This window comes from Dendrobates tinctorius, unplaced genomic scaffold (assembly GCF_039654945.1).
Source record: "Dendrobates tinctorius isolate UK_male_01 unplaced genomic scaffold, ASM3965494v1 ptg000322l, whole genome shotgun sequence".
NCBI classification, from domain to species: Eukaryota; Metazoa; Chordata; class Amphibia; order Anura; family Dendrobatidae; genus Dendrobates; species Dendrobates tinctorius.
In genome coordinates this window covers 332,350-476,528 of record NW_027361989.1, presented here as the reverse complement: position 1 = coordinate 476,528, position 144,179 = coordinate 332,350, and the positions used below count along the sequence as shown (strand labels likewise).

Here is a 144,179-nt window from a genome sequence, read left to right as displayed (position 1 = left end):
ATCCTGAGATCTTGTTACCGAGATCTCCATCTGCGCATGTGCCGCCCCCCAGCAGCCATATTCACAGAGTCCACCACACAGGAGGAAACCACGGACATGCGGGGGGCTCTGGACTTTCACGAAAAGTCAGCAGAGTCTCCCCGCAGCGGCGGACTCTCCAGGCAGCAGCAGCGGCGGACACCCAGAGCAGCGGCAGCAGCATTGGCGGTGGCCACCCTGGGCAGCATCGCCAGGCACCCCAGTAGCACCAAACACTCGCAGCGGGGCACTGCTCATCGGACACCCCCTCATCCCACCCTGCGGCCTGCAGCATCACTCCCCACTCCTGCCTCCTCCAGCAGTGACCCTGGGACCCCGCTTCACCATAGCAGTAAGACGCATGGATTATAAGAAGCGCCACCATGTTATTAAAAAAAAATATTCCTATTTTTCTCCTCAAAATTTGGGGTGCGTCTTATAATCCAGAGTGTCTTATAATCCAAAAAATACCTCCAACATGTTTTTTTATTCTAGTTCTTTTTGTACAGGTTCATTTTGTATGGTAGTTTGATGATGGTGGGATCGGCCTGCCTCACTTATGTGAGTCTGCAACTACCTGGTAGCCTTTAAAATAAGGTCTCCATTACCTCTGCCAGATGCCTGAGATCTAAATTTAAGACACATCAGCTCTGCACTATTATAAAAAGTTCTCTATGAATATATAATCTTTCTTCTTGAAACTCATCTGACAGAAAATATTGGCCCTTACGATAGTTTAGATTGCCAAGAACCACCGAGCCCCATACTCTAATTACCCAGAGAGTTTTCACCAGGATAATAGGAAACAAATGGACCTTACAAATTATTTCCCAATGTCTCTTGAATCCAACAATCCCCTATATATGGTTCTACACTACTTTCTGGGCTCATGGTAGGTTAAGAAAGGAAGGAGCACCATTTAGCTATTTGTACACAGATCTTGATGGAATAGTTTGCAGACACGATGTATTGGGAGCACTGTTAGTGATCACCTGGCAGATGAAAAGATGGCCACCACAAGAAGGCTTGGCTCTATCTACTCTGTTTTCCAGATCCCAGTGATTGCCTTGCTCATCATCCTTTAACCCCTCTTCATGGATCTGGACTTACACAGAGACCCCTAGGCTTGAGCCATGGTGTTACCTGCTATTCTGTGGAGCGAGATGGTAAGAAGAATAGTCAGGTAGTTGGTCATAACCAGGAGGGCAGAGAAAGTACAAAATCAGAAAACAAGTGTAGTCAGTAAGCGGGGCTGGGATTACACCAGGAAACAAATACACCAGCTGAGCACAGAGGACTGAACCAGAGGAGAACAAGGCTGTATCTGGCAGATTCCAGGAATATGCTTCAAGCTTTAGGAGGGTTTGGTGCTTTCTAATTGGCTTAAGCAGGTAGCAGATTGCTACCAGATTGCTGGACAGCACACAAACCCATACTGCCAGGCTGGATGAAACTACTGGTCTCAGGCACCCTAATCTTATTGGCTGGACAGAGCCAGCGCCCCCCCAGAGCTTCTGGTTTCGATGTCTCTTCTATTACCAGCAACGTCTGCACCATAAATAAGGCGCTGCTTGGTGATGGAACCAAACATCGCAGGAGCAGATTCCAGTGGAGAGGGGACACACCATCTGCAGATGCCCTAATATAACAAAATTACAGGAAACTAAAGCAGTAGAAATCCCCATAAAGTGACTCCATTATGGAAATTATAACCCTCAGTGAATTATTCTATGGGAGTAGTGACACTTTACGGAAATTAGCTTGCACTGGATGTTGCAACATGAAAATTGCACATTTGCCATTTTATTATCCAACACATAATGCCCAGATTGTGCTCCAGGAAACACACACCGTAAATTAAGTGGGTTCATCTCACTATAGTAATGCCAAATACATGAATGCTAAATATGGTTTGGGCGCACTACAAGGCTCAGAAGAGAGTGGATATTTGACTTTGGGAGAGCGGATATTGCTGGATCGGTTTATGGAAGCCATTTTGCTTTTCAAGAGCTTTTGACCCACAAATATTGTGGAAACCTTTTGGTTTTCCTCTGACAGATGATGGACCTTAGTGGTGTCTTGTGTTTCCGTGAGATGAGTAGATATGTTATTGGTATAATTTTTACCTATATAACATTGTTTGTTGGCTTTTTATTCCATGTTTGGGAAGCAGAATGAACAAACCATTGAACACCATGATGCGCTGGTTCATGCTATGAGGCTTTCGATTAGACTGTGAACTGTCATTGTATTGGAGAATAATTCAGTATTTTTAAAAAGCTTGTATTTTTTATGGACAGCTTAAGTAGAAATGTTCAAAAGTATAAAATGTGAAGATATTTTATTCAAAATTATTAATTGGTTTTATTTTTAGCAGATGACTGTACCAGGAGATCAGAGGGAACGCTGACATCTTCAATTTTTAAATCTGATGATCTTGAGATCTCACAGGACCCAATTGAAGTTAATGCCATTACTCCAGATATACCATCATCCCTTCATAGCCAAGATCTGTCATCTAATACTTTGAAACAGGTCCCATCTTTTGGTTCATTACCAACTACTAAGAAAAATCAAAGTCACGATATAAGCATTAAAAAATTAATTGATTCTAAAGGAAAGGAGCCATTTTCATATTCAGAATATGGAAATAGTTTTCTTGAAAAGACTTGTCTTACACATGAAAAAATTCACATAACAGACAATAGATTTTCCTGTTCACAATGTGGGAAATGCTGTACAAAGAAATCACATTTGGATAAGCACCAAAGAACTCACACAAGGGAGAAACCTTTTTGCTGTTCAGAATGTGGGAAATTTTTTAACCAGAAATCAGATTTGGTTAGGCACCAAAGAACTCACACAGGGGAGAAGCCTTTTTCCTGTTTAGAATGTGGGAAATGTTTTGTGAGGAAATCATCTCTTCTTAGTCACCAAAAAACTCACACAGGGGAGAAGCCTTTTTCATGTTCAGAATGTGGGAAATGTTTTAACCAGAAATCTAATTTTGTTACACACCAGAAAACTCACACAGGAGAGAAGCCTTTTTCATGTTCAGAATGTGGGAAATGTTTTAACCATAAAGGGAATCTTGTTACACACCAAATAACTCACACAGGGGAGAAGCCTTTTTCATGTTCAGAATGTGGGAAATGTTTTAACAAGAAATCTAATTTTGTTACACACCAGAAAACTCACACAGGGGAGAAGCTTTTTTCCTGTTCAGAATGTTGGAAATGTTTTAGCCAGAAATCAGATTTGTTTAAGCACCAAAGAACTCACACAGGGGAGAAGCCTTTTTCCTGCTCAGAATGTGGGAAATGTTTTATCCAGAAATCAGATTTGTTTAAGCACCAAAGAACTCACACGGGGGAGAAGCCTTTTTCCTGTTCAGAATGTGGGAAATGTTTTACAAAGAAATCATATGTGGCTAATCACCATAGAACCCACACAGGGGAGAAGCCTTTTTCCTGTTCAGAATGAGGGAAATGTTTTGCACATAAATCACATTTTGTTACTCACCATAAAACTCACACAGGCGAGAAACCTTTTTCCTGTTCAGAATGTGGGAAATGTTTTAACCAGAAATCAGATTTGGTTAGTCACCATAGAACCCACACAGGCGAGAAGCCTTTTTCCTGTTCAGAATGCGGGAAATGTTTTACCCAGAAATCAAATTTGATTAAGCACCAAAGAACTCACACGGGGGAGAATCCTTTCTCCTCTTCAGAATGTGGGAAATGTTTTGTGAGGAAATCATCTCTTCTTAGTCATAGTAACATAGTAACATAGTTTTGAAGGCTGAAGGAAGACCTTATGTTCATCTAGTTCAGCCTATTTTTAGTGCAGCTGTTCTGCATTGTTGATCCTGGGGAAGGCAAAAAACCCACAGAGCAGAAGCCAATTTTCTCCATAGGGAAAAAAATTCCTTCCCCTAAGCTGGGTCAACCATCTACCTATAATATTCTGTTATTCGTAACCTTCTATACTGTTACTCACAAGAAAAGCATCCATTCCTTTCTTAAATTCATTCAGTGAGTTGGCCATCACCACTTCCTCAGGAAGAGAACTCCAGAGCCTCACTGCTCTTACCGTGAAGAACCCTCTTCTATGCTGGTGCAGAAATTGTCTTTCCTCCAAACGAAGAGAATGCCCCCTTGTTCTTGTCACAGTCCTTGGTACAAACAGTTCATTGGAGAGATCTCTGTATTGCCCTCTGATATACTTGAACATATTTATTAGTTCTCCCCTAAGTCTTCTCTTTTCTAGAGTAAATAGACCTAATTTTGATAACCTTTCTGGGTATTGTAGTAAACCAACTCCATTTATCATTTTAGTAGCCCGCCTTTGAACCCTTTCAAGTTCAGTAATGTCTTTCTTGAGCATCGGCGTCCAAAATTACACACAATACTCCTAGTGTGGTCTGACGAGTGATTTGTACAGAGGGAGAATTATGTTTTCATCTCGTGTCCCCAGACCTCTTCTAATGCATACCATGACCCTATTTGCTTTGGTGGCAGCTGCCTGACACTGGGCACTCCAATTTAGCTTCTTATTGACTAAGATGCCTAAGTCTTTTTCCATGCCTGATTTCCCCAGCAGTTTCCCATTTAGTAAGTAATTATAGCATCTGTTTCTCCTTCCCATGTGCATAACCTTACACTTATCTGTGTTAAACCTCATTTGCCATTTTTCAGCCCAATTCTCCAATTTACTCAAATCTGTCTGTAGTTGCAAACTGTCCTTCTTTGTGTTAACTACCTTACATAGTTTTGTATCATCTGCAAATACTGATATTTTACTGTGTAAGCCATCCACTAGATCATTAATAAATATATTAAATAGTAGGGGGCCCAATACAGAACCCTGTGGTACCCCACTAGTAACCCTGGTTGTTGTGAGCTCATTTTCTCGTTCACCTTTGATGTCCGATTAACTCCCTCTGCTGGTGAAAGGAGGTGGTGAAACTGATTTGGATGGGAGAAACCTGTCACCTGAACAGGGGGATTGCGATTGGAAATCCGGAATCTCTGAGTGGATATAAGGCAGCCGACGCCCTGTAGGTTTGCTGGTGATTTCTCTGCTCTGAGCTCTGGCCTCCAGTTCAGTTCCTGTCTTCTAAAGCTAAGTTTTGCTCTGTTATTGTTCCATGAGATTTTGTCTGATTTGCTTAGTTTTGTGTTCTGCCAGCCCCGGCTGGGGCTCTGCTGAATTTCCATTTTTGTCCCTGATTGGTTAAATCTCTTTGCTCTGTTTTCAGAATATACCTGAGTGCTGATATAGGGATTTTGAAGTCTAGTGACTTCAGGGCCGTTTTTTCCTATCAGACGTGTTTGGGACATTTTTGGTAGGGTTTTTGCGGATTGCAGCCAGCATCTTTTCTGTCCTTCCTATCTAGTTAGTTGGGTCCCATCATTTGCTCTGCCAGTCTTTCTGTCTACGTTTGTGTTTTCATCTGTTTTCACCGACAATACATGTTGGGGGCTGTCTATTGCTTTGGTGTCTGCTCTGGGGCAGTTTAGATTTCCCCTTTCTTTCTTTAGGCTTATTTAGTTCTCCGGCTGTGAAGAGCCATCTAGGACCACCGTAGGAATGCTCCATGGCTACTGTTAGTTGTTGTGAATAGGATCAGGGGTCTGCAATCCGCTAGCTACCAACCTCTCTTGTTTTCTGGACTTAGCTTGCATTTTTGTTTTTTCCTCCTCCGGTGACTCATTCATAACAGAATCACCAGCCATACCGCAGATTCTAGGGTACTCAATAGCAGGAAAGAATTGTAAAAAAAAAAAGTGTCAGAATTTTTTTTTTTTTTAATGTATATTTTTTTCCTCTTTTTCTCTGGGGCCGTAGGAGGAATTTTTTCTGATCGTGTGGAGCAGCTCGCTGCTGAAGTGTGGGGAATTTCTGCCTATCTTGCTCATTCACATGCTGCTGAACCAAAGATCCCTACTCCTGATGTGTTTTTTGGGGATCGGTCTAAATTTTTGAATTTTAAGAATAATTGTAAATTATTTCTTGTCTTGAAACCTAGCTCATTGGGGAGCTCTGCGCAGCAGGTTAAAATTGTCATCTCTTTGCTGCACGGCGATCCCCGTTTTCTTTGACACCTGATGATCCTATTCTAACTAATGTGGACGCATATTTTCAAGCCTTGGGGTTGTATGATGAACTTAATGCTATTGATCGAGCTGAAAAAGCCCTGTTGGCATTGAGCCAGGGTCAGGATTCTGCAGAGTTGTACTGTCAAAAATTCTGAAAGTGGGCGGTCCTTACTACCTGGAATGATGGTGCCTTGGCAGCTCTCTTTCGGAAGGGTTTGTCAGAAACCGTAAAAGATACTATGGTGGGATTTCCTGTTCCCTCCGGTCTTGATGATTCTATGTCATTAGCCATTCAGGTTGATCGGCGTTTACGTGAACGTAAAATTACACGAGAAATGTTGCCACCTGTTGAACAAATGTCTGAACCTATGCAGTGTGATAGAGTTTTGTCTAGGGCGCAACGTCAGGAGTTCAGAAGGCATAATAAACTGTGTTTTTTCTGTGGAGATGCCTCTCATAATATTTCTGTCTGCCTTAAACGAGAGAAACATTTTGCACACACATTTGCTGTGGGTGTGCACAACTAAGTTTCTTCTGGCAATTACTCTGATCTGCTCCCTGTCCACATTTTCCGCTAAGACTTTTGTGGATTCAGGAGCGGCTCTGAACCTGATGGACTTGGATTTTGCTAAACTTTGTGGGTTTCCTATGGCACCTCTGCGGACTCCTATCCCTTTGAGGAGTATTGATGCTACTCCTTTTGCGAAGAAAAACCTCAGTTTTGGACCCAGGTGGTAATGCGGGTCGCCCAAGACCATCAAGAAAATTGCAGATTTTTGGTGTGGCATAATTTGCATGATACCATTGTTCTGGGGTTTCCCTGTTTGCAAATCCATAATCCAGTTGTGGATTGGAAATCTGTGTCTGTGGTGAGTTGGGGTTGTCAGTGTGCTCTTAGTGACACTCCTGTTTTCTCCACCTCTCCACAGTCGCATGATGTTCCTGACTATTTGGCTGATTTTTATGATGTATTTAGTGAGAATAAGTCTGCGTCTTTGCCTCCTCATAGGAGTTATGACTGTGCAATTGAGCTGAGCCCTGGGTGTAAATTTCCCAAGGGTCGACTTTTCAATTTATCTGTACCCGAGCATGAGGATATGCGATCTTATATTAAGGAGTCATTGGAGAAGGGTCATATTAGACCATCCTCTTCTCCCTTTGGTGCTGGTTTTTTTTTCGTGGCCAAGAAAGATGGTTCATTAAGGCCTTGTATTGACTATCGTTCCCTCAACAAAATTACTGTTAAATATCAGTATCCGTTACCCCTGATTTCTGATCTATTCTCCAGAGTTAAAGGTGCTTGCTGGTTTACCAAGCTTGACCTCAGGGGGGCGTATAATCTTATTCGCATTAAGCATGGGGATGAATGGAAGACGGCGTTTAATACTCCGGAGGGACATTTTGAGTACCTGGTGATGCCTTTTGGGCTCACTAATGCCCCTTCTGTCTTCCAGTGCTTCATGAATTATATTTTCCGAGACTTTGTGGATAAATTTTTGATCATCTATCTGGATGATATTTTGATCTTTTCCAAGGATTGGGACTCTCATGTGGAACATGTTCGGACTGTGTTCCGGATTTTGAGGGAGAATTCCCTGTATGTCAAGGAATCGAAATGCCTTTTTGGTGTACAGAGGATTTCATTTTTGGGATTTATTTTGTCTCCGTCAACTATTGAAATGGACCCGGCCAAGGTACAGGCCATTTATGATTGGGTTCAGCCCACTTCTTTGAAGGCTGTCTAGAAGTTTTTGGGTTTTGCTAATTTTTATCATAAATTTATAGCTAATTTTTCTGGTATTGCCAAACCATTGACTGATTTGACTAAGAAGGGTGCTGATGTGCTGAATTGGTCTCCAGAGGCTGTTTCTTCTTTTCAGGAGCTGAAGCGGAGGTTCACTTCTGCTCCAGTTTTGCGGCAACCTGATGTCTCACTCCCGTTTCAGGTAGAGGTGGACGCTTCAGAGATTGGTGCAGGAGCTGTTTTGTCCCAAAAAGATCCGGTAACATCTAAAATGAATCCCTGTGCTTTCTTTTCCCAAAAGTTCTCCCCATCTGAACGCAACTATGATGTGTGTAATCGGGAACTGTTAGCCATGAAATGGGCATTTGAGGAGTGGAGACATTGGTTGGAGGGAGCTAGACATCAAGTCGTGGTCCTCACTGACCACAAGAATTTGATTTACCTTGAGTCGGCCAAACGCTTGAATCCTAGACAGGCTAGGTGGGCCTTGTTTTTCACACGTTTTGATTTTGTGGTCTCTTTTCTTCCGGGCACTAAGAATGTCAAGGCAGACGCCCTCTCTAGGAGTTTCTTTACTGATTCTCCTATTGAGACCAAGTCTGCTACCATCTTAGGTGAGGGGGTAGTTCTTTCTGCCATCTCGCCCGATTTGAGACGTGCTCTGGAAGAGTTTCAGGAGGACAAACCTGAGCGTTGTCCCATTGGAAAATTGTATGTTCCTGACCAGTGGAGGAAGAGAGTAATGTCTGAAGTTCATTGCACCGCATTGGCTGGTCATCCAGGTATTTTTGGTACTAGAGATTTGGTGAGTCGATCTTTTTGGTGGCCCGCCTTATCTCGTGATGTCAGGAATTTTGTGCAGTCCTGTGGGACTTGCTTCCAGTCTAAACCTTGCTCTCGCTTTAGTGGGTTGTTGATGCCTTTGCCCAGGAGGCCATGGACCCATATTTCAATGGGTTTTATTTCTGATCTGCCTGTCTTTCAGAGAATGACTTATCTGGGTGATTTGTGATAGATTCTCTAAGATGGTCCATCTTGTACCACTCCCTAAGTTGCCATCTTCCTCAGAGTTGGTGCCCTTGTTTTTGCAACAGGTGGTTCGCTTGCATGGGATTCCTATGAACATTGTATCTGACAGAGGAGTTCAGTTTGTCTCTAGATTTTGGAGGACTTTTTGTTCCAAGCTGGGAATTCAGTAGTCCTTCTCCTCTGAGTTTCACCCTCAGACCAATGGGCAGACGGAGAGAACAAACCAGACTTTGGAGTCTTATTTGAGATGTTTTATCTCTACTGATCAGGAAGATTGGGTCTCATTTTTGCCTTTGGCCGAATTTGCTTTAAATAATAGATCTAGTTCTGCCACTTTGATGTCACCTTTTTTTTGTAACTTTGGGTTTCATCCTCGATTCTCTTCAGGGCAGGTGGAGTCTTCTGCCTGCCCAGGTGTTGACACTGTGGTGGAGAGAATGCACCAGATTTGGGACCAAGTGGTGTATAAGTTGTCTCTCTCCCAGGAAAAGGCCCAGCGGTTTTCCAACCGGCATAGGACGATTGGTCCCCGGTTTAAGGTGGGTGATATGGTTTGGTTGTCATCAAAGAATATCTCTATGAAAGTGGCTTCTCCAAAGTTTAAACCTAGATTTATTGGACCTTACAACATTTTGGAGATTCTTAATCCGGTCTCTTTTCGATTGGCTCTTCCTGTTACATTTAAGATCCATAACGTGTTTCATAAGTTTCTGTTGAAGAGGTTTGTTGAACCAGTAGTTCCTGTGGTGGCACCTCCTGACCCTGTATTGGTTGAAGGTATTGTGGAATATGAGGTTGAGAAGATACTGGATTCTCGTCTGGCTAGACGGAGACTCCAGTATCTGGTTAAGTGGAAGGGTTATGGCCAGGAGGATAATTCTTGGGTCTTAGCATCTGATATTCATGCCGAAAGAATGGTTCATGCTTTTCATCGGGCCCATCCTGATCGGCCTGGTGGCGTGGATGAGGGTTCGGTGACCCCTCCTCAAGGGGGTGGTACTGTTGTGAGCTCATTTTCTCGTTCACCTTTGATGTCCGATGAACTCCCTCTGCTGGTGAAAGGAGGTGGTGAAACTGATTTGGATGGGAGAAACTTGTCACCTGAACAGGGGGATTGCGATTGGACATCCGGAATCTCTGAGTGGATATAAGGCAGCCGACGCCCTGTAGGGTTGCTGGTGATTTCTCTGCTCTGAGCTCTGGCCTCCAGTTCAGTTCCTGTCTTCTAAAGCTAAGTTTTGCTCTGTTATTGTTCCATAAGATTTTGTCTGATTTGCTTAGTTTTGTGTTCTGCCAGCCCCGGCTGGGGCTCTGCTGAATTTCCATTTTTGTCCCTGATCGGTTAAATCTCTTTTGCTCTGTCTTCAGAATATATCGGAGTGCTGATATAGGGATTTTGAAGTCTAGTGACTTCAGGGCCGTTTTTTCCTCTCAGACGTGTTGGGACATTTTTGGCAGGGTTTTTGCGGATTGCAGCCAGCATCTTTTCTGTCCTTTCCTATCTAGTTAGTTGGGCCCCATTGTTTGCTCTGCCTGTCTTTCTGTCTGTGTTTGTGTTTTCATCTGTTTTCACTGACAAAACATGTTGGGGGCTGTCTATTGCTTTGGGGTCTGCTCTGGGGCAGTTTAGATTTCCCCTTTCTTTCTTTAGGCTTATTTAGTTCTCCGGCTGTGAAGAGGCATCTTGGACCACCATAGGAACGCTCCACGGCTACTGTTAGTTGTTGTGAATAGGATCAGGGGGGTTAGGGACGGTGGAACACGCTAAATAAAAATATAATTAAAGGGTGTTCGCCACCCGGGGTCCACCGTGCGGCAGGTGTAAAAAGTGCTGCTAGAGAGGCAGAGCACAAGGGCGGTAATGTGCACAGGGTTCTAACTGCACCCAGTGCACTAAAGCAAGCTCTGTTAGAGACACAGAGCTGCAAGCTTTAAAGCATGCAAAACCGCTGAGTCTGTTCTAGGTCACAGACTCCAGCGGAGCAGACACGGTATTTAAAAGTCACTGGAGTAGCCTTAGACGTCAGGACTACTCCATCTAGACCTACCGTAAACTGAAAAGCGGAACGTTGCAACTGTGAACGTCCAAGAAACTGCAACCGCAGCGCAGCGATAACTGAGCCGCAGGAAAAGCACCGCTATGCTGCAAGCGCGATGCAGGATGCTAGCTGCTGGCAGAGATGAAGCTTGAGCACGCTGGCACTAATACTGGCTGATGCCCAATCACTCACACAAACGTATTATCAGAGGGAAGGGGTTTCATAATAAGTCAGTCACCAGTCCAAGCATCCATCACTATACACGCAGCAGCAGTATGAAAAATACTAGCGCATGGCGGAACAGTCATGCGCACTTTTTATAGTGACCGGGACCTTCCGGAAATCTCCAGAGCCCTGAGCTGAACCAATGGAATCAGGAGCAGGACCTGAGCACCTGACTCCTGAACTCCAATGGGAGTACATTCCAGGAGCATGCTCTGAAGCTGGCTGAAAGGACTTAGCCTCTGGAGACAAATGTGAGGATCTGGATCTCTGCATAAGTATGGCAGGACACAGATTCCTAACATTACCCCCCCTCCTAAGGCCCCCTCCTCCCCGAGCCCTCCGGAATACCTTGTGCCCTACGGTGGCATAGGGCTCAAACTCGTCTGAGGGCGAGCTTGGTGTCCAGGTAGGGGTTATAGTAACCCGAGACACCTGGAAGGCATCAGAGGAACCAGGGTCACCAGATTTCAAGAGGGACACTTGGGAGATAGTAGGAGCGGGAGTGACAGAGGCACGCTGCCGTGTGTCGGCAGATGTCACCACCCTCTGTCTAGGAGGGTTAGACTGAGCACATAAGGTGCAAGCCTGAATAAATTTTTTTATGTCCCGAACTCTATGGGGCCACCAATACACATCAGCCAACAGTTTTGAGATCTGCATATAGCCCTGATGGTGGTGCGTGTTAGGCGCATGCGCCCAGGTGAGCACCTGAGCCCTGAGATGAGGAGGGACAAAGGTCTCGACAGCCGGTTCAGACTCCAACCTTTGTGGGGAGCTGGCTTCCGGAGAAACCGCACAGACATGGTGACAACCGCAGATGGATTCCTGGTCAGAGTCTGTATTAAAGTTGGTGCGAGACACCTCCATGGGCTCAGGAGGTAGAACCTCCAGCTCGTCTAACTCAAGGGGTACAAAAAATTTGGAAGCCGAAACGGATTTGTGCTTGGAGTGAGCCCGCTCCATACCGCGTTCCGAAAAACGGAGATCGATACGTGAGGAGACTCAGATTAGCTCTTCCAAGCTAGTGGGAATCTCTCTAGTAGAGAGAGCATCCTTCATATGCTCCGCTAGACCTCGCCAAAAAACGGGGATTAGGGCCTTGTCGGACCATTCCAACTCAGACGCCAGTGTCCGAAAATGGACGGCATACTGGCTAACCGAGAGTGACCCCTGAGTAAGGGCGAGTAACTGCAGGGACGTATCATGCGTGACCCGAGGACCGAGAAAAACTTGCCTGATGGCAGTAAGCAAGTTAGCCGGGGACCGAATCTCGGGGTCACCAAGCTCCCACAGAGGCGTAACCCATTCCAGCGCCTTGCAAGACAGTAGGGAGATAACAAAAGCCACCTTAGCCCGCTCCGTAGGGAATTGCGCAGTCAGCAGCTCCAGGTGTATCGAGCACTGGCTGATAAAACCCCTACAGTAGGCGCCATCCCCAGCATATTTATCGGGCAACGGGAGGCGCGTAACTGTCGGTGCAAGGGCGGACATGGACATACGTCCTACCGCATCTGTGAGTGCCTGTACGGCAGCATCTGTAGCCTGCGCAGCTGCGAGAGACCTCTCCAGGGTAGCAAGACGAGCCTCGAGCTGACGCACAAGCTGTAACAGCTGCTGCTGATCTGCCATCTCTAGCCAGACCCTGGCGCTAGTATTGTGTTAGGGACGGCGGAACACGCTAAATAAAAATATAAATAAAGCGTGTTCGCCGCCCGGGGTCCACCGTGTGGCAGGTGTAAAAACCGATGCTAGAGGGGCAGATCACAAGGGCGGTAATGTGCACAGGGTTTTAACTGCACCCAGTGCACTAAAGCAAGCTCTGTTAGAGACACAGAGCTGCAAGCTTTAAAGCATGCAAAACCACTGAGTCTGTTCGAGGTCACAGACTCCAGCGGAGCAGACACGGTATTTAAAAGTCACAGGAGTAGCCTTAGACGTCAGGACTTTCCATCTAGACCTACCGTAAACTGAAAAGCGGAACGTCGCAACTGCGAACGTCCAACAAACTGCAACTGCAGCGCGGCGATAGCTGAGCCGCAGGAAAAGCATGGCTATGCTGCAAGCGCAATGCACGACGCTAGCTGCTGGCAAAGATGAAGCTTGAGCGCGCTGGCGCTAATAGTGGCTGATGCCCAATCACTCACACAAACGTATTATCAGAGGGAAGGGGTTTCATAATGTCAGTCACCAGTCCAAGCATCCGTCACCATACACACAGCAGCAGTATGAAAAATACTAGCGCATGGCGGAACAGCCATGTGCACTTTTTATAGTGACCGGGACCTTCCGGAAATCTCCAGAGCCCTGAGCTGAACCAATGGAATCAGAAGCAGGACCTGAGCAACTGACTCCTGAACTCCAATGGGAGCATGCACAGAAGCTGGCTGAAAGGACTTAGCCTCTGGAGACAAATGTGAGGATCTGGATCTCTGCATACGTATTACAGGACACAGATTCCTAACAAGGGGTCTGCAATCCGCTAGCTACCAACATCTCCTGTTTTCTGGACTTAGCTTGCATTTTTGTTTTTTCCTCCTCCGGTGACTCATTCATAACACCTGGCCCAATCTGAGTATGCACAATTAATAACCACTCTTTGTTTTCTATCACTAAGCCAGCTACCTACCCATCTACACACTTTTTCCCCTAGCCCAAGCTTTCTCATCTTACTTACCAATCTTTTATGTGGGACAGTGTCAAATGCTTTAGTGAAGTCGAGAGAAATGACATCCAATGATTCTCCTGGGTCCATTTGAGAGCTTACACCCTCATAGAAGCTGATCAGGTTAGTCTGACAGGAGCGATCCTTCATAAATCCATGCTGATATGGAGTTAAACATTTATTAACATTGAGATATTCCATAACGGTATCCCTTAGAAACCCTTCAAAAATTTTACCCACAACAGATGTTAAGCTTACCGGCCTATAGTTTCCAGGTTCCCTTTTACACCCCTTTTTGAATATTGGTACCACATTTGCTTGCCGCCAATCAAAAGGAACAGACCCTGTTTCTATAGAGTCTTTAAATATAAGGAATAGAGGCCTGTCTATCACATTGCTTAACTCCCATAATACCCGAGGGTGAATGTCATCAGGGCAAAAAAACTCAAACAGGGGAGAAACCTTTTTCCTGTTCTTAATGTGGGAAATGTTTTCTACTGAAATCAACTCTTAACCCCTTCACCCCCAAGGGTGGTTTGCACGTTTATGACCGGGCCAATTTTTACAATTCTGACCACTGTCCCTTTATGAGGTCATAACTCTGGAACGCTTCTATGGATCCTGGTGATTCTGACACTGTTTTCTCGTGACATATTGTACTTCATGTTAGTGGTAAAATTTCATTCAAATAACTTGCGTTTATTTGTGAAAAAAACGGAAATTTGGCAAAAATTTTGAAAATTTCGCAATTTTCCAACTTTGAATTTTTATGCCCTTCAATCACAGAGATACGGCACACAAAAAACTTGATAACTAACATTTCCCACATGTTTACTTTACATCAGCACAATTTTGGAACCAAAATTTTTTTTTGTTAGGAAGTTATAAGGGTTAAAAGTTGACCAGCGATTTCTCATTTTTACAACATTTTATTTTTAGGACCACATCACATTTGAAGCCACTTTGAGGGGTCTATAGGATAGAAAATACCCAAAAGTGACACCATTCTAAAAACTGCACCCCTTAAGGTGCTCAAAACCACATTCAAGAAGTTTATTAACCCTTTAGGTGCGTCACAGGAATTTTTTTGAATATTTAAAAAAAAATGAACATCTAACTTTTTTTCACAAAAAAAATACTTCAGGTTCAATTTTTTTTATTTTACCAAGGGTAACAGGAGAAATTGGACTGCAAAAGTTATTGTGCAATTTGTCCTGAGTACGCTGATACCTGATTTGTGGTGGGGAACGACTGTTTCGGCACATGACAGAGCTCAGAATGGAAGGAGCGCCGTTTGACTTTTTCAATGCAAAATTGGCTGGAATTCAGATCGGACGCCATGTAACATAGTAACATAGTTATTAAGGTTGAAGGGAGACTTTAAGTCCATCTAGTTCAACCCATATCCTATCCTAACTTGCCCTAACATGTTGATCCAGAGGAAGGCAAAAAAAACCCATGTGGCAACAGTAAGCTTCACATTGGGGAAAAAAATTCCTTCCCGACTCCACATACGGCAATCAGACTAGCTCCCTGGATCAACGCAATATTAAGGAGACTAGTGTATATACCCTGTAATATTATACTTTTCATAGTATGTCACGTTTGGAGAGTCCCTGATGTACCTAAACAGTGGAAACCCCCTACAAGTGACCCCATTTTGGAAACTAGACCCCCCAAGGAACTTATCTAGATATGTGGTGAGAACTTTGAACCCACAAGGGCTTTACAGAAGTTTATAACGTACAGCGGTACAATTAAAAAATCATATTTTTTCCACAAAAATTATCTTTTCACCCCAATTTTTATTTTCCCAAGGGTAACAGGACCCTAAAAGTTATTGTGCAATTTGTCCTGAGTATGCTGATACCCCACATGTGGGGGTAAACCACTATTTGGGCGCATGGCAGAGCTCGGAAGGCAAGCAGCGCCATTTGACGTTTTTGGCTGGAATTGAGATCGGAGACCATGTTGCGATTGGAAAACCCCTGATGTACCTAAACAGTGGAAACCCCCCACAAATGACACCATTTTGGAAACTAGACCCCCTAAGGAACTTATCTAGATGTGTGGTGAGAACTTTGAACCCCTAAGGGCTTCACAGAAGTTTATAACATAAAGCCGTACAATTAAAAAATCATATTTTTTCCACAAAAATGATCTTTTCACCCTCAATTCTTATTTTTCCAAGGGTAACAGCACCCTAAAAGTTATTGTGCAATTTGTCCTGAGTATGCTGATACCCCACATGTGGGGGTAAACCACTATTTGGGCGCATGGCAGAGCTCGGAAGGGAAGCAGCGCCATTTGACGTTTTTGGCTGGAATTGAGATCGGAGACCATGTTGCGATTGGAAAACCCCTGATGTACCTAAACAGTGGAAACCCCCCACAAATGACACCATTTTGGAAACTAGACCCCCCAAGGAACTTATCTAGATGTGTGGTGAGCACTTTGAACCCCCCAGTGCTTCACAGAAGTTTATAACGCCCGGGCGTGAAAATAAAAAATTCGTATTTTTTCCACAAACATGATCTTTTAGTCACCATTTTTTTATTTTCCCAAGGGTAACAGGAGAAATTGGACCCCAAAAGTTGTTGTCCACTTTGTCCTGAGTATGCTGATACCCCATATGTGGGAGAAAACTACTGTATGGGAACACGTCGGGAATCGGAAGTGAAGTAGTGACGTTTTGGAATGCAGACATTGATGGAATGGTCTGCGGGTGTCATGTTGCCTTTGGAGAGCCCCTAATGTACCTAAACAGTGGAAACCCCCCACAAATGACCCCATTTTGAAAACTAGACCCCCTAAGGAACTTATCTAGATGTGAGGTGAGCACTTTGAACCCCCCAGTGCTTCACAGAAGTTTATAACGCCCGGGCGTGAAAATAAAAAATTCGTATTTTCTCCACAAACATGATCTTTTAGTCACCATTTTTTTATTTTCCCAAGGGTAACAGGAGAAATTGGACCCCAAAAGTTGTTGTCCAATTTGTCCTGAGTATGCTGATACCCCATATGTGGGAGAAAACTACTGTATGGGAACACGTCGGGGATCGGAAGTGAAGTAGTGACGTTTTGGAATGCAGACATTGATGGAATGGTCTGCGGGTGTCATGTTGCCTTTGGAGAGCCCCTAATGTACCTAAACAGTGGAAACCCCCCACAAATGACCCCATTTTGAAAACTAGACCCCCTAAGGAACTTATCTAGATGTGTGGTGAGCACTTTGAACCCCCAAGGGCTTCACAGAAGTTTATAATGCCAGGGCATGAAAATAAAAAAATCGTATTTTTTCCACAAACATGATCAATTATTCCCCAATTTTTTTATTTTCCCAAGGGTAACAGGAGAAATTGAACCCCAAAAGTTGTTGTCCAATTTATCCTGAGTAAGCTGACACCCCATATGTGGGAGAAAACTACTGTATGGACACACGTCAGGGCTCTGAAGGGAAGTAGTGACGTTTTGGAATGCAGACATTGATGGAATGGTCTGCGGGTGTCATGTTGCCTTTGGAAAGCCCCTAATGTACCTAAACAGTGGAAACCCCCCACAAATGACCCCATTTTGAAAACTAGACCCCCTAAGGAACTTATCTAGATGTGAGGTGAGGACTTTGAACCCCCAAGGGCTTCACAGAAGTTTATAATGCCAGGGCATGAAAATAAAAAAATTGTATTTTTTCCACAAACATGATCAATTAGTCCCCAATTTTTTTATTTTCCCAAGGGTAACAGGAGAAATTGAACCCCAAAAGTTGTTGTCCAATTTGTCCTGAGTACGCTGACACCCCAACTGGGGGAGAAAACTACTGTATGGACACACGTCAGGGCTCGGAAGGGAAGTAGTGACGTTTTGGAATGCAGACTTTGATGGAATGGTCTGCGGGTGTCATGTTGCCTTTGGAGAGCCCCTGATGTACCTAAACAGTGGAAACACCCACAAATGACCCCATTTTGGAAACGAGAACCCCTAAGGAACTTATCTAGATGTGTGGAGAGCACTTTGAACCCCCAAGGGCTTCACAGAAGTTTATAATGCCCGGGCATGAAAATAAAAAAATCGTATTTTTTCCACAAACATGATCAATTAGTCCCCAATTTTTTCATTTTCCCAAGGGTAACAGTAGAAATTGGACCGCAAAAGTTGTTGTCCAATTTGTCCTGAGTACGCTGACACCCCATATGTGGGAGAAAACTACTGTATGGACACACGTCGGGGCTCGGAAGGGAAGCAGTGCCATTTTGGAATGCAGACTTTGATGGAATGGTCTGCGGGAGTCATGTGCGTTTGGAGAGCCCCTGATGTACCTAAACTATTGAAACTCCCAACAGGTGACCCCATTTTGGACACTAGACCCCCCCACGGAACTTATCTAGATGTGTGGTGAGCACTTTGAACCCCCAAGTGCTTCACAGAAGTTTATAACGCTCGGACGTGAAAATAAAAAAAATCATTTTTTTCCACAAAAATGATATTTTTGCCCCCAATTTTTTATTTTCCTAAGGGTAACAGGAGAAATTGGACCCCAAAAATTGTTTTGCAATTTGTCCTGAGTAGGCTGATACCCTACATGTGGGGGTCAAACACTGTTTGGGCGCATGGCAGAGCTTGGGAGGGAAGGAGCACCATATGACTTTTTCAACTCAGAATTGGCTGGAATTGAGATCAGACGCAATGTTGCATTTGGAGAGCCCCTGATGTGCCCAAACAGTGGAAACCCCCAATTATAACTCCAACCCGAACCCCAACACACCCCTAACCCTAATCTCAGCCCTAACCCTAGCCCTAACCCTATCCCTAACCCTAACCCTAGCCCTAACCCTAACCCTAGCCCTAATGGAAAAATGGAAATAAATACATTTTTTAAATTTTATTATTTTTCCCTAACTAAGGGGGTGATAACGGGTGGTTTGATTTACTATTTATGGCGGTTTTTATTTTTGGCAGCTGTCGCACGCTAAAAGACGCTTTTTATTGTAAAAATAGTTTTTGCATCACCACATATTGAGAGCTATAATTTTTCCGTATTTTGACCCACCGAGTCATGTGAGATCTTATTTTTTGCGGGACGAGTTGATGTTTTTATTGGTACCATTTTCGGGCACGTGACATTTTTTTATCGCTTTTTAATCCGATTATTGGGACGCAGAATGAACAAAAACCAGCGTTTCATGAATTTCTTTTGGGGGAGTGCGTTTACACCGTTCCGCGTGCGGTAAAATTGATAAAGCGGTTTTATTCTTCGGGTCAGTACGGTTACAGCGATACCTCATTTAGGTCGTTTTTTTATGTTTTGTCGGTTTTATGCAATGAAAACTATTTTATATAAAATATAATTATTTTTGCATCACTTTATTCTGCGAGCTATAACTTTTTTATTTTTTTGCTGATGATGCTGTGTTTGGCTCGTTTTTTGCGGGACAAGATGACGTTTTCAGCGGTACCATGGATATTTATATGCGTCTTTTTGATCGCGCGTTATTGCACTTTTTGTTTGGCGGTATGATAATAAATCATTATTTTTTGCTTCGTTTTTATTTTTATTTTTTAAGGGGTTCACTAAAGGGGTTAACTAATGGGACAGTTTTATAGGGTGGGTCGTTACGGACGTGGTGATACCTAATATGTGTACTTTTATTGTTTTGGGTTTTTTTTATTTTCAAAAAATGAATTTATTGGGGAATATTTTTTTTTTTTTTTACTAATTTATTTGGCGATTTTTTTTAAATTATTTTTACACTTTTTTTTAATTTTTTTTTTACTTTATTACATAGTCCCAGGTGGGACATCACTGTCCTGTGACAGATCGTTGATCTGTCACATCACAGATCACTGTGACAGATCAGCAATCTGTCACAGGCAGTGCACAAGGCTTCCTCATGCCTGCGCTTTGCAGGCACTGAGGAAGCCAGCTTCCTCCAGGCCCCCGAAGGCCCCCGTCGCCATCTTGGATCCGGGGGCCTGGAGGAAAGGAGTCCCCCGCAGCAGCGCTGCACATTGCGCTGCCATGGGGGGCTCAGGGAAGCATGGAGGGAGCCCCCTCCCTGCCGATGCTTCCCTTTAACTCCCGGTACACCGCGATCATGTTTGATCGCGGTATGCAAGGGGTTAACGTGTCGGGGGCGGTCCGTGACCGCCCCTGACACATAGTGCCGGGTGTCAGCTGTGATAATCAGCTGACACCCGGCCGCGATCAGCGGCGCTCACCATGTGGGCGCCGCTGATCGCGCTAGACGTACTATCCCGTCCATGGGCATAGGGTCCCGGGTCCCATGGACGGGATAGTACGTCTGATGTCAGGAAGGGGTTAATAAACATCAGCGAAGTCATACGGGGAGAAGCTTTTTTCATGTTCAAAATGTTGGAAATATTTTACCTCAAAATTGTATCTTCTTAAAGGTGTTGACCACTACTAGGACAACAGAAAAATAAGGAAAAGGTAGCGCTGAGCTTGTTAAACACACAGGGACACAGCGGCACACGTACGGTAGCTGAACACAGGAGTAGTTAAAGTTGCACTACAACCAAATGGACTTACCGTGAATGAGCGTGTGCACGGCGTCGCAACTGCGAACGCCACAGAAGTCTGCAACCGTAATAACACAAGCGCGATGCAGGACGCTTTGCTGCTGAGATGGCTGAAGCTTGAGCGTGCTGGCGCTAGCGCTGCTACTGGCTGACCCAATCACTCACATACTCGTAATAACCGAGGGAAGGGGTTTCATAATAAGTCATACACCAGACCAAGCATCCATCAACAAACATACAGCAGCAAGTATAGAAAATACTAGCGCATGGCATAGCGGCCATGCGCACTTTTTATAGCGTACGGGACCTGCCGGAAATCTCCAGAGCCCCGAGCATAACCAATCAAATCAGGGGCAGGACCTGAGCACCTGACTCCTGAACTCCAGTGAGAGCTCGTCCCGTGAGCATGCTCAGTAGCAGGGAAAAAGGACTTAGCCTCTGGAGACAAATGTGAGAATCTGGGTTGCTGCATAAGCATAGAATTGTTGTGGATTTACTTTTGATTTGGGTAGATTTACCCCTGTGCATACTGTGGCCTGTCCTAATTAGACAGAGTCTTATTGAGCGCTCAAAGAAGGAAAGATTCCAGACGTGGTTGGCAGCAATACCTCCCAGCAAAACTCTGGAAGTTTATTCAATATACTTGGTTTTATCAGTTGTACAGAAAGGCTTTACTTCTTAGCTAATTGGTCAGTTTTAATGCATAAACATATATGGGTGTCGACCTAAGGTGACTTAAGCATCAGATGATATACTGCTCTTTGTCTTACAATGTCAGCAATGTTCTGATATCGGCTGGCACATCTGGCCTAAACTTCCTCTTTCTATGTCTGGGACAAATATCACAAGACAATGCTATCATAAGATACCATCTGCTCCCCAGACTCTCTCATGGGGGGGGCAGTAGGTCATTTCCACCAACTAGTTACAAGGTTCAAACTGTGAATATGCATCTGTGTATATATGAGTATATAAGAATACATGAGTATATAGCAGTATATGGAGTATATAGCCTATAGCAGGCAAGTGAGATCTATATGAAATACATATATATTTCCATAACAGAATGACCCAGATTCCTAACACCCCTTGTCATTCCTCATGTTTGGCCATGTTAAAAAGCACTCATTGTACGAGAATGATCAGTAGTAAATATATTGAACAGCCATGTCAGACTGAGCTGCCATCTTAGAAAAACTTTCGCTAACTAACTTTGCAGCTAATGAGATGACCTTATGGGAGCTCTAGCCAGAATGGCGACATAAATGACATCAGAGCCATTAGCAGGTATGGTTGGCATACACAAGGGTTAATAGGAGTAGCTGCAGGGCATTGTGAGAGTAAATAATGGTGTCACATGGTAGTAAGTAGTGTCTGTGATGAGGACAATACAGTAGTCAATATGTGAAGAGTTATGTGAGTAATGACATTAGTTAAAAGGGACATGGAGATTTATGGATTGTAATGGGGTTTGGTGAAATACTCCTAAATATTGTCATTTTGTATTATCACTTTCTTTAGTATTCTAGAATACATGTCTTCCCTGCAGTATGAGGTTATCATGTATACACCTTTTGCTGCTATATGTAGTTCGTTTGTCTAACCATATATATAAAAAGCCCAAATGAGGTCCTCCATATATTCAGTAGTAGAAAACAAAAACACAGCCTACAAACGTTACTCCCATAAACAACATTTCAGTATGAAATATATCTGTATTTCAACAAAACACATAAAAAATGTAAAAAGAAGAGATTATGCAGAGAAAAATCATCAGGTATGTATATAAAACGTATCTAAATCTGCCCCAAAGTATAGTTTAGAAAAATCCTTTACATATATATATATAATTGTAAGTGGAAAGTCCATATGGAAGAAGTATAACAATTAAAGTGCCTCGCGAAAGTATTCGGCCCCCTGGAACTTTTCAACCTTTTCCCACATATCATGCTTCAAACATAAAGATACCAAATGTTAATTTTTGGTGAAGAATCAACAACAAGTGGGACACAATTGTGGAGTTGAACGAAATTTATTGGTTATTTTAAATATTTGTGGAAATACAAAAACTGGAAAGTGGGGCGTGCAATATTATTATTATTTGGCCCCTTTACTTTCAGTGCAGCAAACTCACTCCAGAAGTTCATTGTGGATCTCAGAGTGATCCAGTGTTGTCTTAAATGACTAATGATGATAAATATAATCCACCTGTGTGTTATCAAGTCTCTGTATAAATGCACCTGCTCTGTGATAGTCTCAGGGTTCTGTTTGAAGCACAGAGAGCATCATGAAGACCAAGGAACACAACAGGCAGGTCCGTGATACTGTTGTGGAGAAGTTTAAAGCCGGATTTGGATACAAAATTATTTCCAAAACTTTAAACATCCCAAGGAGCACTGTGCAAGCGACCATATTGAAATGGAAGGAGTATCATACCACTGCAAATCTACCAAGACTGGGCCATCCCTCTAAACTTTCATCTTAAACGAGGAGAAGACTGATCAGAGATGCAGCCAAGAGGCCCATGATCACTCTGGATGAACTGCAGAGATCTGCAGCTGAGGTGGGACAGTCTGTCCATAGGACAACAGTCAGTCGTACACTGCGCAAATCTGGCCTCTATGGAAGAGTGGCAAGAAGAAAGTCATTTCTCAAAGATATCCATAAAAAGTGTTGTTTAAAGTTTGCAGCAAGCCACCTGGGAGACACACCAAACATGTGGAAGAAGGTGCTCTGGTCAGATGAAACCAAGATCAAACTTTTTGGCAACACTAACAAACGATATGCTTGGCATAAAGGCAACACAGCTCATCACCCTGAACACCCCATCCCCACTGTCAAACATGGTGGTGGCAGCATCATGATTTGGGCCTGCTTTTCTTCAGCAGGGACAGGGAAGATGGTGAAAATTGATGGGATGATGGATGGAGTCAAATACAAGACCATTCTTGAAGAAAACCTGTTGGGGTCTGCAAAAGACCTGAGACTGGGACAGAGATTTGTCTTCCAACAAGAGAATGATCCCAAACATAAAGCAAAATCTACAATGGAATGGTTCACAAATAAATGTATCCAGGAGTTAGAATGGCCAAGTCACAGTCCAGACCTGAATCCAATCGAGAATCTGTGGAAAGAGCTGAAAACTGCTGTTCACAAACGATCTCCATCCAACCTCACTGAGCTCGAGCTGTTTGCCAAGGAAGAATGGGCAAGAATTTCAGTCTCTCGATGTACAAAACTGATAGACATACCGCAAGCGACTTGCAGCTGTAATCGCAGCAAAAGGGAGCACAAAAAAGTATTAAGTTACAGGGGCCGAATAATATTGCACGCCCCACTTTTCAGTTTTTGCATTTCCGCAAAAATTTAAAATAACCAATAAATTTCGTTCAACGTCACAATTGTGTCCCACTTGTTGTTGATTCTTCACCAAAAATTTACATTTGGTATCTTTATGTTTGAAGCACGATATGTGGGAAAAGGTTGAAAAGTTCCAGGGGGCCGAATACTTTCGCAAGGCACTGTATATAGCATATCATCCTATATCGTCACATATCTCAGGTGTAAGGTCTCCGCCGAATTGTAAATAGCAATTCACAATAAACCCAGATACAAAGAATATATAGAACGTGTTTACAATCCACACATGAATAAATATTAAATTGTAGACTCATAAAGTGACAGTGCTCATGGAAACAATCAAAAAATAGTACAAACAATGAATGTAATAAAGCCGATTCCATAGGGCATGTGTGGCATTATGGGCATGACATGGTCACGGCTTCACATAGAGTCTTCATTGCTGGTGCATAAATCCAGAAGCAGCAGAACGGGGCAAACTGCACATTACCCGCGTTTCTCTTGTAGAAACCCCTTTTTGAGGAAGCATTACAAGCGAAACGTGCTTAAAAGAGCGCCTCTGGGTAATGTTCCATCTCTATAGATCGGTCTTGTCTGTGTGTGCCTCTTTGGTATGTGGACATTGTGGGGTTCGCCACGTTCTCCTGCTTCTGGATTTGTGCACTAGCAATGAAGACTCTATGTGAAGCAGTGACCGGGTCACAATACTATTTTGTCTTCACACTCACTCCCTGTGATTGTGGATGTGTCTGGCCTAAGAGAGACAATCAGCAAGTGGGTTATAAATTAGGTATAAATATAATATATATGATCAAATATATTGTATTTCCCCCTCTTTGTCTCCCATAAGAAGATTCTTGCCGGTAGAATCAGCGCGGATGAGCTCCTACTGTGCTCTCTCCCTGGCCACAATTCCCCATCTTACTTCCATCCTCACCCTTTCCCCCCCAGCCATCTTTTCCCATCTAGATATATATCTACCATCCGACTATAGTGATAAGCTATCTGCAGAGTAATGATATACTATATCGGTCTGTGTTCCTGGAGGATAGCTTCTGCTCCACTAGATACCATTGATAAGATACATGGTGCCTCACGTCCAGTATTGTGAATAGCATATATTATTATGGGCAGCTGTTCTTTCAGATCGGTAGATTTAACATATGTCAAACTAAAAAGCGGGTCTGTAATATCCCGAAATTTCAAAGGTTCTGGTTACAATCGATAACTTCCTTGACAATTCCTGAACCTGGTGGGAAAATTATATTTCCACCTTATTAAAACCAAGCCAGGTATATATTGAGCCTAATATGAAAAACTTACCCATCAACATTTTCTCTTGTCTTCTTTTTTCCATAAATTCCTTGATATTCCTGATTTCTAGTTTTTTAACAGGATATCGGGGCCCATATGTCCTGGAACCCATGTTTCTCTCTGTGCCCTAGTACTCTGTGCTTCTGGTCTCCGGCCCATACTGCTATTAGTGAGCAGAATGGAATCCCAAAATATTGGACTCCGTTCACCTCACTTTCTGAAGTGATGCAGCGTTCGGCTCATTCTGGTGATTTACTGCCCTCTGCACCTGCTCCTCACACTGTGAAGTTTGAGTTTATAATTATTTTCATTTAAACAACTAAAATAAAATCTACATAACATTAACATGGTTAAAATATTTATACATTTAAATTGCCACAAAAATACACATCAGTACATAAGAAATGATTCAAACATTTATTCTGGACCTCATAATTTTGAGCCTGATATCTTACCTCTCTGGTAGCCTGTCCATGACCCTGGTATATTACCTCTCTGATTTCCTGTCCATGACCCTGGCATATTACCTCTCTGGTTTCTTGTCCATGACCTTGGTATATTACCTCTCTGGCTTACTGTCCATGACCTTGGTATATTACCTCTCTGGCTTACTGTCCATGACCCTGGTATATTACCTCTCTGATTTCGTGTCCCTAACCCTGGTATATTAACTCTCTGATTTCGTGTCCATGACCCTGGTATATTACCTCTCTGATTTCCTGTCCATGACTCTGGTATATTACCTTTCTGTTTTCCTGTCCATGACCCTGGTATATTACCTCTCTGGTTTCCTGTCCACGGCCCTGGTATCTTACCTCTCTGGTTTCTTGTCCATGACCCTCGTATATTACCTCTCTGGTTTTCTGTCCATGACCCTTGTTTATTACGTTTCTGGTTTCCTGTCCATGACCCTTGTATATTACCTCTCTGATTTCCTGTCCATGACTCTGGTATATTACCTTTCTGTTTTCCTGTCCATGACCCTGGTATATTACCTTTCTGGTTTCCTGTCCATGACCCTGGTATATTACCTCTCTGGATTCCTGTCCATGACCCTGGTATATTACCTCTCTGGTTTTCTGTCCATGACCCTGGTACATTACCTCTCTGGTTTTCTGTCCATGAATCTGGTATATTACCTCTTTTTTCTTGTCCATCACTCTGGTATATTACCTTTCTGTTTTCCTGTCCATGACCCTGGTATATTACCTTTCTGGTTTCCTGTCCATGACCCTGGTATATTACCTCTCTGGTTTCCTGTCCATGACCCTGGTATATTACCTCTCTGGTTTTCTGTCCATGACCCTTGTTTATTACGTTTCTGGTTTCCTGTCCATGACCCTGGTATATTACCTCTCTGATTTCCTGTCCATGACTCTGGTATATTACCTTTCTGTTTTCCTGTCCATGACCCTGGTATATTACCTTTCTGGTTTCCTGTCCATGACCCTGGTATATTACCTCTCTGGTTTTCTGTCCATGACCCTGGTACATTATCTCTCTGGTTTTCTGTCCATGACTCTGGTATATTACCTCTCTGGTTTCTTGTCCATGACCCTGGTATATTACCTTTCTGGTTTCCTGTCCATGACCCTAGTATATTATCTCTCTGGTTTTCTGTCCATGATCCTGGTATCTTACCTCTCTGGCTTCTTGTCCATGACCCTGGTTTCCTGTCCATGATCCTGGTATCTTACCTCTCTGGTTTCTTGTCCATGATCCTGGTATCTTACCTCTGGTTTCCTGTCCATGACCCTAGTATATTACCTCTCTGGTTTCCTGTCCATGACCATGGTATCTTACCTCTCTGGTTTCCTGTCCATAACCGTGGTATATTACCTTTCTGGTATCCTGTCCATGATCCTGGTATCTTACCTCTCTGGTTTCCTGTCCATGACCCTGGTATATTTCCTTTCTGGTTTCCTGTCCATGACCCTGGTATCTTACCTCTCTGGTTTCCTGTCCATAACCCTGGTATATTTCCTCTCTGTTTTCCTGTCCATGACCATGGTATCTTACCTCTCTAGTTTCCTGTCCATAACTCTGGAATATTACCTTTCTGGTCTCCTGTCCATGATCCTGGTATCTTGCCTTTCTGGTTTCCTGTCCATGACCCTGATATATTACCTTTCTAGTATCCTGTTCATGACCCAGGTACATTACTTCTCTGGTTTCCTGTCCATGACCCTAGAATATTACCTTTCTGGTTTCCTATCCTTGACCCTTGTATATTACCTCTCTGGTTTCCTGTCCATGACCCTGGTATATTACTTTTCTGGTGTGCTGTCCATGATCCTGTTATATTACCTCTCTGGTCTCCTGTTCATGTCCCTGGTATGTTACCTCTCTGGCTTCCTGTCCATGACCCTGTTATATTACCTCTCTAGTTTCCTGTCCACGGCCCTGGTATATTACCTATCTGGCGTCCTGTTCATGACCCTGGTATATTACCTCTCTGGTTTCTTGTTCATGACCCTGGTATCTTACCTCTCTAGTTTCCTGTCCACGGCCCTGGTATATTACCTATCTGGCTTCCTGTTCATGACCCTGGTATATTACCTCTCTGGTTTCTTGTTCATGACCCTGGTATATTACCTTTCTTGTTTCCTGTCCATGATCCTGATATCTTACCTCTCCGGTTTCCTGTCCATGATCCTGATATCTTGCCTTTCCAGTTTCCTGTCCATGATCCTGATATCTTACCTCTCTGGATTCCTGTCCATGATCTTGGTATATTACCTCTCTAGTTTCCTGTCCATGACCCTGGCATATTACCTCTCTGGTTTCCTGTCCATGATCCTGGTATATTACCTCTCTGCTTTCCTGTTCATGACCCTGGTATAGTACCTCTCTGGTTTCCTGTCCATGACCCTGGTATATTACCTCTTTGGTTTCCTGTCCACGACCCTGGTATATTACCTCTCTGGTTTCCTGTTCATGCTGTTGTGAGCAGAGTGAAATGTGAGACATTATTGAATTGAGTTGATCTTACTCTTTGAGCTCGGCACTAAGGGGAATTCCTTCCCAGAGCTTCCATCTGATGTGGCGATCGGCTCCTTCTTTTTCTCCGTTCTCGGTGCTTGCTCTTCTGGCAGTGAAGTAGGAGCTCACTATGCTTTTTATTCAAATAGGTATTTTTACTGAATTTTGTTAAATGTTAACTAAAATGAACAGGGATATAAATATTTATAAATGCGCTAAAACACATATCAGGAACTTCCGGTGTGACAAGAGCTCCGTAAACCAGCTTCTGCCAGTGTGATTCCTGGGACCTATTCAACCTTGCGACTGGCTAATTGTCTGTCAGTGAGACTCTCCAGACATCTCCATCGGCGTATGGAGAGATTTCTTAACAGAAGCGGGTCCTGGAAAAGTTTTAATCCCCACACACCACTAGAGGCGTGCAACAAGATGGCGCCGGATGCACCAAAAGCAAAGAAATCTAGTAAGTCCCCGGGCACAGCACCGCATACGATACAGACGGGGGAGGAAGAGGGGGAACTACCAGCAGGACTTAATATACCATATAAAGCTCTGGCTGCAGAGGTGGCTAAAATATTGGCACCAGACATAAAAAAGTCTCGAACAAACAGTTTCTGCATCATTGCAGCAGCCGCAGGCTTCCATCACCCAGCGGTCTGAAAGGCTTGATATAGCTGAGCACAGATTGAGTGCAGCAGAGGATGAACTTCAGAATATACAACTAAAGCTGAGAAAAGCCACAAAATTGAGCCTGCAATTGTCTGAAAAAGTAAATGATCTAGAAAACAGATCGAGGAGAAACAATCTAAGGATAATACGTCTCCCAGAATCTATCCCCCCTACTCATTTAATGAAGATTTGTATGGAGGAACTTCCCAGATCATTGGGGATAGAAAACAGTATGAAAGTAGAAAGAGCCCCCAGAGTGGGTCCACCTCTGCCGCAGCAGCACAATTCTCCCTCTCCTTCTAGTAGACCGAGACCGGTAATTGTGAAATATCTGGACTTTGTGGATAAATCTGCCCTTCTACAACTTTACAGAAAAAGTCGACTCAAATCACTATTAGAGGGCTACAAAGGTTTATTATTCAACGATTATTCCGTAGAAGTCACAAAGAAAAGGAGAGCATTTAGTGATCTGTGTACTGAACTGGTGGGAAAAAAGGTCAGATTCGCGCTGCAATTTCCTGCTACTCTGAAGATATTTCCCCCAGAAGGAGGTAGAGGATGCTTTAATGCACCGGACATGGCCAGAGAATATATAAAGAAGTTGCTTCAGAATAATGGCGGATGAGTCCCTGGATGAGACCCAGATGGAGAGAGACTATAACAATCTGTCGTATTAAGAGGTGATGGCAAAATCTGTTAGAAGATGGCACATTTTTTCTTTTTTTTCTCCTAAGGCACGCATTGCAAAATAATAAATTGTATGATATGTTTGATTTTGGGGGTTAAAATGGAGGAGATGGAGGCTGAGTTCTAAAGGAGGGGGGAAAGTCTAGCTTTGGTGAAAGGCTGGGTTTACAGAGTGCCCACAGATACATGTGCGAATAAAGTGAGGTCAAAAAAAGACTTAATACTCTTTAGGTTTTAAACTGTTTAATTCAACAGACTGTTTCGTTAAAAAATATTTAATTTCTTTTTATACATTTAATATGAAAGTAGTAACATGGAATGTCAAAGGGCTTCAGTCCCCACAAAAAAGAATGGTGGTTTTCAGACACCTTAAGAAACTTAAAGTAGACATTGCGATGCTACAAGAAACGCACATAAAAGAGCAAGATTTCTGCAGGATGGATATAATGTGGGTGGGTTCTGTTTTGGGATCTCCGTCGGTGAATAGGATAGCAGGTGTACTTATTTTAATAAGCAAACAGGCGAAGTGTAAAGTAATATCTTGGGATTCAGATAAATCTGGAAGGAAGATAAGAGTATTATTAGGCACCCCGGTGGGCAGGGTTAGATTATATAACATATATGCTCCAAATGGGAACAATAAAGCTTTTTTTAGAGAGCTGGAAACTCAAATATTGGATGACGAGGAGGAAAAGATAATCATTGGTGGTGATTATAACACAGTTGTGAGTAACATTGAAGATAGATCTAGAGTGAAACAGACAGACAGTAGTAGATCAAGTGACAGAGTGGTGGCACCATTCCTAGCACTGGGTTGATAAATATCTGGCGTACATCTCATCCAATAGATCGAGAATTTACTCATTTTTCACAGGTTCACAACTCTTGGTCTAGAATAGATTATTTTCTGATCTCTCAAGACTTGGTGAATAGGCTGAATGATATTAACATTCTAGATCTAATTATTTCGGATCATACCCCGGTCTCGTTATCCTTGCATCACACTTTCCCAAAAGGCTCTGATATCTTATGGAGATTTCCGATGTTCTTGGCACAAGATGAAAATTTTCAAAAAATCAAAAAAAATTGGTGGTTAGACTTTGACTTAGATAATAGAGAACATAGGGGTTCAGTGCATTTATACTGGGATACAGCAAAGGCTGTTGTGAGGGGGAGAATAATTGGAGATGTCAATTCTTTATAAAAGAAAACGAGGATAGCCGATAATGAAGCAAGTCAGAAAACTAGAGTAAGTTACACAGAATATATCAATAATCCGCCAGTTTCCAATAGAGATAGAAGGTTACAATCCAAATCAGAGTTTGACCTTTGGTTGGAAAAATCAGAAAAATCAGAGGGGCAAAGAAAATGGGCAGAATTCTTTAAATTTGGGAATAAGGCCGGATCTCTTATGAAAAAAATGGCTAGAGGTAAAAGGCTCATCCCTTATATAATGTAAGAGACTCTGAGGGTATTATACAGGGTGACCCCAAAAAATAACTAAAATTCTTAGCAATTTCTATTCAGCCTTATACAAAGAAGGAGACCCGACTATGGCGGAGGGGACTCGCTTTCTTGCCTCCTTACAATTGCCTCAGCTTAATGAAACAGACAGAGATAAGATAAACGGATTAATAAAGAAAGAAGAACTAGTCAAAACGATCACACATGTGAAGAGTAATAAGGCCCCGGCCCGGGTGGACTTCCAGGGGAATTCTATAAATTGCTGAAGGATGATATAACTAATACTCTAGTCAAAGTTTTTAATTTCACGTTACAAAACACCATTTTGCTCGGGAAACACGGCTTATATTAAAGTTCTCCACAAACAAGGAAAAGATGAGAGAGCCAGGGTCATATAGACTGATTCCGCTGATAAACCAGGATATAGAAATTCTGTCAGAAATATTGGCGGATAGACTCGCTGAATTATTCCCAGACTTGATCGGCTCACATCAAGTAGGTTTCATAAAAAACGGGCAGCGGTATTAAATATTAGAACAGTATTAGCGGTCCAAGATCGTCTCTATCGGGAAGGGAAAGGGAAGGAAAATTCCGCTCTCTTGGCACTAGATGCTGAGAAAGCTTTTGATAACATACAATAGGGATGGTTATATAATGTATTGGATAAGTTTGGAATAACAGGGACTTGTAGAAATGATCTTACTGCTTTGTATACTGCACCACAGGCCAAGATTCACCCCCCAGGTTTTCTATCTGAGACAATTCACCTGCATAAAGGGAGCAAGGCAGGGGCGCCACTATCACCGGTACTGTTCACCTTAGCCATAGAACCTCTTGCCCGATTTTTGATTAATTCAGAGTATTTCGAAGGCATAAAGATGGGGGATGTAGGAGTTAAACTAACATGTTTTGCACACGATATGCTGTTGTTTATGGCAGGCCCGGGGAGACACTTGCAGGGATTACTCGATAAATTGACATATTTTGGCTCATATTCAGGATACAAAGTAAATGTAAGTAAATGCCAGCCCTTATATCTGACACAAAAAATAGCTGATCCTGAGATAACTGCTGGAGTCTCAGTAGCACAGAAACATATAACCTACTTAGGGGTGAAAATAGGGAGAGATGCTAGATCTCTATATAGATTACATGATTCTAGTTTAATTGAAAAAATATTGTTAGAATTGAAAAGATGGAGAAATCTAAACCTCTCGTTGTTTGGGAGAATGTACTTGCTAAAAATGGTTAGTTTTGTATGACTTTGAGGCTATGTGCCCACGTTGCAGAAATGTTGCGGAAATGTCCACAGCATTTCCGCAACTCCCGCCGTGGGAAAAATGCATGCGAATTGTTTTTCACACGATTTTTACGTGCGGAATTCAAGCGCATTCCAAGCTATCTGTAGCATCACTAGGAATGTGATTGACAGCTTGGTCACACTCGTCAAACATAGTGTTTGACAAGTGTGACCAACTTTTTACTATTGAGGCTGCCTATGCATATCCATAGTATTTTCAGGCGGGCTGCTACAGCACTAAAATATGCAACACACAGTGACAGATGCCCCAATAGACCAAGCCAACAGAAAGAGGCCTGACTGCATCCTGCAAAAAATGATATGATAAGTGCAAGAAATTAATGCAAACAATGAGTACATTAAATGAGGTATTGGTTAATATTTTGGCCAAAATAGATATAGCCTGCAAGCCAAAGTCAAGGCTCCTCATGATATTGCAGGTCCCTAACACTAATATCAAAACAGCTAACATAGAAAAAATTCAAAAAAACTCACACAACAAGATATGGCCTTACCAGAACCTTGTCTGATGACAGATGCACATATAGCAGGATGCAGCAGGCCTCCACTAATAGAGGCAAGGGGCAGCTCAGGTGCAAACTACTGATAAAAACAGCCACCCCACACCTAACAAATCATGGTGGGGTTGGCTGCCTAGTAGGAAAAATGCACATAGATAAGGCTTGCATAGGACGTCAGTCACACATATATAAGTGTGGTGCAAAGTGTCTGGCTTGCAACCTATTAATGATGCCCATAGTATTAGCAGGCGGGCTGCTACAGCACTAAAATATGAAACACACAGTGACAGACGCCCCAATAGACCAAGCCAACAGAAAGAGGCCCAACTGCATCCTGCAAAAAATGATATGATAAGGGCATTGTATGCATTAATTTTTTGCACTTATATCATTTTTTGCAGGATGCAGTTCAGTGTTAGGATTTAGTGTTAGGTACCCGTAAACGTGAAGACCTTTGGCGCAGGTTACGGGCTCACTTATTTTGGCCAAAATATCAGCTAATACTCCACATTTTTTAATGTGTTTTTTGCACTTTTTATTCAGGGTGCAGTTGGGCCCATTTGGTCTTGTAAACTGTGGTGTCTCTTCACATGCCATGCATTTTGATGGTGCTGGGCAGCCCGCCTGATCTAATAGAAGGGTGTCACTACTAAGCTGGCCTGGATGCTGTGCATTGCCATAGAGTGAACAGCGCCGCATACAAGTTTTTTATTGTGCATTAACATACCAGGCAACCGCCCCCTCCGCTGTGAGCGGTTGTGTCATCGGCATTCTTGCACCTGTGTTGCTGCCATCTTAACTATATGGGTCCACTGCATCCTGATAGTGCATTTGTCTGGAGGCCTGGACGGGTAAACCTTTTTGCTCTTTTGCTGTTTTCTATTATTGGAGGATTTTTAAGTCCTCTTCTGTGCTATTTCAATGTCCAATTATTCAAAGATTCTGGGCCGAGGTAATTAACTACAAACAGATAATCTGGAAGGGTGGGATACCCAAAAATGTACAGGCATGTGATATTCATTTCATTAGCCTGATAAGTGAATCAAATAATAACATATATAGTGCTCCCGATGCCGTACATATTGTTCTGCTCCCGATGCCGTACATATTGTTCTGCTCCCGATGCCGTACATATTGTTCCGCTCCCGATGCCGTACATATTGTTCTGCTCCCGATGCCGTACATATTGTTCTCCTCCCGATGCCGTACATATTGTTCTCCTCCCGATGCCGCACATATTGTTCTCCCGATGCCATACATATTGTTGTGCTCCCGATGCCGTACATATTGTTCTGCCCCCGATGCCGTACATATTGTTCTGCTCCCGATGCCGTACATATCGTTCTGCTCCCGATGCCATACATATTGTTCTGCTCCCGATGCCGTATATATTGTTCTGCTCCCGATGCCGCACCTATTGTTCTGCTCCCGATGCCGTACATATTGTTCTGATCCTGATGCCGTACATATTGTTCTGCCCCGATGCCGTACATATTGTTCTGCTCCCGATGCCGTACATATTGTATTGCTCCCGATGCCGTATATATTGTTCTGCTCCCGATGCCATACATATTGTTCTGCTCCCGATGCCGTACATATTGTTCTCCTCCCGATGCCGCACATATTGTTCTGCTCCCGATGCCGTACATATTGTTCTGCTCCCGATGCCGCACATATTGTTCTGCTCCCGATGCCGCACATATTGTTCTGCTCCTGATGCCGTACATATTGTTCTGCTCCCGATGCCGCACATATTGTTCTGCTCCCGATGCCGCACATATTGTTCTGCTCCTGATGCCGTACATATTGTTCTGCTCCCGATGCCGTACATATTGTTCTGCTCCCGATGCCGCACATATTGTTCTGCTCCCGATGCCGCACATATTGTTCTGCTCCCGATGCCGTACATATTGTTCTGCTCCCGATGCCGCACATATTGTTCTGCTCCCGATGCCGCACATATTGTTCTGCTCCTGATGCCGTACATATTGTTCTGCTCCCGATGCCGTACATATTGTTCTGATCCCGATGCCGTACATATTGTTCTGCTCCCGATGCCGTACATATTGTTCTGCTCCCGATGCCGCACATATTGTTCTGCTCCCGATGCCGTACATATTGTTCTGCTCCCGATGCCGTACATATTGTTCTGATCCCGATGCCGTACATACTGTTCTGCTCCCGATGCCGTACAAATTGTTCTGCCCCCGATGCCATACATATTGTTCTCCCGATGCCGCACATATTGTTCTGCTCTCGATGCCGTACATATTGTTCTTCTCCCGATGCCGTACATATTGTTCTGCTCCCGATGCCGTACATATTGTTCTGTTCCCGATGCCGTACATATTGTTTTGATCCTGATGCCGTACATATTGTTCTGATCCCGATGCCGTACATACTGTTCTGCTCCCGATGCCGTACAAATTGTTCTGCCCCCGATGCCATACATATTGTTCTCCCGATGCCGCACATATTGTTCTGCTCTCGATGCCGTACATATTGTTCTTCTCCCGATGCCGTACATATTGTTCTGCTCCCGATGCCATACATATTGTTCTGCTCCCGATGCCGTACATATTGTTCTCCTCCCGATGCCGCACATATTGTTCTGCTCCCGATGCCGTACATATTGTTCTGCTCCCGATGCCGCACATATTGTTCTGCTCCCGATGCCGCACATATTGTTCTGCTCCTGATGCCGTACATATTGTTCTGCTCCCGATGCCGTACATATTGTTCTGATCCCGATGCCGCACATATTGTTCTGCTCCCGATGCCGTACATATTGTTCTGCTCCCGATGCCGCACATATTGTTCTGCTCCCGATGCCGTACATATTGTTCTGCTCCCGATGCCGTACATATTGTTCTGATCCCGATGCCGTACATACTGTTCTGCTCCCGATGCCGTACAAATTGTTCTGCCCCCGATGCCATACATATTGTTCTCCCGATGCCGCACATATTGTTCTGCTCTCGATGCCGTACATATTGTTCTTCTCCCGATGCCGTACATATTGTTCTGCTCCCGATGCCGTACATATTGTTCTGTTCCCGATGCCGTACATATTGTTCTGATCCTGATGCCGTACATATTGTTCTGATCCCGATGCCGTACATACTGTTCTGCTCCCGATGCCGTACAAATTGTTCTGCCCCCGATGCCATACATATTGTTCTCCCGATGCCGCACATATTGTTCTGCTCTCGATGCCGTACATATTGTTCTTCTCCCGATGCCGTACATATTGTTCTGCTCCCGATGCCGGACATATTGTTCTGTTCCCGATGCCGTACATATTGTTCTGATCCTGATGCCGTACATATTGTTCTGATCCCGATGCCGTACATACTGTTCTGCTCCCGATGCCGTACAAATTGTTCTGCCCCCGATGCCATACATATTGTTCTCCCGATGCCGCACATATTGTTCTGCTCTCGATGCCGTACATATTGTTCTTCTCCCGATGCCGTACATATTGTTCTGCTCCCGATGCCGTACATATTGTTCTGATCCCGATGCCGCACATATTGTTCTGATCCCGATGCCGTACATACTGTTCTGCTCCCGATGCCGTACAAATTGTTCTGCCCCCGATGCCGTACATATTGTTCTGCTCCCGATGCCGTACATATTGTTCTGCTCCCGATGCCGCACATATTGTTCTCCCGATGCCGCACATATTGTTCTGCTCTCGATGCCGTACATATTGTTCTTCTCCCGATGCCGTACATATTGTTCTGCTCCCGATGCCGTACATATTGTTCTGTTCCCGATGCCGTACATATTGTTCTGATCCTGATGCCGTACATATTGTTCTGCTCCCGATGCCGTACATATTGTTCTGCTCCCGATGCCGCACATATTGTTCTGCTCCCGATGCCGTACATATTGTTCTGCCCCCGATGCCGTACATATTGTTCTGCTCCCGATGCCGCACATATTGTTCTGCTCCCGATGCCGTACATATTGTTCTGCTCCCGATGCCGTACATATTGTTCTGCTCCCGATGCCGCACATATTGTTCTGCTCCCGATGCCGTACATATTGTTCTGCTCCCGATGCCGTACATATTGTTCTGCTCCCGATGCCGTACATATTGTTCTGCTCCCGATGCCGTACATATTGTTCTGCTCCCGATGCCGTACATATTGTTCTGCTCCCGATGCCGTACATATTGTTCTGCTCCCGATGCCATACATATTGTTCTGCCCCCGATGCAGTGCATATTGTTCTGCTGGCAGCTAAGAAATGTATCTTGAGACTCTGGGTGGAGAACAAAGTAACATAGTAACACAGTTAGAAAGGCCGGAAAAAGGCATTAGTCCATCCAGTTCAGCCTATAAAATTCTGTCAGAATAAATCCCCAGATCTACGTCCTTCTAAAGAACCTAACAATAACTGTAGGATACAATATTGTTACGCTCCAGGAAGACATCCAGGCCTCTCTTGAACCCTTCGACTGAGTTCGCCATCACCACCTCCTCAGGCAGGGAATTCCAGATTCTCACTGCCCTAACAGTAAAGAATCCTCTTCTATGTTGGTGGAAAAACCTTCTCTCCTTCAGACGCAGAGAATGCCCCCTTGTGACCGTCACCTTCCTTGGTATAAACAGATCCTCGGAGAGATATTTGTATTGTCCCCTTATATACATACACATGGCTATTAGATTGCCCCTCAGTCGTCTTTTTTCTAGACTAAATAATCCTAATTTTGCTAATCTCTCTGGGTATTGTAGTTCCCCCATCCCCTTTATTAATTTTGTTGCCCTCCTTTGTACCTGCTCTAGTTCCAATATATCCTTCCTGAGCACCGGTGCCCAAAACTGTACACAGTACTCCATGTGCGGTCTAACCAGCGATTTGTACAGAGGCAGTATAATGCTCTCATCATGTGTATCCAGACCTCTTTTAATGCATCCCATGATCCTGTTTGCCTTGGCAGCCACTGCCTGGCACTGGCTGCTCCAGGTAAGTTTAACATTAACTAGGATCCCCAAGTCCTTCTCCATGTCAGATTTACCCAGTGGTTTCCCGTTCAGTGTGTAATGGTGATATTCCGTCTTCCCATGTGTATAACCTTACATTTATCATTGTTAAACTGCATCTGCCACCTTTTGGCCCAAGTTCCCAACTTATCCAGATCCATCTGTAGCAGAATACTATCTTCTCTTGTATTGACTGCTTTACATAGTTATGTATCATCTGCAAATATCGATATTTTACTGTGTAAACCTTCTACCAGATCGTTAATAAATATGTTGATTAGAATAGGTCCCAACACCGACCCCTGTGGTCCCCACTGGTCACAGTGACCCAGTTAGAGAATATACCATTTATAACCCCCCTCTGCTTTCTATCACTCAGCCAGTTACTTACCCATTTACACACATTCTCCCCCAGACCCGGCATTCTCATTCTGTGTACCAACCTCTTGTGTGGCACGGTATCAAACGCTTTGGAAAAGTCAAGATCTACCACGTCCAATGACTCACCTTGGTCCAGTCTATAGCTTACCTCTTCATAAAAACTGATTAGATTGGTGTGACCGGAGCGATTCCTCATAAACCCATGCTGATATGGCGTTACACAGTTATTCTCATTGAGATAATCCAGAATAACATCCCTCAGAAACCACCGAGTGTTTCAGATCTGATAGATACTATAAAATCCCTAATGTTCATGGACAAAATAGATAAAGAATCCCAAAAAGAAAAGAATATTGAAACAGTTTTCAAAAATAAAGGACTTTTATTGAATGTAGTTATCCACAAGCAGAGATCAGGCAATTAATGGCGGCATGTAAAGGTACAATGTGGCACAATCTTGAGGAGGTAGCTGGTAACTTGGGGATCTTGAGGTCATAATATCTGTTTATAGTTTCATCTCTAGTTCTGCATAAGGTTCGAATGAAGTATTGTTGTAACCTTCAAAAGGTTAAATTGAAAGTGGATGAGAGCAACATTGTATTGTCTGGATATATGCATAGAATGTATGGTTTCTGTGTATGTTTGATTGCATATTAACGTGTCAAATCATCTAATAAAGAAGTTAAAAAAAAACTATTTGCATAGTTTTTCCCTCTCTGCTTTAGAGGTCAACAGACTGGCTCCATAACACAATGTATAATTAGCATATCAGCAAACATCACTAGTGATCAAGGATAAGCGCACAATAAAAGTCACTATTACCGGCTTACACAAACAAAAGTCTGTTTTCTTGACCAACCAGAAATCTACACTTAAATTTGAAAGCCAACATACAGATAACATTCTATTATTCTTCATTGCTAAAAATAGTCATCTGGATAATTACGATACAATGCTGTATATCTTCACAATGCCAAAAGTTAAAAAAGTTTTTAAAAAATATATAAAAAAATAAATAAAAGTTCAAATCACTCCCTTTCACCCCATTCAAAATAAAACAATACAAAGAAAATAAAACATATACATATATTTGGTATCGACGCCTTCAGAATCACTTGATCTATCAATATAAAAAAAGAATTAAACCAATCGCTAAACGGCAAAATGAGAAAAAACAAAACGCCAGAATTATGTTTTTTGATCGCCACAACATTGCATTAAAATGCAATAACGGGTGATCAAAAGATCGTATCTTCACCAAAATGGTATCATTAAAAACGTCAGCTCGGCACACAAAAAATAAGCCCTCACCCAACCCGAGATCATGAAAAATGGAGATGTGACGGGTATCGGAAAATGGTGCAATTCTTTCATACTTTACCTAATAAAGAGGAGTTATTTTTACTGATAAATGTTTGTTTTGGGTCGTTTATTTTATGTTGGTATTTGGTTTAGTCTATAAACCTCCCATATAATATTCTCACCTTGAATTTATCCTATAAAACTCCCATATAATATTCTCACCTTGAATTTATCCTATAAAACTCCCATATAATATTCTCACCTTGAATTTATCCTATAAAACTCCCATATAATATTCTCACCTTGAATTTATTCTATAAAACTCCCATATAATATTCTCACCTTGAATTTATCCTATAAAACTCCCATATAATATTCTCACCTTGAATTTATCCTATAAAACTCCCATATAATATTCTCACCTTGAATTTATTCTATAAAACTCCCATATAATATTCTCACCTTGAATTTATCCTATAAAACTCCCATATAATATTCTCACCTTGAATTTATTCTATAAAACTCCCATATAATATTCTCACCTTGAATTTATCCTATAAAACTCCCATATAATATTCTCACCTTGAATTTATCCTAAAAAACTCCCATATAATATTCTCACCTTGAATTTATCCTATAAATCTCCCATATAATATTCTCACCTAGAATTTATCCTATAAATCTCCCATATAATATTCTCACCTTGAATTTATCCTATAAATCTCCCATATAATATTCTCACCTTGAATTTATCCTATAAATCTCCCATATAATATTCTCACCTTGAATTTATCCTATAAAACTCCCATATAATATTCTCACCTTGAATTTATCCTATAAAACTCCCATATAATATTCTCAACTTGAATTTATCCTATAAAACTCCCATATAATATTCTCACCTTGAATTTATCCTATAAAACTCCCATATAATATTCTCACCTTGAATTTATCCTATAAAACTCCCATATAATATTCTCACCTTGAATTTATTCTATAAAACTCCCATATAATATTCTCACCTTGAATTTATCCTATAAAACTCCCATATAATATTCTCACCTTGAATTTATCCTATAAAACTCCCATATAATATTCTCACCTTGAATTTATCCTATAAATCTCCCATATAATATTCTCACCTAGAATTTATCCTATAAATCTCCCATATAATATTCTCACCTTGAATTTATCCTATAAATCTCCCATATAATATTCTCACCTTGAATTTATCCTATAAAACTCCCATATAATATTCTCACCTTGAATTTATCCTATAAAACGCCCATATAATATTCTCACCTTGAATTTATCCTATAAAACTCCCATATAATATTCTCACCTTGAATTTATTCTATAAAACTCCCATATAATATTCTCACCTTGAATTTATCCTATAAATCTCCCATATAATTTTCTCACCTTGAATTTATCCTATAAATCTCCCATATACTATTCCTCCCTTGAATTTATCCTATAAAACTCCCATATAATATTCTCACCTTGAATTTATCCTATAAAACTCCCATATAATATTCTCACCTTGAATTTATCCTATAAATCTCCCATATAATATTCTCACCTTGAATTTATCCTATAAATCTCCCATATAATATTCTCACCTTGAATTTATCCTATAAAACTCCCATATAATATTCTCACCTTGAATTTATCCTATAAAACTCCCATATAATTTTCTCACCTTGAATTTATCCTATAAATCTCCCATATAATATTCCTCCCTTGAATTTATCCTATAAAACTCCCATATAATATTCTCACCTTGAATTTATCCTATAAAACTCCCATATAATATTCTCACCTTGAATTTATCCTATAAATCTCCCATATAATATTCTCACCTTGAATTTATCCTATAAATCTCCCATATAATATTCTCACCTTGAATTTATCCTATAAAACTCCCATATAATATTCTCACCTTGAATTTATCCTATAAAACTCTCATATAATATTCTCACCTTGAATTTATCCTATAAAACTCCCATATAATATTCTCACCTTGAATTTATTCTATAAAACTCCCATATAATATTCCACCCTTGAATTTATCCTATAAAACTCCCATATAATATTCTCACCTTGAATTTATTCTATAAAACTCCCATATAATATTCCTCCCTTGAATTTATCCTATAAAACTCCCATATAATATTCTCACCTTGAATTTATCCTATAAAACTCCCATATAATATTCTCACCTTGAATTTATCCTATAAAACTCCCATATAATATTCCTCCCTTGAATTTATCCTATAAATCTCCCATATAATATTCTCACCTTGAATTTATCCTATAAAACTCCCATATAATATTCTCACCTTGAATTTATCCTATAAAACTCCCATATAATATTCTCACCTTGAATTTATCCTATAAAACTCCCATATAATATTCCTCCCTTGAACGCACGCCGCGTGCATCGTGTTTTTGTACAATTTGTGAATAATATATATAGGTTCTTCCCGTCTGAGTTATTTTTGATGATCAACAAAATGCGATTTTCCTGTAATTCATTTCTCACACTCTAGGTATAATAATGACTTTTCTCTGTGTGGGATTTTTGAGGATTAAAAAGGTTGACAACTAGTTGGACAACCCCTTCTCATTCCTCATGTTTGGTCCTGTTACAATAAAAACACTTATACAAACCTCCCATGCTGGCTCCGTTTCAGTGGTGTTGGCACTTTCTTTCTTGGGGTTCTTTTGAGGTTTTTACGTCATGTGAGTCCTGTGCCTAATCAGCGCTGACGTCACTGTCCCCACCTTCGGACAAATCCATCATCATGAGGCCGTCAGAGAGCAGCTGCAGCCCTGGCTTCCTGTTGATGTTCAATATGTCTGAAGGAAGGAACAGTGAAGCTGCCGCTGATTGGGTGCAGGGCTCGTGTGATGTGAGAACCTCACATAAGCCCCGGGACAGTGAGTCTCAACACCACAGAAGTGGAGCCAGCACGCCAGCGGATTATGATATATGGTCCCCTCACCCCCATCGTGAGACACATGGCCCCCTTATCCCTACTCTGGTACACATGGATCCCTCATCCCTATCCTGGCAGGAATGATCACCCTCATCCCTATACTAGTATGCATGGCCCCATCCCTATCCTGGTATAATTGGCCCCCACCCCCATCCTGGTATACAGAGCCCCATCCTTATCCTGGTATGCAGGGCCCCCATCCTGTCCTGGTATGCAGGGCCCCATCCCTATTCTAGTATGATTGGCCCCATGAGAATGCTAAAAATAATTTAAAAAAATAGAGATATACTTACCCTCTGTCGACCCCCGTAGTCCTCCCGGTCCTTAGCGACGCTGCTAGCAACTTCCGTTCCCAGGGATGCATTGCACGAATGATGTCTGATGACGTAGCGGTCACGCCACCGTGACGTTACAAAGGTCATTTGCGCAATGCATCCCTGGGAACGGAACTTGCTGGCACGCCGCTGAGGGCCGGGAGGACTCCGGGAGCTGACAGAGGGTAAGTATATCCCGATTTTTTTATTTTAATTCTATTTTTCACAGGAATATGGTACCCAGGGCATGGAGGAGAGTCTCCTTTCCTCCATACCCTGGGTACCATCCGCACATGAAGGGCTCACTTTACGCATGGTGGGCATAGCCACATGCGTAAAGTGAGCGTTTCAATGCAATCCTATGGTGGCGCAATTGCCGCGATTCCGCAAAATTAATGGACATGCTGCGGATTTTACCACGATGTGATTCCGCAGAGAAAAAATATGCGGCATGGGCACAGCAATTGGTGATTCCCATATGATTGCATGGGAATGCGTTTTTATAGCGTTAAGTTTTTCTGCCGAGGCAGAAACGCTTAAAAAACGCAACTTGAGCACACAGCCTCATGCTTGTAAGCAGCACATGGCAGGGACCTCATGCGTTGCTCACAAGCAGAGCACAGCTGCCGGAGTACTCACCGGGACTGTTCATCGGAGATCGCAGTGAGTATTCATTGCTCTTCAGTAGCGCGCAGAGTCAGCCACCGGCTTCCTGCTGCTGCCGGCGGTCACGTGTGCCGCTGCTTATGATAAATGAATATTCATTGGATTCATTCATCAGGAGATTATTTAATATTGAACTATATTCAAGCGAGACTAGATGAAGAAAACCCTAAAATCATGTATCATGTTATCCGAAACAGAAAACTAGCCCCATATTGGCAGACCCCAGACCTCAGACTATATACTGTGTAAGTTTATAAGCCCCTCCAGTGTCAGGAATAGATAGTATGTGATAATACCGTATATACCGCTCAGGGAACACTTACCTTTCAGAGATAATTTCCACATTCATACTAAATAATGGCACAGATCTCCCAGACATTATGATTGCACATATCCCTAGTCTGTATAACGATATTGCACTCATTCCCTGACAGACCGCAGCATGGCCATTAGTTAGAAGCTGCTAATGATCTTTGGAGCAGGTAAGTTCTCCCTGAGTGGTCCATATTGGGCCGTCTGAAGACTGAGTTTATGAAAAATGAGGATGATTGACCTCATGGAGATCAGCATCCAACACTGCGGAGACACCATCATGTTTCTCAACGCAGTGATTCTAGAGCAATGCCCCATCCCTTATGGGAAATATGCAAAAACATACAAAACACAAGCCGCGGAGACACCATCACATGTTTCTGCTATTATATGCATTATGTAATAATGGGGGCAGGTCAGTGAGGGGTCAGCGAACTGTCATAAGCCAATACAGATGAATATGTAATCAGAGCACCACATAAAGCCCCGCCCACAGCCCCGCCCACAGCCCCGCCCCAGAGAACAGGAATCTAATTAACTGAAAACTACAAATACAGAATAACTCCTTAAAGACCGCCAATACGCCTTTTAATGGTGGCAGTTAAGGGTACTTGAACCACAGCGCTGTGGATAAAGTGTATAGCCCCTCCCAGAGCTGGATTACCGAGGGTAGCCGAGACCCTAGAGAACATGATTCGGGTCAGTTTTTTACCAACCCTGGGGTTGCAATCACCGTTATTAACATTATAAAGGCGACCACAAAAAAAAATCTGATGTGCCATTTAATTTCTCTCTCCTCTGATGTGATCGCACATCAGATGAGAGAGAATTAGGGTCCCCGATCCTCCCGTACCTCCCGGTGGTCCTCGGGCCCTCCGGCATCCTCCGGTGGGCGCTGCTATCTTTTTCTGGTCAAATTGGTGAACAACTTTGGGGGTCTAATTTCTCCTGTTACCCTTGGGAAAATAGGGCTAAAAATTCATTTTTGTGGAAAAAAGCGATTTTGGTGGAAAAAAATTATTTTTTACTTTCACGGCTCTGCATTATAAACTTCTGTGAAGAACTTGGGGGTTCAGTCTCCATTGAAGGAAACAACCTATGCCAAAACATGGTATCCATCCACAGACAGCTGTTTGTGATGGTGTCTCCGCAGTGTTGGATGTTGATCTCCATGAGTTCATTCATCCTCATTTTTCACAGTCTTCTACTAGGCATTGCTCCTACCAGCCAGTTTCCTACTCCACACTGATGAGGGGCAATACCCCGAAACAGCTGTCTGTGGATGGATACCATGTTTTGGCATAGGTGGTTTCCTTCATTGGAGACTGCCCTTCCCGTGGTTGTTCCTTCAAGGGGAAAGACCTGGCTGGTCATTGCTTGCATTGAGAAACACGTGATGGTGTCTCCGCAGCTTGTGTTTTGTATGTTTTTGCATATTTCCCATAAGGGATGGGGGCATTGCTTTAGAATCACTGCGTTCAGAAACACGTGATGGTGTCTCCGCAGTGTTGGATGTTGATCTCCATGAGTTCATTCATCCTCGTTTTTCACAGTCTTTTACTAGGCATTGCTCCTACTAGCCAGTTTCCTACTCCACACTGATGAGGGGCAATACCCTGAAACAGCTGTATGTGGATGGATACCATGTTTTGGCATAGGTGGTTTCCTTCATTGGAGACTGCCCTTCCCGTGGTTGTTCCTTCAAGGGGAAAGACCTGGCTAGTCATTGCTTTTGTTGAGAAACATGTGATGGTGTCTCCGTGGCTTGTTTTGTTTGTTTTTGCATATTTCCCATAAGGGATGGGGGCATTGCTCTAGAATCACTGCGTTGAGAAACGTGATGGTGTCTCCGCAGTGTTGGATGTTGATCTCCATGAGTTCATTCATCCTCATTTTTCACAGTCTTTTACTAGGCATTGCTCCTACTGGCCAGTTTCCTACTCCACACTGATGAGGGGCAATACCCTGAAACAGCTGTCTGTGGATGGATACCATGTTTTGGCATAGGTGGTTTCCTTCATTGGAGACTGCCCTTCCCGTGGTTGTTCCTTCCCGGGGAAAGACCTGGCTAGTCATTGCTTGCGATGAGAAACATGTGATGGTGTCTCAACGGCTTGTGTTTTATATAAAGACTAAGTTTAGTCTAGGACAATTTGTCTGCACTACTAATTAACAGCAGTTACATTACCAAACTAGGGCAGTCCCTATAGGAGAAAAACACAAGAATTATATTGTATTTTCACATACTATCTACTCCTGACACTGGAGTGGCTTATAAACTTACCAAGTATATAGTTTGAGGTCTGGGATCTGCCAATATGTGGCTAATTTTCTGACTATTTCGCATAACATGATACATGATTTTAGTTTTTTTTGTCTAGTCTCGCTTGAATATAGGTCAATATTAGAGTTGAGCGTCTTTTGTTTTTTTAGGGTCGCGTTTCGTTTCGTTAAACCCGACTTTTCCAAAAGTCGGGTCGAGCAAGATCGTCTGATTATAGGGAAAAGTCGGGGTCGTCCTGAAACACGAAACCCAATGTAAGTCAATGGGGAATAAAAGTCGGCAGTGAGAGGACAGGAAACACACCTACAGTGCTCATTTGAATGTCAAAAGCATCAATTCTTCTTACTTAAGCTTGTCAACCTTAATTAACTTCATAATACAAGTTACGCACTGAAAAATGGGGGTTATTTGGCTACAGTTGTGGAGGGGGAGGGCTGGCTCCAGGTTTTCATGTGCCCTGGGCGAAAGAGCGCCCCTTTAACACATACCACAACTCATCATGCTCCGATACGGCAGAGAAATAGCGGTATAGTACAATGAAAAATACTTCACTTTTTACATCTCATGACGAGGCCCATCTATTTCTCCATACAGAATCATTGGTCCCATATAATGTTTGAAACAGTATATGATGAGCTCCACATAATGCTACAGTATATGTTGGTCCCCATGGATGAAGCTCCACTGTCTTATGGGCCCAAATAATACTCCAAACATAATGGGCCCCATTTCTAATGCTCTAGTGTAAAATGGGCCCTGTAAATGCTGCTCCAGTGTCTGATGTCCACCTTTGGAATGTTCCAGTGTATGGTGGGCCCCATCTATCATTCTCCAGAGTATAGTGCTCCCCAAAAATTGCTGTCCCAACATTGAAAACAATCAAATAAGTCTCCTCGCTAGGGAATCCCTGTACTTGTCTGGACTCCTCGTCGTCCCCATCTTCCATCTCACTGCACAGTATTTCAACTTTGCAAGTGCTGTGATCCTGAGCAAGCAGGGGGGGGCCCACTCGTTGGCGACGGCACTGGCACAGGGCCCCTGATAGTACGGTGGTGTGTCTGATGGCGGGTGGGCCGAACCTGCACTTTCATCTGCAGCTTCCTCTTTGTCACCGTGTAAGATGGAACTGTATATGGGAAGGGTAACCTGAGTTTCATCAGGGTCAGATTCAGGCCGTGTAGCGTGCGAGGGGAATGTAGTGGTCTGGGTCAATGTACCAGCAGATTCATCGAGCAGTGGCTGGGCATCAGTGCACTTGTGTCGCCCCCAGGAGTACGGTCGCCACAGTGGCATTACCTTCCTCCTAGGGAGTGTGATGTCATGCTTGGGAGCAACGAACGATCTCTCTAGCAGGTTAACTGATTGGGCGGCGTTATTCCCACGAGTCATGACCCTCAAAACAGCGTTCATGAAGGCAAAGTGTTTGTTTTACGTGGGCAGTATGGTTGCAAAGCTGAACCTTAAAGGAATGTCCAGAAGGGCACCACCAGGAGTGGAGCCTACGGTTAAATTCGACTCCACCTGGAAAACCTCAAACATGCCAGCTACAGAACAGATGCACACATTGCAAGCTTAATTCCGTTAACGAACGAGACTCCGTCATGCCCCGCGGTCCGAGTCCGGCTTACTAGAGGGACACGTGAGGCTCTGGCACATGAGATTGGCCAATAACTGGTGTGTCATGCCCTTACATGTCCGTGGCTGCATGTGCGCTACACTGAAAAGGCCAGCGTTTGTCGCTTACAGGTGCAGATAACCCGCTGAACAACGTTAGTGATGGGGATCACTGATTACAATTATTACCCGCGAACAATGATTTCCCAGTAAGTGCAGGTCAACCGCAGTTCCGGAATTAGGCCTAACCGTCATTCCTGAAAAAATGAAAAACTTACGTGTGCAAACCACAGGTGCTGTAGCTTGCTAAACAGCTCGCCAGCCGTTCTCACGCCCAGTATGGATTACACGTGATTGCACAAAGGTGAGAAAGGGTACCGTATCCCCAGATAACATGTATGGATAGCGTACACATTCAAAAAATATGTCTATACATCAGGAGGCAGGCTCAGACGGTGTTAGGCCCAGTATGGATTGCACGTGATTGCACAAAGGTTAGAAAGGGTACCGTATCCCCAGATAACATGTATGGATAGCGTACACATTCAAAATATATGTCTATACATCAGGAGGCAGGCTCAAACGGTGTCAGGCCCAGTATGGATTGCACGTGATTGCACAAAGGTTAGAAAGGGTACCGTATCCCCGGATAACATGTATGGATAGCGTACACATTCAAAATATATGTCTATACATCAGGAGGCAGGTTCAGACGGTGTTAGGCCCAGTATGGATTGCACTTGATTGCACAAAGGTTAGAAAGGGTACCGTATCCCCGGATAACATGTATGGATAGCGTACACATTCAAAATATATGTCTATTCATCAGGAGGCAGGCTCAAACGGTGTCAGGCACAGTATGGATTTAACGGCCCAGACTACACAGCGGAGGAGCAGGGAGAGGTAAAGATTTCAAATGCTGGGGCCCTGCCCAAGCAAGGGGGGCCCACTCGTGGGCGTCGGTACTGGCACTGGGCCCCTCATAGTACGGCGGTGTGTCTGACGGCGGGTGTGCACCACCACCGTCAGAGACACTTGATTGCACTATGAGGGACCCTGTGCCAGTGCCCGCGCCCAAGAGTCGGCCTACACACCTGTCCAGGGCAACGGCACTCGCACGGTGTCGTGCGCTAGGTGGTGACCCCGGCCATGGGGGGGGAGGCAGCACAGTTAGGGAGTTTTAGAAAGTGGCATATGTTGATGTTGGACATTCAGCTGATGCAAAAGGTGAAATAGGTCAAGTCCCAGGAAGAGGTGGACCAAAGCAAGCCATTTTTCTGTCACCCTATGTGTCATCAGGGGAAGGTGGGACAAAATCCTTGGAAACCCATGCGTGGTTCATTTTAATGAAGGTTAGATCATCCACATTTTGGGTTGACAGACGGGTCCTTTTTTCTGTCAGGATTGATCCAGCTGCACTGAAGACTCTTTCCGATAGCACACTTGCAGCTGGGCAAGCGAGCTCCTGTAAGGCATATTGTGCCAATTCAGGCCAGGTGTCCAGTTTAGCGGCCCAATAGTCAAAGGGGAATGACCTGTGTGGGAGAACATCGATATGGGAGGAAAAGTAGTTTGTAACCATAGTTGACAACTGCTGTCTCCTGTCACTTTCCATCGATGCAGTATTACCAGTTGTGTGAGCGGTACTTGAAAAATCAGTCCACAACATTGTCATGAAACCCCTGTCTCCAACGCCACTTCTGCTGTGTGCACCACAAACACCTCTGGCAAGCTGCCCCCGGCCCGTACGGCTCGTGTGAGAACCATCACCGCTGCTGTGTGCTGGGAATGCCTCAAGCAACCGATTTACCAGAGTTGCTTGTTTATTAGCCAATATTAGGTCAAGGTTCTCCTGTGGCATGATGTTTTGTAATTTGCCTTTATAGCGTGGATCCAGGATGCTGGCCAACCAGTAGTCATCATCGTTCATCATTTTGGCAATGCAGGGGTCCCTTTCTAGGATCAGCAAGGCATAATCTGACATGTGGGCCAATGTTCCCGGTGTCAATGATGCACTGCGAGTGCAGGGTGGAGGAGCACTTTCTGGCAAATCCACATCCCTCCAGTCACGCACAAACCCTGTACCAGACCTTGCCACGCCAACATTTTCACTTGCCCCACGAGATGCATCCTCCTCCCCTAAGTAATCATCCCCATCATCCTCCTCCTCCTCCTCTTCTTCCTCCACCTCATCCAGGAGAGGTCCCTGAGCAGACAATGGCTGAATGTCATCAAGGATTCCCTCCTCCTCTTCCTCCTCATCAACATTGGCTGCAGAAGCCTGCTCCTTAAGGTGCGTCAAAGTTTGCATGAGCAGACGCATATGTGGGATGCTCATGCTTAGGATCGCGTCGTCTGCGCTTACCAGCCGTGTGCATTCCTCAAAACACTGAAGGACTTTACAGAGGTCTTTCAGCTTCGACCACTGCACACCTGTCAACTCCATGTCTGCTCTCAAAGTGCCTGGTCGTGTATCCTCCCACAAATGCATTATGGCCTGCCTCTGCTCGCACAGCCGCTCCACCATGTGCAGGGTGGAGTTCCACCTTGTTGCAATGTCGATAATGAGGCGGTGGTTGGGAAGGTGGAGCAATCGCTGCAGCTTCTGCATACGAACGGAGTGTACAGGCGACCGGCGGATGTGCGCGCACAGTCTTCGCACCTTCTGGAGCAGGGCTGTTAACTCCGGATAATTTTTGAGGAAGCACTGCACCACCAGGTTCAAGGTGTGAGCCAAGCAAGGTATGTGGCTGAGTTTTGAAAGGGCTATGGCTGCCACAAAATTACAGCCGTTATCACTAACTACCTTGCCTGCCTCAAGATGTACACTGCCCAGCCATGACTCAGTTTGTCGCTTCAAGTACTCGGCCAGCACCTCGGCGGTGTGTCTGTCGCCCAAACACATCATCTGCAACACAGCCTGCTGACGCTTTCCACTAGCTGCTCGATAGGGGGACACCTCATGTGCAACAGTGGCAGCTGCAGATGGAGTGCTCGTACGACTGCGATCTGTGGACGAGCTTTCGCTTCTGGAGGAGGAGGAGGAGGAGGGAGGAGGAGGGTCGAACGCCTACAGCCAACTGTTTCCTATACCGTGGGCTAGGCAGCACTGTCCCACCACCGCTGTCCCCTGTGGACCCTGCATCCACCACATTAACCCAGTGCGCAGTGATGGACACGTAACGGCCCTGGCCATGCCGACTGGACCATGCATCAGTTGTGAGGTGCACCTTTCCGCTCACTGACTGCTTGAGTGCATGGACAATGCGGTCTTTCACATGATGGTGGAGGGCTGGGATGGCTTTGCGAGAGAAGAAGTGGCGACTGGGTAGGTCATAGCGTGGTACTGCATAGGCCATGAGTTCGCGGAAAGCTGCGCTTTCCACCAACCGAAAGGGCATCATCTCAAACGAGATTAGTTTGGCAATGTGGGCGTTCAAACCCAGTGTACGCGGATGAGAGACTGAGTACTTTCTTGACCTACTCATAGTGTCTGGAAGGGTGAGCTGGACTTGAGAGCTGCATATGGTGGAAGTAGCGGTGGACAGGGCGGACTGAGAGAGGGTTGATGATGGTGATGGAGTTGGTGTTCTTTCTGATGGCCTAGAATCAGTCTTTCGTTGATATAACAGTGGGATTCCCTGACTGCTGTGGCCTTGCAACGACACCTCAACATTTGCTGCTGTGCTAACCGGTGGGCTTACAGTGGGGGAAACAATGTAGCGTTGCTGACTACCTTCGTTGTGATCAGTTGCACATGTGGCACTTGAGGTTTGGTGTTGTGTCCACGCTTGCAAGTGCATGGTGTTTAAATGTCTAAGCATGCAACTGGTATTCAAATTTTTCAGATTTTTCCCTCGGCTAAAAGTCTTTGCGCACTTCTTACAGATAACCTTGGCCTGATCATGAGGATTTTGTTCAAAAAAGTGCCACACTGCACTCTTCCTACTTTGGCAGACATTTTGCGGCCTAGCACGCTGTGATCTTTTGACCCTCTGGACAAGCTGTCCAGCAACTCTTTTGATTTTTGGAACCTGTCTTTGGAGTGCTCCGGGCCTGCCAGATAACAGCTGTTGCGATGTCGATGTCTGCTGTGGATGCTCCTCATCTGAGCTATTGTAAGCAGCACCCTCTTCCCCCAATGGATGCCAATCTGGGTCAACAACTGGGTCATCCATCACCTCCTCTTCAATGTCATGTGCACCTTTCTCTGTGTCACCATGTATGGTGGTATAGTGTGCGGGAAGGGGCACCTGAGTCTCATCAGGGTCAGAATCTGGCTCTGTACACTGCGAGGACAATGTAGTGCTCTGAGTGAATGTACCAGCAGAATCATCCATCAGCGGCTGTGCATCAGTGCACTCCATGTCAGATTCATCTTGGCCTGGGTAATTCACCATTTGACTTGATAATCCAGGCATGGTATGTGAAAACAGCTCCATGGAGTAATCAGTAGTATGGCCTGCGTCATCCTTCAATCTTGGTTGGGGTGAAGGACACAAGGAAAGGTGTGGTTCATGAACATGAGCCTCCAATGACAACTCAGTGCTTTTACTTTTTACAACTGAAGAAGAGGAGGCGATAGAGCTGGAGGCTGAGTCAGCAATGTAAGACAAAACTTTTTCCTGATGCTCTGGCTTTAAAAGCGGTTTGCCAACTCCTAGAAAACTAAGCCTTCGAAGCCTTATGGAGCCAGACGATGACGCAGGCTCAACACCTCCTGCATTCGGTCCTATTTTGCTCTTGCCACTACCATCAGATCCACCACCAACACCATCATTACCAGCTGCCAACCCCCGCCCAATTCCACGGCCTCTTCCACCAGCCTTCTTCATTTTTGGTAGAAATGTAGACAAAATCCAGCAAACTATATAGTAATGTAAAACAAGGTACAAGGTGTCTATAGGACAGGGGAGATTTTGAATTTCTTCCACACTACTGGACACTGGACACTTTTGGATTGTGTGAGGCCCACTGAATATCTGAGCGCTATGTCACAGGCTCGATGGCACAGCTGTGACCAAAGTGACTAGAGGATAAGTGAGATTTTGAATTTCTGCAGACACTGGACACTTTTGGATTGTGTGAGGCCCACTGAATATATGAGCGCTATGTCACAGGCTCGATGGCACAGCTGTGACCAAAGTGACTAGAGGATAAGGGAGATTTTGAATTTCTGCAGACACTTGTGGACACTGGACACTTTTGGATTGTGTGAGGCCCACTGAATATCTGAGCACTATGTCACAGGCTCGATGGCACAGCTGTGACCAAAGTGACTAGACGATAAGTGAGATTTTGAATTTCTGCAGACACTGGACACTTTTGGATTGTGTGAGGCCCACTGAATATATGAGCGCTATGTCACAGGCTCGATGGCACAGCTGTGACCAAAGTGACTAGAGGATAAGTGAGATTTTGAATTTCTGCAGACACTTGTGGACACTGGACACTTTTGGATTGTGTGAGGCCCTCTGAATATCTGAGCGCTATGTCACAGGCTCGATGGCACAGCTGTGACCAAAGTGACTAGAGGATAAGTGAGATTTTGAATTTCTGCAGACACTGGACACTTTTTGATTGTGTGAGGCCCACTGAATATCTGAGCGCTATGTCACAGGCTCGATGGCACAGCTGTGACCAAAGTGACTAGAGTATAAGGGAGATTTTGAATTTCTGCAGACACTGGACACTTTTGGATTGTGTGAGGCCCACTGAATATCTGAGCGCTATGTCACAGGCTCGATGGCACAGCTGTGACCAAAGTGACTAGAGGATAAGTGAGATTTTGAATTTCTGCAGACACTGGATACTTTTGGATTGTGTGAGGCCCACTGACTATCTGAGCGCTATGTCACAGGCTCGATGGCACAGCTGTGACCAAAGTGACTAGAGGATAAGTGAGATTTTGAATTTCTGCAGACACTGTACACTTTTGGATTGTGTGAGGCCCACTGAATATCTGAGCGCTATGTCACAGGCTCGATGGCACAGCTGTGACCAAAGTGACTAGAGGATAAGGGAGATTTTGAATTTCTGCAGACACTTGTGGACACTGGACACTTTTGGATTGTGTGAGGCCCACTGAATATCACAGCGCTATGTCACAGGCAGAAATTGGCTAGTGTATCACAAACTACAAGGTGTATGTAGAATTGGGCAGAGTAGGAATCTCCCTAGAGTGCAAGTCTGTAAGAACGGAACATGTCCTCGACTTATTCTCACAGAGTGACACAGATAGCTTCACTGTGGCTGTGATAACAGCCGTTACACGGTACTGTGTGAGGAGCGTGCACCGCTGTATGGTGTGAAAAAATGCACGCTCAGTACCTCAGCAGGACAAAAAAAAAAATTGGGATTGCTTTTAAAAAAGCAGTTTGCAGAGCAGTGGGTAAACAGCAATGCAGCTGTCAGGAAGCCTTAGAAGGCAGCCCAACAACCAACACCACTGATACACCACAATATAGCCTCCGCTTGCACTGCACACACAGTGACTGGTGTGTTGTACAGGCACAATCGCTAGCAGCAGAAGCAGTTTTTTTTTCTTCTTCCCTGCCTAACGCTCTCCCTACAGAATCAGCAGCAACCTCTCCCTATGCTAAGATCGGCAGAAGTAAGATGGCGGTCGGCGTGCACGCCCTTTTATACCCCCTGTGACGCCCACCAAAGCAAGCCAATCACTTGCATGCCCTTCTGAAAGATGGTGGTGACCCGTGCCTATGTCATCACGTTGCCCACAGTGTCCGTGGATCCTGATTGGCTGAAAAAGAGCGCAAAACAAACTTTTGAAACGCGACTTTGGCGCGTAAGTCGCCGACCTCGTGGCCGACCTCATCCTAGGGTCGGGTTTCGTTTCATGAAACCCGACTTTGCCAAAAGTCGGCGACTTTTGAAATTTTTCGACCCGTTTCGCTCAACTCTAGTCAATATTAAATAGTCTCCTGATGAGTCGCCTTTGGTGAGGACGATGAAACCCATAGAAATGAGAGGCTTGGAGAGTGAGTGTGTATATGTCACCTCACCCTATATACTGAGACGTGGGGTACATGTTTTTTCTATTAGTCACCTACTGACTAACCTTCAGGGGGTGAATTATGGGTATAGTTTTACATTTGGAATAAAGTTTAGTTTTATACTTTTGTCAGCAAACATGAGGAATGACAAGAGACAACCCATTTAAGAAGATTCAGTTTTGGTTAAAACTATTCCAACACTATGAACACAAGAAAGGCTTCTCCCCTATGTGACGGCTCTGATGTTTATTAACAGTTCATTTCCAAGTAAAACATTTCCCACATTAAGAAAATGAAAAAAGCTTCTCCTCTATGTGACTGCTCTGATGCCTAACAAGAAGCACTTTCTGGTTAAAACATTTCCCACATTAACAGGAAAAAGGCTTCTCCCCTGTGTGGGTTCTTTGATGGCTATCAAGACTTATTTTCCATTTAAAACATTTCCCACATTCTGAACATGAATATGGCTTCTCTGCTGTGTGGATTCTCTGGTGCTTAACACAATTTGATTTATTGTTAAAACATTTCCCACATTCTGAACAGGAAAAAGGCTTCTCTCCTGTGTGGATTCTCTGGTGCTTAACACAATCTGATTTATTGTTAAAACATTTTCCACATTCTGAACAGGAAAAAGGCTTCTCCCCTTTGTGAGCTCTCTGGTGAGTAACAAAATGTGATTTCTGGTTAAAACATTTCCCACATTCTGAACAGGAAAAAGGCTTCTCCCCTGTGTGAGTTCTCTGGTGAGTAACAAAATGTGATTTACGTGCAAAACATTTCCCACATTCTGAACAAGAATAAGGCTTCTCCCCGGTGTGAGTTCTATGGTGATTAACACAATCTGATTTATTGCTAAAACATTTCCCACATTCTGAACAGGAAAAAGGCTTCTCCCCTGTGTGAGTTCTCTGGTGATTAACAAAATGTGATTTCTGGTTAAAACATTTCCCACATTCTGAACAAGAAAAAGGCTTCTCCCCTGTGTGCGTTCTGTGGTGAGTAACAAAATGTGATTTACGTGCAAAACATTTCTCACATTTTGAACAGGAAAAAGGCTTCTCCCCTGTGTGAATTCTCATGTGGTTAACAAAATGTGATTTCCATGTAAAATATTTCCCACAGTCTGAACATGAAAATGACTTCTTTCCTTTAGCAGCAGTTTGTTTTTTATTGCCTCTTTTGTGACTTTGATTTTCCTTAGTAGTCGGTAATGAATCAGAAGATGGGACCTGTTTCATAAGATCAGATGACAGATCTTTGCTCTGAATGGATGATGGCATATCTAGAGTAATAGCAATCACTTCAGTTGTATCTTGTAGGATCTCAAGATCTTCGGATTTAAAAATTGAAGATGTCAGCTGTCCCTCTAATCTACTGTTACAGTCATCTGCTAAGATAAAAAGCAATTATTATTTTTAATAAAATATCCGAGTTTTATATTTTTGAACATTTCTACTTACACTGTCCATAAAAATGGCAAGCTATGTAAAAAAACTTTATTTATTTACCAAGACAATGACAGTTCACAGTCTAATAGAAAACCTTGTTGGATGAACCAGTAGTGTGCGGTGTTCAACTGTTTGTTCATTCTGCCTCCCAAATATTGAATAAAAAGAAACCAATCAATGTTGTGTAGGCAAAAATAATACCAATTCTCATATCACAAGAAACAAGATCCCACTCAGGTCCATCATCTGTCAGTGGAAAAACAGAGTTTCCCACACTATTAGTGGCTCAAAGGCTGTTGAAAATCAACAAGGTTGCCATAAACCAATCCAGCAAAATCCGCTCTCACTTCGGAGTCTTGCAGTGTGCGCAAACAACATTTGGGATCCCTGTATTTAGCAATATTATAGTGAGAAGAACCCACTTAATTTGCGGTGTGTGTCTCCTGGAGCACAATCTGGGCACTATGTGCTGGGTAAGAAAATGGCAAATGTGTAATTTTCACTCTCCAACATCCACTGTGTGTTAATTTCCGGAAAGTTGCTGTGGAGTCAAAATATTCACTCCTCCTACACACGTGGTCAAAATTGTTGGTACCCCTCGTTTGATGACAGAAAAACCCACAATGGTCACAGAAATAACTTGAATCTGACAAAAGTAATAAATAAATCAAAAATCTATCAAAATGAACAAATGAAAGTCAGACATTGCTTTTCAGCCATGCTTCCACAGAATTTAAAAAATAAAACTCATGAAATAGGCCTGGACAGAAATGATGGTTCCCTTAACTAAAATATTTTGTTGCACAGCCTTTTGAGGCAATCACTGCAATCAAACAATTTCTGTAACTGCCAAGGAGACTTCTGCACCTCTCAACAGGTATTTTGGACCACTCCTCAAGAGCAACTGTCTCATGTTTGAAGGTTGCCTTTTCCAGACGGCATGTTTCAGCTCTTTCCAAAGATGTTCAATAGGATTTAGGTCAGGGCTCATAGAAGGCCACTTCAGAATAGACCATTGTTTTCCTCTTAGCCATTCTTGCATGTTTTTAGCTGTCTGTTTTGTGTTGTTATCCTGTTGCAAGACCCATGACCTGCGACTGAGACCAAGCTTTCTGACACTGAGCAGCACATTTCTCTATAGAATCCCTTGACAGTCTTGAGATTTCATTGTTCCCTGCACACATTCTAGAAACCCTGTGCCAGATGCAGCAAAGCAGCCCCAGAACATAACAGAGCCTCCTCCATGTTTCACAGTAGGGACAGTCTTCTTTTTGTGATATGCTTCATTTTTCCGTCTGAGAACATAGAGCTGATGTGCTTTGCCAAAAAGTTCCATTTTTGTCTCATCTGTCCATAGGACATTCTCCCAGAAGCTTTGTGGCTTGTCAACATGTAGTTTGACAAATTCCAGTCTGGCTTTTTTATGATTATTTTCAACAATTGTGTCCTCCTTGGTCGTCTCCCATGAAGTCCACTTTGGCTCATACAATGACAGATGGTGCAATGTGAAAGTGATGTTCCTTGAGCTTGAAGTTCACCTTTAATATGTTTAGGAGTTTTTCTGGGCTCTTTTGTTACCATTCGTATTATCCGTCTCTTTGATTTGTCATCAATTTTCCTCCTGCGGTCACGTCCAGGGATGTTGGCTACAGTCCCATGGATATTAAATTTCTGAATAATATGTGCAACTGTAGTCAAAGGAACATTAGCTGCTTGGAGATGGTCTTATAACTTTTACCTGTAACATGTTTGTCTATAATTTTCTTTCTAATCTCCTGAGACAACTCTTTCCTTCGCTTCCTTTGGTCCATGTTGAGTGTGATACACACCATGTCACCAAACAGCACAGGGAGGATCTGTAGCCTCCTCTATAAAGGCCACTCACTGATTCCAGGATTGTAGACACCTGTGATGCAAATTAGTGGACACACCATGATGTAACATGTCCCTTTTGTCACATTATTTTCAGGGGTACCATCATTTCTGTCCAGGCCTATTTCATGTATTTTATTTTTTTTTTTTAATTCTGTAGAAGCATGGTGGAAAAGCAATGTCTGACTTTCATTTGTTCATTTTCATAGATTTTTAATTTATTATTACTTTTGTCAGATTCAAGTCATTTCTGTGACCATTGTGGGTTTTTCTGTCATTAAACGAGGGGTACTAACAATTTTGACCACATGTGTATAGATTATAACCCTCAGTGGATTAATTTATAAAATGGAATCACTTTATGGGGATATTGACTATTCTGTCATTTAGTTATATTAGGGCTTCTGCATATGGTGTGTCTAATCTAATCTGGGATCTGGTCCTGCTGTCCAGCTGGAGTAATCTGCTCCCTACTTCAGCCAATTGGAAAGTACAACACCCTACTAAAGCTCAAAGCACATGGCCGGAATCTGCCAGATACAGCGTTGTTCTCCTCTGGTTCAGTCCTCTGTGCTCAGCTCCTGGTTTGTGTATTTGTTTTCTGCTGTGACCGTGGCCCGTTTACTGACTACTCTTGTGTCTTCTGTTTCTGTATTCTGTCCTTCTGGGTCTGACCCAGCTACCTGACTATTCTTCTTGCCCTCTAATACCACAGAAAAGCAGGTAACACCATGGGCCAAGCCTAGGGGTCCCAGTGTAAGTCTAGGTCCATGTAACGGTGTTAAAGGGCGATGAGGAAGGCAATCCTTGGGATATGGAAAGCAGAAAAGATAGTGCCAAGCATGTTCATGGTGGATATCTTTTGATGATCGCGTATACTCATTGCTCGGATGTCCTCCGAGTATTTTGGTGTGCTCGGAGATTTAGTTTTTGTCGTCTCAGCTGCATGATTTGCGACTGCTAGACAGCTTGAATACATCTGGTAATGCCTGTTATTAGGGAATTCCCACATGTATTTGTCCTGTCTACAAGTCACAAATCATGCAGCTGAGATGTCGAAAACTAAATCTCCGAGTACGCCAAAATACTTGGAGGACACCCGAGCAACGAGTATACTAGCTCATGACTAATTGTGTCTGCAAACTATTCCAGCTAGATCTTTATTCAAATAGCTAAATGGCGCTCCTTCCCTTCTGAACACTGTCAGCACATTCTACGTACGATGTTATTTGGCTTTGTAGTTTATAGATCTGAGCAGGTAACGGTATCATATAAATCTTGCTTTAAGGGATCACCCTCACACTAATACCAGGAGGTAGGTGGATCCTCCAGGTTGTAAGTTCTATAGAAAAGGGCTTTCAATGCCCAAAGTCATTTGAACAGTTTTGGGTGGAGGAGAATGTTGTGGTCTAGAGGCAAAATGGTGATCATGGTAATACGGCTGGACTACACCACCGATAAAGCAGCCACAGCCGGTGACTGAGAAGAATCTGTGACTTCTCTGCATTTAGTTGTTACTACTCACCTGGGTAGTCATATGTGGGAATCTCCTCTTTACACCACTCATCACCCCTCACATATGTCTCTGTAGTTTTAATATGGGTCAGATCTTCACCCTGAAACAAATATTGTAAAAGTCACAGACAGATGGAGAAGTCCCATCTATGATCAGCTCTAATCCTGCCATCTCCACCGTTCTCATTACACAAGTATAAAACATATAATACTGGTGGATAAAACAAGACTGAGCACAAGACCTTCACAGCCGTCTACACATCATAGGGGAGATCTCCTGACACCTTCTATCCATCTACCTGATGATCCTGAGGAGCACTGGGATCTTCTTGTGTATAGTCCTGTAGAAGAAGAGGACGGGGACATCTCTCTGGTGTTGTCCTCTTACTGGATAGATCTGGAGGAAACACATACAGGGACTGAATTCATTCTCTACATACAGATAATTATAGGCCGTGTGTATTTAGTCCTGTCTATTACCTGGTGATGTGAGGGGCTGGGGAACCTCCATTATGATGTCCTTGTACAGGTCTCTGTGTCCTTCTAAATACTCCCACTCCTCCATGGAGAAATAGACAGCGACATCCTGACACCTTATAGGAACCTGACACATACAATGATACCGTCATCCCCCCGAACCCTTCATAGTGTTACTGTATAATGTCCCAGCATTCCCAGCAGTGTCACCTCTCCAGTCAGCAGCTCAATCATCTTGTAGATGAGTTCTAGGATATTCTGGTCATTGATGTCCTCATGGATCAGGGGGAGAGGTGGAGGCTCCGTGATTGGGCTCAGGGGTCTTCCACATCCCTCAGGCACAGGGTCCTGACAGCGATCACTAGAGGTCTTCTTCACCACTGTGTAATCCTGGTAATGGAGAGACACTTTAATAAATCTCACTACAGATATTTCCAGAGTCCTCACCTCTCTAGTTCTGCCCATCTATGTTAAGGGCTGGCGGAACGGTATGGTGGTATGAGGTGCGTTAACAGCCCGGGGTGTTGTGAGTTCATTTTCCCCTTCGTCACTGAGGTCTGGTGAACTCCCTATTCTGGTAAAGGAAGGTAATGAGCCTGGTTATCAGGCACCTGAGCCTAATGAGGATGACTGGCTGAGTGGAGTCACGGACTGGATATAAGGCTGCCGACACCCTTCTGCCCTGCGGGTGATTTCTCTGTGGACTTCTAGGACACCAGTCTGATTCCTGCTCCTCTAAAGCTAAGTTTTCTGCTTTGCCTGTTAGCATTTGTGTTTTGTTTTTGTTTTCCTTGCTTTTCTGGATTCTGCCATTCCCTGCTGGGGTGAGCTGAATCTCCTTTTGCCTGTTGCTCTGTCTTCAGAATATTCCTGAGTACTGACGTAGCTTTTTGAAGCCTAGCGTCTTCAGGGCCTTTTTTACTGTCAGTCTGTTGGCTCTTATTTTCATAGGGTTTTTCACGGATTGCAGACAGCAGCCTTCCTGTCCTTTCCTATGTAGGTAGTTTGGGCCCCGTCTTTGCTCAGTCTATCTTTCTGTCTGTGTTAGTGTTTTCATCTTGCTTCACCGTCATTATATGTTGGGGGCTGCCTATTGCTTTGGGGTCTGCTCTGGAGCAGTTTAGATTTCCCCTTTCTTTCTTTAGGCCTATTTAATTCTCCGGCTGTGATCGAGGGGTCTAGGGCATCATAGGAACCCCCCACGGCTACTGTTAGTTGTTGTGGATAGGATCAGGGGTCTGCAATCCGATACCTGCCAACCTCTCTGGTTTTCTGGACTTAGCTAGCATTTCTGTTTTTGCCTCCTACGGTGACTCAATCATAACAGAATCACCCGCCATACCGCAGATCCTAGGGTACTCAATAGCAGGAAAGAATTGTGTTTAAAAAAAAAAAAAAAAGTGTGTGTATATTCTTTCCTCTATATCTCTGAGGCCGTAGGGGGAATTTTTTTTCTCTCAATGGAGATAAAGCAATTGTCTGATCGTGTGGAGCAGCTCGCTGCGGAAGTGCGGGGAATTTCCCCCTACCTTGCTCGTTCGCATGCTGTTGAACCAAAGATGTATTTTTTGGGGATCGATCTAAATTTTTGAGTTTCAAAAATAATTGTAAATTATTTTTTGCCTTGAAGCCTAACTCGTCAGTGAGCTCCACGCAGCAGGTTAAAATTGTCATCTCTTTGCTGTGTGGCGATCCCCAGGATTGGGCGTTTTCTTTGAAACCAGATGATCCTATTCTGACTAATAAGAACGCATTCTTTCAAGCTTTAGGGTTGTTGTATGACGAACCTAATGCTATTGATCAAGCTGAAAAGACCCTGTTGGCATTGAACCAGGGTCGAGATTCTGCAGAGTTGTACTGTCAAAAGTTCCGAAAGTGGGTGGTCCTTACTACCTGGAATGATAATGCCTTGGCTGCTCTCTTTTGGAAGGGTTTGTCAGAAGCCATAAAAGATACTATGGTGGGATTTCCTGTTCCCTCTGGTCTGGACGATTCTATGTCATTAGCCATTCAGGTTGATGGGCGTTTACGTGAACGCAGGATTGCACGAGAGGTGTTGAACAGACGTCTGAACCTATGCAATGTGATAGAGTTTTGTCTAAGGCGCAACGTCAGGAGTTCAGAAGGCGTAATAAGCTGTGTTTTTTCTGTGGAGATGCCTCGCATATTATTTCTGTTTGTCCTAAACGAGAGAAACGCTTTGCACACACGTTTTCTGTTGGTGGTGTTCAACCTAAATTTCTTCTGGCAATTACTCTGATCTGCAGCGCTAAACCTAATGGACTTGGATTTTGCTAAACGTTGTGGATTTCCGATGACACCTCTGCAGACGCCTATCCCTTTGAGGGGGATTGATGCTACTCCTTTGGCTAAAAATAAACCTCAGTTTTGGACCCAGGTGGTCATGCGGGTCGCCCCAGACCATCAAGAAAATTGCAGATTTTTGGTGTTGCATGGTCTGTATGATGCCGTTGTTCTGGGGTTTCCCTGGTTGCAAATTCATAATCCAGTTTTGGATTGGAAATCTGTGTCTGTGGTGAGTTGGGGTTGTCGGTGTGCCTTTAGTGAGGCTCCGGTTTTTTCCACCTCTCCTCAGTCGCATGATGTTCCTGACTATTTGGCGGACTTTTATGATGTATTTAGTGAGAATGAGTCTGCGTCCTTGCCTCCTCATAGGAGTTATGACTGTGCAATCGAACTAAGCCCGGGGTGTAAATTTCCCAAGGGTCGGCTCTTCAATTTATCTGTACCCGAGCACGAGGCTATGCAGTCCTATATTAAGGAGGCGTTGGAGAAGGGTCATATTAGACCATCCTCTTCACCCTTAGGTGCCGGTTTTTATTTTTGTGGCCAAAAAGGATGGTTCTTTAAGGCCTTGTATTGATTATCGTGCCCTCAATAAAATTACTATTAAATATCAGTATCCGTTACCCCTGATTTCGGATCTATTCTCTAGAGTTAGAGGTGCTTGCTGGTTTACCAAGCTTGACCTCAGGGGGGCGTATAATCTTATCCGGATTAAGCAGGGGGATGAATGGAAGACAGCGTTTAATACTCCGGAGGGACATTTTGAGTACCTGGTGATGCCTTTTGGGCTCACTAATGCCCCTTCTGTCTTCCAGTGCTTCATGAACGATATTTTCCGAGACTTTGTCGATAAATTTTTGATTATCTATCTGGATGATATTTTGATCTTCTCCAGGGATTGGGATTCTCATGTGGAACATGTTCGGACTGTGTTCCGGATCTTGAGGGAGAATTCCCTGTATGTCAAAGGATTGAAATGCCTTTTTGGAGTACAGAGGATTTCATTTTTGGGATTTATTTTGTCTACGTCAACTATTGAAATGGACCCGGCCAAGGTACAGGCCATTTATGATTGGGTTCAGCCCACTTCTTTGAAGGCCCTCTAGAAGTTTTTGGGTTTTGCTAATTTTTATCGGAAATTTATAGCAAAATTTTCTAGTATTGCCAAGCCATTGACTGATCTGACTAAGAAGGGTGCTGATGTGTTGAATTGGTCTCCGGAGGCTGTTGCTTCCTTTCAGGAGCTGAAGCGAAGATTTACCTCCGCCCCGGTTTTGCGGCAACCTGATGTCTCACTCCCGTTCCAGGTAGAGGTGGATGCTTCTGAGATTGGTGCAGGAGCTGTTTTGTCCCAAAAGGATCCTGTAACATCTAAAATGAATCCCTGTGCTTTCTTTTCCCGAAAGTTCTCTCCATCTGAACGTAACTATGATGTGGGGAATCGGGAACTGTTGGCCATGAAATGGGCATTTGAGGAGTGGAGACATTGGTTGGAGGGAGCTAAACATCAAGTTGTGGTCCTCACTGACCACAAGAATTTGAATTACCTAGAGTCGGCTAAACGCTTGAACCCTAGACAGGCTAGGTGGGCCTTGTTTTTTACACGTTTTGATTTTGTGGTTTCTTTTCTACCTGGAACTAAGAATGTCAAGGCAGACGCCCTCTCTAGGAGTTTCTTTGCTGATTCTCCTGTGGTGACCAAGCCTGCTACCATCTTAGGCGAAGGGGTAGTTCTTTCTGCCATCTCGCCCGATTTGAGACTTGCTCTGCAAGAGTTCCAGGAGGACAAACTTGAGCGTTGTCCCAGTGGAAAGTTGTATGTTCCTGACCAGTGGAAGAAGAGAGTGATGTCTGAAGTTCATTGCTCTGTATTGGCTGGTCATCCAGGTATTTTTGGTACTAGAGATCTGGTGAGTCGCTCTTTTTGGTGGCCCACCTTGTCTCATGATGTCAGGAATTTTGTGCAGTCCTGTGGGACTTGCTCCCGGTCTAAATCTTGTTCTCGCTCTAGTGGGTTGTAGATGCCTTTGCTGGTCCCCAGGAGGCCATGGACCCATATTTCAATGGATTTCATCTCTGATATGCCAGTCTCTCAAAGAATGACTGTTATTTGGGTGATTTGTGATAGGTTCTCTAAGATGGTTCATCTTGTACCACTCCCTAAGTTGCCATCTTCCTCTGAGTTGGTGCCCCTGTTTTTGCAACAGGTGGATCGCTTACACCGGATTCCTGAGAAAATTGTATCTGACAGAGGAGTTCAGTTTGTGTCTAGATTTTGAAGGACTTTCTGTTCCAAGCTGGGAATTCAGTTGTCCTTCTCCTCTGCTTTTCACCCTCAGACCAATGGGCAGACAGAGAGAACAAACCAGACCTTGGAGTCGTATTTGAGATGTTTTATTTCCGCTGATCAGGATGATTGGGTTTCATTTTTGCCCTTGGCCGAATTTGCTTTAAATAATAGAGCTAGTTCTGCCACTTTGATGTCACCTTTTCTTTGTAACTTTGGGTTTCATCCTCGATTTTCTTCAGGGCAGGTGGAGCCTTCTGCCTGCCCAGGTGTTGACACTGTGGTGGAGAGAATGCACCAGATCTGGGACCAAGTGGTGGATAAGTTATCTCTCTCCCAGGAAAAGGCCCAGCGGTTTTCCAATCGACATAGGACCATTGGTCCCCAGTTTAAGATTGGTGATATGGTGTGGTTATCATCAAAAAATATTGCTATGAAGGTGGCTTCTCCTAAGTTTAAGCCTAGATTTATTGGACCTTACAAGATTTTGGAGATTATTAATCCGGTCTCTTTTCGATTGGCTCTTCCTGTCACATTTAAAATCCATAGTGTGTTCCATAAGTCCTTGTTGAAGAGGTTTGTTGAACCAGTTGTTCCTGGGGTGGCACCTCCAGACCCTGTATTGGTTGAAGGTAACATGGAATATGAGGTAGAGAAAATACTGGATTCCCGTTTGGCTAGACGGAGACTCCAGTATTTGGTTAAGTGGAAGGGTTATGGTCAGGAGGATAATTCCTGGGTCTCTACCTCTGATATTCATGCCAAAAAATTGGTGCGTGTCTTTCATCGGGCTCACCCTGATCGCCCTGGTGGCGTGGTTGAGGGTTCGGTGACCCCTCCTCAAGGGGGAGGTACTGTTGTGAGTTCATTTTCCCCTTCGTCACTGAGGTCTGGTGAACTCCCTATTCTGGTAAAGGAAGGTAATGAGCCTGGTTATCAGGCACCTGAGCCTAATGAGGATGACTGGCTGAGTGGAGTCACGGACTGGATATAAGGCTGCCGACACCCTTCTGCCCTGCGGGTGATTTCTCTGTGGACTTCTAGGACACCAGTCTGATTCCTGCTCCTCTAAAGCTAAGTTTTCTGCTTTGCCTATTAGCATTTGTGTTTTGTTTTTGTTTTCCTTGCTTTTCTGGATTCTGTCATTCCCTGCTGGGGTGAGCTGAATCTCCTTTTGCCTGTTGCTCTGTCTTCAGAATATTCCTGAGTACTGACATAGCTTTTTTGAAGCCTAGCGTCTTCAGGGCCTTTTTTACTGTCAGTCTGTTGGCTCTTATTTTCATAGGGTTTTTCACGGATTGCAGACAGCAGCCTTCCTGTACTTTCCTATCTAGTTAGCTTGGGCCCCGTCTTTGCTCAGTCTATCTTTCTGTCTGTGTTAGTGATTTCATCTTGCTTCACCGTCATTATATGTTGGGGGCTGCCTATTGCTTTGGGGTCTGCTCTGGGGCAGTTTAGATTTCCCCTTTCTTTCTTTAGGCCTATTTAATTCTCCGGCTGTGATCGAGGGGTCTAGGGCATCGTAGGAACCCCCCATGGCTACTGTTAGTTGTTGTGGATAGGATCAGGGGTCTGCAATCCGATAGCTGCCAACCTCTTTGGTTTTCTGGACTTAGCTAGCATTTCTGTTTTTGCCTCCTACGGTGACTCAATCATAACACCGGGGTCACCGTGCAGAGATGGAAACCAGCTGCGCAGTAATGGCGGTGACTATACGGCAAGTAATAAAGAGACACACGAGGGCTGTTGATTCACAGAACCGCACAATGTAGGTGCCGAAGCCTGTTAAACTCACAGGGCTTGGCCGGATGAGCACTAGTATACAAACACAGGACTCCGCCCCAAGGACATGGGATTAGAGCCCCTCTAGCGCTCGGTGCTACTGTAGCAGAGCCAGCAAGAGACCAAATGAGAGATAACGCACCAGAGTGCACTGCACCAGTCTGGCGGAAGCCACTAACCACCCAGAGTGGGGAGGAAAGCGATAGCTTTGCGCACGGCGCCGCACTGGCGGTTACTGCTACCTGGCGCAGTAGGACAGTGCCCTAAGCAGAGAGGCACAGTCGGAAGCTAGCAAGTGCAGAGGACTGGGATGCACTGTGGCATATAGCTTAGCCACTGACAGACCTGACTTCAACCACTAGACCCTAACAACATACACAATCAAGGGTAGGGGTTTCATGAGTCATTCGAAGTAAAAAGCATCCGTCATCATGCACACCATAAGGCACAAGAGTCTATACTAGCATATGGCCGAGTGGCCATGTGACTCTTTTATAGCGGTGTCCTTCCAGGACCTTCCCAGTAGTGGACAAATCCGAGCAGGAACGGGACCTGCGCATGTGACCTCCGACCTCCAATGTGAGGTCGTCCCATAGGCATGATAAGTACCCAAAAGACAGGACTTAGTCCCAGAAGTGTCTACTTGCTGCTGACTCAAGCATGGAGTTATAGCAGAGCCAGAAGGAGCAACCAGATGCCTAGCATCATCCTGGGAAAGACGCCTGGACCGATGCCTCTGCTGAGCAGGAATCTCTGCAGCTGCAGAGGAATGGGAGACCGCAGAGGACATGGCTTGAGATTCCCCCTGTACAGTGGGGGAACTCAGCACCTAACAATGTGTTATTCCCATAGATATAAATGATGCAATGTGACGTCATCAGAATCTCTCACCTCTCCAGTAAGCCGGAAGAGGATCTCTAGGGTGAGGTGTAATATCCTCTCCGCCATCTTGTCTCTGTCCATATCCATCTTTGATGGGTAAATCAGGAAAATTCTCTTCTGTAGAAGATCTTCACTGAGAGGATCCGATATTGTAGAGCCCTGAATGAGAAGATGAGCTGATGTAGCATCATAAGAAACCACTTGCTGATGTGAAAAGCAAACATGACGTCTAAGAAGGTGTGACAGTTTGGCTGAATGCCCCCCGCCTCCAAGTACTCGATAGTATGAGGCGGCCTAGTTACTACTATACTTACATGCCTAATAATGGTGTCTGGGCTGCAATGTACGAAGGTCTATTAGGCCGGGCCAGAGGCAGCGTCCAATAAGTTACCTTATAACGCCCCCATACACATTAGACTAAAGTTCCATGAAAGCACTGATTTCGGGGGGTTTGGCCGACCATATAATGTATTTGGGGGCCTCCCGACAGATGATGTCAGGGCAGAGAAGGATCCGGCATCCTGAATTTCAGAGGATAATCCGTTTGTTCTTCCTGTAGATAATCCTCTGCTAGAGGAGTCTGGAGGCGACTCTCTCATACAGACCACAGGAAAGCTGGAATATTTGTGTGTATGGGGCAGTCGGGAGAGATAGCCGTCTGCCAAATGACCGTTCAGCCAACTCTGATCTCATATGTATGGGGCCGTTAGTATTACACTGACAGGCAATGATGATACACGGCACTACAGCAGTACAGGGCATCACCGGAGCCATCAGAGGCTTGTATGTTGTATGATCGCACTGATCAGAGGGGTTTAAAAAAGGTTTAAAGTGGAAAAAAAAAGATCACAGTTTCAGCAACAAGAAATATCTATCACTATATGGAAAGCAGAGTCACTGCACAATGTTAGTTACGTCACGTCCATAACTACTTTATTATACTCTATTATCCTGTACACAGTGGAGTAGATAGAAATCACAGATCCCACAGCAATAGCTGGAATTGGACCCTCCAACGTAAAGAAAAAAAATCTCTATCTATATATCTAAAGGAAAACGGCTTGACAAAGACGGGTTACCGTTGAACCGTTGCCACCTGAGGATCAGTAACGTATCCACTGTTTTCACATTTAATTTGAGTGCTGCCTATTTTTTTCCTTTTGATAATTTGGCTGTTTGGACACTGTTGAATAGGTTTTGCATCTACTATATTATTTTGGTAGTGCTGCCCTTTTTTCTTGATTTATCTATATATATATATATATATTTGGCAGAATCATATCTCCTGACTCTGCAGTTAGCCAGTGAGTATATATTGATGGCACGGATTTTATTCTTCCCATTGAGCTGGCTCTTCAAGACCCGTCTTACCCTTTGATGGTATATGGATATTGCTGCTTTCCTTGCCTCCTCATCATGGTTACCGTATCCCTGTGAGATGCCGAGGTACTTGTAGCATGTCTGGATATCTGCTATGTGCCCTGCTGATAATTCCACTCCATCAGTCTTGACTACCTTGCCTCTGTTTATTACCAACCGGCCGCATTTCTCCACTCCGAAGGACTTCTCTGTAGTTCCTTGTCAGTTGGATCAGTGAATTGATGTCTCGTTCATTTTTCGCATACAGCTTGATGTCATCCATGTAGAGGAGGTGGCTGATGGTGCTTCCACTCTTGAACTTGTATCCATAGCCAGACTCTGTAATTATCTGACTGAGGGGCTTCAAGCCTATGCAAAGCAGCAATGGGGACAGTGCATCACCTTGGTATATGCCGCATTGGACGGTCACTTGAGCTAGTTGTCTTGAGTTGACTTATAATGTTGTTCTCCATAGCCCCATTGAGTTTTGGAGGAAGGTTCTTAATTTGTTGACATTGTTGAGAGCCAAGCATTCACAGGTCCATGTGTGGCATTGAGTCATAGGCTTTCTTGTAGTCAATCCAGGCTGTGCTGAGATTGGTCTGTCTGGATCTTGAGTCTTGAGCGACTGCTCTATCTACTAGGAGCTGGGGCTTAGAGCCTCTGGTGTAAGTCCCAATACCTTTCTGAGCTGGATTCATGTACTGGTTTATATGGTTCTGTAGCTTGGTGGCTATAATGCTTGACAGAAGTTTCCATGTTGCTGTTAGGCAGGTTACTGGGCAGTAGTTGGATGGAACTGTTCCTTTGTTAGGATCCTTCATGATCAGCACTGTTCTTCTGTTAGCTAAACTGGGTGGTGGCCTGCTTCACCATGCGTTCATGTACCGCTATTAATTTCTTTAGCCAGTAGGTGAGGATCATGTCTGGGCCAGGTGCTGTCCAACTCTTCATGTTCTTGACCCGCTGATGGATGTCTGCTTCTTTAATGGTAATTGATTCTTGCTCTAGGTGGTGGCTGTGTTTCATTCTCAGATCTTGCAGTCACAATGCAATGGTGTTGTGTTTTTTCCTTCTCCCATATGTTCCTCCAGTATTGTTCAATCACTGCTATTGGTGGAGTTGCTGCCATTGTGCTGTTCCTCTGTAGTTGGGAGTACACTTTGGATGGTTCTTTGGAGAACAGGGCATTTATCTTCTTGGCCTCAGCTTCTCTAGTGTATCTCCCTAGTCTTGCAGCGAGTGCTGTAAGCCTTTGTTTAGCAGTCTCTTCAGTTGGGGTCAGGCCTTTGTCCAGCTTGGTCTTAACCATGATCTTTACACTCTTCTGTATTTCTGATAGTTGTATGACATTGAAATGTTGGGTGACTAGCTGTTTCTCAGTTAGTGGACATGCAGGTCTTGTATCCACACAGAATTTCCTCATACGCTTCATAGATTCTTTCTCATTTAGTCTGCTGTTATAGTAGCATTTCATCAGATCCAGGTTCTCTTGCCTTGTCCATGAATGGCTTGGTCCAGTAGCCCATTTATCATCAGATTGTCCTGGTTCCTCGACATCTGACGCGGACCTTGGTAATCTGGGCAACATCCCAGCTGGCATGACTCTTTTTGTTTAAGACACTCCCATGATTATTGAGGTAGGCACCATAGTGTTATGGGCCACTACTGGTATATTATGTCAAACAGGGCAGAGCCAGAATTTGAACCCCAGCTTCCCACATTGGTGGCTGTGATTTTACTAAACGTGGCACATGTATTACCAGGTTTTATTATATATTTTACTGAATGTTACTGACTTTTTCCGATGTTAAGAAAATCCTCATTTTACCAATCATGAATCAGAATGTACCATATTCATTCGAATTTATGTTTGGCGATCATTTTCCGAACATATTCGCTCATCTCTAATTTTATTTTTGGAGGTACTGTAGGAACATTATACTGTGCGTGGGGGTATGGCGGTACTGTAAGAACATTATACTGTGCGTGGGGTATGGCGGTACTGTAAGAACATTATACTGTGTGTAGGGGTATGGCGGTACTGTGAGATTATACTGTGTGTGGGGGTATGACAGCACTGTGAGAAGATTATACTGTGTGTGGGGGTATGACAGCACTGTGAGAAGATTATACTGTGTGTGGAGGTATGGCGGTACTATGAGAAGATTATACCATGTGTGGTGGGATGGAGGTACTATGAGAATATACTCTGTGTGGTGGGATGGTGATACTGTGAGATTATACTGTGTGTGGTGGGATGGTGATACTGTGAGAAGATTGTACTGTGTGTGGGAGGATGGTGGTACTGTGAGAAGATTATACTATGTGTGGGGGATGGTGCTACTGTGTGAGGATTATACTGTGTGTGGGGGTATGGTGGTACTGTGAGAAGATTATACTTTGTGTGGTGGGATGGTGATACTGTGAGAAGATTATACTGCGTGTGGTGGGATGGTGATACTGTGAGATTATACTGTGTGTGGGGGTATGGTGATACTGTGAGAAGATTATACTGTGTGTGGGGGTATGGTGATACTGTGAGAAGATTATACTGTGTGTGGTGGGATGGTGATACTGTGAGAAGATTATACTGTGTGTGGTCATGGTGGGATGGTAGAACTGTGAGAAGATTATATTGTGTGTGGGGGTATGGTGATACTGTGAGAAGATTATACTGTGTGTGGTGGGATCGTGATACTGTGGGAAGATTATACTGTGTGTGGTGGAATGGTGATACTGTGAGAAGATTATTCTGTGTGTGGTGGGATGGTGATACTGTGAGAAGATTATACTGTGTGTGGTGGGATCGTGATACTGTGGGAAGATTATACTGTGTGTGGTGGGATGGTGATATTGTGAGAAGATTATACTGTGTGGTGGGATGGTGATACTGTGAGATTATACTGTGTGTGGTGGTATGGTGGTACTGTGAGAAGATTACACTGTGTGTGGTGGTATGGTGGTACTGTGAGAAGATTATATTGTGTGTGGTGGGATGGTGATACTGTGAGAAGATTATACTGTGTGCGGTGGGATGATGGTACTGTGAGAAGATTATACTGTGTGTGGTGGGATGGTGATACTGTGAGAAGATTATACTGTGTGTGGTGGAATGGTGGTACTGTGAGAAGATTATACTGTGTGTGGGGGGATAGTGATACTGTGAGAAGTTTATACTGCGTGTGGTGGGATAGTGATACTGTGAGATTATACTGTGTGTGGTGGAATGGTGATACTGTGAGAAGATTATACTGTGTGTGGTGGAATGTTGGTACTGTGAGAAGATTATACTGTGTGTGGGGGTATGGTGATACTGTGAGAAGATAACACTGTGTGTGGTGGTATGGTAATACTGTGAAAAGATAATACTGTGTGTGGTGGAATGGTGATACTGTCAGAAGATTGTACTGTGTGTTGGGGATGGTGGTACTGTGAGCAGATTATACTATGTGTGGGGGGATGGTGCTACTGTGCGAGGATTATACTGTGTGTGGTGGGATGGTGATACTGTGAGAAGATTATACTGTGTGTGGTGGGATGGTGGTACTGTGAGAAGATTATACTGTGTGTGGTGGGATGGTGGTACTGTGAGATTATATTGTGTGTGGTGGGATGGTGGTACTGTGAGACGATTAAACTGTGTGTGGTGGGATGGTGGTACTGTGAGATTATATTGTGTGTGGTGGGATGGTGGTACTGTGAGACGATTATACTGTGTGTGGTGGGATGATGATATTGTGAGAAGATTATACTGTGTCTGGTGGTATGGTGATACTGTGAGAAGATTATAGTGTGTGTGGTGGGATGGTGATACTGTGAGAAGATTATACTGTGTGTGGTGGGATGGTGATACTGTGAGAAGATTATACTGTGTGTGGTGGGATGGTGATACTGTGAGAAGATTATACTGTGTGTGGTGAGATGGTGATATTGTGAGAAGAATATACTGTGTCTGGTGGTATGGTGATACTGTGAGAAGATTATACTGTGTGTGGTGGGATGGTGATACTGTGAGAAGATTATACTGTGTGTGGTGGGATGGTGATATTGTGAGAAGAATATACTGTGTCTGGTGGTATGGTGATACTGTGAGAAGATTATACTGTGTGTGGTGGGATGGTGGTACTGTGAGACGATTATACTGTGTGTGGTGGGATGATGATATTGTGAGAAGAATATACTGTGTCTGGTGGTATGGTGATACTGTGAGAAGATTATACTGTGTGTGGTGGGATGGTCATACTGTGAGAAGATTATACTGTGTGTGGTGGGATGGTGATACTGTGAGAAGATTATACTGTGTGTGGTGGGATGGTGATACTGTGAGAAGATTATACTGTGTGTGGTGGGATGGTGATACTGTGAGAAGATTATACTGTGTGTGGTGGGATGGTGATACTGTGAGAAGATTATACAGTGTGTGGTGGGATGATGATATTGTGAGAAGAATATACTGTGTCTGGTGGTATGGTGATACTGTGAGAAGATTATACTGTGTGTGGTGGGATGGTGATACTGTGAGAAGATTATACTGTGTGTGGTGGGATGGTGATACTGTGAGAACATTATACTGTGTGTGAGGGGATGGTGATACTGTGAGATTATACTGTGTGTGGTGGGATGGTGACACTGTGAGAAGATTATACTGTGTGTGGTGGGATGGTGATACTGTGAGAAGATTATACTGTGTGTGGTGGGATGGTGATACTGTGAGAAGATTATACTGTGTGTGGTGGGATGGTGAAACTGTGAGAAGATTATACAGTGTGTGGTGGGATGATGATATTGTGAGAAGAATATACTGTGTCTGGTGGTATGGTGATACTGTGAGAAGATTATACTGTGTGTGGTGGGATGGTGATACTGTGAGAACATTATACTGTGTGTTGGGGGATGGTGATACTGTGAGATTATACTGTGTGTGGTGGGATGGTGATACTGTGAGAAGATTATATTGTGTGTGGTGGGATGGTGACACTATGAGAAGATTATACTGTGTGTGGTGGGATGGTGATACTGTGAGAAGATTATACTGTGTGTGGTGGGATGGTGATACTGTGCGAAGATTATACTGTGTGTGGGGGGATGGTGGTACTGTGAGAAGATTATACTGTGTGTGGTGGGATGGTGACACTGTGAGAAGATTATACTGTGTGTGGTGGGATGGTGATACTGTGAGAAGATTATACTGTGTGTGGTGGGATGGTGATACTGTGAGATTATACCGTGTGTGGTGGGATGGTGATACTGTGAGAAGATTATACTGTGTGTGGTGGGATGGTGATACTGTGAGAAGATTATACTGTGTGTGGTGGGATGGTGGTACTGTGAGAAGATTATACTGTGTGTGGTGGGATGGTGATACTGTGAGAAGATTATCCTGTGTGTGGTGGGATGGTGATACTGTGAGATTATACTGTGTGCGGTGGGATGGTGACACTGTAAGAAGATTATACTGCATGGGGGGATGGTGATACTGTGAGAAGATTATACTGTGTGTGGGGGTATGGTGATACTGTGAGAAGATTATACTGTGTGTGGTGGGATGATGATACTGTGAGAAGATTATACTGTGTGGTGGGATGGTGATACTGTGAGAAGATTATACTGTGTGTGGTGGGATGATGGTACTGTGAGAAGATTATACTGTGTGTGGTGGGATGGTGATACTGTGAGATTATACTGTGTGTGGTGGGATGGTGATACTGTGAGAAGATTATACTGTGTGTGGTGGGAAAGTGATACTGTGAGAAGATTATACTGTGTGTGGGGGGATGTTGATACTGTGAGAAGATTTTATTGTGTGTGGTGAGATGGTGATACTGTGAGAAGATAATACTGTGTGTGATGGTATAGTAATACTGTGAGAAGATTATACTGTGTGTGGTGGGATGGTGGTACTGTGAGATTAAACTGTGTGTGGTGGGATGGTGGTACTGTGAGAAGATTATACTGTGTGTGGTGGGATGGTGATACTGTGAGAAGATTATACTGTGTGTGGGGGGATGGTGATACTGTGAGATTATATTGTGTGTGGTGTGATGGTGATACTGTGAGAAGATTATACTTAGTGTGGGGGGATGGTGATACTGTGAGAAGATTATACTGTGTGTGGGGGGATGGTGATACTGTGAGAAGATTATACTGTGTGTGGTGGGATGGTGATACTGTGAGAAGATTATACTTAGTGTGGTGGGATGGTGATACTGTGAGACGATTATACTGTGTGTGGTGGGATGGTGGTACTGTGAGAAGATTATACTCTGTGTGGTGGGATGGTGATACTGTGAGAAGATTATACTGTGTGTGGGGGGATGGTGATACTGTGAGAAGATTATATTGTGTGTGGTGTGATGGTGATACTGTGAGAAGATTATACTGTGTGTGGTGGTATGGTGGTACTGTGAGACTATACTGTGTGTGGTGGGATGGTGATGCTGTGAGAAGATTATACTGTGTGTGGTGGGATGGTGGTACTGTGAGAAGATTATACTGTGTGTGGTGGGATAGTGATACTGTGAGACGGTTATACTGTGTGTGGTGGGATGGTGGTACTGTGAGAAGATTATACTGTGTGTGGTGGGATGGTGATACTGTGAGAAGATTATACTGTGTGTGGTGGGATGGTGATACTGTGAGAAGATTATATTGTGTGTGGTGTGATGGTGATACTGTGAGAAGATTATACTGTGTGTGGTGGTATGGTGGTACTGTGAGATTATACTGTGTGTGGTGGGATGGTGATGCTGTGAGAAGATTATACTGTGTGTGGTGGGATGGTGATACTGTGAGATTATACTATGTGTGGGGGGATGGTGTTACTGTGAGAAGATTATACTGTGTGTGGTGGGATGGTGGTACTGTGAGATTATACTATGTGTGGGGGGATGGTGTTACTGTGAGAAGATTATACTGTGTGTGGTGGGATGGTGATACTGTGAGAAGATTATACTGTGTGTGGTGGGATGGTGGTACTGTGAGATTATACTGTGTGTGGGGGGATGGTGATACTGACAGAAGATTATACTGTGTGTGGAGGGATGGTGATACTGTGAGATTATACTATGTGTGGGGGGATGGTGATACTGTGAGAAGATTATACTGTGTGTGGTGGGATGGTGATACTGTGAGAACATTATACTGTGTGTGGGGGGATGGTGATACTGTGAGATTATACTGTGTGTGGTGGGATGGTGATACTGTGAGAAGATTATACTGTGTGTGGTGGGATGGTGATACTGTGAGAAGATTATACTGTGTGTGGTGGGATGGTGATACTGTGAGAACATTATACTGTGTGTGGGGGGATGGTGATACTGTGAGAAGATTATACTGTGTGTGGTGGGATGGTGACACTGTGAGAAGATTATACTGTGTGTGGTGGGATGATGATACTGTGAGAAGATTATACTGTGTGTGGTGGGATGGTGATACTGTGAGAAGATTATACTGTGTGTGGTGGGATGGTGATACTGTGAGAAGATTATACAGTGTGTGGTGGGATGATGATATTGTGAGAAGAATATACTGTGTCTGGTGGTATGGTGATACTGTGAGAAGATTATACTGTGTGTGGTGGGATGGTGATACTGTGAGAACATTATACTGTGTGTGGGGGGATGGTGATACTGTGAGATTATACTGTGTGTGGTGGGATGGTGATACTGTGAGAAGATTATATTGTGTGTGGTGGGATGGTGACACTGTGAGAAGATTATACTGTGTGTGGTGGGATGGTGATACTGTGAGAAGATTATACTGTGTGTGGTGGGATGGTGATACTGTGAGAAGATTATACTGTGTGTGGGGGGATGGTGGTACTGTGAGAAGATTATACTGTGTGTGGTGGGATGGTGACACTGTGAGAAGATAATACTGTGTGTGGTGGGATGGTGATACTGTGAGAAGATTATACTGTGTGTGGTGGGATGGTGATACTGTGAGATTATACCGTGTGTGGTGGGATGGTGATACTGTGAGAAGATTATACTGTGTGTGGTGGGATGGTGATACTGTGAGAAGATTATACTGTGTGTGGTGGGATGGTGGTACTGTGAGAAGATTATACTGTGTGTGGTGGGATGGTGATACTGTGAGAAGATTATCCTGTGTGTGGTGGGATGGTGATACTGTGAGATTATACTGTGTGCGGTGGGATGGTGATACTGTAAGAAGATTATACTGCATGGGGGGATGGTGATACTGTGAGAAGATTATACTGTGTGTGGGGGTATGGTGATACTGTGAGAAGATTATACTGTGTGTGGTGGGATGGTGATACTGTGAGAAGATTATACTGTGTGGTGGGATGGTGATACTGTGAGAAGATTATACTGTGTGTGGTGGGATGATGGTACTGTGAGAAGATTATACTGTGTGTGGTGGGATGGTGATACTGTGAGATTATACTGTGTGTGGTGGGATGGTGATACTGTGAGAAGATTATACTGTGTGTGGTGGGAAAGTGATACTGTGAGAAGATTATACTGTGTGTGGGGGGATGTTGATACTGTGAGAAGATTTTATTGTGTGTGGTGAGATGGTGATACTGTGAGAAGATAATACTGTGTGTGATGGTATAGTAATACTGTGAGAAGATTATACTGTGTGTGGTGGGATGGTGATACTGTGAGAAGATTATACTGTGTGTGGGGGGATGGTGATACTGTGAGATTATATTGTGTGTGTTGTGATGGTGATACTGTGAGAAGATTATACTTAGTGTGGGGGGATGGTGATACTGTGAGAAGATTATACTGTGTGTGGGGGGATGGTGATACTGTGAGAAGATTATACTGTGTGTGGTGGGATGGTGATACTGTGAGAAGATTATACTTAGTGTGGTGGGATGGTGATACTGTGAGACGATTATACTGTGTGTGGTGGGATGGTGGTACTGTGAGAAGATTATACTCTGTGTGGTGGGATGGTGATACTGTGAGAAGATTATACTGTGTGTGGGGGGATGGTGATACTGTGAGAAGATTATATTGTGTGTGGTGTGATGGTGATACTGTGAGAAGATTATACTGTGTGTGGTGGTATGGTGGTACTGTGAGACTATACTGTGTGTGGTGGGATGGTGATGCTGTGAGAAGATTATACTGTGTGTGGTGGGATGGTGGTACTGTGAGAAGATTATACTGTGTGTGGTGGGATAGTGATACTGTGAGACGGTTATACTGTGTGTGGTGGGATGGTGGTACTGTGAGAAGATTATACTGTGTGTGGTGGGATGGTGATACTGTGAGAAGATTATACTGTGTGTGGTGGGATGGTGATACTGTGAGAAGATTATATTGTGTGTGGTGTGATGGTGATACTGTGAGAAGATTATACTGTGTGTGGTGGTATGGTGGTACTGTGAGATTATACTGTGTGTGGTGGGATGGTGATGCTGTGAGAAGATTATACTGTGTGTGGTGGGATGGTGATACTGTGAGATTATACTATGTGTGGGGGGATGGTGTTACTGTGAGAAGATTATACTGTGTGTGGTGGGATGGTGGTACTGTGAGATTATACTATGTGTGGGGGGATGGTGTTACTGTGAGAAGATTATACTGTGTGTGGTGGGATGGTGATACTGTGAGAAGATTATACTGTGTGTGGTGGGATGGTGGTACTGTGAGATTATACTGTGTGTGGGGGGATGGTGATACTGACAGAAGATTATACTGTGTGTGGAGGGATGGTGATACTGTGAGATTATACTATGTGTGGGGGGATGGTGATACTGTGAGAAGATTATACTGTGTGTGGTGGGATGGTGATACTGTGAGAACATTATACTGTGTGTGGGGGGATGGTGATACTGTGAGATTATACTGTGTGTGGTGGGATGGTGATACTGTGAGAAGATTATACTGTGTGTGGTGGGATGGTGATACTGTGAGAAGATTATACTGTGTGTGGTGGGATGGTGATACTGTGAGAACATTATACTGTGTGTGGGGGGATGGTGATACTGTGAGAAGATTATACTGTGTGTGGTGGGATGGTGACACTGTGAGAAGATTATACTGTGTGTGGTGGGATGATGATACTGTGAGAAGATTATACTGTGTGTGGTGGGATGGTGATACTGTGAGAAGATTATACTGTGTGTGGTGGGATGGTGATACTGTGAGAAGATTATACAGTGTGTGGTGGGATGATGATATTGTGAGAAGAATATACTGTGTCTGGTGGTATGGTGATACTGTGAGAAGATTATACTGTGTGTGGTGGGATGGTGATACTGTGAGAACATTATACTCTGTGTGGGGGGATGGTGATACTGTGAGATTATACTGTGTGTGGTGGGATGGTGATACTGTGAGAAGATTATATTGTGTGTGGTGGGATGGTGACACTGTGAGAAGATTATACTGTGTGTGGTGGGATGGTGATACTGTGAGAAGATTATACTGTGTGTGGTGGGATGGTGATACTGTGAGAAGATTATACTGTGTGTGGGGGGATGGTGGTACTGTGAGAAGATTATACTGTGTGTGGTGGGATGGTGACACTGTGAGAAGATTATACTGTGTGTGGTGGGATGGTGATACTGTGAGAAGATTATACTGTGTGTGGTGGGATGGTGATACTGTGAGATTATACCGTGTGTGGTGGGATGGTGATACTGTGAGAAGATTATACTGTGTGTGGTGGGATGGTGATACTGTGAGAAGATTATACTGTGTGTGGTGGGATGGTGGTACTGTGAGAAGATTATACTGTGTGTGGGGGGATGGTGATACTGTGAGAAGATTATCCTGTGTGTGGTGGGATGGTGATACTGTGAGATTATACTGTGTGCGGTGGGATGGTGATACTGTAAGAAGATTATACTGCATGGGGGGATGGTGATACTGTGAGAAGATTATACTGTGTGTGGGGGTATGGTGATACTGTGAGAAGATTATACTGTGTGTGGTGGGATGGTGATACTGTGAGAAGATTATACTGTGTGGTGGGATGGTGATACTGTGAGAAGATTATACTGTGTGTGGTGGGATGATGGTACTGTGAGAAGATTATACTGTGTGTGGTGGGATGGTGATACTGTGAGATTATACTGTGTGTGGTGGGATGGTGATACTGTGAGAAGATTATACTGTGTGTGGTGGGAAAGTGATACTGTGAGAAGATTATACTGTGTGTGGGGGGATGTTGATACTGTGAGAAGATTTTATTGTGTGTGGTGAGATGGTGATACTGTGAGAAGATAATACTGTGTGTGATGGTATAGTAATACTGTGAGAAGATTATACTGTGTGTGGTGGGATGGTGGTACTGTGAGATTAAACTGTGTGTGGTGGGATGGTGGTACTGTGAGAAGATTATACTGTGTGTGGTGGGATGGTGATACTGTGAGAAGATTATACTGTGTGTGGGGGGATGGTGATACTGTGAGATTATATTGTGTGTGGTGTGATGGTGATACTGTGAGAAGATTATACTTAGTGTGGGGGGATGGTGATACTGTGAGAAGATTATACTGTGTGTGGGGGGATGGTGATACTGTGAGAAGATTATACTGTGTGTGGTGGGATGGTGATACTGTGAGAAGATTATACTTAGTGTGGTGGGATGGTGATACTGTGAGACGATTATACTGTGTGTGGTGGGATGGTGGTACTGTGAGAAGATTATACTCTGTGTGGTGGGATGGTGATACTGTGAGAAGATTATACTGTGTGTGGGGGGATGGTGATACTGTGAGAAGATTATATTGTGTGTGGTGTGATGGTGATACTGTGAGAAGATTATACTGTGTGTGGTGGTATGGTGGTACTGTGAGATTATACTGTGTGTGGTGGGATGGTGATGCTGTGAGAAGATTATACTGTGTGTGGTGGGATGGTGGTACTGTGAGAAGATTATACTGTGTGTGGTGGGATAGTGATACTGTGAGACGATTATACTGTGTGTGGTGGGATGGTGGTACTGTGAGAAGATTATACTGTGTGTGGTGGGATGGTGATACTGTGAGAAGATTATACTGTGTGTGGTGGTATGGTGGTACTGTGAGATTATACTGTGTGTGGTGGGATGGTGATGCTGTGAGAAGATTATACTGTGTGTGGTGGGATGGTGATACTGTGAGATTATACTATGTGTGGGGGGATGGTGTTACTGTGAGAAGATTATACTGTGTGTGGTGGGATGGTGGTACTGTGAGATTATACTATGTGTGGGGGGATGGTGTTACTGTGAGAAGATTATACTGTGTGTGGTGGGATGGTGATACTGTGAGAAGATTATACTGTGTGTGGTGGGATGGTGGTACTGTGAGATTATATTGTGTGTGGGGGGATGGTGATACTGACAGAAGATTATACTGTGTGTGGAGGGATGGTGATACTGTGAGATTATACTATGTGTGGGGGGATGGTGATACTGTGAGAAGATTATACTGTGTGTGGTGGGATGGTGATACTGTGAGAAGATTGTACTGTGTGTGGTGGGATGGTGGCACTGTGAGAAGATTATACTGTGTGTGGTGGTATGGTGATATTGTGAGAAGATTATACTGTGTGTGGTGGGATGGTGATACTGTGAGAAGATTATACTGTGTGTGGGGGGATGGTGATACTGACAGAAGATTATACTGTGTGTGGTGGGATGGTGATACTGTGAGAAGATTATACTGTGTGTGGGGGGATGGTGATACTGTGAGAAGATTATACTGTGTGTGGTGGGATGGTGATACTGTGAGAAGATTATACTGTGTGTGGTGGGATGGTGATACTGTGAGAAGATTATACTGTGTGTGGGGGGATGGTGATACTGTGGACACATTATACTGTGTGAGCGGCATCATATATATTGCATAAGGAGAGTCATAAGAACAAATCCTCGGGGCAGTGCGGCATTTGTACATAGACTGCCATCTGCCGTCCAGACTGGACCATGTGGAATCAATGGGAAGAGGGAGAGTTTCAGGAAGGAAGAGTCTAGGTCAGGAGTGGGCAATTAATTTTGCCATGGGGCCGCATTAGAAATTGGGATGGTGTCAGAGGACCGGACTAATATAATTAACTCCGTTGTACCCAATACTATATATGTATATAATATATAGTATACATTAGAGTTGAGCGACTTTTGTTTTTTTAGGGTCGCGTTTCGTTTCGTGAAACCCGACATTTCCAAAAGTCGGGTCGAGCAAGATCGTCCGATTATAGGGAAAAGTCGGGGTCGTCCCGAAACACGAAACCCAATGTAAGTCAATCGGGAATAAAAGTCGGCAGTGAGAGGAGGACAGGAAACACACCTACAGTGCCCATTTGAATGCCAAAAGCATCAATTCTTCTTACTTAAGCTTGTCAACCTTAATTAACTTCATAATACAAGTTACGCACTGAAAAATGGGGGTTATTTGGCTAAAGTTGTGGGGGGGAGGGCTGGCTGCAGGTTTTCATGTGCCCTGGGCGAAAGAGCGCCCCTTTAACACATACCACAACTCATCATGCTCCGATACGGCAGATAAATAGCGGTATAGTATAATGAAAAATACCTCACTTTTTACATCGCATGACGAGGCCCATCTATTTCTCCATACAGAATCATTGGTCCCATATAATGTTTGAAACAGTATATGATGAGCTCCACATAATGCTACAGTATATGTTGGTCCCCATGGATGAAGCTCCAATGTCTTATGGGCCCAAATAATGCTCCAAACATAATGGGCCCCATTTCTAATGCTCTAGAGTATAATGGGCCCTGTAAATGCTGCTCCAGTGTCTGATGTCCACCTTTGGAATGTTCCAATGTATGGTGGGCCCCATCTATCATTCTCCAGAGTATAGTGCTCCCCAAAAATTGCTGTCCCAACATTGAAAACAATCAAATAAGTCTTCTCGCTAGGGAATCCCTGTACTTGTCTGGACAGGTGCTGTAGCTTGCTTAACAGCTCGCCAGCCGTTCTCACGCCCAGTATGGATTGCACGTGATTGCACAAAGGTTAGAAAGGGTACCGTATCCCTGGATAACATGTATGGATAGTGTACACATTCAAAATATATGTCTCAGGAGGCAAGCTGATACGGTGTCAGGCCCTGTATGGATTGCACGTGATTGCACAAAGGTTAGAAAGGGTACCGTATCCCTGGATAACATGTATGGATAGCGTACACATTCAAAATATATGTCTCAGGAGGCAGGCTCAGACGGTGTCAGGCACAGTATGGATTGCACGTGATTGCACAAAGGTTAGAAAGGGTACCGTATCCCCGGATAACATGTATGGATAGCGTACACATTCAAAATATATGTCTCAGGAGGCAGGCTCAGACGGTGTTAGGCCCAGTATGGATTGCACGTGATTGCACAAAGGTTAGAAAGGGTACCGTATCCCCGGATAACATGTATGGATAGCGTACACATTCAAAATATATGTCTCAGGAGGCAGGCTCAGACGGTGTTAGGCCCAGTATGGATTGCACGTGATTGCACAAAGGTTAGAAAGGGTACCGTATCCCCGGATAACATGTATGGATAGCGTACACATTCAAAATATATGTCTCAGGAGGCAGGCTCAGACGGTGTTAGGCCCAGTATGGATTGCACGTGATTGCACAAAGGTTAGAAAGGGTACCGTATCCCTGGATAACATGTATGGATAGCGTACACATTCAAAATATATGTCTCAGGAGGCAGGCTCAGACGGTGTCAGGCACAGTATGGATTGCACGTGATTGCACAAAGGATAGAAAGGGTACCGTATCCCCGGATAACATGTATGGATAGCGTACACATTCAAAATATATGTCTCAGGAGGCAGGCTCAGACGGTGTTAGGCCCAGTATGGATTGCACGTGATTGCACAAAGGTTAGAAAGGGTACCGTATCCCCGGATAACATGTATGGATAGCATACACATTCAAAATATATGTCTCAGGAGGCAGGCTCAGACGGTGTTAGGCCCAGTATGGATTGCACGTGATTGCACAAAGGTTAGAAAGGGTACCGTATCCATGGATTACATGTATGGATAGCGTACACATTCAAAATATATGTCTCAGGAGGCAGGCTCAGACGGTGTCAGGCCCAGTATGGATTGCACGTGATTGCACAAAGGTTAGAAAGGGTACCGTATCCCTGGATAACATGTATGGATAGCGTACACATTAAAAATATATGTCTCAGGAGGCAGGCTCAGACGGTGTCAGGCCCAGTATGGATTGCACGTGATTGCACAAAGGTTAGAAAGGGTACCGTATCCCCGGATAACATGTATGGATAGCGTACACATTCAAAATATATGTCTCAGGAGGCAGGCTCAGACGGTGTTAGGCCCAGTATGGATTGTACGTGATTGCACAAAGGTTAGAAAGGGTACCGTATCCCTGGATAACATGTATGGATAGCGTACATATTCAAAATATATGTCTCAGGAGGCAGGCTCAGACGGTGTCAGGCCCAGTATGGATTGCACGTGATTGCACAAAGGTTAGAAAGGGTACCGTATCCCCGGATAACATGTATGGATAGCGTACACATTCAAAATATATGTCTCAGGAGGCAGGCTCAGACGGTGTTAGGCCCAGTATGGATTGCACGTGATTGCACAAAGGTTAGAAAGGGTACCGTATCCCTGGATAACATGTATGGATAGCGTACACATTCAAAATATATGTCTCAGGAGGCAGGCTCAGACGGTGTCAGGCCCAGTATGGATTGCACGTGATTGCACAAAGGTTAGAAAGGGTACCGTATCCCCGGATAACATGTATGGATAGCGTACACATTCAAAATATATGTCTCAGGAGGCAGGCTCAGACGGTGTCAGGCACAGTATGGATTGCACGTGATTGCACAAAGGTTAGAAAGGGTACCGTATCCCCGGATAACATGTATGGATAGCGTACACATTCAAAATATATGTCTCAGGAGGCAGGCTCAGACGGTGTCAGGCCCAGTATGGATTGCACGTGATTGCACAAAGGTTAGAAAGGGTACCGTATCGCCGGATAACATGTATGGATAGCGTACACATTCAAAATATATGTCTCAGGAGGCAGGCTCAGACGGTGTCAGGCACAGTATGGATTTGACGGCCCAGATTACACAGCGGAGGAGCAGGGAGAGGTAAAGATTGCAAATGCTGGGGCCCTGCCCAAGCAAGGGGGGCCCACTCGTGGGCGTCGGTACTGGCAATGGGCCCCTCATAGTACAGCGGTGTGTCTGACGGCGGGTGTGCACCACCACCGTCAGAGACACTTGATTGCACTATGAGGGACCCTGTGCCAGTGCCCGCGCCCAAGAGTCTGCCTACCCACCTGTCCAGGGCAACGGCACTCGCACGGTGTCATGCGGTAGGTGGTGACCCCGGCCATGGGGGGGGAGGCAGCACAGTTAGGGAGTTTTAGAAAGTGGCATATGTTGATGTTGGACATTCAGCTGATGCAAAAGGCGAAATAGGTGAAGTACCAGGAAGAGGTGGACCAAAGCAAGCCATTTTTCTGTCACCCTATGTGTCATCAGGGGAAGGTGGGACAAAATCCTTGGAAACCCATGCGTGGTTCATTTTAATGAAGGTTAGATCATCCACATTTTGGGTTGACAGATGGGTCCTTTTTTCTGTCAGGATTGATCCAGCTGCACTGAAGACTCTTTCCGATAGCACACTTGCAGCTGGGCAAGCAAGCTCCTGTAAGGCATATTGGGCCAATTCAGGCCAGGTGTCCAGTTTAGCGGCCCAATAGTCAAAGGGGAATGACCTGTGTGGGAGAACATCGATATGGGAGGAAAAGTAGTTTGTAACCATAGTTGACAACTGCTGTCTCCTGTCACTTTCCATCGATGCAGTATTACCAGTTGTGTGAGCGGTATTTGAGAAAATAAGTCCACAACATTGTCATGAAACCCCTGTCTCCAACGCCACTTCTGCTGTGTGCACCACGAACACCTCTGCCAAGCTGCCCCCGGCCCGTACGGCTCGTGTGAGAACCATCACCGCTGCTGTGTGCTGGGAATGCCTCAAGCAACCGATTTACCAGAGTTGCTTGTTTATTAGCCAATATTAGGTCAAGGTTCTCCTGTGGCATGATGTTTTGTAATTTGCCTTTATAGCGTGGATCCAGGATGCTGGCCAACCAGTAGTCGTCATCGTTCATCATTTTGGCAATGCGGGGGTCCCTTTTTAGGATCCGCAAGGCATAATCTGACATGTGGGCCAATGTTCCCGGTGTCAATGATGCACTGCGAGTGCTGGGTGGAGGAGCACTTTCTGGCAAATCCACATCCCTCCAGTCACACACAAACCCTGTACCAGACCTTGCCACGCCAACATTTTCACTTGCCCCACGAGATGCATCCTCCTCCCCTAAGTAATCATCCCCATCATCCTCCTCCTCCTCCTCTTCTTCCTCCACCTCGTCCAGGAGAGGTCCCTGAGCAGACAATGGCTGAATGTCATCAAGGATTCCCTCCTCCTCTTCCTCCTCATCAACATTGGCTGCAGACGCCTGCTCCTTAAGGTGCGTCAAAGTTTGCATGAGCAGACGCATAAGTGGGATGCTCATGCTTAGGATGGCGTCGTCTGCGCTTACCAGCCGTGTGCATTCCTCAAAACACTGAAGGGCTTTACAAAAGTCTTTCAGCTTCGACCACTGCACGCCTGTCAACTCCATGTCTGCTCTCAAAGTGCCTGGCCGTGTATCCTCCCACAAATGCATTATGGCCTGCCTCTGCTCGCACAGCCGCTCAACCATGTGCAGGGTGGAGTTCCACCTTGTTGCAATGTCGATAATGAGGCGGTGGTTGGGAAGGTGGAGCAATCGCTGCAGCTTCTGCATACGAACGGAGTGTACAGGCGACCGGCGGATGTGCGCGCACAGTCTTCGCACCTTCTGGAGCAGGGCTGTTAACTCCGGATAATTTTTGAGGAAGCACTGCACCACCAGGTTCAAGGTGTGAGCCAAGCAAGGTATGTGGCTGAGTTTTGAAAGGGCTATGGCTGCCACAAAATTACGGCCGTTATCACTAACTACCTTGCCTGCCTCAAGATGTACACTGCCCAGCCATGACTCAGTTTGTCGCTTCAAGTACTCGGCCAGCACCTCGGCAGTGTGTCTGTCGCCCAAACACATCATCTGCAACACAGCCTGCTGACGCTTTCCACTAGCTGCTCGATAGGGGGACACATCGTGTGCAACAGTGGCAGCTGCAGATGGAGTGCTCGTACGACTGCGCTATGTGGACGAGCTTTCGCTTCTGGAGGAGGAGGAGGAGGAGGAGGGTCGAATGCCTACAGCCAACTGTTTCCTATACCGTGGGCTAGGCAGCACTGTCCCACCACCGCTGTCCCCTGTGGACCCTGCATCCACCACATTAACCCAGTGCGCAGTGATGGACACGTAACGGCCCTGGCCATGCCGACTGGACCATGCATCAGTTGTGAGGTGCACCTTTCCGCTCACTGACTGCTTGAGTGCATGGACAATGCGGTCTTTCACATGATGGTGGAGGGCTGGGATGGCTTTGGGAGAGAAGAAGTGGCGACTGGGTAGGTCATAGCGTGGTACTGCATAGGCCATGAGTTCGCGGAAAGCTGTGCTTTCCACCAACCGAAAGGGCATCATCTCAAACGAGATTAGTTTGGCAATGTGGGCGCTCAAACCCAGTGTACGCGGATGAGAGACTGAGTACTTTCTTGACCTACTCATAGTGTCTGGGAGGGTGAGCTGGACTTGAGAGCTGCATATGGTGGAAGTAGCGGTGGACAGGGCGGACTGAGAGAGGGTTGATGATGGTGATGGAGTTGGTGTTCTTTCTGATGGCCTAGAATCAGTCTTTCGTTGATATAACAGTGGGATTCCCTGACTGCTGTGGTCTTGCAACGACACCTCAACATTTGCTGCTGTGCTAACCGGTGGGCTTACAGTGGGGGAAACAATGTAGTGTTGCTGACTACCTTCGTTGTGATTAGTGTTGAGCATTCCGATACCGCAAGTATCGGGTATCGGCCGATACTTGCTGTATCGGAATTCCGATACCGACTTCCGATATTTTTTCAATATCGGAAGTCGGCATTGGAATCGGAAGTTCAAAGTTGATTGACAGCCTGACGTCATCATGATGCGCGGTGTGTGCGCATCATGATGCGCCGTCATTTCGGGCCTTCCGGGGGTCTCTGCCGGCCTGCCGGGGGGCTGTGTGGACTGCCCGGGGTCTGTACCGGCCTGCCGGGGGGCTGTGCCGGCCTGCCGGTGGCTGTGTGGACTGCCCGGGGTCTGTACCGGCCTGCCGGGGGGCTGTGCCGGCCTGCCGGTGGTCTGTGCACCCTGTGGGGGTCTGTACCGGCCTGCCGGGGGGCTGTGCCGGCCTGCCGGGGGGCTGTGCTGATGTCCGGGGGTCTGTGCAAGCATCGTCCGATGGGACTATAAGTCCCATCTGGCGATGCCTGCTACCATGACAGTGATTGACACATTAGCCAATGATGGGACAGTAGTAGTCCCATCATCCGGCTAATGTGTTAAATGTTAAAAAAAAACAAAAAAAAAAATACTACATACATACTACATACATACTACATGCATGCTACATACATACTACATGCTACATACATACTACATATATACTACATGCATGCTACATACATACTACATGCTACATACATACTACATATATACTACATGCATGCTACATACATACTGCATGCTACATACATACTACATACATACCACATATATACTACATACATACTACATGCATGCTACATACATACTACATACATACTACATACATACTACATGCATGCTACATACATAACACATATATACTACATGCATGCTACATACATACTACATGCTACATACATACCACATACATACTACATACATACTACATACATACTACATGCATGCTACATACATACTACATGCTACATACATACTACATATATACTACATGCATGCTACATACATACTACATGCTACATACATACTACATATATACTACATACATACTACATACATACTACATGCATGCTACATACATACTACATACATACTACATGCATGCTACATACATAACACATATATACTACATGCATGCTACATACATGCTACATGCTACATACATACCACATACATACTACATACATACTACATACATACTACATGCATGCTACATACATACTACATGCTACATACATACTACATATATACTACATGCATGCTACATTCATACTACATGCTACATACATACTACATATATACTACATGCATGCTACATACATACGGCATGCTACATGCATGCTACATACATACTACATACATACTAAATGCTACATACATACCACATATATACTACATACATACTACATACAATACATTCATACAATACATACATAGACATACAGTACATATAACATAGAGTAACATACTTACCAATACTTGTCACATTGTTCCCCGAAGCCATTGTCTTTTACGGAATAAATATTAACATAACAAACCACAAAAATACTCACCCACGATCCGAAGCAGTCCACGAGTGTGTCCCACGACGATCTTGGGTAGAGAACTGCAGCATCAGCTGATGCCGCCGTTCTCTACGGGCTGCAGGAATCCAATGACGGAAGGTAGGTATCCTTCCGCACTGTATTCCTCCGCCACTTAAAAAAAAAAAAGTCCCTAGTCTCACTTTATGCCATTGCTGCGTGGGAAATTCCCACACAGCAATGGCATAAAGTGAGACTAGGGACTTTTTTTTTTTTAAGTGGCGGAGGAATACAGTGCGGAAGGATACCTACCTTCCGTCATTGGATTCCTGCAGCCCATAGAGAACGGCGGCATCAGCTGATGCTGCAGTTCTCTACCCAAGATCGTCGTGGGACACACTCGTGGACTGCTTCGGATCGTGGGTGAGTATTTTTGTGGTTTGTTATGTTAATATTTATTCCGTAAAAGACAATGGCTTCGGGGAACAATGTGACAAGTATTGGTAAGTATGTTACTCTATGTTATATGTACTGTATGTCTATGTATGTATTGTATGAATGTATTGTATGTAGTATGTATGTAGTATACAGTATATGTGGTATGTATGTAGCATGTAGTATGTATGCAGTATGTATGTAGCATGCATGTAGCATGCAGTATGTATGTAGCATGCATGTAGTATATATGTAGTATGTATGTGGTATGTATGTAGCATGTAGTATGTATGTAGCATGCATGTAGTATGTATGTAGCATGCATGTAGTATGTATGTAGCATGTAGTATATATGTAGTATGTATGTAGCATGTAGTATGTATGTAGCATGCATGTAGTATATATGTAGTATGTATGTAGCATGTAGTATGTATGTAGCATGCATGTAGTATGTATGTAGTATGTATGTAGTATGTATGTGGTATGTATGTAGCATGTAGAATGCATGTAGTATGTATGTAGTATATATGTGGTATGTATGTAGCATGTAGTATGTATGTAGCATGCAGTATGTATGTAGCATGCATGTAGTATATATGTAGTATGTATGTAGCATGTAGTATGTATGTAGCATGCAGTATGTATGTAGCATGCATGTAGTATATATGTAGCATATATGTAGTATGTATGTAGCATGTAGTATATATGTAGTATGCATGTTGCATGCATGTAGTATATATGTAGTATGTATGTTGCATGTAGTATATATGTAGTATGCATGTTGCATGCATGTAGTATATATGTAGTATGTATGTTGCATGTAGTATATATGTAGTATGAATGTAGCATGTATGTAGTATGTAGTATGAATGTAGCATGTATGTAGCATGCAATTTTTTTTTTTTTTTTTTTTTTTTACATTCAACACATTAGCCGGATGATGGGACTACTACTGTCCCATCATTGGCTAATGTGTCAATCACTGTCATGGTAGCAGGCATCGCCCGATGGGACTTGTAGTCCCATCGGACGATGCCTGCACAGACCCCCGAAGCCTGCACAGCCCCCCGGCAGGCCGGCACAGCCCCCCGGCAGGCCGGCACAGCCCACCGGAGCCTGCACAGACCACCGGCAGGCCGGCACAGCCCCCCGGCAGGCCGGCACAGCCCACCGGAGCCTGCACAGCCCCCCGGAAGGCCGGCACAGCCCACCGGAGCCTGCACAGCCCCCCCGGCAGGCCGGCACAGCCCCCCGGCAGGCCGGCACAGACCACCGGAGCCTGCACAGACCCCCTGGCAGGCCGGCACAGCCCCCCGAAAGGCCCGTACAGACCCCAGAGAGGCTGTACAAGGCAAAAACAGGGTTTTTCTTATTCCGATACCGGAAGTCCCATAGACTTGAATGGGACTTCCGGTATCGGAATCGGCGATACCGATACTTTTTTTTAAGATCGGCCGATCCATTCCGATCCAATACTTTGAAGTATCGGACGGTATCGCTCAACTCTAGTTGTGATCAGTTGCACATGTGGCACTTGAGGTTTGGTGTTGTGTCCACGCTTGCAAGTGCATGCTGGTTAAATGTCTAAGCATGCAACTGGTATTCAAATTTTTCAGATTTTTCCCTCGGCTAAAGGTCTTTGCGCACTTCTTACAGATAACCTTGGCCTGATCAAGAGGATTTTGTTCAAAAAAGTGCCACACTGCACTCTTCCTACTTTGGCAGACATTTTGCGGCCTAGCACGCTGTGATCTTTTGACCCTCTGGACAAGCTGACCAGCAACTCTTTTGATGTTTGGAACCTGTCTTTGGAATGCTCCGGGCCTGCCAGATAACAGCTGTTGCGATGTCGATGTCTGCTGTGGATGCTCCTCATCTGAGCTATTGGAAGCAGCACCCTCTTCCCCCAATGGATGCCAATCTGGGTCAACAACTGGGTCATCCATCACCTCCTCTTCTATGTCATGTGCACCTTTCTCTGTGTCACCGTGTATGGTGGTATAGTGTGCGGGAAGGGGCACCTGAGTCTCATCAGGGTCAAAATCTGGCTCTGTACACTGCGAGGACAATGTAGTGCTCTGAGTGAATGTACCAGCAGAATCATCCATCAGCGGCTGTGCATCAGTGCACTCCATGTCAGATTCATCTTGGCCTGGGTAATTCACCATTTCACTTGATAATCCAGGCATGGTATGTGAACACAGCTCCATGGAGTAATCAGTAGTATGGCCTGCGTCATCCTTCAATCTTGGTTGTGGTGAAGGACACAAGGAAAGGTGTGGTTCATGAACATGAGCCTCCAATGACGACTCAGTGCTTTTACTTTTTACAACTGAAGAAGAGGAGGCGATAGAGCTGGAGGCTGAGTCAGCAATGTAAGACAAAACTTTTTCCTGATGCTCTGCCTTTAAAAGCGGTTTGCCAACTACTAGAAAACTAAGCGTTCGAGGCCTTATGTAGCCAGACTATGACGCAGGGTCAGCACCTCCTGCATTCGGTCCTATTTTGCTCTTGCCACTACCATCAGATCCACCACCAACACCATCATTACCAGCTGCCAACCCCCGCCCAATTCCACGGCCTCTTCCACCAGCCTTCCTCATTTTTGGTAGAAATGTAGACAAAATCCAACAAACTATATAGTAATGTAAAACAAGGTACAAGGTGTCTATAGGACAGGGGAGATTTAGAATTTCTGCACACACTTGTGGACAGTGGACACTTTTGGATTGTGTGAGGCCCACTGATATCTGAGCGCTATGTGACAGGCTCGATGGCACAGCTGCCTGTGACAAAAGTGACGAGAGGATAATGGAGATTTTGAATCTCTGCGCACACTTTTGGACACTGGACACTTGTGGATTGTGTGAGGCCCACTGATATCTGAGCGCTATGTGACACGCTCGATGGCACAGCTGTGACCAAAGTGACGAGAGGATAATGGAGATTTTGAATCTCTGCGCACACTTTTGGACACTGGACACTTGTGGATTGTGTGAGGCCCACTGATATCTGAGCGCTATGTGACACGCTCGATGGCACAGCTGCCTGTGACCAAAGTAATGAGAGGATAATGGAGATTTTGAATCTCTGCGCACACTTTTGGACACTGGACACTTGTGGATTGTGTGAGGCCCACTGATATCTGAGCGCTATGTGACACGCTCGATGGCACAGCTGCCTGTGACCAAAGTGACGAGAGGATAATGGAGATTTTGAATCTCTGCGCACACTTTTGGACACTGGACACTTGTGGATTGTGTGAGGCCCACTGATATCTGAGCGCTATGTGACACGCTCGATGGCACAGCTGCCTGTGACCAAAGTGACGAGAGGATAATGGAGATTTTGAATCTCTGCGCACACTTTTGGACACTGGACACTTGTGGATTGTGTGAGGCCCACTGATATCTGAGTGCTATGTGACACGCTCGATGGCACAGCTGCCTGTGACCAAAGTGACGAGAGGATAATGGAGATTTTGAATCTCTGCACACACTTTTGGACACTGGACACTTGTGGATTGTGTGAGGCCCACTGATATCTGAGCGCTATGTGACAGGCTCGATGGCTCAGCTGCCTGTGACCAAAGTGACGAGAGGATAATGGAGATTTTGAATCTCTGCGCACACTTTTGGACACTGGACACTTGTGGATTGTGTGAGGCCCACTGATATCTGAGCGCTATGTGACACGCTCGATGGCACAGCTGCCTGTGACCAAAGTGACGAGAGGATAATGGAGATTTTGAATCTCTGCGCACACTTTTGGACACTGGACACTTGTGGATTGTGTGAGGCCCACTGATATCTGAGCGCTATGTGACACGCTCGATGGCACAGCTGTGACCAAAGTGACGAGAGGATAGTGGAGATTTTGAATCTCTGCGCACACTTTTGGACACTGGACACTTGTGGATTGTGTGAGGCCCACTGATATCTGAGCGCTATGTGACAGGCTCGATGGCACAGCTGCCTGTGACAAAAGTGACGAGAGGATAATGGAGATTTTGAATCTCTGCGCACACTTTTGGACACTGGACACTTGTGGATTGTGTGAGGCCCACTGATATCTGAGCGCTATGTGACAGGCTCGATGGCACAGCTGTGACCAAAGTGACGAGAGGATAATGGAGATTTTGAATCTCTGCGCACACTTTTGGACACTGGACACTTGTGGATTGTGTGAGGCCCACTGATATCTGAGCGCTATGTGACACGCTCGATGGCACAGCTGCCTGTGACCAAAGTGACGAGAGGATAATGGAGATTTTGAATCTCTGCGTACACTTTTGGACACTGGACACTTGTGGATTGTGTGAGGCCCACTGATATCTGAGCGCTATGTGACACGCTCGATGGCACAGCTGCCTGTGACCAAAGTGACGAGAGGATAATGGAGATTTTGAATCTCTGCGCACACTTTTGGACACTGGACACTTGTGGATTGTGTGAGGCCCACTGATATCTGAGCGCTATGTGACACGCTCGATGGCACAGCTGCCTGTGACCAAAGTGACGAGAGGATAATGGAGATTTTGAATCTCTGCGCACACTTTTGGACACTGGACACTTGTGGATTGTGTGAGGCCCACTGATATCTGAGCGCTATGTGACACGCTCGATGGCACAGCTGCCTGTGACCAAAGTGACGAGAGGATAATGGAGATTTTGAATCTCTGCGCACACTTTTGGACACTGGACACTTGTGGATTGTGTGAGGCCCACTGATATCTGAGCGCTATGTGACACGCTCGATGGCACAGCTGTGACCAAAGTGACGAGAGGATAATGGAGATTTTGAATCTCTGCGCACACTTTTGGACACTGGTGGATTGTGTGAGGCCCACTGATATCTGAGCGCTATGTGACAGGCTCGATGGCACAGCTGCCTGTGACAAAAGTGACGAGAGGATAATGGAGATTTTGAATCTCTGCGCACACTTTTGGACACTGGACACTTGTGGATTGTGTGAGGCCCACTGATATCTGAGCGCTATGTGACAGGCTCGATGGCACAGCTGTGACCAAAGTGACGAGAGGATAATGGAGATTTTGAATCTCTGCGCACACTTTTGGACACTGGACACTTGTGGATTGTGTGAGGCCCCCTGATATCTGAGCGCTATGTGACACGCTCGATGGCACAGCTGCCTGTGACCAAAGTGACGAGAGGATAATGGAGATTTTGAATCTCTGCGCACACTTTTGGACACTGGACACTTGTGGATTGTGTGAGGCCCACTGATATCTGAGCGCTATGTGACACGCTCGATGGCACAGCTGCCTGTGACCAAAGTGACGAGAGGATAATGGAGATTTTGAATCTCTGCGCACACTTTTGGACACTGGACACTTGTGGATTGTGTGAGGCCCACTGATATCTGAGCGCTATGTGACAGGCTCGATGGCACAGCTGCCTGTGACCAAAGTGATGAGAAGATAATGGAGATTTTGAATCTCTGCGCACACTTTTGGACACTGGACACTTGTAGATTGTGTGAGGCCCACTGATATCTGAGCGCTATGTGACACGCTCGATGGCACAGCTGCCTGTGACCAAAGTGACGAGAGGATAATGGAGATTTTGAATCTCTGCGCACACTTTTGGACACTGGACACTTGTGGATTGTGTGAGGCCCACTGATATCTGAGCGCTATGTGACACGCTCGATGGCACAGCTGCCTGTGACCAAAGTGACGAGAGGATAATGGAGATTTTGAATCTCTGCGCACACTTTTGGACACTGGACACTTGTGGATTGTGTGAGGCCCACTGATATCTGAGCGCTATGTGACAGGCTCGATGGCACAGCTGTGACAAAAGTGACTAGAGGATAAGGGAGATTGGATTGCTTTTAAAAAAGCAGTTTGCGGAGCAGTGGGTAAACAGCAATGCCAGCGTGTCAGGAAGCCTTAAAAGGCAGCCCAACAACCAACACCACTGATTCATCACAATATAGCCTCCCCTTGCACTGCACACACAGTGACTTGTGTGTTGTGCAGGCCAAATCGCTAGCAGCAGAAGCAGTTTTTTTGTCTTCTTCCCTGCCTAACGCTCTCCCTACAGAATCAGCAGCAACCTCTCCCTATACTAAGATCGGCAGAAGTAAGATGGCGGTCGGCGTGCACGCCCTTTTATACCCCCTGTGACGCCCACCAAAGCAAGCCAATCACTTGCATGCCCTTCTGAAAGATGGTGGTGACCCGTGCCTAGGTCATCACGTTGCCCACAGTGTCCGTGGATCCTGATTGGCTGAAAAAGAGCGCAAAACAAACTTTTGAAACGCGACTTTGGCGCGTAAGTCGCCGACCTCGTGGCCGACCTCATCCTAGGGTCGGGTTTCGTTTCATGAAACCCGACTTTGCCAAAAGTCGGCGACTTTTGAATTTTTTCGACCCGTTTCGCTCAATTCTAGTATACATATGCTATCTTTGCCTTTGCAGTTTTGATAGCAAGTCTTCAGATGCCCGTGCCCGCTTTGCCTCTGTCAAGTTCTTGCATGTCTCCGCATGTTTAGTCTCGTAATGGCGACTCAAATTGTAATCTTTAAACACAGCTATGTGCTCTCCACAAACTAAGCACACAGCTTTACCTTTGGCTTCAGCAAATAAATATTTAGAAGTCCATTCCTTGCTAAAAACTCTGCATTCTGCATCAATCTTTCTTTTTTTAGCTGACATATTTAAGGGCTATAACAGCTAACCTTGCCTAATTCTTCCAATGGGAGTCTCTGCCCAAGTTTCAGAAGAACGTGGCTGCTGCAGGGGACAGGGGAGGAAGCAAGTGGTATCTGCGTACCACTCCTGTACTCCTCACAGGGGCTTTATTAGGCGCTGACCACTCTACCCAGAGTCCCAGACCCTGGCCTGACGTCAACCCCCAGTCCAGACCCAAACACCCAGTCCAGACCCAGTCTAAAGTAATTGATGCTAGCCTTACGTTGCACCACAGTGTCACTGGTCTGCTTGCAGCAGTATAGATCACACCACGCCTCCACGCCCGCACGTTTTAGCACAGAGTTGGAGGCGTGGTGTGATGTATACTGCTGCAAGCAGACGCCACCAACGGCATCTAAGCAGCCCTCTCTCAGACCACGCCCCCCTCGACCAGTCAGCGCCGCAGGTCTGGTGTGTGGGTGGTGCACAGGAAGCAATGTTTCTGTGCCACTCTCAGGAAGTCGGGGTCCGCTCCACTCACCGCCGCGTCTGCCAGGACTCCTCTGCTTTCTGCTTTCCTCATGAATGATTCCTGAGGAAAGCGGGAACCGGAGAAGTCCCGGACCCCTCAGCGGTCCAGTCACAGGCAGTGGGCGGGCCGGATGCGGCCCGGGGGCTGCCCTTTTCCCAGGACTGGTCTAGATGGTACACCATGTCAGGTGACCTTGATGACGCAGTTTCATGTTATTATAAAGGCCATAGCCCCAAAGGAAAGGGGTGCGGGGAGGAATCTGAGGTACCGGCCATGGTAAAGTTCCCGAGGCAGCTGGTTGTGGGGCAGAACCCTGCTTACAGGGGCATAATGGGGGCATTACACTGTGTGGGGCCAAGAAAGGGGCCCTGTACTATGAGAACACTCCGTCTCCTCACTGCCTGTCCTCCATAGTGGGGTCGTATGTATCTATTACAGGAAACAGCACAGAAACGTGATGATTCTTATAGAGAGCCTCAGTGCAGAAGGGGTTAATGTCCTCCGCGCTCAGTAATGGGGAATCTCCACATACCTCCACCTGCAGAGCCGCACTCCACATATATGGCTGCTCTGTGCACAGGACCTGTGATGAGGTCACAGGAGGGGAGGAGTCAGGGGTCACATGATCTCCGGAGTGAAGAGGCTCCATGGAGGCTTCTCCTCAGTCAAATATTCAGGATTGAGAGTCCTCAGTAGTTGATACCTTTTAATGGCTAACTGAAAAGATGGTAACACATTGCAAGCTTTCGAGACTACTCAGGTTACCATCTTATCAGTTAGCCATTAAAAGGTATCAACTACTGAGGACTCTCAATCCTGAATATTTTTCTATCTACTGGCTAACACGGTACAAAGATATACATCTTTCCTGTATCTCCTCAGTCAGTGACATTCCCGCCATTATTTGCCCCTCACTACTGGCACAATTACCCCGCGCCGCCTTTTCTACACAGTGTTACATAGTAAGATAGTTTTGAAGGCTGAAGGAAGACCTTTTGTCCATCTAGTTCAGCCTATTTTTAGTGCAGCTGTTCTGCATTGTTGATCCTGGGGAAGGCAAAAAACCCACAGAGTAGAAGCCAATTTTCTCCATAGGGAAAAAAAATTCCTTCCCCTAAGCTGGGTCAGACATCTACCTATAATATTACATTATAATAATAATAATATTATAATATTATGTTATGACATGAGGTTAACATCCTCAATAATCAGAACCTCCCACTCCCGTCTTCAAGACTTTACACGTGCTGCACCAATTCTTTGGAATGCACTTCACAGGTCAATACGATTAGTCCCCAATCCCCACAATTTTAAGCGTGCCCTGAAAACACATTTATTCAGACTGGCCTATCGCCTCAACACATTAACCTAATCTATCCCTGGGTGGCACAGCCAAAAGTTTTACAATAACCAGGTTCCCCGCATCATGTTCCCACATGCTTTATGTATCCATTTGCCCTCTGCATCTGTACTGATACACACTTAACATTATGGCTGGTCCATACAATCAGGGCAACTGTTACCACCCACCTTTCGTGTCTCCCTCTTTCCTCATAGACTGTAAGCTTGAGAGCAGGGCCCTCATTCCTCTTGGTATTTGTTATAAACTATATGATTATTGTTATAATGTAATGTCTATTGTCTGTACAAATCCCCTCCGAAATGTAAAGTGCTGCGGAATATGTTAGCGCTATAGAAATAAAATGTATTATTATTATGTTATTCGTAACCTTCTATACTGTTACTCACAAGAAAAGCCTCCATTCCTTTCTTACATTCATTCCGTGAGTTGGCCATCACCACTTCCTCAGGAAGAGAATTCCAGAGCCTCACTGCTCTTACCGTGAAGAACCCTCTTCTATGCTGGTGCAGAAATTGTCTTTCCTCCAAACGAAGAAAATGCCCCCTTGTTCTTGTCACAGTCCTTGGTACAAACAGTTCATTGGAGAGATCTCTGTATTGCCCTCTGATATACTTGTACATATATATTAGGTCTCCCCTAAGTCTTCTCTTTTCTAGAGTAAACAGACCTAATTTTGATAACATTTCTGGGTATTGTAGTGAACCAACTCCATTTATCATTTTAGTAGCCCGCCTTTGAACCCTTTCAAGTTCAGTAATGTCTTTCTTGAGCACAGGCGTCCAAAATTGCACACAATACGCCAAGTGTGGTCTGACGAGTGATTTGTACAGAGGGAGAATTATGTTTTCATCTCGTGTCCCCAGACCTCTTCTAATGCATCACATGACCCTATTTGCTTTGGTGGCAGCTGCCTGACACTGGGCACTCCAATTTAGCTTCTTATTGACTAAGATGCCTAAGTCTTTTTCCATGTCTGATTTCCCCAGCAGTTTCCCATTTAGTAAGTAATTGAAGCATCTGTTTCTCCTTCCCATGTGCATAACCTTACACTTATCTGTGTTAAACCTCATTTGCCATTTTTCAGCCCAATTCACCAATTTACTCAAATCTGTCTGTAGTTGCAAACTGTCCTCCTTTGTGTTAACTACCTTACATAGTTTTGTATCATCTGCAAATACTGATATTTTACTGTGTAAGCCATCCACTAGATCATTAATAAATATATTACATAGTAGGAGGCCCAATACAGACCCCTGTGGTCCCCCACTAGTAACCCTGGCCCAATCTGAGGATGCCCCATTAATAACCACTCTTTGTTTTCTATCACTAAGCCAGCTCCCTACCCATCTACACACATTTTCCCCTAGCCCAAGCTTTCTCATCTTACTGACCAATCTTTTATGTGGGACAGTGTCACATGCTTTAGAGAAGTCGAGATAAATGACATCCAATGATTCTCCTTGGTCCATTTGAGAGCTTACATCCTCATAGAAGCTGATCAGGTTAGTCTGACAGGAGCGATCCTTCATAAATCCATGTTGATATGGAGTTAAACATTTATTAACATTGAGATATCCCATAATGGTATCCCTTAGAAACCCGTCAAAAATTTTACCCACAACAGATGTAAAGCTGACCGGCCTATAGTTTCCAGGTTCCCTTTTACACCCCTTTTTGAATATTGGTACCACATTTGCTTGCCGCCAATCAAAAGGAACAGACCCTGTTTCTATAGAGTCTTTAAATATAAGGAATAGAGGCCTGTCTATCACATTACTTAACTCCCTTAATACCCGAGGGTGAATGCCATCAGGGCCTGGTGATTTGTCCATGTAAATCTTACTAAGGCGGTTCTGCACTTCTTCCTGGGTTAGGCAGGTAATACTTAATGGGGAGTTTACATTATCACTCTGCATTTCCCCTGGCAAATCCTTTTCCTGTGTGAACACTGTTGAGAAAAAAGTATTTCAAACATTTGCTTTTCCCACATCGCTCTCTATGATTTCACCCTCATTGTTCTTTAACCCCTTCACTACCAAGGGTGGTTTGCACGTTAACTCCCGGGCCAATTTTTACAATTCTGACCACTGTCCCTTTATGAGGTAATAACTCTGGAATGCTTCCATGGATCCCGATGATTCTGACACTGTTTTCTCGTGACATATTGTACTTCATGTTAGTGGTAAAATTTCATTCAAATAACTTGCGTTTATTTGTGAAAAAAATGGAAATTTGGCGAAAATTTTTAAAATTTCGTAATTTTCCAACTTTGAATTTTTATGCCCTTAAATCACAGAGATACGGCACACAAAAAAACTTAATAAATAACATTGCCCACATGTTTACTTTACATCAGCACAATTTTGTTAGGAAGTTATAAGGGTTAAAAGTTGACAAGCGATTTCTCATTTTTGCAACACCATTTTATTTTTACGGACCACATCACATTTGAAGCCACTTTGAGGGGTCTATATGATAGAAAATACCCAAAAGTGACACCATTCTAAAAACTGCACCCCTCAAGGTGCTCAAAACCACATTCAAGAAGTTTCATGTGCGTCACAGGAATTTTTTTGAATATTTAAAAATAAAATGAACATTTAACTTTTTTTCACAAAAAAAATACTTCAGGTTCAATTTTTTTTATTTTACCAAGGGTAACAGGAGAAATTGGACTGGAAAAGTTATTGTGCAATTTGTCCTGAGTACGCTGATACCTGATATGTGGGGGGGAACCACTGTTTCGGCGCATGGCAGAGCTCAGAATGGAAGGAGCGCCGTTTGACTTTTTCAATGCAAAATTGGCTGGAATTCAGATCGGTCGCCATGCCACATTTGGACAGCCCCTGATGTACCTAAACAGTGGAAACCCCCCACAAGTGACCCCACTTTGGAAACTAGACCCCCCAAGGAACTTATCTAGATATGTGGTGAGAACTTTGAACCCACAAGGGCTTCACAGAAGTTTATAACGTACAGCGGTACAATTAAAAAATCATATTTTTTCCACAAAAATTATCTCTTCACCCCCAATTTTTATTTTCCCAAGGGTAACAGGACCCTAAAAGTTATTGTGCAATTTGTCCTGAGTACGCTGATACCCCATATGTGGGTGTAAACGACTATTTGGGCGCATGGCAGAGCTCAGAAGGGAAGCATCGCCTTTTGACTCTTTTGGCTGGAATTAAGATCGGACACCATGTCGCGATTGGAAAACCTCTGATGTACGAAAACAGTGGAAACCCCCCACAAATGACACCATTTTGGAAACTAGAGCCCACAAGGAACTTATCTAGATGTGTGGTGAGAACTTTGAACCCCCAAGGGCTTCACAGAAGTTTATAACGTACAGCCGTACAATTAAAAAATCATATTTTTTTCCACAAAAATGATCTTTTCACCCTCAATTTTAATTTTCCCAAGGGTAACAGGACCCTAAAAGTTATTTTGCAATTTGTCCTGAGTACGCTGATACCCCACATGTGGGGGTAAACCACTATTTGGGCGCATGGCAGAGCTCGGAAGGGAAGCAGCACCATTTGAAGTTTTTGGCTGGAATTGAGATCGGACACCATGCCGCGTTTGGAAAGCCCCTGATGTACCAAAACAGTGAAAACCCCCCATAAATGACCCCATTTTGGAAACTAGACCCACCAAGGAATTTATCTAGATGTATGGTGAGCACTTTGAAACCCCCAGTGCTTCACAGAAGTTTATAACGCCCGGGCGTGAAAATAAAAAAATCGTATTTTTTCCACAAACATGATCTTTTAGTCACCAATTTTTTTATTTTCCCAAGCGTAACAAGGGAAATTGGACCCCAAAACTTGTTGTCAAATTTGTCCTGAGTACGCTGATACCTCATATGTGGGAGAAAACTACTGTATGGGCACACGTCAGGGCTCGGAAGGGAAGTAGTGACGTTTTGGAATGCAGACTTTGATTCAATGGTTTGCGGGTGTCATGTGCGTTTGGAGAGCCCCTGATATGCCTAAAATATTGAAATATCATTGGTAAATGTGGATTATAAGATTTTTACAAAAATTTTGGCCAAGAGGTTGAAGTCAGTCATATTAGATCTTGTACACTCTGACCAAACTGGCTTTATGCCTGGTAAGAACACCTCCATCAATATTAGACGAGTCCAGTCAGTGGTCCAATATAGCTCCCTGGTGCAGGACAATGAATGTGCATTGGCATTGATGGTAGCGGCCAAGGCCTTTGACTCTCTTGAATGGCCTTTTCTCCGTGCATGTTTGCAGAGGTATGGATTCGGTGATAGATTTCAAAAATGGGTCAGTATTTTGTACATGAAGACTAAGGCCCGGGTCATTGTAAATAATTCCATATCTGAGCCATTTTCACTGCATAGGGGAACTCGTCAGGGGTGTCCCCTTTCCCCGGCCCTTTTTGCTCTTGCTATGGAGGCACTGGCAATTCGTATAAGATCTTCCCCTAATGTTGCTGGTATAGAAATAGCAGGTCGGACGGACACCATAGGCCTATATGCTGAAGACATGGTGATATTTATGGACAAAGCGGAGGAAACCCTGACAAGAGTGATCACTATTATCAATAAATTTGGTAAATTTTCTGGCCTATATAAAAAATTGGGGGAAATCTGCTCTGATGCCTTCTTCCCATGCTCCGATACCACGACTTGAGACTCTCTCCTTGCTACCCATTGTAACCAGTTTTAAATACCTGGGTGTCCATATTTCTAAAGACAGTAAACTTGATTTGCACCTTAATATATATCTGCTACAGGAGATGGTTAAAGTCAAATTTGGGCTAATCTTCCACTGTCTGTGGCCGGACGTATTAATTTAATTAAAATGATATTACTCCCCAAACTTAGCTACTTTCTTCAACATAGTGCTGTAGTGGTGCCCAGATCCTTTTTCGCTAATTTGAATTCCCAAATCACATCTTTTATATGGGGGAAAACTAGGCCCAAACTTAAGCTAGCCACTTTGCAGAGGCCCAAGAAGGGAGGGGGGACAGCGTTACCCGATTTCTTCCTGTATTATTTGTCTAGGCAGGCCAAAGCCATAAGCACGTGGATGCCCAGCGGTCACCTAACTAATTCTGAAAAGCATTTACTTCATGCCGCACAAACTAGTTGCCCGTTGGGATTTTTGGAAATGAGGAAAACAAATGTCTCACGACTGCTTCCCCTGCTTCGTCTGGCACGATCAATATGGAAACAGATCAAGAGGGTGGTTGGATTTAAGGATATTGTAGCTGAGATGCCCCTATGGAATAATGGTTACCTTCCGGCGTTACTTGAACATCCATCTGCCGAGTTTTGGGCTCAATATAGTGTCCCTACGATAGGCGATCTGTATGACCGTGGAACTTTGATCTCTTTTGAACAATTACAAATTAATCGCAGTGTCACGAGGTCTCAGTTCTTTCGTTATTTACAGCTAAGATCAGCGTTTCAATCACATATGAGATGTATAGGCACAGATAATGCTATTTCATCTCTACCCTTGATAGGGATCCTTAAATCACAGGGCCCCCAGGGTCTCATCTCTTCTCTATATACATATCTGTTGTCAATAGGGACAGAATCCACCATAGACTCCGTTAAGAAGTGGGAAAGGCTCATCCCAGATACACAGGGAGAGGAGTGGGAAGAAATTCTAGAGTCATCAATCAAGGTATCTCCGTCTGTTAACAACAGGATGATAGTTATATATTATAAATCAATCATATTTGACTCCAACTTGGCTCTTTAAGATGGGCCGATACCAATCGTCGGAATGTTTGAGATGTCATTCAATAGATGCAGTGAAAATGAGGATGAATGAACTCATGGAGAGCAACATCCAACACTGCGGAGACACCATCACGTATTTCTCAACGCAGTGATTCTAGAGCAATGCCCCCATCCCTTATGGGAAATATGCAAAACATGCAAAACAGAAGCCGCGGAGACACCATCACATGTTTCTCAACGCAAGCAATGACCAGCCAGGTCTTTCCCCGGGAAGGAACAACCACGGGAAGGGCAGTCTCCAATGAAGGAAACCACAAATGCCAAAACATGGTATCCATCCACAGGTGGTTTCCTTCATTGGAGACTGCCCTTCCCGTGGTTGTTCCTTCCCGGGGAAAGACCTGGCTGGTCATTGCTTGCATTGAGAAACATGTGATGGTGTCTCCGCGGCTTCTGTTTTGCATATTCAATAGATGCAGACTTTGTTCATATGATTTGGTGTTGTCCGGTTGTTGCACAATATTGGAGGGAAGTGACATCACTACTGAAGTCTCTGGTACAAATTTCTGTTCCCCTTGAGCCACTGGTCTGTCTACTTGGAGTATGGGATGAGGAGACATGGGGTCAATATGTTGGGATATTCCTAAGAGAGACACTGTTTATGGCACGAAAGGTATTGGCATTGCGGTGGATGGGGAGTTCATCTCCCTCTCTCGGGTCCTGGATTAGCCTGGTAAACTCGATTATTCCATATGAGTGCACGTTATATCAGAATAGAGGGTGCCCAGGTAAATTCGATAAGATATGGGAGAGGTGGAATTCCTCTCACCTTACTTTGCAGAGTGTAGATGTCACATAATAAACAACTAAGTGTGTGGAAGTAGGCTGCGGAATAGTTTTTTCTTTTTTTTTTTGTTCTCGTAGATGTAGGTATGATTTAGTAGTCAGGTAGATCTCATCACTGGAATAATAACACAAGGCCACTGTGATTTAATGCATATTATGTTTTGATTTATTTGTATGCAACTGGTATTTACATTTTGCTGTACATTTTAATGCAGTGTGAAATATATGTGCATTTATATTATGCTTAAAATTATATACCAGTATGTATGCAGTACACTTGTTTATAGTTCAATAAACGAATTAAAAAAAAAAAAATAGGTCAATATTAAATAGTGCACAAAAGGAAATTTTCTGCTCACCCCTCTTCACTCCTTATCACACCTCCGACGCACGGAAACACCCTGACCGGGGTGTATAGTGCATGCACAACATAGAAAAAGATATTCCAGCGTCTCCAGGAGATAAAATAACAATTGCTTTATTGAAAATATAAAATCTTCTTACCATCAAGTAAAAACAACATAAAGAGGCATATGGAGGGGAGCACTTTCCTACGCGTTTCACCCTGAAAGGGCTTAATCATGGAATCTTTTTCAATATTAAATAGTCTCCTGATGAAGCCTTTAGTGAGGATGATGAAATTCATAGAAATGAGAGGCTTGGAGAGTGAGTGTGTATACATCACCTCACCCTATATACTGAGATGTGGGGTACATGTTTTTTCTATTAGTCACCTATTGATTAACCTTCAGGGGGTGAATTATGGGTATAGTTTTATATTTGGAATTAATAAGGTTTAGTTTAATCCTTTTGTCAGAAAACATGAGGAATGACAAGAGACAATCCCTTTAAGAAGATTCAATTTTGATTAAAACTATTCCAACACTATGAATATAAAAAATTCTTCTCCCCTATGTGACGTCTCTGATGTTTATTAACAGTTGATTTCCAAGTAAAATATTTCCCACATTAAGAAAATGTAAAAGGCTTCTCCTCTGTGTGACTGCTCTGATGGTGATCAAGAAGCGCTTTCTGGTTAAAATATTTCCCACATTAACAGGAAAAAGGCTTTTCCTCTGTGTGAGTTATCTGGTGCTTAACACAATTTGATTTCTTGCTAAAACATTTCCCACATTCTGAACATGAATATGGCTTTTCTGCTGTGTGAGTTCTCTGGTGCTTAACACAATCTGATTTATTGTTAAAACATTTTCCACATTCTGAACAGGAAAAAGGCTTCTCCCCTGTGTGAGTTCTATGGTGATTAACCAATTGTGATTTCCAGTTAAAACATTTCCCACATTCTGAACAGGAAAAAGGCTTCTTCTCTGTGTGAGTTCTATGGTGATTAACCAATTGTGATTTCCAGTTAAAACATTTCCCACATTCTGAACAGGAAAAAGGCTTCTCCCCTGTGTGAGTTCTATGGTGATTAACCAATTGTGATTTCCAGTTAAAACATTTCCCACATTCTGAACAGGAAAAAGGCTTCTTCCCTGTGTGAGTTCTATGGTGATTAATCAATTGTGATTTCTTGCTAAAACATTTCCCACATTCTGAACATGAATATGGCTTCTCTGCTGTGTGAATTTTCTCATGTGTAACAAGACTTGAATTCTGAGTAAAACATTTCCCACATTCTGAACATGAAAAAAGCTTCTCTCCTGTGTGGGTTCTTTGGTGTTCATCAAGATTCCCTTTCTGGTTAAAACATTTACCACATTCTGAACATGAAAAAGGCTTCTTCCCTGTGTGAGTTCTTTGATGTGCAATAAGATTTGATGTATCTGTAAAACATTTCCCACATTCTGAACAGGAAAAAGGCTTCTCCCCTGTGTGAATTCTATGGTGATTAACCAATAGTTTTTTCCAGCTAAAACATTTCCCACATTCTGAACATGAAAAAGGCTTCTCCCCTGAGTGAGTTCTCTGATGTGCAATAAGATTTGATGTATTTATAAAACTTTTCCCACATTCTGAACAGGAAAAAGGCTTCTCCCCTGTGTGAGTTCTCTGGTGTGTAACAAAATGAGATTTCTTGTTAAAACATTTCCCACATTCTGAACATGAAAATGACTTCTTTGCTTTAGGACCAGTTTGTTTTTTCATGCTTCTTTTGTGACTTTGATTTTCCTTAGTAGTAAGTAATGAATCGGAAGGTGGGACCTGTTTCATAGGATCAGACAGATCTTTGCTGTAAATAGATGATGATATATCTGGAGTAACAGTAATCACTTCAGTTGTATCTTGTAGGATCTCAAGATCATCAGATTTAAAAATTGAAGATGTCAGCTGTCCCTCTGATCTCCTGGTACAGTCATCTGCTAAGATAAAAAACATTTTTTTTTAATAAAATATTCTTGAGTTTCATATTTTTGAATATTTCAACTTAAACTGTCCATAAAAATGGCAAGCTATGTAAAAAACTTTAACTATTTACCAAGACAATGACAGTTCACAGTCTAATAGAAAACCTTGTTGGATGAACCAGTAGTGTGTGGTGTTCAACTGTTTGTTCATTCTGCCTCCCAAACATTGAATAAAAAGAAACCAATCAATGTTATGTAGGTGAAAATAATACCAATTCTCATCTCACAAAAAACAAGTCTTCACTCAGGTCCATCATCTGTCAATAGAAAAACAGATAAGCCAGGCTACAGTTAATGTTATAGTTAGGGTTAGTGTTAGGCTAAAGTTTGGGTTACTGTTGGGCTAAAGTTTGGGTTACAGTTAGGGTTACTGTTAGGCTAAAGTCAGGGTTAGGCTAAAGAATTAGGCTTTTGTCAATTGTCTCCCCAATAATTTGGTCACGTCAGTCATGTCAGAGTTCAGTCAAGTCAGTTTTCTATTTCCGGGAAAAAAATAAATAAATAAATAAAATGACCCGTCAGTTTTATAGTGCAGAGGAGGCTTATGCACTTTTATGTTCTGACAGTGAAGAAAGTGCAGTGTCAGATGGTGATGTGGATTCCGAGGGCATTAGTAGCAGCGACAGTGATAGCTCAGAAATGAGCAGTGATTCTGGTCCATCCTCACACACAAGGACCAGTACAACAAGAAGGACAAATAGCGCTTCTGGAGAAATGTCTCCAACTCAGGGAACAATGCCCAGTACTAGCGCTGTCCCTAGTGCTCGTGAATTGGCGCACACCAATGTCCAAGGGGCTTTGTCTCTTGCTGTAGCATTTCCCAGATGGGAGGCTTCAGATTCGGCTACTCCATTCATCCTTAATTTTAATACCATTCCTGGTATAAATGTGGAGGTGGAAAATTTTGAACCAATTTTTTTTAATTTGTTTGTGACAGATAGCTTGCTAGAGCATATTAGCCTACAAATTTATATATTTATGTCGCTCCTCACCCAACCGCCTCCAAGACTTCTCCCGAATAGCCCCCATCCTCTGGAATTCTTTGCCCCAACATGTCCGACTATCAACCACATTAGGATCCTTCAGACGGAACCTGAAAACCCACCTCTTCAAGAAAGCTTACAGCCTGCAATGACCCCGCTACCTCCTCACCACTACCGGAGATATCGCCTCAACCAACAACTGAACTGCTGCAGCCCACCAACCTACTGTCTCCTTCCCCACCATCCTTTAGTATGTAAGCTTGAAAGGGCAGGGTCCTCTCCCCTCTGTATCAGTCTGTCATTGTTAGTTTGTTTACTGTAAGTGATATCTGTAATTTGTATGTAACCCCTTCTCACCATGGAATCAATGGTGCTACTGTATATAAATAAATAAATAATAATAATATGCGTCCCAATTCATCAGTCAGAATCAACGATCCTATTATGCTAGGTCAAATTTATGGAATCAAGTAATGTCCTAAAATGGAAAACATTTTTAGGACTTACATTTGCTATGAGGCTTGTTAAAAAAAAAAAACGAGCATTCGGTCCTATTGGTCCAACCGCCCTGTTCAAGCCACCCCTATGTTTTCTGCCATTCTTCCTAGGACCCGTTATGAAATGTTCATGAGATTTTGGCATTTTAACGACAATAGTCAATGCCTGCCCAGAAATGTCCCAGAACATGACAGATTATTCAAAATCAGACCCATCATCGAAGACTTGACAGAAAAGTTCTTAAAGCTCTACACCCCAACAGAAAACATTTCCATTGATGAGTCCCTTGTAAAATTGAAAGGAAGACTGCACCTCAAGCAATTTATTGCTTCTAAGAGGGCAAGGTTCGGAATAAAGCTCTATAAAATGTGTGAGAGTTCAACCGGATACACATCAGCTTTTCACATTTATGAGGGGAAAGATAGCCAACTAAACCCACCAGGATGCCCTACTTATCTGGGGACATCTGGAAAAATGGTTTGGGAGCTGATAACTCCATTTTTACAAAAAGGCTACAATCTGTATGTTGCCAACTACTACACCAGCATACCCCTATTTAAAAGTCTGGTTGAACATAACATAGGGGCTTGTGGGACCATTCGCAAAAACCGTCAGGGGTTTCCACAATCATTGGTCAGCAAAAAGTTCCGAAAGGGGCAGTCAGGGGCTTTACACAATGGAGAGCTGCTTGCCCTTAAGTATAAGGATAAAAAGATATTTTCATCCTGAGCTCGATCCACACAGATGCCACAAGGGCCACTGCAGACCAACAGGGATCCACTATTCCAAAACCTGTGTCTGTCGTTGACTACAACAAATATATGGGGTGTGGACCTTGCAGATCAGGTTCTACAGCCATACCAGGTATCAAGAAAATCATATATCTGGTATAAAAAGTTAGTCATGTATTTGTTTCAGGTGGCCACATATAATTCTTTTGTGTTATACAAAAAAGCCGGAAATGCAGATACTTTCCTCAATTATCAGGAAAAGGTCACTGAAAATCTTGTTTTTGAAAATTTTGTCCCCGCGAATCCTATAGAATCTGAAGATGTGAGAAGACTCACTGAGCGACATTTTATTGCACTCATCCCAGTAACTGAAACAAGAAAGAACCCCCAGAGAAGATGTCGTGTATGTTCCTAGAAAGGAATGAGGCATGATCCCCGCTATTATTACCCACAATGCCCATCACTGCCAGCCTTATGCCTCCATGACGGCTTTACAATCTTCCACACAGAACCACGTTTTTGAACTGTTTTGACATTCAAGCATTTGGTTTATTTAGTGACAGACACATTTGAGTAGAGCTGACTTAACAATTTCCGGGGGTAGGTGGGGGGAGGTCTCCAGAGACACAAGCTGGGCACAATATATTGGGCACTACAATGACATTTTTGCAATTTTTGCTCTGAAACTTCCACTGCGAGTTTCTGGAAATCATCCATGTAGTGAAAATGGTCACTATATCCACAGATGAATATATACTTACAAATGCTGGGGCAGCGGTGCTCTGTGCTGTGTGGAGGGCTCCTCTGGAATTTTGTCAAAGCCCAGAGAACCCCCACGGTTCCATTGCTGCGATGCGGTGGTCTCCGGAAAAATAGCCGCTCTGGGCGGCGCATGCTCAGATTCAGATCTCATCCGGAGATCTCGTTGCCGAGATCTGAATGTGAGCATGCGCCGCCCCCAGCTGCTATTTTCCCGGAGGCCACCGCATCGCAGTAATGGAGCTGCAGGGGCCTCCGGCTTTGACAAAATGGCGGCGGAGCCCCTTACGCAACACAGAGCGCCACCGCCCCAGCACAGAGCGCTGCCGTCACCCCAGCAGAGAGCACAGCGGCCCCCCCGGCACATAGCGCTGCCACCTCCCCAGGGCAGGGAGCTGCCACCACCTCAGCACAGAGTGCTGTCGCCACTCCAGCACAGAGACCTGCCGCCCCAGCACAGAGCATCGCTACCACAACAGCCTGGGATGGGATTTTCCGGAGGCCACCGCACCACCTTGGACCACCAAACATCTGTGACCACTCTTGCACCTGTGCTGATTTCCCCCGGTAAGCTGAATTCGGACTTTAAGATGGACCTCCATTTGGCACATTTTTTCCACTATTTTCCTTTTGAAAATTTGGGGTGCGCTTTATAGTCCGAAAAATACAGTAATTTTTCTCTTCACTGCCCAATGGTATAATTTTCTATGGAACAGCTGTGGTGTCAGTATGCTCACTGCACCACTAGAAGAATTCATTCAGGGAAGTTTTTTGTAAAATGCAGTCATTTTTGGGGGCTTATGCAGTTCTGGCACCTCATGGGCTCTGACAATGTGACATGTCACCCACAAACAATTCCAGCAAAATCTGCTCTCCAATACGGCACTCCTTCCCTTCCAAGTGGTGCCATGCGCCCAAACAGTAGTATTCTCCCACATATGGGGTATCGGCGTGCTCAGGAGAAATTGCACAACAAACTGTATGGAGCAATTTCTCCTGTTACCCTTATGAAAATGCAAAATATGGAGCTAAAGAGATTTGTGAAAAATGTTATTTTTTTTTATTTCCACGGCTCTACGCTATAAACTTCTGTGAAGCACCTGTGGGTTCAAGGTGCTCAATACACATCGGGATAAGTTCCCTAAGGGGTCTAGTTTCCAAAACGGGGTCACTTGTTGGGGGTTTCCACTGTTTAGGCACATCAGGGGCTCTCCAAACGCGACATGGCACCCGCTAATTATTACAGCATATTTTACATTCAAAAAGTCAAATGGCGCGCCTTCACTTCCGAGCCCCGCAGTGCACCCAAACAGTAGATTTCCCCACATATGGGGTATCGGCACGCTCATGAGAAATTGCAAAACAAAATTTATAGTCCACCTTCTCGATACCCTTGTGAAAGTAAAAAAAATTAGGTCTAAAGGAAAATTTTTGTGAAAGAGAAGTAAAGGTTAATTTTTTCCTTCCACATTCGATTCATTCCTGTGAAGCACCTGAAGGGTTAACAAACTTCTTGAATGTGGTTTTGAGAACCTTGAGGGGTGCAGTTTTTAGAATGGTGTCACTTTTGGGTATTTTCTGTCATATTGATCCCCCAAACTCACTTCAAATGTGAGGTGGACCCTAAAAAATGGTTTTGTAAATTTGTTTGTAAAAATGAGAAATCGCTGTTTAACTTTTAACCCTTATAACTTCCTAACTAAAAAAATTTTGTTTTCAAAATTGTGCTGATGGAAAGTTGATATAGTTGATATAGATGCTACTGCGCAGGCGCCGCCATCACCGGTGACATTTTGCTGGATGTAATTTTTTTTCTAAGCCTCACAATAGCCAAAATATTATAGGCATTATCACCAATAATATCAATGCTATTATATGCATTATGTAATAATGGGGGCAGGTCAGCGAGGGGTCAGCGACCTGTCATAAGCCAATACAGATGAATATGTAATCAGAGCACCAGGACCTGTAGTTAACCCCAGGGGGGTGGCTTTGCCCCCCTCGTGGTTACGATCGCTCTGATTGGCTTTTGAAAGTGAAACAGCCAAACACAGCGATTGTAATATTTCACCAATGAAATTTGGTGAAATATTACAAATCAGCAATGGCTGATGCTGCAATAGCATCAGCCATTGGATGTAGCTAGGTGACCTCTGTGTCATCCCCCAGATCTGATTGGAGCTAGCGTCCACGTGACGCTATCCCTCCAATTAGATGTGGGGCAGGTGTCAGGTATGACTGCCCTCACTCTTCAGCCTCATCCCGTCCATGGTAGGTGAAGAGCGAGGTGCTGCCTGCTGCCCTGACACCTGACAGGTCTCTGCCTGCTGCTGCTGTCGCCGATCACCGTGCCTGCTGCCACTGCCACCGATCTTCCCTCTGGTACTGTGCTCCGCTCCCGTCTGTTGCCTCATTACACTCCCTACCCCTGTGATCACCCCCTCTGCCCAGGTGATTGCCACTTCCTGCCCAGGTGATCGCACCCCCCCTGCCCAGTAATCACCCCCCTGCCCCAGTAATTACCCCCCTGCTGCTGTTGCCACTGATCTCCCCTCTGTGCTGTCCTCCACTCCCCTCTGCTGCCCAATTCCACTCCCTCCGGCCCTGTGATCACCCCCCTGCAACAGTAATCGCCCCCCTGCCCCTGTGATCACCCCTCAGCCCTGTGATCACCCCCAGCCCCAGTAATCAACCCCTGCTGCTGCTGCCGCTGATCTCTCCTCTGTGCTGTCCTCCGCTCCCCTCTGCTGCCTAATTCCACCCCCCGGCCCTGTGATTGCCCCTCTGCCCCGGTGATCACACCCTGCTGCTGCCGCCGCAGATCTCCCTTCTGCTGCCTGATTCCGTCCCCCTGGCCCTGTGATCGCCCCCCTGCCCTGGTGATCGCCACCGTGATCACCACCCTGCTGCTGCTACCTCCTGACCCACCACGCCTGACAGCCCCCTCCTGTAGTAGAAAGTTTCAAACACTCGCACATACACACGCACACTATAAGTTTATCTTTTTTTACACATACACACCACACACACAATGTCCCGCTCGTCACAGTCATCCCAGTCTCAAAGGGTGTACTCAGCTGAGGAGGCATATGCCTTTACTGCGTCCGAAACGGATAGTGAGGGAGAGGACCCCACTTTTCTCTATTCCTCCCACTCTTCCTCCTCCAGCGACACAGACTTACCACCACCAAGATGTCGCAGGATGAGAAATAGTCTGGAGCCCAGGGAGGAAGAGACGGAGGCCGGAGGAGAAGACCCACAGACAAATGTGCGTAATCCCAAACCTAGCGCTAGTCAGGCCCAACCTAGCACTAGTGCCCCCTCCTGGACCCCCGTCCCTGAGAATTTTACTCCACGGATTCCTGATTTCGTTCCCCAATCAGGAATCCAGTTTGAGACTGACAACTTCAGGGAAATAGACTTTTTCAAAGTCTATTTCTCGGAGTCAATCGTCAGTCTCATGGTGGAGCAAACAAACTTGTACGCCCAGCAATTTTTGGCTGAAAACCCTAATTCATCATTCTCTACTTGGAGTCCCATTGACTCTGTAGAAATGATGAAATATTGGGGACTGGTCCTTTACATGGGGATTGTGAAGAAACCAGAAATTCGCCAATACTGGAGTACTGTAATTTTATATCAAACTCCAGTATTTGGCATGGTTATGAGTCGCAGACATTTTGAGGCGATTCATAAGTTTCTCCATTTTAGGGACAACACTGACAGTCTTCCCCATGATGACCCCAATTTTGAAAGACTGTTCAAAATTCCGCCGGTCATCGAACACTTCAGCAACATGTTTTCTGAAGTGTACATTCCCCAAAGGGAAAATTGTGCTGCTGAATCCCTCATCCACTTTAAAGGGAGGCTTCAGTTCTGTCAGTACCTGCCCAGCAAAAGGGCGAGGTATGGGATAATACTCTACAAGCTGTGTGAGAGTACCTCAGGGTACACACTCAGCTTTAGAGTTTACCAAGGGAAGGACACCAAGCTCCAGCCCCCAGAATGTCCACCTGCTCTGGGGGTGAGTGGGAAAATAGTGTGGGATTTGGTCCACCCTCTGCTTGATAAAGGTGACCATCTGTACGTTGATAACTTTTATACAAGCATCCCACTCTTTCACTCCCTCTCTGCCAGAGCTACCGTCGCTTGCGGTACCGTGCGCAGAAACCAGAGGGGTCTCCCTTTGTCGCTAATTGAGCAGCCTCTCCCAAAGGGTGAGAGCCGAGCCCAATGTAGCGGCAACATGGTTGTGGTCAAGTTCAAAGACAAAAGAGAGGTCTTTCTCTTGACAACAATCCATGGTCCCGGCACCACGGCCACCACCGTTCGAGGTACCCCAGACCAGGTCCACAAACCGGACTGTGCCCTGGGGTACACCAAACACATGGGGGAGTTGATCTTTGTGATAAAGTCCTCCAGCCCTATCGTGCCATGCAGAAGGCGAAAGTGTGGTATAAAAAACTGGCTGTGCACATCGTACAAATGGCACTGTATAACGCATGCGTGCTATCACGATGTGCAGGCCAGACCAACAACACCTTCCTTCAGTTCCAGGAGGCAGTGATAAAGGCCATGATTTTTGAAGAGGAGGACGGAGCGTGTCCCAGCACCCCTGGAACTCAAGTTTCCCGTATGGTACCAGGACAACATGTTCCCACTAAGGGGAGAGCAAAAATAAAGGTGCCGGGTGTGCTATAAAAGGGGGAAACGTGTCCTGACAAACCTGGACTGTGAATGAATGAACTCTTCAGAATTCATCACACGTCCAGGGACTAAACACATCCTGACACTCCACTACAGAACTCACCCACACCAGGCTGACATACACAACATCACACACCCAACCTGACATGCACTACATCACACACCACGACCTGACGTACACTACACCACACACACACCGACCTGACATACACTACACCACACACACCGACCTGACGTACACTACACCACACACTGACCTGACATACACTACACCACACACACCAACCTGACATACACAACACCACACACCCAACCTGACGTACACAACACCACACACCCAACCTGACGTACACTACACCACACACACCAACCTGACGTACACTACACCACACACACACACCGACCTGACATATACTACACCACACACCGACCTGACATATACTACACCACACACCGACCTGACATACACTACCCCACACACAGACCTGACATACACTACACCACACGCCGACCTGACATACACTACACCACACACCGAACTGACATACACAACACCACACACACCAACCTGACATACACTACACACACCAACCTGACGTACACTACACCACACACCGACCTGACATACACTACACCACACACAACATCCTGACGTACACTACACCACACACCGACCTGGCATACACACCAATCTGACGTACACTACAGCACACACCGACCTGACATACACTACACCACACACCGACCTGACGTACAATACACCACACACCGACCTGACATATACTACACCACACACACCAACCTGACAAAGTGTGTCAGGTTGTTGTGTGAAGCGTAGTGTACGTCAGGTCGGTGTGTGGTGTAGTGTACGTCAGGTTGGTGTGTGGTGTAGTGTACATCAGGTTGATCTGTGTGGTGTAGTAAACACCACACACCAACCTGACATACACTACACTACACACACCAATCTGACATACACTACATACTTTCCATAAGTTCTATAGAAAAGGGCTTTCAATGCCCAAAGTCATTTGAACAGTTTTGGGTGGAGGAGAATGTTGTGGTCTAGAGGCAAAATGGTGATCATGGTAATACGGCAGGACTACACCACCGATAAAGCAACCACAGCCGGTGACTGAGAGGAATCTGTGACGTCTCTGCATTCAGTGGTTACTACTCACCTGGGTAGTCATATGTGGGAATCTCCTCTTTACACCACTCATCATCTCTCACATATGTCTCTGTAGGATTAATATGGGTCAGATCTTCACCCTGAAACAAATATTGTAAAAGTCACCGACAGATGGAGAAGTCCCATCTATGATCAGCTCTAATCCTGCCATCTGCACCGTTCTCATTACACAAGTATAAAACATATAATACTGGTGGATAAAACAAGACTGAGCACAAGACCTTCACAGCCGTCTACACATCATAGGGGAGATCTCCTGACACCTTCTCTCCATCTACCTGAAGATCCTGAGGAGCACTGGGATCTTCTTGGTTACAGTCCTGTGGAAGAAGAGGACGGGGACATCTGTCTGGTGTTGTCCTCTTACTGGATAGATCTGGAGGAAACACATACAGGGACTGAATTCATTCTCTACATACAGATAATTATAGGCCGTGTGTATTTAGTCCTGTCTATTACCTGGAGATGTGAGGGGCTGGGGAACCTCCATTATGACGTCCTTGTACAGATCTCTGTGTCCTTCTAAATACTCCCACTCCTCCATGGAGAAATAGACAGCGACATCCTGACACCTTATAGGAACCTGACACATACAATGATACCGTCATCCCCCCGATCCCTTCATAGTGTTACTGTATAATGTCCCAGCATTCCCAGTAGTGTCACCTCTCCAGTCAGCAGCTCAATCATCTTGTAGATGAGTTCTAGGATCTTCTGGTCATTGATGTCCTCATGGATCAGGGGGTGAGGTGGAGGCCCCGTGATTGGGCTCAGGGGTCTTCCCCATCCCTCAGACACAGGGTCCTGACAGCGATCACTAGAGGTCTTCTTCACCACTGTGTAATCCTGGTTATGGAGAGACACATTAATAAATCTCACTACAGACATTCCCAGAGTCCTCACCTCTCCAGTTCTGTCCATCTGTTATTCCCATAGATAAGAATGATGTAATGTGACGTCATCAGAATCTCTCACCTCTCCAGTGAGACGGAAGAGGATCTCTAGGGTGAGGTGTAATATCCTCTCCACCATCTTGTCTCTGTCCATATCCATCCTTGATGGGTAAATCAGGAAAATTCTCTTCTGTAGAAGATCTTCACTGAGAGGATCCGATATTGTAGAGACCTGAATGAGAAGAAGATGATCCGATGTAACATCATAAGAATCCTGTGTAATAATACAATTACTGGAGATAATAAGGGAAACATAGGAGGAGATTTATTATCTTACAGGGTTTAGTTTTCTTCCCTGACATCTACTAATAAAACCTATATATTTAGGCCACAGACAACAAGCAGTTTCCTCCTCGGAGTCGGCAGCTGAACACGTTCCTCATAGACTCATCTTCCATAACGCTAATTCTCGTCTCATTACCGACACTGGAATCGGCATTAGCAATACTGCAGGAGAGATTCATTACACGTGACATGAGAAATAACTCCTTCATGATGAGGACGACATCTTCATCTTCTACTGCGGCTCTAGAGACAGATTTGGCCAGAGTCGGTCACTGCCTCCATCCCCACCGGCCGTCTATATGAAGGTTTCCCGTCTTCCCCGCACTGGAATCTTCTCTCACGTTAGATCTCAGCTCTGAGTCACACACAGAAGTTTGAGGCTTTTCTATCCCTTTCCCCCAATTAGAGGGGACACCTGTGGATATCGGGGTCTTTACCGGCTGCAGTCCTGGGGGGATTTACTCGGTAACGTGGACGTTGGACAAACGTCACCATCAATTCCCATCAGAGTGAAGGAACATCGCTCCTCTATTCAGCTCTATGGATCCGGGATGAAATCCACTGCGGCCCCTGCAAGAAAAGAGCGAAGTCTGGTGAGACCCCCGAGGCCGGAGATTTCTACAGCTGCTCTGTGCGCACAGGACCTGTGATGAGGTCACAGGAGGGGAGGAGTCAGGGGTCACATGATCAGGGGCCTCAGTGTGTGCAGGACTCTGCTGTGCTGGTTGTCATGGTGCTGGATGAGGGGAAGTTTATGTGGGGTCAGGAGGGGTTTACATGTGAATGTAGCAGAGCCGCGTGTGTACGAGATGTAGGGAGCGGAGCCGTGTGTGTACGAGGTGTACGAAGCGGAGCCGTGTGTGTACGAGGTGTACGGAGCAGAGCCGTGTGTGTACGGAGTGTATGGAGCGGAGCCGCGTGTGTACGAGGTGTACGGAGCAGTGCCGTGTGTGTACGAGGTGTACGGAGCAGAGCCGTGTGTGTACGAGGTGTACGGAGCAGAGCCGCGTGTGTTCGAGGTGTACGGAGCAGAGCCGAGTGTGTACAAGGTGTATGGAGCAGAGCCGAGTGTGTACAAGGTGTACGGAGAGGAGCCGCGTGTGTACGAGGTGTACGGAGCGGAGCCGTGTGTGTACGAGGTGTACGGAGCGGAGCCGTGTGTGTACGGAGTGTACGGAGCGGAGCCGCGTGTGTACGAGGTGTACGGAGCAGAGCCGTGTGTGTACGAGGTGTACGGAGCAGAGCCGTGTGTGTACGAGGTGTACGGAGCAGAGCCGTGTGTGTACGAGGTGTACGGAGCAGAGCCGTGTGTGTACGAGGTGTACGGAGCAGAGCCGTGTGTGTACGAGGTGTACGGAGCAGAGCCGTGTGTGTACGAGGTGTACGGAGCAGAGCCGCGTGTGTTCGAGGTGTACGGAGCAGAGCCGAGTGTGTACAAGGTGTACGGAGCAGAGCCGAGTGTGTACGAGGTGTACGGAGCGGATCCGAGTGTGTACGAGGTGTACGGAGCGAAGCCGGGTGTGTACAAGTTGTACGGAGCGGAGCCGCGTGTGTACGAGGTGTACGGAGCGGAGCCGCGTGTGTACGAGGTGTACGGAGCGGAGCCGCGTGTGTACGAGGTGTACGGAGCGGAGCCGCGTGTGTACGAGGTGTACGGAGCGGAGCTGGGTGTGTACGGGGTGTACGGAGCGGAGCCGCGTGTGTACGAGGTGTACGGAGCGGAGCCGTGTGTGTACGAGGTGTACGGAGCGGAGCCGCGTGTGTACGAGGTGTACGGAGCGGAGCTGGGTGTGTACGGGGTGTACGGAGCGGAGCCGCGTGTGTACGAGGTGTACGGAGCGGAGCCGTGTGTGTACGAGGTGTACGGAGCAGAGCCGAGTGTGTACAAGGTGTACGGAGCAGAGCCGAGTGTGTACGAGGTGTACGGAGCGGAGCTGGGTGTGTACGGGGTGTACAGAGCAGAGCTGCCTGTATACGAGGTGTACGGAGCAGAGCCGCATGTGTACGGGGTGTACGGAGCGGAGCCATGTGTGTACGGGGTGTGCGGAGCGGAGCTGCCTGTATACGAGGTGTACGGAGTGGAGCCGCGTGTACGAGGTGTACGGAGTGGAGCCATGTGTGTACGACCCCCACTTTCAGGATGGGCATTCTCACCCTGTCTTCTACCAGTGGTACTCCTAAGGTATAACATCTATTAAGCACTTAGTCCACCCCGAGGAACGACGGATATACTCAATAGAGGAGTTGAAATGTAAATATCCCACTGCCATATTCTCTCCCTTCTAATATTGCAAGGTAAAAGCTATGGAACAAAAGTATTAGCACATCTTTCTGAATATGAATGGAGACCATCCGTGCTTAGATGGTTCACGAAATCTAATTCTCCATCTGGCCAAATAGTCACTAATTACAAATTCATCCATGCAGCTCTGGATTATGCACAATTCCAATTTCCAGTAACAAAATGGCAGACTGAAGACCCCAGCATGTCCTGTGACACTATTCTGAAAGCTCTAGACCCAGCCTACACATTCCTCCCTCCTGCCCGTTTCCTAGAAATGAGATAGAAAATCTGTCACGGCTCTTACCTGACTCCACAAGAAGGTCATAGAATGGGGTTGTACACGACTTCTAAATGTTTTACATGCCATTCCCTAGAAGCCAACCTGTTTCACTGCTTGTGGGCATGCCCGGTCATTAGACTATTTTGGGAAAGAGTACGGCAATACACCGCCACACATCTGACAAACTTTGTTCCTGATGAACCCTTATGGGCCATATTTGGATACCTAAAACCAGATAATTACACCTGTTCTCCAGGGGCCTGTAAACTACTGCATTGGGTGGCGGCTGCCAGTATTAGGGCCGTTTTACAGACATGGATCCACGACCATGCCCCTCCTTTCAAAATCTTTCTAGAGAAGCTGTCGTTCTCGCTTCAAATGGACTGGGTTGAGGCCTCTTTACATAAAGAGGGAAGGGTGCAGGCCTTTTTTGAAACTTGGGAAAGCTTCATCTCTCTGCTCCCACAGCACATCCAGAGCGATATTAAGACCTGTTTTCAGCCGACAGTCTGGTACCAGGAGCAACTACTACTGGGGGAGACACCTGTCCACTGATATCTCTGGGTGAACTGCTGCGGAGAGACACTTCGGGGTGTTTGGGGTGTACTTTGGTGTCAGTGGGTCCTGAACTTAAGGTTGGACACGTGCTGGGTGTCTGATGGGTAAACATTATGCTTGGTTATGACATGCCCCCCGCTTCCTTCTCCTTTTTCCCTTCCCCGGATTTTCAGGTTTGTCTTGATCTATTGTTCTGACCGATGCGATCTCTAATGAGGAGGTTTTGTTACATATGACTCAAATATTATCTGCATGGATATATGTATGAACATTTTTTTTGCATTAAATAAAACAAAGATTCAGGCTGTGTGCACACGCTGCGGATTATGTGCGGATTCATCCGCGCGGATTTTGTAAAATCCGCAGGTGAAACCGCAGGTCAAAAGACCTGCGGTTTTACCTGCGGATTGCTCTGCGGTTTTGCCCTGCGGTTTTTCATCTCCTCAATGGAGGAGATTGCAAACCGCAGGAGAATCCGCAGAAAGACATGTCAATTCTTTCTGCGGATTGAAAACCGCAGATAATCCGCGCGGAAAATTCTGCACCGTCTGCACTGCGGTTTTTGATTCCCATAGGGAATCATGGTACTGTACACCGCAGCAAAAACTGCTGCGGGTCCGCAGCGGCCAAAACCGCTGCGGAACCGCAGCAAAATCCGCAGCGTGTGCACACAGCCTAAAAGAAACACAGCTGGACTCCAATGAAGGAGTAGAACCATCTCAAGGAGGATCACAGGGAAATGGACAGCATGAGACTTAGATAAGAGAGTCTGAGCAAAGGGTCTGAATACTTATGACCATGTGATATCTCAGTTTTTCTTTTTTAATAAATTAGCAAAAATGTCTACATTTCAGTCAAGATGGGGTGCAGAGTGTACATTAGGGTGACCGCAAAAAATCGATGTCGGAATTTTGTCCGTCTGGACCCCACAAAACGATTCCCCTTTCCAGATATTGAGAGAGCCAAAATTTGAGCTCGATCAAACGACGTTAACCCGTGCCGCTCGTCTCTCAAAGTTTGAAAAAATCCAAATTGAGGTATTTTAAGATTTAGGTATTTTGCATAGTCTGTTAGACTATAAAGAATGTGACAACAACATTGCAGAAATAGCCCTGACCAAATTCTCGAACCATTTGTGGTATTTGAATGCAGAGTTGGTGGGATTATCGTTTTTTGATCCCACCATTACAGACAATGAAAAGTTGTTAATGGCTAATAAATTGCTCAGTAGCACAGATGAACCATCAGAGCACGCTAACCTACATGAGTTGATAATTTTACATAGTTATCTAATCTATTCTAGAGCTTTTGTTAAAGTAGTTTTTGAAACGTCAGAATATAATGCTCGGCATTTGCTTACAACTTGCAGGACATATTGCTTTTGTTCTTCATCTTTTGTCAGAAGGTCGATAAAGTCGGTTACTTCCTACCTCTTTTAATTTTTCTTTCCTAACTTTTGGATTTACAACCCTAGCGTGCTCTGATGGTTCATCTGTACTACTGAGCAATTTATTAGCCATTAACAACTTTTCATTGTCTGTAATGGTGGGATCAAAAAACGATAATCCCACCAACTCTGCATTCAAATACCACAAATGGTTCGAAAATTTGGTCAGGGCTATTTCTGCAATGTTGTTGTCACATTCTTTATAGTCTAACAGACTATGCAAAATACCTAAATCTTAAAATACCTCAATTTGGATTTTTTCAAACTTTGAGCGACGAGCGGCAAGGGTTAACGTCGTTTGATCGAGCTCAAATTTTGGCTCTCTCAATATCTGGAAAGGGGAATCGTTTTGTGGGGTCCAGACGGACAAAATTCTGACATTTTTTCCCCCCCATATGAGATCCGGTCACCCTAGTGTACATTAATGAGAAAAAAATGAATTTTTTTAAATTCTGTACCCACTGCATATTAGGTAGCTCCACCCACCACTCTGCTGAATGTTGGTTACTAGGCAGGTTACTAGTGTTGAGCGATACCGTTCGATACTCAAAAATATCGTATCAGATGGTATCGCCCGATACGAAAAAAATATCGGGTATCGCCGATTCCGATACCGGAAGTCCCATTGAAGTCAATGGGACTTCCGGTATCAGAATTTAAAAAAGCCCTTTATTTCCTTGTTGGCTAATTCTACATAATTGAAAACAAATAAGAATCATGTAGAATGTATTGTGGGAGGTGGAGGAGACATTAAAGGCATAGTGGTTTATTCAAATCACATGGCATAGCATTAATTCCATTTTTTTTTTTCAAGACGTTCGGAGTTAAAAAGATATTGACTATGTTAACCTTTTTTATATTTTGTCAGATACTGTATGTATGTTTCACAACTTCCATGCTCTTCACCTTCTTTTGTACTTCTCCCACACTTTCTCCTTCATGATCTGCAGCAGTAGCATTTTTTTCATCAACTTTTTCTTCACCTTATTCATCTTCTTCTTCTTCATCTTCTTCCCATTAATTTTTTTTTTCCATTCTTCATATTCTTCTTATTCAGCTATTACTAATTTTCATATGCTATTTCTTCATCTTCTTCCTATTCTTCTTTTTCTTCATTTTCTTATGGTGACAGGCATTCCTGTAGTACTTATCTATAAAAGTTATAAGATTACACCTTACATTCTGCCTGTCACAAAAGATTTACAACAGGATTTGTCCACGTTCAGTTTGGCCTGCAGCAGCAGGCATTTTCCAGGGGCACCACGAGGAGGAACAGACTCACCCCCATTTACTGCTTAGTCTTCTTCTGCTTATAATTTTGATTTCTTCTATGATGATTTTTAGTCTTATGCTTAATGTTCTTCTGCTTTCTGTTCTTCTGCTTTTGCTTCTTCTGCTTCTTGTTCTTCTGTCTTTTGTTCTGTATCTTGGTGGTTGTCTTCATGTTCTTTGTCCTCTTGGTCATATTATTTAGGGTCATATTTCTGGTCTTCTTTAGTGTGGTCTTCAGGTTCGTCGTCATCAAGGTCGTCGTCATGGAGATCAATAAGGATTACCAAAGACAATTTCAAAAAGCTTGATCTTGGAAATGTAGCAGAAGGTACAAGAAGGCTGAGAAACTGGCGAGAACCAGCTGACAGTACTGGAACCCCTAGTGGCAGCAGAAGGAACAATAGCTAATGGTACTACTGAGAAACAGCTGACGGTGCTGGACCCCGGTTACTATGCAGGAGGTACCTGTGCTAGAAACCACTACCAAGGACCAGCTGACCTTGCTGGACCTCGGATACCGAGATGGAGGCACCTAGGCCAAAGGCTCTGGCGAGAACCAGCTGACAGTGTTGGCACCCGGATGGGTAGCAGAAGGAACAAGAGCCAATGGCACTACCGAGGACCAACTGACGGTGCTGGACCACGGTTACTAAGCAGAAGGTACCTGTGCTAAAAAGCACTACCAAGGACCAGCTGACAGTGCTGGACCTCGGATACCGAGATGGAGGCACCTAGGCCAAAGGCTCTGGCGAGAACCAGCTGTCAGTGCTGGCACCCAGATGGGTAGCAGAAGGAACAAGAGCCAATGGCACTACCGAGGACCAACTGACGGTGCTGGACCACAGTTACTTAACAGAAGGTACCTGTGCTAAAAAGCACTACCAAGGACCAGCTGACGGTGCTTGACCTCGGATACCGAGATGGAGGCACCTAGGCCAAAGGATCTGGCGAGAACCAGCTGACAGTGCTGGAACCCGGGTGGGTAGCAGAAGGTACCCATCCAAAGCAAAGTAGCCAGGCCGCAAGCCGGCCGCAGTTACCAAAACCAACAGTCCTACAGGGGGTCCATGTCCCATTGGCACTACGGATCCAGCCTTCAGTGCCAGTTCCCGCAGCCCACATAGGAGTCACCTAAACTGCAGGCACCGTAGAGTCGGCTAACCCGGCCGCAAGACGACAGGACAACGGATTGTTGGTATAGTGACCTTGACACTACCCGGAAACAGCTGGTGTGCTGGAACCAGGCTGGGCAACAGGGAGTACCCGTGCCAAAGACACTGCCGAGCACCAACTGGCGTTGTTGGAACCCAGGGAAAATCATGGTGAAGGCCGAGGCCTACTTGGTGGCAGTTTTAGATTGTTTGTAGGCTACAACAGACTGTCAATGTGCTCCAATTAGGCATCTGTTTCCACTGTTTCCAGGATTTCACGTGACCACCAACACCGCTAGTTTATGCGTACAGTAGCCGTCTGCCCAATCCACACGTGTTCCTGTGTTACTGGGGTTCTGTAATGTCAGCAGATCCCCTGATGTGTGTCTGCCAATGTCTCCTGCTCTGTCCACCTTCCCACCACTTGCAGTGGGAAGGTGAACAGCGCAGGAGACAGTGCCGGACACACATTGGGGGATCTGCTCACGTAACAGAACACCAGGAACACAGGAACAAGTGTGGAATGCGTGGACGGCAACTGTGAGCAGGAACTGGCGGTGTTGGAGGTCAGGGGAAATACTAGAGACAGAGTGGAGACAGAGGCCAAATCAGAGAATGTTTAAATCAGAAGTAGTTACAATTTGGAGGCAGCAGCAGTTTGCCCTCCACACAGCAGGGGATCAGCTGACGTTACTGACCCCGACTTTCACATGAACGAGTGTTTTTTTCTGTGTGGACAGCACTTCCGAGCAACAACTGACGATGTTGGAGCCCAGGGATAGTCATTTTGTAGGCTGAGGTCTACTTGGGGGCAGTTTAAGATAAGACGTTGTTAGAATTTGGAGGCAGCAGGAGAGTTTGCCGTACACAGCAGGGAATCAGCAGACGTTACCGAACCCCACTTTCACATGAACAAGTGTTTTTTTCTGTGTGGACAGCACTTCCGAGCACCAACTGGCGTTGTTGGAGCCCAGGGACAATCATGGTGTAGGCCAAGGCCTACTTGGTGGCAGTTTTAGATTGTTTGTAGGCTACAACAGACTGTCAACGTGCTCCAATTAGGCAGCTGTCCCACTCTGTTTCCAGGATTTCACGTGACCACCAACACCGCCAGTTTATGCGTACAGCAGCCGTTTGCCCAATCCACATGTGTTCCTGTGTTACTGGGGTTCTGTAATGTCAGCAGATCCCCTGATGTGTGTCTGCCAATGTCTCCTGCTCTGTCCATATTCCCACCACTTGCAGTGGGAAGGTGGACAGCGCAGGAGACAGTGCCGGACACACATTGGGGGATCTGCTCACATAACAGAACACCAGGAACACAGGAACAAGTGTGGAATGAGTGGATGGCAACTGTGAGCAGGAACTGGCGGTGTTGGAGGTCAGGGGAAATACTAGAGACAGAGTGGAGACAGAGGCCAAATCAGAGAATTTTTAAATCAGAAGTAGTTACAATTTGGAGGCAGCAGCAGTTTGCCCTCCACACAGCAGGGGATCAGCTGACGTTACTGACCCCCACTTTCACATGAACGAGTGTTTTTTTCTGTGTGGACAGCACTTCCGAGCAACAACTGACGATGCTGGAGCCCAGGGATAGTCATTTTGTAGGCTGAGGCCTACTTGGAGGCAGTTTAAGATAAGACGTTGTTAGAATTTGGAGGGAGCAGTACACTTTGCCATACACACAGCAGGGGATCAGCTGACGTTACCGAACCCCACTTACACATGAGCGAGTGTTTTGTCTGTGTGGACAGTACTTCTGAGCACCAACTGGCGGTGTCGGAGCCCAGGGAAAATCAGGTAGTAGGCTGAAGCCTACTTGGTGGCAGTTTTCGATTGTTTCTACACTACTACTAACTGTCAATGTACTCCAATTAGGCCTCTGGCTTCACTCTGTTTCGAGTATTTCCTCTGGCTTCCAACCACGCCAGTTGCTGCTCTGAAATGCCGTCTGCACAACCAACACTTGTTCCTGTGTTACTGGGGTTCTGTAACACCAGCTTCTCCCTAGAGGTGAGTCAGGCAATGTCTCCTGCTCTGTCCACTTTTCCACTACAAGTAGTGGGAATGTAGACAAAGCAGGAGACATTGCCGGACTCACCTCTGGAGATGAGCAGATGTTACAGGACCCAGGTAACACAGGAACAAGTGTTGATTGTGCAGACGGCACTTGAGAGCACAAACAGGCGGTGTTGTAGGCCGGAGGAAATACTCAAAACAGAGTGGAGACAGAGGGCAAATCAGAGAACATATTAAATCAGAGGTAGTCAGAAGTTGTAGGCAGCAGGAGAGTTTGGCGTACACACAGCAGGGGATCAGCTGACGTTACCGAACCCCACTTACACATGAGCGAGTGTTTTGTCTGTGCGTACAGCACTTCTAAGCACCAACTGGCGGTGTCGGAGCCCAGGGAAAATCAGGTAGTAGGCCGAGGCCTACTTGGAGCCAGGTGTAAATCTGAGGTACTTTGAGTTTGGAGGGAGCAGGACACTTTGCCATACACACAGTAGGGGATCAGCTGACGTTACCAAACCCCACTTACACATGAGCGAGTGTTTTGTCTGTGTTGACAGCACTTCTGAGCAACAATGGGCGTTGCTGTAGCCCAGGAAATAAAGTTCAGGTCATAGAAACATGAACGCAACAGGAGACCGGGATCCTGTTGCCAGCCAATTATTTATTCTGGAAGAGGACTGGCAAATTCAGGTGAGTTCCAGGCCTTGTTCATTTTCACAAAAGTAAGCCGGTCAACATTATCGGCGGATAGTCACATGCGACAGTCTGTTACCACACCACCTGCAGCACTAAAGACACATTCCGATAATACACTGGCAGCAGGGCAAGCCAGCACCTCCAATGCATACTGGCTAAGCTCTGGCCATGTATCCAGCTTAGAGACCCAATACTTGAACAGGGAAGAGCCGTCTGGGAGTACACTAACAGGGCAAGACAAGTAGTCTGTCACCATCTGACGGAAACGTTGCCTCCTGCTGACTGGAGCCGTCTGTGATGGTGTAGCCGTTTGTGGCGGTCCCACAAAACTTTTCCACATTTGGGCCATACTGGCCTTGCCTTGTCCTGCGGCACTGCCTCTGCTACCTCTTTGTGCAGAGCTTCCTCCACTGCCTCTACCCACATGGCTGCTTTGAAAAGCACTACCAGCAACACTTGCGGGGGGGAATGGAGAACATGATGGCCTGCACAAGTGTTTCTTGGTACTCCCGCATTTTACGCTCCCGGTTCAACTGTGGTATGAGGCTTTGTAAGTTGTCCCGGTAGCGAGGATCTAAGAGGGTGTACACCCAATAATCAGCCGTGTGGAGAATGTTGGCGATGCGGCGGTCATTTAACAAGCACTGCAGCATGAAATCAACCATGTGCTGCAGACTGCCAACTCGACCGGAAACTCTGTCCCCAGCTTGAGGCAGCATCTTGGCCTGCTCAGCATCACCCCACCCTCGCTGTACACACTGACTACTAGAGCCTTGTGTACCTCCCTCCTCTGGAGAGATGTGTTCCTCCTCCTCCATTGACTCCTCGTCATCCTCATCACTAAGTGTCCCCTGCCTGGGCCTTTGTGTGGAAGCACGTTGCGCAGACTTGCCAGAAGCAGATGGCATTTCTGACTCCTCATCCTCGACCTCTTCAAAAACCTCCTCACTTAGTGCTTGCAAGGTTTTTTGAAGCAGACAGATAAGGGGGACAGTCATGCTGACTAGTGCATCATCTGCACTGGCCATCCGCGTGGAGTCATCGAAGGCACGCAAAACTTGGCAGATGTCCCTCATAGTGGCCCACTCAGTGGTGGTGAAGTGTGTCCGGCGCACAGTGCGACTTGTTTGCGCCTGATGCAGCTGGTACTCCATTACTGCTGCCTGCTGCTCATACAACCGCTCCAACATATGTAACATTGAATTCCACCTGGTGGGGAGGTCACATATGATGCGATGTTCTGGCAGACGGAATCGGCGTTGCAGAGATGCAATGCGCGATCTTGCCATGCTGGAACGCCGCAAGTGAGCACACTCTAGACGAACCTTGTGCAGCAGTGCATCAAGATCCGGATAGTCCCTCAGAAAGCTCTGCACGACCAAATTGAGCACGTGTGCCAGACATGGTATGTGAGTGAGGTTGCCTAGGCCCAGAGCTGCCACTAGATTTCGGCCATTGTCACTCACTACCAAACCTGGCTGGAGATTCGCTGGCACAAACCACACATCGCTCTCCTGCTTGATGGCATTCCAGAGCTCCTGTGCTGTGTGGCTCCGATTCCCCAAAGAAATTAATTTAAGGACGGCCTGTTGACGTTTGGCCACACCTGTGCTCATATCTGGCCTAACAGGCTCATGCAGTGCTGATTCCGAGGAACTAGAGTAGGAGGAGGACTCAATATGTACAGACTGCATTCCTGCAATCCTTGGAGTTGGCAGAATACGTACAGAGCCACTCTCCAGATCTGTACCCGGCTCCACAACATTGACCCAATGGGCAGTGAGGGAAAGGTATCGTCCCTGTCCATGGCTACTGGTCCATGCATCGGTGGTCAGGTGGACCTTGCTACTGACGGCGTTTAGTAGCGCATTTTTAATTTTTCCCTCCACATGCTTTTGCAGGGCAGGGACGGCTTGCCTGCTGAAATAAAAGGGGCTGGGCACATTGTATTGTGGAACTGCCAATGACATCAAGTTCCGGAAGGTGTCAGTCTCCACCAGCCTGAATGACATAGCATCTCAAGGGCCAGTAGTTTGGCAATGCCGGCATTCAGAGCCAGTGCTCGGGGATGGTTTGCCAAGTATGGCCGCTTTTTCTCCCATGCCTGTGCTACCGATTGCTGGTGAGTGGCCTGGGAATGTGCTGATGACTGAGAACGTGGTTCAGTGGGTGGAATTTCACTGGGTCTCTGGACAACAGTGGCAGAGGTTCTTCCTTGGCGTTCCAGTGAGGAAGCCGAACCAGCTGTGTGTGAGCTGGAGGAAGAGGCCCCAACACGAGCTGAAGAGGTGGTAGGTGCTGCTGAAGGTTGGCCTACATCTTCAGTGTGTCTGTGTAACTCCACCTCGTGCTTGGTACGCACATGTTTCCACATATTTGTGGTATTGAGGTTGCTCACATTTTTCCCTCGTTTAACTTTCTGATGACAGAGCTTGCATTTGACAAAGCAAATGTCATCTGCAACTGTGTCAAAAAAAGACCACGCACTGCAAGTCCTGGGAGCGCCCGTTTTCTGTTTTGGAAGAGGATTGCTCCTCACGGGTGCCAAAGTGGAGGCTACAGGCAACCAAGTATGCCCCCGCCCTCTCCCTCCTCTTTTGGCCGTTCGGGGAATCTCTTCCTCAGAGCTGCTCCCACCACCTTCCTGTGGCTGATGCCATGATGGGTCAAGGACCTCATCATCTCCACTCCCCTCTTCAAGCACCGGCTGGTCCTGGGTTGTCTCGCCAGCACCGTATGCACCAGAAATTGGCAACTGAGTCTCATCATCAGATGAGCACTGAGGTGTGCTGACAATAGGCACTGGCCCACCCGCCTCTTCAGATTCAGAGGGACAAAGCAGTTGCGCATCACTGCATACTCCCTCTTCTTCACGTTCTAGAATGCTGCTTGGCTGGCCACCTCTTTCCAAGCCAACAGATTCTGAGAACAGAAGTAAAGATTGAGATGGCTCCTGTCCAGGGCTCTCAGACTGCCTGGGCAATTTGGCAGGTGGTGAAGAGACAGATGGTTGCTCTTAAGTGCTCTGGCCCTGGGAGGATGCGGAAGTCATTGAAGTGGATGCGTTAGCTGCCATCCATCCGACAACGGCTTCAATTTGTTAGTCACGCAGCAGTGGGGTACGGCGAGGTCCTACAAAGCTGTGCATGAAGGACTGTTGCCTGGTAAAAGTGGGGGGTGCCGGGTCCCTGGTGGCCGCAGCAGACACGAATCCCCACGTCCTCTCCCTGCTGAAACTCCGGCCACGACCACGTGCCTTACTCCCTGCCTTCTTCATCTTGGTAGACTGATAAAGATAGGCAGAAAAGTAAAAAAGGGGGGGCTTAGTGTTCTTATTCCTGAACACCTGCTAACCAGTATAAGAAACACTAATTTGGCTAAGAGTGTGTGTACTACACTTTAATATGATCTAATGTGGCCTACACAATTCTAAAGTGGAGTGTTTGGTGAACTTTATTTCCTTTTTTTTTGGGGGGGGGAAATAAAAGGATGTTACCAAGGTTTGAAAGCTATAGTATCACAAACTTTTTGGAGCGATTACAATGCAGGAAGCTAACCTACAATGCAATTGATGAGGCTCCAAAAAATAGGGTGATACTAGTCTGGCTGGCCCTGAAGGGCACAAGCCAGCAAAAAGGCTCCTCTATCTAATCCTATATAGTGTTTGCAACCAACCAATGACAATGGATCCGGATGGAAGCACACTAATATAGGAGCAAAAATCTGGACAAATTAGCTGCAAAAAAAGGACTATGTATGAGGCAGTGACGCACGCTGAGCGGACAACAACCAGCGGTGGCTGTAGAACACACTGCAAAGTGAGCTGCACTCACACACAGAGAGACCTATCAGACAGCCAAAAACAGTGCAGAGAAATGGGCTATAGCACTGAAAGGCTGCTGAAAGGCTCCGCTGTCCACTCCTTTAGTGTTTGCAACCAACGTATATGGATACGTATGGAAGCACACTATACAGGAGAAAAAAAAAGCAGCAATAAAAGAAAAATGTGTATGAGGCAGAGACACACGCTGGGCGGCCTACAAGCAGACGTGCCTGCAGGACACACTACACAGCGTGGGTCTGCACTCACACAGCCCTTGCAGACAGCTATTAAAACAGCGCTGCTGGGCTAAAAAAATGCTACAGTGGTGGATTATGTAGCCTGGGTAGAGCAATAGATATGTTTGATGATCGCTATTTCTAACTGTCCCTCACAGTCTTCAACAGCAGCCTGTCCCTAACTGAATTCATAGCAGAGTGAACCCGAAATGGCGGCTGCTGCGGTTTTTATAGTGCATCATGACATCATTTCAGCAGCCAATCACAGCCATGCCAGTAGTTAACATGCCTACATGCGTAACAGGATGTGCCCACACTTCTGAGGATCCCCATTGGCTGAATCAAATCGAGCGGGCTCCTAGCATTATGGGAACTTCCGATTCCGGTATTCGATACGAAAAAAGTATCGGAACTAAGTATCGGAATTCCGATACAGCGAATATCGGCCGATACCCGATACTTGCGGTATCGGAATGCTCAACACTACAGGTTACTCGTCCGTAAACGTGTGCCTCTGTGCTTGTGTGCTTTACTGTGTATGGCCGGTTTTGTCCCCTGACTTTTGCCTCTGTGTTCTGCTTTGTACTGCTCTGTCCCTCCTGGTTATCTGATCCTCTTGGCTTGTCTCTGTTTACTCTTTGTCTTGTCCCTAGGTACTGCGCACTCGTCTGGCTTTTGACCCTTGGCTCTCCTTGACCACATTTACTGTCTTTGCCCTGCGCTCTGTGTGCTCAGTTGCCTTCCCTGCACTCACGTGTGGTGACTCTGCCCCCTGGTCACGTGATCGCTTAGTGCCAGGTCCTGTGCTTCCTGCACTAGCCTCAGGTCCTTGCGCAATCCATGCCTTCTGCCTGCACTACCTGCGCTCATTCATGTACCCCCTGACAGCATTCCCTAGGCAGCGCCAGTGACACCTTAGGTGTCATTATATCACGTCAAGGAAACTTACAGTCAGAGTAAGTGAACATGTCTTGAACATCAACAATTCTAAAAAGTTTGAAGGCCTGACTCAATTAAAACCCTTGCCGAGACATTTTTATTATTATTATTATTACTATTTATTTATATAGCACCATTGATTCCATGGTGCTGTACATGAGAAGGTGTTACATACAAATTACAGATATCACTTACAGTAAACAAACTAACAATGACAGACTGATACAGGGGGCGAGAGGACCCTGCCCTTTCGGGCTTACATGCTACAGGATGGTGGGGAAGGAGACAGTAGGTTGGTGGGTTGCAGCAGTTTCGGTGTTGGTTGAGGTGAGATCACCGGTAGTGGTGAGAGAGAAGGAGGTAGCGGGGTCATTGCAGGCTGTAGGCCTTCTTGAAGAGGTGGGTTTTCAGGTTCCGTCTGAAGGTTCCAAATGTGGTTGATAGTCGGACTTGTTGGGGCAAAGAATTCCAGAAAATAGGGGATATTCGGGAGAAGTCTTGGAGGCGGTTGTGTGAGGAGCGAATAAGTGTGGAGGAGAGAAGGAGGTCTTGCGAGGACCGGAGATTACGTGAGGGAAGGTATTGGGAGATTAGTTCAGAGACATATGGGGGAGACAGGTTATAGATGGCCTTGTAGGTCAGTATTAGTAATTTTAACTGGATACGCTGAGGGAAAGGGAGCCAGTGAAGAGATTTGCAGAGGGGAGAAGTGGAGGAGTAGCGAGGAGAGAGATGAATTAGTCAGGCGGCAGAGTTAAGGATGGACTGGAGAGGTGCGAGGGTGTTAGCAGGGAGACCACAGAAAAGGATGTTGCAGTAGTCGAGGCGGGAGATGATGAGGGCATGCACAAGCATTTTAGTAGACTGAGGGTTGAGGAAAGGACGGATTCTGGAAATATTTTTGAGCTGGAGGCGACAGGAGGTAGTAAGAGCTTGGATGTGCGGTTTGAAGGACAGGGCAGAGTCAATGATTACTCCGAGGCAGCGGACTTCCGGTACTGGGGAAAGTGTGATGTCATTAATTTTTATAGCTAGGTTGGGTAAGGAAGATCTGAGAGATGGAGGAAAGATGATGAGTTCAGATTTGTCCACATTGAGCTTGAGGAAGCGAGAGAAGAAGGAGGATATGGCTGATAGACACTCTGGGATTCTGGACAGCAGTGAGGTGACTTCTGGGCCAGAGAGGTAGATCTGGGTGTCATCAGCATAAAGGTGGTAGTGGAATCCGTGGGACTTTATGAGTTGCCCCAGACCAAGTGTATAGACTGAGAAGAGTAGGGGTCCTAAAACAGAGCCTTGGGGGACTCCAACAGAGAGAGACATTTCAAGACAACACATAACTGTGATTCCAGCTTACTACGTGTCTCTGGCATCGATAGAGTCCTGGTTACCAATAGGGGTGGCGACTGGAAAAAGATCTTTTCACTAAGGATGGGCAAACCTGATCTGTAAAGTTCTGGACCCGTACCGAACACATAGTATTCATTCACAAGGTCCCGAAAACGGGTTTCCATGGTTAACCCGCGTTTCAGTTCAGGTCCAAGGCCTGTAATAGCATAAAACTAATAATAAACATTATACTTACCTGTCCTGCGATGCGTCCTCCAATCCCACTGTCTCCTGGCCGCATCTGCTTCCGGGGCCGCGCATTAACTTCCAGCGGTATTCACTAAACTCAGCAGTCTTCGGCTTTTTCCGTCAGTGTTTGTGCAGTGACGTCAGGGTTCACCCCAGTTCATGGCTGACGTCAACGCATGAACACTATCGACGACGGCCAAAAATTGCCGAATAGTGGAGTGCATAACCCGGATGTTAATGAGAGGCCCCGGAAGTAGATGCGGTCGGAATACAGCGAGACGGGAGGATGCATCGCTTGACCAGTAAGTATAATTATAAAGTTTATTATTAATTTTATGCTTTGTTTTACAGCCCCCCCATCCCATTTCTGTAAAGTCCAAGCTCTGGGTTCGGACGCAAGTTCACATCTTCTCCGGCTCAGAGCTCGAACTTTACAAAAAAACTCGGGGGAACCCACCGATCCCGATCATCGGGGAGTTCGCCCATCACTACTGGTCACAATTAGAGACTAAATGGATCCGGCAATTAAATACCTTACGTCCAAATGGTGTAAATGAAGTTCTCAGCTTCTCCCCTTTCCTATAGGGGGTTTGGTACAATTCGTTCTCTACACTCTTTATTACATAAAACAGTTTTATCTGATTTCAATGTGTCTTATTTGTTTTTTATTTCCTCATAAGACAATGGTCAAAAGATCGCCGATCTGCACTTTACTCTCCTATGGTGACGATCCTCTAGACATCCGGACAGTCAGGAATATTGGATCCCATCTGTGTCTCCCCACTATTCTAACAATGGACGCTCTCTCCGCGATCATTTACTCCTCTATACGGTTATTACGGGGAATGACTCTGTGATGACTTTTCTTCTGGGAGAGACACAGATCACATGTGGCTAATATTGCTGTGTGAATATAAACTTATATTTTTCTGAACATTTTTTTTCTACTTTTGGCATTGTGAAGATATACAGCATTGTATCTTAATTAACCAGATGACTATTTTTAGCAGACGAAGAATAATAGAATGTTATCTGTATGTTGGCTTTCAAATTTAATTGTAGATTTCTGGTTGGTCAAGAAAACAGACTTTTGTTTGTGTAAGCCGGTAATATTGACTTTTACTGTGCGCTTATTCTTGATCACTCACATCTGCTATACTCACTTTTCTTTTCTGTCCTGTCTAGTCAGTGTGGGTCCCATCATTTGCTCAGTCTATTTTTCTGCCTGCGCTTGTGTTTCATCTTGTCTCACCGACAAAATATGTTTTTGATCGTGTGTTATTCCCCTTTATGTTTGGCGGTATAATGATAAAGCATTGTTTTTTACCTCGTTTTTTATTTATTTTTTACTGTGTTCACTGAAGGGGTCAACTAGTCTGACAGTTTTATAGGTCGGGTCGTTACGTATGCGGCGATACTAAATATGTGTACTTTTACTGATTTTTTTTACATAAAGAAATATATTTACTTGAAAAATATAATGCTCAAAAAATATAGGGAACACTTTATTTTTTTGAGCAGTATATTTATTTATTTTTTCTTTATTTAAGAATTTAAAAATATTTTTACACAGTATAATTTTTTTTTTTTTACTTTGTCCCAGGATGGGACATCACTATATAGTTTCAGATCGCTGATCTGACACTTTGCGGAACACTTTGTAGTAGGTAGTGCAGGAGGCTCTCAGCAGGCACTGACAAACCACCTCCCTGAAGGACCCCGTGGCCATCTTGGATCCGGGGGCCAGCAGGGAGGAGGCCCTCAGAACAATACAATCACATTGCGTTGTTCTGAGGGTCTCAGGGAAGCACGCAAGGAGCCCTCTCCCTGCGCGATGCTTCCCTATGCCACCAGAACGCTTCAAACATGTTTGATCACAGTGCGCCGGGAGTTAAAGTTTTAAGAGTGGTTCGTGATCACTCCTGGCACTTAGTGCCTGGTGTCACCTGTGATAATCAGCTGAAATCCAGCCACAATCAGCCTCGCTACCCCCGTGAGCGCGGCTGATCGCGTATGACGTACTATTCCCTTCCATGGGCATTAAGGCCATGGGCACATGGACATTATAGTACGTCATACGTCAGAAAGGGGTTAAGTGGGCCTTGGAGCCCCTACGTTATTATTTGCTCAGTCGACTATTTCGTTTTGTGAAAGATGATTCACCCTTGGTATAGATGAGGAATGCCAAGGAGAGGAATGCTCAGGTCACCAGATGCTTTCTTTCCAAGCAGAATTTTAATCTCAGCATTGAACATCGGGCAGGGAAATCGCTGGTAAATACGATGTGGATGGAGTCCTATTAGACCTGCTGGAGTGCCTTGTAGTCACAGCAGGACACCTGTGAGTCACAAAGCAAAATAAAAGTAAGCATGGAGCTGGTCAAGCTATTTGGTTAAGGCATTGTTCAGGAAAACCCAGTATGTTCTTTCATTTTTGAAACGGACTACAGGAAGGTAGCGAGCAGTCCGTTTCCTCCAGACCGGGTCTTGCAAGTGGCCCATGGCCACAGATTCCAGGTTAAAACCCCTGCAGCAATAGTTTGGGTGTGCCAGTTTGGAATTTGCCACTTGCAGAGCAGTCGGATCTGTAGAAGCTCAGTCTGTGTGAGATAACACAGAGCCAACAGAGTGAATTCCTGGCACCCCACAGCATGATACGGTGGTGCCGTCTCCCTCGGCCCCTGGACTCCCACTGACGGTTTTGTTTCCTGGCTGCGATCCGAAGGATGCCGTATGCTTTACACTGTGTGTGTGGACATTAAAACACGTTTTGCTGTGAATTTTTCCTGTGGTCACTGTCTGTCACACTGAATCAACCCACTGCACTACACAGATTTATATTTTTTTTTGTTTGGCTGCTGTCACTCACCAAAAAAACGCTTTTTATTGCAAAAACTAGTTTTTGTATTGCCATATTTTGAAAGCTAAAAATTTTTCCATATTTCGGCCCACATAGTGATGTGAGGGCTTGCTTTTTGCAGGACGAGTTGACGTTTTTACTAGTACCATTATCAGACACATGACACCCTTTGATCACTTTCGATTCTGATTTTTGGGAGGCAGAATGAACAAAAATCAGCAATTCAGGAATTTGTGTTTATGTCGTTCCATGTGTGGTAAAATTGAAAAGGCAGTTTTATTCTTTGGGTGAGTATGATTACATCATACCACAGTTTTATCTTATTTATGTTTTGGCGCTTTTACACAAACTATTTTATAGAAAAAATAATTATCTTTTCATTGCTTTATTTTCAGAGCTATAACCTTTTTATTTTTTCTGTTGCTGGAACTGTGTGATGTCTTGTTTTTTGCGGGCAAGATGACGCTTTCAGTAGTACCATGCTTATTTGTATTTGTCTAATTGAACGCATTTTATTCCACTTTTTGACAGTATGATGATAAAGCATTGTTTTTTATTTTTTATTTATTTTTTATGGTATTCACTAAAGAATCATAGAATCGTAGAGTTGGAAGGGACCTCCTAGGCCATCTGGTCCAACCCCCTGCTCAAAGCAGGATTCGCTTAATCATCCCAGTCAGATGTCTGTCCAGCCTCTGTTTGAAGACTTCCATTGAAGGAGAACTCACCACTTCTCGTGGGAGCCTGTTCCACTCATTGATCACTCTAACTGTCAAAAAGTTTTTTCTAATATCTAATCTGTGTCTCCTCCCATTCAGTTTCATCCCATTGCTTCTAGTCTTTCCTTGTGCAAATGAGAATAAAGTTGATCCTTCTACAATGTGACAGCCCTTTAGATATTTGTAGACAGCTATTAAGTCTCCTCTCAGTCTTCTCTTTTGCAAACTAAACATTCCCAAATCCTGCAACCTTTCCTCATAAGACAGGGTTTGCAGACCGGTCACCATTCTGGTCGCTCTTTTCTGAACTTGCTCCAGTTTGTTGATGTCTTTTTTAAAATGTGGTGCCCAAAACTGGACACAATATTCCAGATGAGGTCTGACCAAAGAGGAGTAGAGGGAAATAATGACTTCACGTGATCTAGACTGTATGCTTCTGTTAATACATCCTAGAATTGCATTTACCTTTCTTGCTGCTGCATCACACTGTTGACTCATATTCAGTCTGTGATCTATTAGTATACCCAAGTCTTTTTCACATGTGCTGTTGCTTAGCCCTATTCCTCCCATTCTGTATATGCTTTTTTTCATTTTTATTGCCCAGATGTAGTACTTTGCATTTTTCCGTTAAAAACCATTCTGTTAGTTGCTGCCCACTTCTCCAGTTTATTTATATCTTTTTGAATCCTCTCTCTCTCTTCTCTAGTATTAGCTATCCCTCCTAGCTTTGTGTCATCAGCAAATTTAATCAGTTTACCCTCAATTCCTTCATCTAAATCATTGATAAAGATGTTGAACAATACAGGGCCCAGGACAGAGCCCTGTGGTACCCCACTTAAGACATTCTTCCAACTGGATGTGCAGCCATTTACGACCACTCTTTGGGTCTGATCACTAAGCCAGTTAAGAATCCACCTAACAGTTGCCTTGTCCATTCCATACTTAGTCATTTTTTCAATAAGGATTGTATGAGATACTTTGTCAAATGCTTTGCTGAAGTCAAGATATACTATATCTACAGCATTTCCTTGATCCACCCAATCAGTGATTCCGTCATAGAAGGAAATTAAGTTAGTCTGACATGACTTATTAGTTACAAACCCATGCTGACTCTGTTTAATCACTTCATTCTTATCCAGGTACTGACATACATGTTGTTTAATAATTTGTTCAAAGATCTTTCCTGGTATAGAAGTCAGACTCACCGGCCTATAGTTGCCTGGGTCCACCTTCTTCCCCTTTTTGAAGATAGGAACAACATTTGCTCTTCTCCAGTCTTCTCCAGGGTTTAACTAGTGGGACAGTTTCATAGGTCTAATTGTTCTGGATGAGGCAATACCAAATATGTGTACTTTTATTGCTTATATATATTTTTATACAAATATTTATTTATGGGCACAACATATTTTTATTTTGTATTTTTTTCAGATATTTCTACATTTTTTTTAAACTTGTTTTTTTTTCTTTTTTTTTTTTTTTTTTAACTTTTTTTTTACTTTGTCCCACTATGGTCCTTTCATTTTCCCAGGATGATTGCTTGAATAGCATGGGGATGCAAGAGCATCCCTATGCTATGCAAACTGTCAGCGCTGCTCTGACAGACAAAGTTGCCAATTGTGCTCTGAGCATGATCAAGCAACTTTGCTAGCTCTGTTGACCTGGATGTCATCGTGATGACATTGGGTCAACATGGCAACAATCGGGACCTCGCAATGTTGTTGCGTGGTCTCTGCTCCAAGGGCTGAGGGGCTATCTTCCCTCTGCCTGCTCCCGAAATGCTGTGATCAAGTTTGATCACATCACTTAGGGTGTTAAAGTACTCGGAGCAGTGTGGGACTGCTCCTTGCCTTGAGTATTGGGTGTCAGCTGACAGAATTAGCTGACTGCCGATGCTGATCGCGCGCACAGCCCGTGTGAGTGCAAAATCGCCTGGACGTATCCATAGGTTTATCATCCTGCAACATTTATTTTAATGGCTACAACCTCTGCCTGCTGTCATCGGCTGTTTATCATCCTGCAACATTTTCATAGAATAGAATCATAGAATCATAGAATGGTAGAGTTGGAAGGGACCTCCTGGGCCATCTGGTCCAACCCCCTGCTCAAAGCAGGATTCGCTAAATCATCCCAGTTAGATGTCTGTCCAGCCTCTGTTTGAAGACTTCCATTGAAGGAGAACTCACCACTTCTCGTGGCAGCCTGTTCCACTCATTGATCAATCATTTTGTTTAATGGTATAGAACATAGAATTCTGCTTGCTGAATTATCGCTATAATTTGTCACTATCCATTTTTGGATCTGTTTCAGATCTGCATTCTCATATTAAACCTTTTTTCCTTTCAGGCCATTGGGGGTTAATATCAGTTTTTCCCCCTGGTGGCCGCTGGTGTAATTGCATGGCTGGTCTGTTTGCTATGCAGGTGGCGACCACTCCCCCTTGCTTTAAAAGGTCACCAGGTGCTGCAGCTAACTGTTGGTGATACTTTTCCTCTTTGTAGACCAACCAAGCTGGAGTCAGGAGCTGGCTGAGTGCAGTGGAGCTTCAGCTATAACCTTGTTCTGGTGCCTAACTCTGCTGTGTGGTACATTGCAGCAGATAAAGCAAAGTTTTGTTTTTTAGTTGATTTAACCCCGAGGTGTCTGTCTTATCTTTCCTTTTGTTTTATTTGTGCAGTTCACTTTTTTCCCTGTCTCACCTCCTGGGGGGGGGTTGGGGGTTTAGTTCAGGGCTAAACAAGAGATAGGGACAGGTCGGTGATTTGGGCCTCACTACCATCATGTGTACCCCCAAGGAAAGTCAGGGAACCCCCTTAGCCTGAGGGGCAGTTCAGGGGTCCAGGTTCCTCATCCCCTGTTTTCCCACTACTGCCCCGTGACATAATTCATCTGTTGCATTGCAATCAATACTCACTGCTGTATATCCATGACTGGAGTCATTGTAGATATTATCTTGTGAAAGGTGTTATAGCATAGAGATGGAGCCAGGACTAATGTTTTGATCATCTACCCACCCCCTGGTGTTGGAGTAACTGCTAAATTATCCCAAATCAGGTCCCACAATCGCTCTCTCCTGACCCTGTAGTGTGGCCTATAAATCTAGAAGCATTCTAAGGGGTGCACATCCCCTCAGCAAAGCATCCCAGCAGCTAAGCATCTAGATCAAGCAGGGACGTCATGTGAGGCTGCACGGAGTCCCCGGGCTGACCTGAAGTGAACTGATGAGCGTGGGAAAATAAGCAGAAACTTTCCCACACTCATTAGTTCTTCTCCGGTCAGCCAGGGAGGCTGCGCAGAGATGAACTAATTCATTCTGGCAGTGGTTTACAGAGGGCTGGTCGCATTAGCACCGATCCCGTTGTAAACCAGTTAACCCCTTCTGATGGATTGCAGCAGGGGACCTGACTGACCAGCGGAGAGGTAAGGATATTGTTGCTTTTTTGTTTTATTTTTGTTACAGGTCCATGGTTTATTTATGGATTAGCAGAGGAATTAATATGGTCAAAAACTTGATGTCTTTATTTCATTAAAAGAATTTTTAATTAATGACTGTGTTTTCTTAACCCTTTACTAGTCTAGGGTTAACAATGGATAGGTGTCTAATTAACACTGCTCCATTATTAATCAGCTTAATGTCACCTTCCAATAGCAAGGTGACATTAACCCATTCTTATTAACCCATTAGCCACAGCTACAGTGCAATGGGAATAGAGAGGCTAAGTGCCAAAAAAGGCACATCTTATAGATGTGCCTTTTCTGAGGTGTCAGGGGGCAGATTTTTGTAGCCGGCAGGGGCCAAAAACAATGGTCCCTCTCAAGGCTATTAATATCTGCCCTCACTCACTGGCTTTCCCTCTCTGGTTGCGAATTTACTACGGGAGCCTACGCAATTTTTTTCAACGAATTAACCCATTTAACACCTACATGTCCCAAATTTTACACACAAACCCTCATCTAATTATTAGCCAAACACATATAAAAAAATAAATGAAATGAAATGGTTTACTGTATGTAAACCATGTGTCATTTCATGTCGGGTTTTAGAATGATTTCACAGAAGCCTGAAATTGAATTAGCAGCGATTCTGCTATGTAGAACTCTATCGCCGCTAATATATATAAATATATGTGTCTCAATGACATGTGTGTGTATATTATACACTCACTGGCCACTTTATTAGGTACACCTGTCCAACTGTGTGTTAAGACTTAATTTCTAATCAGCCAATCACATGGCGGCAACTCAGTGCATTTAGGCATGTAGACATGGTCAAGACAATCTCCTGCAGTTCAAACCGAGCATCAGTATGGGGAAGAAAGGTGATTTGAGTGCCTTTGAACGTGGCATGATTGTTGGTGCCAGAAGGGCTGGTCTGAGAATTTCAGAAACTGCTGATCTACTGGGATTTTCACGCACAACCATCTCTAGGGTTTACAGAGAATGGTCCGAAAAAGAAAAAAAATCCAGGGAGCGGCAGTTCTGTGGCCGGAAATGCCATGTTGATGCCAGAGGTCAGAGGAGAATGGGCAGACTGGTTCGAGCTGATAGAAAGGCAACAGTGACTCAAATTGCCACCCGTTACAACCAAGGTGGCCAGAAGAGCATCTCTGAACGCACAGTGCGTCGAACTTTGAGGCAGATGGGCTACAGCAGCAGAAGACCACACTGGGTACCACTCCTCTCAGCTAAGAACAGGAAACTGAGGCTACAATTTGCACAAGCTCATCGAAATTGGACAGTAGAAGATTGGAAAAACGTTGCCTGGTCTGATGAGTCTCGATTTCTGCTGCGACATTCGGATGGTAGGGTCAGAATTTGGCGTAAACAACATGAAAGCATGGATCCATCCTGCCTTGTATCAACGGTTCAGGCTGGTGGTGGTGGTGTCATGGTGTGGGGAATTTTTTCTGGGCACTCTTTGGGCCCCTTGGTACCAATTGAGCATCGTTGCAACGCCACAGCCTACCTGAGTATTGTTGCTGACCATGTCCATCCCTTTATGACCACAATGTACCCAACATCTGATGGCTACTTTCAGCAGGATAATGCGCCATGTCCTAAAGCTCGAATCATCTCAGATTGGTTTCTTGAACATGACAATGAGTTTACTGTACTCAAATGGCCTCCTCAGTCACCAGATCTCAATCCAATAGAGCATCTTTGGGATGTGGTGGAACGGGAGATTCGCATCAGGGATGTGCAGCCGACAAATCTGCGCCAACTGTGTGATGCCATCATGTCAATATGGTCCAAAATCTCTGAGGAATGCTTCCAGCACCTTGTTGAATCTCTGCCACGAAGAATTGAGGCAGTTCTGAAGGCAAAAGGGGGTCCAACCCCTTACTAGCATGGTGTACCTAATAAAGTGGCCAGTGAGTGTATATATATTCTATGTGTTATATATATACACTCACTGGCCACTTTATTAGGTACACCATGCTAGTAAGGGGTTGGACCCCCTTTTGCCTTCAGAACTGCCTCAATTCTTCGTGGCAGAGATTCAACAAGGTGCTGGAAGCATTCCTCAGAGATTTTGGACCATATTGACATGATGGCATCACACAGTTGGCGCAGATTTGTCGGCTGCACATCCCTGATGCGAATCTCCCGTTCCACCACATCCCAAAGATGCTCTATTGGATTGAGATCTGGTGACTGAGGAGGCCATTTGAGTACAGTGAACTCATTGTCATGTTCAAGAAACCAATCTGAGATGATTCGAGCTTTATGACATGGCGCATTATCCTGCTGAAAGTAGCCATCAGATGCCTGTTCTTAGCTGAGAGGAGTGGTACCCAGTGTGGTCTTCTGCTGCTGTAGCCCATCTGCCTCAAAGTTCGACGCACTGTGCGTTCAGAGATGCTCTTCTGCCTACCTTGGTTGTAACGGGTGGCAATTTGAGTCACTGTTGCCTTTCTATCAGCTCGAACCAGTCTGCCCATTCTCCTCTGACCTCTGGCATCAACAAGGCATTTCCGGCCACAGAACTGCCGCTCACTGGATTTTTTTTCTTTTTCGGACCATTCTCTGTAAACCCTAGAGATGGTTGTGCGTGAAAATCCCAGTAGATCAGCAGTTTCTGAAATACTCAGACCAGCCCTTCTGGCACCAACAATCATGCCACGTTCAAAGGCACTCAAATCACCTTTCTTCCCCATACTGATGCTCGGTTTGAACTGCAGGAGATTGTCTTGACCATGTCTACATGCCTAAATGCACTGAGTTGCCGCCATGTGATTGGCTGATTAGAAATTAAGTCTTAACACACAGTTGGACAGGTGTACCTAATAAAGTGGCCAGTGAGTGTATATATATATTCTCTATGCGTCTATATCTATTATTTCGTTTCTTTAATATACATGTCAGTGTGATTTTACTGTATCACAAAATGAATTGCCGGCTTTTGGTAAAGGACACCGGGTGCGTATTTCTCGTAAGTCACACATCTGGTCCGTGGGTAATCTGTATTTTTCTCGCCCCCAAAGCCTTGCATTGGCGTATTTTGCCCATAATATGCTGACAATCACAGCATGCTACTATTTTCTCAGCCCGTAAAATACGGCCAAAAAATGTACTGCTGATGGGAGCTGCCCCATAGAGAAACATTGGTCCGAGTGCAATGCGTTGTTTTAACGCCTCTCACTCCTCCGTATTTCTCTCTAGTGAGACGCCGGCCTTATACTTTTTTGATGTTGTTTAGGATGGGTAACCTGGACCACTTACCCTGTTTATGTGTATTTAGCACTTGTCACTGTTAGCACTTTATATGATATATGGTATTGGTAAACACTTTTAGCATGTTAAAGGTTTTTTACAAATGGGCCAAATATTCTCTTTAGGCAGAGTTTTGTGGGTTGTTCCTTTTGTGTATGATAGAAAAAAGGAAAGTAAGATAAATGCATTGGACCTATTTATGAGATCGCGATTTATAGTAGTAGGTATAATTCCCCTGGTGAGAGTTGTGTCATCACGTTGACCGCTTGTGTGCATGTCCTCGGACGGTACTGGATGGATGCATCCCACCGGCGCCACTGGATAATCTGTGCGTGTCACTGACATCATCAGGGCTTTCCCTGTGACATGCATAGTCATCCTGGCGCCGGATGTGGCGCTACTTCCGGTTCACGCTCCGGGAACACACGCCACTAATTGTGGCTTACCCGGCACCTGGGTGTGCTTTATATAAGGAGGAGCCCCCGGAAGAAGCCCATGCATAACGCGTGTTGGGGCGCAGCATGTGGTTCTCTTGGCAGCCATGAGTAAGGAATGAAAACTTGGGGTTATGACCTGATGAGCGATTAGCGAGGGACTATTGTTATGTTCACACCTCACTAGGGGATTATTATACCTCTGCTAATTTGCATTCTTGGGGCCTCTTGAATCTATTTGCACT

General features: G+C 44.9%; 2 protein-coding genes across 2 annotated transcripts in view; one reads left to right on the top strand and one right to left on the bottom strand.

The window, feature by feature from the left end:
• LOC141074048 (uncharacterized) overlaps positions 1-4,904 on the top strand; it is a 5,951-nt gene extending 1,047 nt beyond the window's left edge. Inside the window, exon 4 of the mRNA XM_073561566.1 lies at positions 2,396-4,904. Coding sequence (XP_073417667.1) covers positions 2,396-3,501 — 1,106 coding nt within the window. The 3' untranslated portion in view covers positions 3,502-4,904. The remainder of the gene's footprint in view (positions 1-2,395) is intronic.
• A 49,868-nt stretch (positions 4,905-54,772) lies between these two features.
• Positions 54,773-133,263, bottom strand: LOC141074047 (uncharacterized). The gene is made up of 10 exons (XM_073561565.1): positions 133,219-133,263; positions 116,153-116,276; positions 115,972-116,069; positions 115,683-115,773; positions 67,111-67,277; positions 60,054-60,233; positions 59,847-59,970; positions 59,666-59,763; positions 59,377-59,467; positions 54,773-55,918 (listed from the first exon to the last, which is right to left on the bottom strand). The coding sequence occupies exons 1-10, from the start codon at positions 133,261-133,263 to the stop codon at positions 54,900-54,902; spliced, it is 2,037 nt and encodes a 678-aa protein (XP_073417666.1). The 3' UTR covers positions 54,773-54,899.
• Between the last annotated feature and the right edge of the window lie 10,916 nt (positions 133,264-144,179).

Excerpts from the sequence above, each read along its gene's own strand:
- LOC141074047 (XM_073561565.1), bottom strand. The coding sequence starts at position 133,263 with ATGCGGCCAGGAGACAGTGGGATTGGAGGACGCATCGCAGGACAG. Across the intron at positions 116,070-116,152 it reads CCAGCCCCTCACATCTCCAG|ATCTATCCAGTAAGAGGACA; the intron begins GTAATAGACAGG and ends TGTTTCCTCCAG. Across the intron at positions 59,971-60,053 it reads TTGAGCTGCTGACTGGAGAG|GTTCCTATAAGGTGTCAGGA; the intron begins GTGACACTGCTG and ends TGTATGTGTCAG.